Source organism: Erinaceus europaeus, chromosome 1, assembly GCF_950295315.1.
Source record: "Erinaceus europaeus chromosome 1, mEriEur2.1, whole genome shotgun sequence".
NCBI lineage: Eukaryota > Metazoa > Chordata > Mammalia > Eulipotyphla > Erinaceidae > Erinaceus > Erinaceus europaeus.
The window spans coordinates 48,406,809-48,519,820 of record NC_080162.1 but is presented as its reverse complement, the minus strand read 5'-3'; the positions used below and the strand labels follow the sequence as shown (position 1 = coordinate 48,519,820).

Here is a 113,012-nt window from a genome sequence, read left to right as displayed (position 1 = left end):
GTTCTGTTATTGGCACCAGAAAGAAATTTCCTGGATAGTCTAAAGGTAACTCCATGGGTGGTGGAGTAGTGCTTTGGTGTCTCTCTCTCTGTTTCTCTCTCTCTCTTTTTTTTTTAAAGACTGGGTTGAGGGGGACAATCAGAACATGCACAAGGACTCAGTTCATTGCACTGTGATGCATAAAAAACATTAAAGATAAAATATAAGGGCAGGTGAAATAATATAATGGTAATGCAAAAGAAACTTTCATGCCTGAAAGTCCAAAGTCCCAGGTTCAATCCCCAGTACCACCAATAAGCCAGTGCTCTGGCATAATAAATAAATAATAATTACACTAACCAGCAGCTTCACCATTTTTTTTCCCCAGTCAGGATTTTGTTGGGATTTGTGCCTGCAAAATTACAACACTCTCCTGGTGGACTCTCCTCACATTCCCCATAGAGGAAGAGAGTTGCTATAGCACTATTCACAATAGTCAACAAAAGATGACAAGTGTCTGACAACAGAAACTATGAAAATGAAATAAATATGGCATACATGTGTAATAGGATATATATTAAGTAATAATGAAGATATATTTCCAACACAGCAACACAGATGAACCTTGAAAACACTATTCTTTTTTTTTAATTTCTTTATTGGGAAATTAATGTTTTACATTCAACAGTAAATACAATAGTTTATACATGCATAACATTCCCCAGTTTCCCATATAACAATACAATCCCCACTAGGTCCTCTGTCATCCTTCTTGGACCTGTATTTTCACCACCCACCCACCCCAGAGTCTTTTTACTTTGGTGCGATACGCCAATTCCATTTCAGGTTCTACTTGTGTTTTCTTTTCTGATCTTGTTTTTCAACTTCTGCCTGAGAGTGAGATCATCTCATATTCATCCTTCTGTTTCTGATTTAATTCACTCAACATGATTTTTTCAAGGTCCATCCAAGATCAGCTGAAAACGGTGAAGTCACCATTTTTTACAGCTGAGTAGTATTCCATTGTGTACGTAGACTACAACTTGCTCAGCCACTCATCTGTTGTTGGACACCTGGGTTGCTTCCAGGTTTTGGCTATTACAAATTGTGCTGCTAAGAACACATGTGTACACAGATCCTTTTGGATGGGTGTGTTGGGTTCCTTAGGATATATCCCCAGGAGAGGAATTGCAGGATCAAAGGGTAGTCAATGTCTAGCCTTCTGAGAGTTCTCCAGACTGTTCTCCACAGAGGTTGGACCAACTGACATTCCCACCAGCAGAGTAGGAGGGTTCCTTTGACCCCACACCCTCTCTAGCGTTTGCTGCTGTTACCTTTTCTGATGTGTGACATTCTCACAGGAGTGAAGTGGTATCTTGTTGTTGTCTTTATTTACATTTCTCTGACAGTCAGAGACTTGGAGCATTTTTTCATGTGTTTCTCTGCCTTTTGGATCTCTTCTGTGGTGAATATTCTGTCCATGTCCTCCCCCCATTTTTGGATGGGGTTTGAAAACACTATTCTAGTCTCTCTTCTAGTCAAAAATCTAAATATAAAGGGGATCAATAAATCGAGTGCATATTTTATCCTATGTGAGACCCTGACTTTTTTTTTTTTTTTAAATATGTGCATGAACTCCTTGATTAAATCACTTTGTGGTCCAAGGGGGTGCAGTGGCTAAGGCACTAGACTCTCAAGCATGAGGTCCTGGGTTTGATCCCCGGCAGCACATGTACCATAGTGATGGCTGGTTCTTTCTCATGAATAAATAAATAAATTCTTTTAAAAATATCACCTTACTACTACAATTTCTGAATTCCAATATTTACATACTTCTCAACACAAATAATTGTTTTCCTCTTGTATAGATACCAGAGTTTTCAGTTTATTGATAAAAGTCTTGCTGACATTTCCTTTTTTTTTTAATTTAAGAAAGGATTAATTAACAAAACCATAGGGTAGGAGGGGTACAACTCGTGGTCTGGGAGACGGCACAGTGGATAAAACATGGGACTCTCAACCATGAGGTCCCAAGTTCAACCCCCAGCAGCACATGTACCAGAGTGATGTCTGGTTCTTTCTCTCGCTTCCTATCTTTCTCATTAATAAATAAATAAAATCTAAAAACAAAAGGTATAAAAAAAAAAAAAAGAGGGGTACAACTCCACACAATTCCCACCACCCAATCTCCATATCCCACCCCCTCCCATGGTAGCTTTCCCACTCTCTATCCCTCTGGGAGCATGGACCCAGGGTCATTGTGGGTTGCAGAAGGTGGAAGGTCTGGCTTCTGTAATTGCTTCCCCGCTGAACATGGGCATGGGCGTTGACTGGTCGGTCCATACTCCCAGTCTGCCTCTCTCTTTCCCTAGTAGGGTGGGTGAGACCCTGACTTCTGTTATTGGCCCCACAATGAAATTCTCTGGATGGTCTAGTGGGAACTCCATGGGTGGTGAAGCACCCTGAACACACACTATCTCTGGTGGAGTTAGGTAATACTAGGATTGGAGAAAACATCATTCATTCTAAATGAAATATGCCTGACAGAAAATCGCAATTATTATGCAACTTATTTATATGAAATGTCTAGAATAGGCTAATTCAGAGGCAGAAAGTAGATCAAAGGTTTCTAAATATGGGTGGAAAGAGTGGAAATTATTGCTTAATGGTTCCAGAGTTCTTGTTTAGATCATGAAGAAGTCTTAGAAATATACAGTAGTGATAGTTGCACAACATCGTGAACAGACTTTTTTTTTTTTTAAAGATTTTATTTATGAGAAAGGAAGGAGAGAGAAATAACGAACCAGACATCACTCTTGTACATTTGCTGCTGAGGATTGAACTCGGGACCTCATGCTTGAGAGTCCAGTGCTTTATTCACTGTGTCACCTCCCAGACCACACAGCCAGCATATTCTATCTCTTTCCAGAAGCCAGAGAGTAAATTTCAGAGAGCCTAGTACGATGTTGCGTGTTGGATGATGTATGTTTAGTGTCTTCACTTGTCTATATATCAGACTCAGCTCTCTAGTTTACATCTCTTCTCTTTTTTTTTTAAAGTATTTATTTATTTATTTATTTATTTATTTATTTATTTATTTATGAGAAACATAGAAGGAGAGAGAAAGAGCCAGACATCACTCTGGTACATGTGCTGCCAGGGACTGAAATGAGGACCTCATGCTTGAGAGTCTAATGCTTTGTTCACTGTACCACCTCTCCGACCACACTCTAGTTTACATCTCTTCTTCATTTGAAAACTCTCGGACTGGAGAAAGATCATGGCGTTGATTGGTGGTTTGCATGGGGAATGAGCCCAGTCCTTGTACATGTGTGCTGGCACTGCTGAGTGGTTCCCTGGGGTCAGACTTTTCACTTTTTTTTTTTTTTGGCTCCAGGGTTATTGCTGGAGCTAGGTGCCTGCACTACAAATCCACTGCTCTTGGAGGCTATTTTTTTTCCCTCTTGTCTCTGTTGTTTATTGTTGTTGTTGTTATTGCTGTCCTTATTGTTGGATAGGACATAGAGAAATCAAGAGGGGATGGAAGACAGGAGGAGAGACAGACCTGCAGACCTGCTTCACCATTTGTGAAGCGACCCCCCCCACCTGCAGGGGGGGAGTCAGGGGCTCGAACCAGGATCCTTACGCCAGTCTTTACGTTTTGCGCCATGTGTGCTTAACTCGCTGTGTTACTTACCACCTGGCCCCCTTCACTTTGTCTTATGGTGAGGTGCACACTCTCCTACCACGCAGCCCCTCAAGCAACAGGGTCCTGGGATAGCTTCCTCAAGATCTGGAACTAAGACAGGTAACAGCAACCCTGTGCCCTGGCTCCCACTCCACCCCTTTGCAACACAGGTATTAGGCACTCCTGGTTTCTAGATTAGTCCTGACTAGTTGGTTGGGAGATGTGATGAGGTTAGCATTACTCTCAGGAGCAGTGGTACTGATGTGAGTCTTCAGTGAGGTGACTGTTCCCTTAACTCTGTTTAAACAGCTGTTGGACGTGCGGCGACTGGAAGACCATTCCAACCTTGAAGCGTTCGTGAACAGACTTAATGCCTCATAAACATGTTTAAAACCGGAAAAAGACAAAAGGACAACTTTTTAAAATTTTATTTTTATTATTTATTTTAAAGAATTTATTTATTTATGAGAAAGATAGGAGAAAGAGCCAGACATCACTGTCACATGTGCTGCTGGGGATCAAACTCAGGACCTCATACTTGAGAGTCCAAAACCTTACGACTGTGCCACCTTATTTTTGCCTCCAGGGTTATTGCTGGGGCTCGGTGGCTGCACTACAAATCCATTGCTCCAGGAGGCTATTTTTTCTCTTTTGTTGCCCTTGTTTTTCTTTTTATTGTTATTAGATAGGACAGAGAGAAAGGGAGAGAGGAGAGGAAGACAGAGAGGGGGAGAGAAAGATAGACATCTGTAAACCTGCTTCTCCGTCTGTGAAGGGACCCCCCCCCTGCAGGTGGGGACCCGGGGGCTCGAACCGGGATCCTTAGTCAGGATCCTTACGCAGGTCCTTGCGCCATGTGCGCTTAACCCTCTCTCTCTCTCTTTTTTTTTTTTTTTACTTTGCCTTTTCTTGCTGAAAACCTAGATAATGAACTTTATACTCTGAGCACAACTCCGCCTCCTGAATATACGTCACAGATTAAAACCACGCCCCAAATCGGCGCATGCGCATCCTAAGGAGTTGGGAGGGGCTGAGCGGTTGGTGTGCTGTGTAAACGGAAGTAGAGGGTTGCACATGTGCAGTGGCGGAGTGGCGCTCGCGAAAAGGTCTGACGGCGCGGCGCTCTGGCTTCCGGAAGTGCCTGCTGCGACAACATGCTCGAGGAGCTGGGTTTTATCCCTACCATCAACGAAAACGATGAAGTACCCGCGGAGTCCGAGTCTGATTCGGGAGACGAGGAAGAGGAGGTGTGAACTGACCCTGGACAAGGCGGGCGGGGAACGCGGCTCGGGCAGTGAAGTGGGTTCCCTGTTTTCCTTCCCGGGGATTCCGCAGGCCCCGGCCCCCAGATCCTCAGCATCCGGCCTGTCAGGCCGGCAGGCGCCTCTGAAAGCGTCTCACCGGGGCCCCAGAGTTTCCAGTTCCTCTGCCTCCCTTTGCCTCACTCCCGCGCCTGTGATCGGGACGTCTTGCTTTGCTGATGTCAATGCCCATCTACAGTCCTGATTTTTAAAAAATATTTATTCATTTCCTTTTTGTTGCCCTTGTTGCTTTTGTTGTTGTAGTTATTGTTGTTGATGTCATCGTTGTTGGATAGGACAGAGAGAAATGGAGAGAGGAGGGGAAGACAGAGAGGGGGAGAGAAAGATAGACACCTGCAGACCTGCTTCACCGCCTGTGAAGCGACTCCCCTGCAGGTGGGGATTTTTTTTTTTTTAATCCAGGTCCTTTGTTAGAAATCCAGAGGTGAAGCCAGATATGATTCCTGCTCAGAGCCATACCCACTCATTCGCTTGTTACCTTATATTTACTTATTTACTCACATTAAAATAATTTCTTTATTGGGGGATTAGTGGTTTACAGTTGACAGTAAAATGCAGTAGTTTGTACATGTGTAACATTTCCCAGTTTTCCACATAACAATTCAAACCCTCTAGGTCCTCCTCTGTCATCATGTTCCAGGACCTGGACCTTTGCCCAACCCCAGGATCTTTGACTTTGGTGCAATACACCAAGTCCAGTCCAAGATCTGCTTAGTGTTGTCCCTTATTTTATTTTCCTTTATTTTATTTTATTATTTTTTTAATTTTTTTTTTTTTTGCCTCCAGGGTTATTGCTGGGGCTCAGTGCCTGCATCATGAATCCCCTGCTCCTGGAGGCCATCCCCCCCCTTTTGTTGCCCTTGTTGTAGCCTTGTTGTGGTTATTATTGTTGTTGTTGATGTTGTTCGTTGTTGGATAGGACAGAGAAATGGGGAGAGGAGGGGAAGACAAAGAGGGGGAGAGAAAGACAGACACCTACAGACTTGCTTCACCAGTAGTGAAGCGACTCTTGCTCCTGAAACAGGTGGGGAGCCGGGGGGCTTGAACTGGGATCCTTACACCAGTCCTTGCGCTTTGCCCCACCTGTGCCCAACCCGCTGCGCTACTGCAGGACCTTTTCTTATATATTTTTTTAAATATTTATTTTCTCTTTTGTTGCTCTTATTGTTGTAGTTACTACTGTTGTAGTTATTGATGTCGTCGTTGTTAGATAAGACAGAGAGAGATAGAGAGAGGAGGGGAAGACCAAGAGGGGGAGAGAAAGGCAGACACCTGCAGACCTGCTTCACCGCCTGTGAAGCGACTCCCCTGTTGGTGGGGAGCTGGGGCCTCGAACCCGGATCCTTACTCGGGTCCTTGCGCTTTGGCCACGTGTGCTTAACCCGCTGCGCTACAGCGGGACTCCCTCTTCTCCTTTATTTTATTTATCCTGAAAGTATCGAAACATTTTATTCTCCATGTGTTTTCATTGTGAGGTACACAGGCACACAAACATTATCTTTTTATTTACTTATTGGCTAGAGACTGCCAGAAATCCAGAGGGAAGAGGAGATAGGGAGAAAGACAGACAGACACCTGCAACACTGCTTCACTACTCTCATTACACCTGCAGTTGGGGACTGGGAGCTCGAACCCAGGTCCTTGCACATTGTAACATGTGCACTTGTAACCAAGTATTCCACCACCGACCCCCAGGGTCACAGTCCTTACATTGGTTAACATAAATAAGAAAAAAAAATATGTTAGCATTTATTATTATTTTTACTTTTTATATTATTGCCATGAGGGCTATCACTGGAACTTGGTGTCTACATGGCAAATCCACTAACAGCTCCCAGTGGCCATTTTTTTCCTCTTTTGCTTTGTTCCTTTTATTGGAAAGGACACATTAATTAAGAGGGGAGGAGAGGTTGAGAGGGAGACACCTGCAGCATTCCTTCACTCCTTTTCGTGTGGGGACCAGGGCTTTGAACTTGAATTTTTTTTTTTCAAAAGATTTTATTTATTTATTAATGAGGAAGATAGGAGGAGAAAGAACCAGACATCACTCTGGCACATGTGCTGCCAGGTATCGAACTCAGGACCTCATGCTTGAGAGTCCAAAGCTTTATCACTGCGCCACCTCCCGGACCACACTGAACTTGAATTTTTGTTCATGGTAATGTGTGTGCTCTGCAAGGTGCATCACTGCCTGGCTCCAGCTACGACTATCTATTTCCCATGGCTTAACACCCCCCCCTTCTGCCACCTTTTGAAGCTGTAGCTCAGTCACTCCTTCTATTATCAATTTTCAAGTATATAGTTAAAAAAAATTTCTCATTTATTGGATAGAGACCGAGAGATGTTCAAGGAGAAGTGGAAGATAGAGAAAAGAGAGCGAGAGATGCCTCCAGCACTGCTTTCACACTTGTGAAGTTTTCCACCTGCAGGTGGGGGTCAAAGGCTTGAACCTGGGTTCTTGCACATAGTAACATATGCACTCAATCTAGCGCACCATGGCCTAGCCCCAAGCATATAGGTTTTTGAAGTTATCTCTCTTTTTACTTTATTGGAAAGTTTTATTATTAATGAGAGAAGAGAAAGAGGGAAAAAATCAGAGCACTGCTGAGCACAGGCAGTGCCAGAATGAAACTCAGGACTTCATGAAAATCCAGAGCCTTACCTACTGTGCCACCTCTGGGCCACTGAAGCTATCTTTTTATTTTATTATTATTTTTTAAAGATTTTAAAAATATTTATTTCCTTTTTGTTGCCTTTGTTTTATTGTTGTAATTGATGTCATCATTGTTGGATAGGATACAGAGAAATGGAGAGAGGACGGGGAGACAGAGGAGGGAGAGAAAGATAGATACCTGAAGACCCTCTTCACCACCTGTGAAGCGACTCCCCTGCAGGTGGGGAGCCAGGGGACTTGAACTGGGATCCTCACACCAGTCCTTTCGCTTTGTGCCACTTGCACTTAACCTGTTGTGCCACCGTCCAACTCCCTTTCTAAATTAATTTTATACCAGAGCACTGCTCAGCTCTGGCTTATGGTGGTGCAGGGAGGGCATTGAACCTGGGACATTGGAGCCTCAGGCAGGAGAGTCTGCTTGCATAACCTCTGTGCTATCTACCCCAGCCCCTGAAGCTATCTTTTGTTACTGATGTCTTATTTAATTAAATGGCAGTCAGAAAATATTTACAGAATTTGTATATTATCGATTCTTTGAAACTTACTGAAGTTTTGCTTAACGGTCTATCATATGATTATCTTTTATAACTGTTTCATATATGCTCAGCAAGAAGGTATATTCCTTTATGGTGGGTGCACTGTTCTCTATGTTTATCGGGATGAAGTTTGTTATTTTCTTGAGGTCTTTTGCATATTTTATTTGTTTGATTAGTTATTGGGAAAAGTGTGTAATTATCTCCCACAATTGTAGTTTGGTCAGTTTTTTGGTCCTCAATCAGTCTTCACCTTGCATATTGCTGTTATTTGATTGGGTCCTTTATTTTTCTTTCTTTCTTTCTTTTTTTTTTTTTTTACCAGAGCACTGTTCATCTCTGGCTTATGGTGGTACAGGGGATTGAACCTGGGACTGTGGAGACTCAGCATGAGAGTTCGTTTGCATAACCATTATGCTATCTACCCTCTGCCCGGGTCCTTTATTTCTTTCTTCCTTTTCTGGTACTCTTGTCATCTCATTCCTTAGTCATTCTTCTTTCTCTTTCCAGGGGCCCATTATACTGGGCAGAAAGCAAAAAGCCTTGCAGAAGAACCGCAGTGCCGATTTCAACCCTGACTTCATTTTCACTGAGAAGGAGGGAATGTATGATGGCAGTTGGGCTATGGCTGATGTCATGAGCCAGCTCAAGAAGAAGGTGAGATTGGAAGGGCTGGGTGGTGGTGCACCTAAACATGTTCATGTTACAGTGTGCAAGGACCCAGGTTCAAGCCCCTGTTCTCCACCTGCAGGGGGAAAGCTTCATGAGTGGTGAAACAGGTCTGTAGGTATCTGTCTCTCTCCCTCTCTCTCCTTCTCCCCTCTCAATTAAAAAAAAAAAAAATATATATATATATATATATATATATGTATATTTAGGTGAGATTGGGGTTGGGGAGTTGGCTCAGCATTACAGCATTAGAGCACTTTCCTTTCTTTTTTTTTTTAAATATTTTATTTTATTTATTCCCTTTTGTTGCCCTTGTTGTTTTATTGTTGTAGTTATTATTGTCGTCGTTGTTGGATAGGACAGAGAGAAATGGAGAGAGGAGGGGAAGACAGAGAGGGGGAGAGAAAGATAGACACCTGCAGACCTGCTTCACCGCCTGTGAAGGGACTCCCCTGCAGGTGGGGAGCCGGATCTGGATCCTTATGCCGGTCCTTGTGCTTTGTGCCACCTGCGCTTAACCCGCTGTGCTACAGCCCAACTCCCGAGCACTTTCCTTTCATTTGTGAGACACTTAGTTCAATTTCCAGAACCTTGTGAGAGCAATAAGTAGGACATTATGGATGTTAACATAATGGTTTGTTTGTTTTCTGTCTCTCTCACTTTATACAAATAAAATAAAAAAATTGGTTTGGAGGTGCCAGACAGCTCACTGAATAGGACATGTGACTTGCCATGCTCACAGCATAGCTTTGTGTCCCGGCACCTTAAGGGAGTGCCATGGAAGCTCTGGTAGTATGGTGTCTCACTCTCTGTTTCTGAATGAAGAGATGTCTTGGGTATGCTGTGCACATGCATGTTTAAGGTACCAGCTCTGGAAAAAAAATTGGGCTGGGGAGGTAGCTTAGTGGTAAAGCATATATGTAATGCCTCTGGATTTGCACTTTGGCAGCACATTAAAAAAATGGAGTCTGGGGCTGTAATATATCAAATATCTTCTTTTAAAAAAAATATATTCTTTTTTATATTTATTTTCTCTTTTGTTGCCCTTGTTTTTGTTGTTGTTATAGTTATTATTGTTGTTGTTGTTGTTGTTGGGTAGGACAGAGAGCAGTGGAGAGAGGAGGGGAAGACAGAGAGTGGGAGAGAAAGATAGATACCTGCAGACCTGCTTCATTGCTTGTGAAGTGACTCCCCTGCAGGTGGGGAGCCAGAGGCTCAAACTGGGATCCTTACACTGGTCCTTGGGCTTCATGCCACGTGCGCTTAACCCGCTGCACTACCGCCCGACTCCCTCAAATATCTTCTTTTCTTTATTATAAAATGCCCACGGTCATTTTTCTTGGGGGAGAGGATTTTGAACTCAAGACTAACTTCAGTTACATATTAAGAGAGATCCTTTTTGATATTATAGACATTAAAATATGGGGAGAGAAAAAAATATGGGGGAGAAAGTCTTATAGGAAATATGATAATACTAGTCCCATAGTATATATATTGATACATTTCCTGACTTAAAAGAATGGACATATGGTCTGGGAGATGGCGCAGTGGATAAAGCACTGGATTCTCAAGCATGAGGTCCCAAGTCGATCCCCGGCAGCACATGTACCAGAGTGGTGTCTGGTTCTTTCTCTCTTCCTATCTCTCTCATGAATAAATAAATTAAAAAATTAAAAAAAAAAAAGAATGGACATAACTGGGCTAGAGATATGAGGTCCTGAGTTAAACCTCCACCCCCATATAAACAAAAAGCAAGTATATATAACTGTTAAAAGATTTCTTCTAGGTGTTCATGCCTTGTTTTGGGTATAGAAAAATGTTTGTTATATTTGTTTGAAACAAAGAACAATCTAGCCAATATTCTTTCTTTGTTTCTTTACTTTTACTTTATTATTACTTTTACCAGAGCCACTGTTCAGCTCTGGCCTATGTGGTGCAGCGGATTGAATCTGGGGCATTGGAGCCTCAGGTGTGAGAATCAATTTGCATAACCATTATGCTATCTACCTGTGTCCCCAGTATCCTTTACAATAGTGCTTATTTTATTTTATTTAAAAAATTTTTATAATCTTTTTTTATTATCTTTATTCATTTATTGGATAGAGACAACCAGAAATTGAGAGGGAAGGAGATAGAGAGGGAGAGAGACAGAGAGATACCTGCAGCCCTATGTTAAGCTTTCCCCCTGAAGGTGGGGGCGAGGGGCTTGAATGTGGGTTCTTGTGAGGGAGTCAGGCGGTAGCGCAGCGGGTTAAGTGCACGTGGCACAAAGCGCAAGGACCTGTGTAAGGATCCCGGTTCAAGCCCCTGGCTCCCCACCTGCAGGGGAGTTGCTTCACAAGCGGTGAAGTAGGTCTGTAGATGTCTTTCTCCCCCTCACTATCTCCCCCCCCCCCCCCGATTTCTCTCTGTCCTGTACAACAACGACATCAGTCAAAACAACAAGGGCCAAAGCGCAGGGACCGGCGTAAGGATCCCGGTTCGAGCCCCCGGCTCCCCACCTGCAGGGGAGTCGCTTCATGGGCGGTGAAGCAGGTCTGCAGGTGTCTATCTTTCTCTCCCCTCTCTCTCTGTCTTCCCCTCCTCTCTCCATTTCTCTCTGTCCTATCCAACAACAAGGCAAAGTCAACAATGGCAATAATAACCGCAACGAGGCTGCAACAACTAGGGCAACAAAAAGGGGGAAAAAGGTCTCCAGGAGCGGTGGATTCATGGTGCAGGCACCGAGCCCAGCAATAACCCTGGAGGGAAACAAAAAAAAAAAAAAAGAAAAAACAAGGGCAACAAATGGAAATAAATAAATATTAAAAAAAAAAAAACTCTTAAAAAAAAAAAGATGTGTGGTCCAGGAAGTGCCGCAGTGGATAAAGCATTGCACTCTTAAGCATGGGGGCCTGAGTTCAACCCCTAGCATCACATGTACCAGAGAGATGTCTTGCTCTTTCTCTTTCCTCCTATGTTTCTCATTAATAAATAAATAAAATCTTAAAAAAAAAAAAAAGATGTGGGGGCCAGGCAGCACACATAGTACAAAGCAAAAGGATCCTGGTTCAAGGCCTCCCCCCCTCCCCCCACTTGCAGAGAGGTCACTTTACAAGCGGTGAAGCTGGTCTGCAGGTGTCTTTCTTTCCCCCTCTGACTTCCCCTTCTATCTTGATTTCTCTCTGTCCTATCCAATAACAGCAGTAATAACAACAATAAAAGCAACAACACCACCACCACCAACAAAATGGGGGGAGAAGATGTACTTTTCTTTATAAGGGAGAGAAAGAGAACCAGAATATCACTCTGGCACAGGTGATACTGGGGATCAAGCTGGGGACCTCATGCTTGAGCATCTGGTACCTTACACACTGTATCACCTCTCAGCTGTGGGTAGATGGTTTTTCCAACTAGAGTTAAGTAAGATACAGCATCTCTCTTTTTTCATGCTAGAGAAGAAACTCAGGATCTTGTGCATGTGCAATACCACTGAACTGGCACCCTGTTCCAATTTCTTCCAGTCTTTTTATTTTAGGGAGAGTGACAAACTACCTTAGCACTGCTCGACCATCTCTGGAGCTTCCCTGGTGTCCATGGTGCTCCATGTGGGGTTGGAACTTGAAGCCAGGGCCTTGCACCTGGTAAGGAGTGTGCTTCACTGTGTGAACACTCTCCCGTTCCCTTTGACAGCTCCTGATAATCCTAGTATGATAAAAATCTTCCAAAATTTGGCTATTAATTATTGGTGCCAGGTAATTAAAGTTTTTTTTTTTTCACAAATATCCCATTAACTTTTATTTTGTTTGCTTTTGTTTTTTTAAATATTTCAGGAAAAATACATCTTGAATTTGGGTCCTTATACTTGTGAATCCAGAGCTCTACCACTGTATCACCTTTTGGTCCTCTACTGTTAGTGTTTTTTTATTATAGTTGTGATTGATCTGTAACTGATTAATGATATCCAAAGATAAAGATGCCTTTTCAGTATTAACATCTGAGAAATGATCCTCAGATGATCATTGCTTTATCTTCTCATATATTTACTTCATGTTCATTTCTTATCTGCAGAGGGCAGCTACTACATTAGATGAGAAGATTGAGAAAGTTCGAAAGAAAAGGAAAACGGAGGTGAGAAAGCAAAGCAGTTACTTGTGCTTACAGATCACCCTGAGCTTTATTCTCCGCTGAACTCCACTCTCTCTTCAATCCAGAATTAGAGCTTGTATCTATTGTGTGTATTGAGTAGGAATTCATAATGCATTCTGTGTAGACTGTAGAGTGTAATGTTGCTCTTGGTAGGTTCTGAAATTCCTGATATTTGTACTTGCCTTGCTTATTAGATCCTCTCCCCCCCCCCCCCCCCCCAGGACAAAGAAGCCAAGTCTGGGAAATCAGAGAAGGAGAAAGAGAAACAAGAGGAACAGGAAGACATTGAAAGGAAAGATGAAGATGGCTCAGACAGTGAAGACTCAGAAACTGATTACTCTTCAGCTGATGAGAACATCCTTACCAAAGCAGGTACACTGATGTAGTCAAAATTAGGAAAAGTAATATGGAAAGTGTCCATCTTTATCTTACCGAATTTCCTGGGAGTTGGGTGGTAGTACAGTGGGTTAAGCACACGTGACGCAAAGCACAGGGACCAGCGTAAGTATCCTGGTTTGAGCCCCTGGCTCCCCACCTACAGGGGTGTCGCTTCACAGGTGGTGAAGCAGGTCTGCAGGTGTCTATATCTTTCTCTCCCCCTCTCTGTCTTCCCCTCCTCTCTCCATTTCTCTCTGTTCTATCCAACAATGACAACAATAATAACTACAACAATAAAACAACAAGGGCAACAAAAGAGAATAAATAAATATTAAAAAAAAAAGAATTTCCTATGATTATTAATGCATTTAAAGTTATGACCTCTGTTAATTTCTCACTTTTGGGTTCTGGTGTTTTATTTATTTTATTACTATTTTTTTAAAAATCTTTTTTATTTTTTAACCAGAGCACTGTTCAGCTCTGGCTTATGGTGGTGCGGGGGATTGAACCTAGGACTTTGGAGTCTCAGGCATGAGAGTCTGTTTGCATATCCATTATGCTATCTACCATCAGCCCTTTTTTTTTTTTTAATTTATTTGAGCAAGATAAAAGAGTACTGCACAACTCTGGTATGTGGTGGTACCAGGAATTGAACCTGAAACCTTTGGGACCTCACACATGCAAGTCTGGTGTGGTACAGATCCTGCTGACTCAAGCTTTATTTTTTTCTTAGAGTTTTATTAGGGTTTTCCTTTTTTTTTTTTTTTTTTTTTTTTTTAGCAATTCAGTCTTTTTCCTTTTCTTTTCAGATATTTTATTTCTTTATGAATGAGAAAGATAGGAGGAGAGAAGAAAAAGAACCAGACATCATTCTGGTACATGTGCTGCCGGGGATTTAACTTGGGACCTCTTGCGTGAGATTCCAGTGCTTTAACCACCTGAGTTTAGTTTTCCTCCTCTCTGGTCCCACACAGTTGCAGTTATCTCTATGACCCAAATTTATTTAAGGTGGTCAGTTCTCAATATCCCACCTCAGATGGTGGAAATTCTAGTATTCCCCTCCCCCCCCCCAGAAATGACTGCTAAAGCATCATAATACAGTAATACAGCATAGTCATTAGTCATTGAGAGCCTCATCTCTGGAACTTGCAGTAAGATCTTACTTCCTGTCAGTTGCAAGGCAGTTTACTTAGTTGCATAGCTACACAGTGCCTTTTTCTGTGAAATGAGACTAATGACAGTAGTTCACTCAGGTGGTTGTGTGGATTCAGTGAAGTTCCCACTTGATATGCTTTAGGAGACTGTCTTGAAGATGATAGTAAATGCTCAATAGGAAGGCCAGGTATATAGCAAAGCTTTCATGCCTGAGGCTTCTATGTCCCAGGGTAAGTCCTCAACTGAGCAGTGCTTTGATTAAAAAAGGAAAAGGGGGGGGGGTCGGGTGGTAGTGCAGTGGGTTAAGCGGCCGTGGTGCAAAGCAGGTCTGCAGGTATCTTTCTCTTGCCCTCTCTGTCTTTCCCTCCTTTCTCCATTTCTCTGTCCTATCCAACAATGATGACATCAATAACAACAACTACAACAGTAAAACAAGGGCAACAAAAGGGAATAAGTATTTAAATAAAAATAAGTGAAACAAATAAAAAAAAATAAAAAGGAGAGCCCTCATTAGCTGTACTTGTCTCCATAGATACACTTAAAGTAAAGGAGCGGAAGACGAAGAAGAAAGGACAGGTGAGCATGGACTTGTAAACGATATGCAGCTTGCTTTTGCAACCTGAAAAGATTTTAAGGACATTTAATTTTCTTGGCCTTTTTTTTTTTTTTTAAGTGAATTCTCATTCTGTCTTTTGATTTTCTTGTGTAGGAAAAAAGTGGATTTTTTGAAGATGCATCTCAATATGATGAAAACCTCTCATTCCAGGACATGAATCTTTCCCGCCCTCTTCTGAAGGTAGTGAATTCCCAGTGCTGGGCTTTTTGATTCCTGCAACATTGTTATCAACACACCTTCCAGGAAATGATTTTAAATAAAAAATTCTGTCCTGTCCCTTCTCTTTAATGTTTCCAATTTCACTTGGAATCAAAACCCAAGTTGTTACATTGTCCTGTCCCTTTTGTTCTCATTTGATAATTATCTTTTTTCATTAATTTTTAAAATTTATTTATAAAACGGAAAGTATTGACAAAACCATAGGATATGAAGGGTAAAATTCCACACATTTCCCACCACCAGCGTTCCATATCCCATCCCCTCTACTGGAAGCTTTCCTATTCTTTATCTCTTTGGGAGCATGGACTCAGGGTATGGGCTGCAGAAGGTGGAAGGTCTGGCTTTTCTGTTTAACATGGGCGTTGGCAGATCCATCCATACTCCCAGCCTGTGTCTCTCTCTTTCCCTAGTGCGGCAGGGCTCCAGAGAGATAGGGTTCCAGGATACATTGGTGAAGTCGTCTGCCTGGGGCAGTCAGGTTGGCATCATGGTAGCATCTGCAACTTGGTGTTTTGCTAATATCCTTTGACACTCGTCCTGCTTTGCCCACACTGACTACTTTTCTGACCCTCACACAGATCAGGAATCTCTCTCAGGCCCTTCTTCTGCATGGCAGATTCCTTGAGAAATCTGCGTGGGGTGTTCCTGGCCTCTTTCAGGATTCTACTCAGTATCTACTGCTCAATGAGACCATTTCTGACAACCCTACTGCAGACTGTACTCATCAGCCCCCACCTGTGGGTTCCTGATAGAAGTCTTTAGTTTTCTACATAGCATTCAGTTCTCTATATGATCTCTCCCTCTCTTCCTTCTGTATTGTAAGTTTTTCTGAGTACATGTTTTGAGTTCTTTTGTTTACTCCTATAGCCTCAGTAACTTGAAATTGTACCTCATGCTTGTAATGTCAGTGTTTGTGGAATGAATGACTGGGAATGCTTGAGTTAGTTACTGTATGCTTGGAAAGTAGCCTGGTTTGTTTCAGGTGTTCCCTACCCCCTTCTGTCTAACCCTGGCTTTTCTTTTCAGGCCATTACAGCCATGGGCTTCAAGCAGCCCACCCCAATCCAGAAAGCCTGCATACCTGTGGGTCTGCTGGGGAAGGACATCTGTGCTTGTGCAGCCACTGGAACAGGTGAAAAAGATAAAATCTTGGGAAGGTAGAGGAGGAGCTTTTTAGGAGGCAGAAAGAGAATGCTTATCAGGGCTGTGGTTTGACTTACCAAAAGGTCACCTTGTTAAGTATGCAAGCATTAATTAATTAATTTTTATTAGTGAGCCAGCACATCATTCTGGCACATGTAATCTTGGGGATTGAATTCTGCATCTCGTTTTTGAGGGTCCCATGCTTTTCTGTACTGCTCTGCTCTGGCTTTTGTACCAGGGACTGAACCTTGTAAGCCCGAGGTGTGAAAGTAAAAGCATGTGCTGTTTCCTTGGCCCAGTTTTTAACATTGTACATGCCTGGAGAGAAGCCTAGGGAGGGAGAGGGAGAGGGAGAAAAGCTAACAGTTATGCAAAGAGACTTCCATGACTGAGGCTCTAAAGTTCCAGATTCAAACCCCCACACCATAATTAACCAGAGCTGAGTGGTGCTGTGGTCAAAGAGAGAGACAGAGATAGACAGACACATCAATACACTTCTCTGCCATCTATAGAACTGTTCTTCTCTCTCTCTTTTTAAAAGATTTTATTTATTTTTTTATTAGATTTAATTAATTAAATTTATTATTTATTAATGAGAAACATAGGAGGAGAGAGAAAGAGCCAGACATCACTCTGGTACATGTGTTGCCAGGGACTGAACTCAGGACCTCATGCTTGAGAGTCCAATGCTTTATCCATTGCGCCACTTCCTGGACCACTTTTTTTTTTTTAACTTTTATTTATAAAATGGAAACAATGACGAGACTATAGGATAAGAGGGGTACATTCCACATATTGCCTACCCCCTATCCATAGAATTCTTTTTGGTGCTGTTCTCGTTCCCATGTAGTGCCAGGGATAAAATCCAGGACTTTTCTTGTGATAAACCTTGCTCCTAAGTCATCTCCTATTTACTGAACTTTACATTTTATATTTCTGTTCATTAGGGGAAAAAAAAAGCAGTAGCCTGGCAGATGTTTCTGTGGATAAAGCACTGAACTTTCAAGCATGAGGCACCTAGGTCAATCACTGACATCACATGTATTAGAGTGATGCTCTGGATCTCTTTACTCCTTCCTACCCCCCTTAAAAGAGAGAGGGGGGAGTCGGGCTGTAGCGCAGCGGGTTAAGCGCAGGTGGCGCAAAGCACAAGGACCGGCATAAGGATCCCGGTTCGAACCCCGGCTCCCCACCTGCAGGGAAGTCGCTTCACAAGCGGTGAAGCAGGTCTGCAGTTGTCTATCTTTCTCTCCTCCTCTCTGTCTTCCCCTCCTCTCTCCATTTCTCTCTGCCCTAGCCAACAACGACAACAACATTAACTACAACAATAAAACAAGGGCAACAAAAGGGAATAAATAAATAAAATAAATATTTAAAAAAAAAAAGAGAGAGCGGGGTGGAGAAGATAGCACATGGTTATATAAAGTGATTCTCCTGCTGGAGGCTCTAAATTCTCAGGTTCAACCCTCTCCCCACCACCATAAATTACAGCTGAGCAATATTCTGGTTAAAAAAAAAAAAATCAGTAGTATAGATAGATACTGTTATGTTAATGTTTCTTTTCAGTAAACTTAGTTATGAGTGAATTTTTTTTTTTGTCTTTATTTATTTATTGGATAGAAACAGCCAAAAATTGAGAAAGAAGGGGAAGACAGAAAGAGACAGAGAGACACCCTGCTTCACCACTCACAAAGCTTTCCCACTGCAGGTGGGGACTAGGGTCTTGAACCTGGGTTGTCGCACATTGTAACATGCAGTCAACCAGGTGCACAACCAACTGACTCCCCTCCCCCCCCTTTGAACCAGAACAATACCATAAGTCAAAGCTGAACAGTTGTCTGTTTTCTCTCATAAAATTAAATACTTAAAAAAGCTTTATAAAAAATAATTTGGAGGGTGGTATGGGAGGTGGTGCAGTGGCTAAGGCACTAGACTCTCAAGCATGAGATCCTGAGTTCAATCCCCGGCTGCACATGTACCAGAGTGATGTATGGCTCTTTCTCCTCCTATCTTTCTCATTAATAAGTAAATAAAACAAACAAAAAAAGAATTTTGGGGTTGGTGGTAGCACAATGGGTTAAGCGCACATGGTGCAAAGTGCAAGGACCGGTGTAAGGAACCCAGTTCGAGCCCCTGGCTCCTCACCTTCAGGGTGGTCACTTCACAGGTGGTGAAGCAGGTCTACAGATGTTTTATCTTTCCCCCTCTCTGTCTTCCCCATCCCTCTCCATTTCTCTCTGTCCTGTCCAACAACAACAACAATAATGAGCACAACAATGTTAAACAACAAAGGCAACGAAAGGGAAAAAAAATAGCCTCCAGGAGCAGTGGATTTGTGGTACCGAGCCCCAGCAATAACCCTGGAACAAAAAAAAAAGTAAATTTACTTCAGTTAGGGAGATTGCACAGTAGTTTATGTTATAAACTTTCATGCCTGAGGTTTGGGGGCTCTAGGTTCAGTCCCCAAGCAGTGTTCTGCAGAAGGAACAACATCAACTACAGCAACAAATCTTGAATGGAGAAAGCTCTTCTCATTGTTGCTCTGTTGCCCTTTCCTCCAGGTAAAACTGCAGCTTTTGCTTTGCCTGTCTTGGAGCGTCTGATCTACAAACCCCGACAGGCTCCAGTAACCCGGGTGCTGGTGCTGGTTCCTACTCGAGAACTGGGCATCCAAGTGCACTCTGTCACCAAGCAGCTGGCCCAGTTCTGCAACATCACCACCTGCCTGGCTGTGGGTGAGTGGCCAAGGACTGTAAGTCCCCGAGAAACTGCTGTGGTGGAGGGTGGATGTGCCCCACCAGCTGGGTATGACATGTCCCAGAAAGCCTTTCTGATTGAATCCACATAGAACGCGACTCCTCTCCCCTCACCCATCATCCACTTCTCCTTCTCCTTCCTTCCCATCCCCTCCCTTCCCCCCCATCTGCTCCTCTCTCCTCCCTAACCCCTCTATTCCCTCCTTCCCTCCTTCATTCCTTATATTTTTATTGCATCTTTTCTCATTTTATTAAGGAAATGTTGATTTACAGGATTGCTTTTTGTTACAGGAAAATACTTGTTAATCCTTATTACTGTCCCCACTGTTGATTTTGTTTAGTAAATCCTATTGTTAAAAAATAAGAACGTGGGAGTCGGGCAGTAGCGCAGCGGGTTAAGCGCATGTGGCGCAGAGCACAAGGACCGGCGTAAGGATCCCGGTTCGAGCCCCCGGCTCCCCACCTGCAGGGGAGTCGTTTCACAGCGGTGAAGCAGGTCTGCAGGTGTCTGTCTTTCTCTCCCCTTCTCTGTCTTCCCCTCCTCTCTCCATTTCTCTCTGTCCTATCCAACAATGACGACATCAATAACAACAACAAGAAAACAACAAGGGCAACAAAAGGGAATAAATAAATAAATATTAAAAAAAATAAGAAGAAGAACGTAGTGCCTTAGGCTCCGAGTCTCAGATTCAGTCTCCTGCACCATCATGAGATAGAGCTGAGCAACGTTGTGGTTAAAACAACAAAATAGGGAGTTGGGTGGTAGCGCAGCGGGTTAAGCTGGATGTGTTGGGTTCCTTAGGATATATCCCCAGGAGAGGAATTGCAGGATAATAAGGTAGGTCCATTTCTAGCCTTCTGAGAGTTCTCCAGACTGTTCTCCACAGAGGTTGGACCAATTTACATTCCTACCAGCAATGTAGGAGGGTTCCTTTGACCCCACACCCTCTCCAGCAATTGCTGCTGTTACCTTTTCTGATGTATGACATTCTCACGGGAGTGAAGTGGTATCTCATTGTTGTCTTGATTTGCATTTCTCTGACAATCAGAGACTTGGAGCATTTTTTCATGTGTTTCTCTGCCTTTTGGATCTCTTCTGTGGTGAATATTCTGTCCAAGTCCTCCCCCCATTTTTGGATGGGGTTATTTGTTGTCTTGTTGTTGAGTTTGGCAAGCTCTTTATGTATGTTGGTTATTAAACTCTTATCTGATATATGGCATGTAAAGATCTCCCTTTCTGTGAGGGGTCTCTTGGTTTGGGTAGTGGTTTCTTTTGCTGTGAAGAAGCTTTTTAATTTGATGTAGTCCCATAGGTTTATACTTGCCATAGTCTTCTTTGTAGTTGGATTTGTTTGATTGAAGATGTCTTTAAAATGTATGCGGAAAAGAGTTCTGCCAATATTTTCTTCGAAGTATCTGATAGTTTGTGGTCTAACATCCAAGTCCTTGATCCACTTGGAATTTACTTTTGTATTTGGTGAAATAACAGTGGTTCAGTTTCATTCTTCTGCATGTTTCAACCCATTGTTTCCAAAACCATTTGTTGAAGAGACTCTGCTTTCCCCATTTAATAGTCTGGGCCCCTTTGTCAAAGATTAAGTGTCCATAGGTGTGGGGGCTCACTACTGGGCTCTCAGTTCTATTCCACTGGTCAGTGTGTCTATTCATGTTCCAGTACCAAGCAGTTTTGATGACAATGGCCCTATAATACAGTTTGAAATCTGGGAGTATGATGCCTCCAGTTCTGTTCTTTTTTCTCAAGATTGTTTTGGCAATTCTAGGTCTTTTCTGGTTCCAGATAAACATTTGTAGCATTTGTTCTATTCTCCTAAAAAATGGCTTGGGATCTTGATGGGGAATAGCATTAAATTTGTAGATGGCTCTGGGTAGTATATTCATTTTGATGATGTTAATTCTACCAACCCATGAACATGGAATATCTTTCCACTTCTTTGTGTCTTTTTCAATTTCCTTGAGTAGTGACTCATAATTTTCAGTATACAAGTCTTTCACTTCTTTGGTTAGGTTTACTCCTAGATATTTTATTGTTTTTGTTGCTAAATACATAAAATATTTAAAAATAAAATAGTAGACTGTCTTTTTTTTTTTTTTTAATTAACAAAACCATAGGGTAGGAGGGGTACAACTCCACACAATTCCCACCGCCCAATCTCCATATCCCACCCCCTCCCCCGATAGCTTTCCCATTCTCTATCCCTCTGGGAGCATGGACCCAGGGTCATTGAGGGTTGCAGAAGGTAGAAGGTCTGGCTTCTGTAATTGCTTCCTCGCTGAACCTGGGCGTTGACTGGTCGGTCCATACTCCCAGTCTGCCTCTCTCTTTCCCTAGTAGGATGGGTCTCTGGGGAAGCTGAGCTCCAGGACACATTGGTGGTGTCTTCAATCCAGGGAAGGTAGACTGTCTTTTTAAGTTAAAAAATATTTCAGGCACAATTTTTGTGCTGATGTTATGGAAGTGTTGTGAAACCATTACTTTTCCTTCCTTATACAATGGGAAGTCATAGGTGTTGTATAAAAACAGAGGTTTTTGCAATTACTACTCAAAACCCTTGGCTGTTTGAATCACTTTATTTGAAATTACCTTTGTGTCTTGGATGTTTACATTTAGCACAGTAGTTATTCTGCAATCTGTCTCTCCCATCGTGGAGTAAAATCCACTTGAGTGGGGCCTTTGCGAGTCTTTTTTTTTTTTTTTTTCCCCTTTGTGAGTCTTATTCTCCTGTTTCCTCTTTGCCTAACGTGAGATCTGACTGGTGGCAGGACCCAGTACTAGTGAGTGGTTGAGCTGATACCTAGTGGGACTTTTCTTTGCAGGTGGTCTGGATGTGAAGTCACAGGAAGCAGCTCTTCGGGCAGCACCTGACATCCTCATTGCTACTCCAGGCCGACTCATTGATCACCTGCACAACTGCCCTTCCTTCCACCTGAGCAGCATTGAGGTGCTCATCCTGGATGAAGCTGACAGGTACACCTGAAACGGAGGGGCGCTAGTGCTCTGGACGGCCAGAGATACATTCCCAGATGGGATCTAGTCATTTTGCATTTTTGTCCCCTTCCCACCTTCCCCTCCCCTTCTCCTCCTCCTCTTTTCTTAAAATTCTCTTTATTTATTAGATAGAGACAGCCAGAAATTGAGAGGGGAAGGAGAGGGAGAGAAACAGAGGGAGAGAGGGAGATACCTGCTGCACTGCTTCACCACTCACAAAGCTTTCCCCTTGCAGGTGGGGACTTGGGTTCTTAAGCCTGGGTCCTTTCGCAGTTGTAGTGTGTGCTCAACCAGGTGCATCAGAATCTACCCCCATCATTTTGCGTTATTCTCTGTGACTTTTGCCATCACCATTAATGTTCTGTACAAGTTCAGCTGCTCATATTTCATTTCTCTCTCTTTTAATATTTATTTGAGAGAGAAAGAGACAGACCATTGCTCAGCTCTGGCTTATGTTGAGGCTGGGGCTTGAACCTGGGACCTCAGAGCCTCAGGCATGGAAGTCTTTTGCATAACCATTATGCTGTGTTCCCAGCCCCCCTCATGCTTGGTTTTCTTTCTATCCTTAGCCCAAATTATCCAGCTTTCTTTATCTTTCTGATGTGAGATGGCCGAAATAGGCTAGGTTCTGACTTTACCACTTCCTACCTGAAATTTGGAAATATTACTTTTTAAAAGTTTTTCTATTATCTTTATTTAATTATATGATAGAGACAGTTAGAAACAGAGAGGGAAGTCGATGATAGAAAGGGAGACAGAGAGTCACCTATAACACTGCTTTACCATTCACAAAACTTTCCCCCTGTAGGTAGGGATTGGGGGCTCAACCAGGTGTGCCACCACTCTGCCCCAAAACATTACTTTTTCAAGATGACCACCAAATTGATGCTGGAGTTTTTTTCCTGGACTAACTTAAAAAGACGCCTATAAAAATGCCAATTTGGGGGAGTCGGGTGGTAGCTCAGTGTGTTAAGTGCATGTGTTGCAAAGCGCAAGGACCCGTGTAAGGATCTCAGTTCTAGCCCCCGGCTCCCCACCTGCAGGGGAGTCACTTCACAGGTGGTGAAGCAGGTCTGCAGGTGTCTCTCTGTCTCTCTTCCTCTCTATCTCCCCTTTCTCTCTAAATTTCTCTCTGTCTGTATCCAATAACAAGTTAAAAAAAATGCCAATTTGGGGAACAGGAAAATAAAAAAAAATATTATCTTTATTTACTTATTGGATAGAGACAACTAAAAATTGAAATGAGGGAAGGGTATAGACAGAGAGAGACAGGGACACCTGCAGCTTGGCTTCACCACTCACAAAGCTTTCCCCTTGCAGGTGGGGACCGGGGTCTTGAACCTGGGTCCTTGCACACTATAATGTGTGTGCTCAACCAGGTGTGCCACCACCTGGCCCTAAAGGAACAGGGAATTTTAAATATGATCTGGACAAATTTCTTGGTTTGAATTTTTTTTTTTCTTAGTGTCATAAAAGTTTGTAGATATGTAAGAGGAGGCCATTGCTATAGGATGTGTGCTGAGATACTTAGGGGCAAAGAGTGATGATATCTGCAGATTTATTTGCAGATAGTTCAGAAAGAAAAAAGGTAATGCAAATGTGGCAAAATGAAACTTTTGGTGAATATTGGTGAAAGGGTAAAATGACAGTAGTAATAAGTATAATAAACATGCCTGATGCATACCAGCCACAACAGAGCATTGCTTTGTCTGGTACTTTTTTTTTTTAAATGTTTATTTTATTTATTTATTCCCTTTTGCTGCCCTTGTTGTTTTATTGTTGTAGTTATTGTTGTTGTTGTTGTTGGATAGGACAGAGAGAAATGGAGAGAGGAGGGGAAGACAGAGAGGAGGAGAGAAAGATAGACCTGCAGACCTGCTTCACCGCCTGTGAAGTGACTCCCCTGCAGGTGGGGAGCCGGGGTTCGAACCGGGATCCTTATGCCGGTCCTTGTGCTTTGCGCCACCTGCGCTTAACCCGCTGAGCTACAGCCCGACTCCCTGTCTGGTACTTTTTGTTCTTCATTGTGATAGAAATGAGTCTGATTTAGTTTTTCTTTGCTTCTTCCTCTCCCTGCTCACCAGGATGCTGGACGAGTATTTTGAGGAACAGATGAAGGAGATCATTCGAATGTGTTCCCACCATCGCCAGACCATGCTCTTCTCAGCCACAATGACAGATGAGGTAGACTGAGGAATGCAGATGGCAACACAGAAGACCCAGGGTGGGTTGGGGTGAGCACAGACTTGTAGCTTCTCTTTCTTTGTGCTTGACAGGTGAAAGATCTAGCATCTGTCTCTTTGAAGAATCCTGTACGGATATTTGTGAACAGCAACACAGATGTAGCCCCCTTCCTGCGGCAAGAGTTCGTCCGAATTCGACCTAATCGGGAAGGGGACCGGGAAGCCATTGTAGCAGGTGACAGCCCAGGGAGGGATTGGGCAGAATGAGATGCCTGACTCCCTTGCTCTTGTGGATGACACACGGAAGCATTTGGTTTATGCCCCAACACCTTTTTTCTTCCCTCCTTCCCTCCCCCCCTCCTTTTTTGCCTCCAAGGTTATTGCTGGGGCTCGGTACCTGCACCACAAATCCACTGCTCCTGGAGGCTATATATATATTTTCCCCTTTTGTTGCCTTGATTGTTTTTATCTTTGTTGTTATTATTGATGCCGTTGTTGGACAGAGAGAAATGGAGAGAGGAGAGGAAGACAGGAGGAGAGAAAGACAGACATCTGCAGACCTGCTTTATTTTCGTGAAGAAACCCCCTTGCAGGTGGGGAGCCAGGGGTTCCAACAGGGCTCTTTACTCCAGTCCTTGTGATTTGCGCTACCTGTTGCACTACCGTCCGACCCCCCTCCCCTCTCTCTCTTATTTTAAGTTTTTATTTACAAAATGGAAACACTGACAAGACCATAGGATAAGAGGGGTACAATTGGGAGTCGGGAGGTTGCACAGCGTGTTAAGCACACGTGGCACGAGGCGCAGGGACTAGCATATGAGGATCCTGGTTCGAGCCCCCGGCTCCCCACCTGCAGGGGAGTCGCTTCACAGGTAGTAAAGCAGGTCTGCAGGTGTCTTTCTCTCCCCCTCTCTGTCTTCCTCTTTCCATTTCTGTTTGTCCTAAGAATGACAGCATCAATAACAACAGCAATAATTACAACAACAACAATAAAAACAATAAGGGATACAAAAGGGAAAATAAAAAAAAGAGAAAAGAGGGGTACAATTCCACACAATTCCCGCCACTGGAACTCCATATCCCATCCCATCCCCTCCCCTGATAGCTTCCCTATTCTTTTTTTTTTTTTTTTTTTGCCAGAGCACTGCTCAGCTCTGGCTTATGGTGGTGCGGGGGACTGAACCTGGGACTTCGGAGCCTCAGGTATGAGAGTCTCTTTGCATAACCATTATGCTATCTACCCCCACCCTATTTTTAGTTTTTTAATTTTATTTTTATTTATTTTATTTTTCACCTCCAGGGTTACTGCTTGGACTTGGTGCCTGTACTATGAATCCACTGCTCCTGGAGATCATTTCTTTTCCTTTTGTTGCCCCTGTTTTATTGTTGTAGTTGTTCTTGATGTTGTTGTTGTTAAATAGGACAGAGAAAAATGGAGAGAGGAGGGGAAGACAGAGGGGGAGAGAAAGACAAGACACCTGCAGACCTGCTTCACCGCTTGTGAAGTGACTCCCCTGCTGATGGGGAGCCCCGGGCTTGAACCAGGATCCTTACATGCTGGTCCTTGCGCTTTGTGCCACGTGCGCTTAATTCGCTGTGCTACTGTCCAACCCCCCCCCCCCCCCTTTTTAAGATTTTATTTATTAGTGAAAAAGAAAAGAGGAAATAGAATCAGATATTACTCTGGCACATGTGCTGCTGGGTATTGAACTCAGGATGTCATGCATGAGAATCCAATGCCACATCCACTGCACCACCTCTCAGATCATCATCTTTTTTTTTGCCTCCAGGGTTATTGCTGGGGCTCAGTGCCTGCACTATGAATCCACTGCTCCTGTAGGCCATTTTTTCCCCTTTGTTTATCAGTGTTTTTGTTACTATTATTGTGGTCATCGTTGTTGAATAGGACAGAGAGAAATGGAGAGAGGAGGGGATGACAGGGGAGAGAAAGACAGACAACTGCAGACCTGCTTCACTGCCTGTGAAGCGACTCCCTTGCAGGTGGGGAGCTTGGGGCTCGAACCGGGATCTTTAATCTGGTCCTTGCCTTTTGCTCCCCAGACCATCTTTTTGTAAGATTTTATTTATTTATTAATAAGAAAGATAGGAGGTGAGAGAAAGAACTCCAACACCTTCATTTGCTCCAACGTAGTGTGTGATACAACCATTCATTAGTTGTATCACTTTTTAAAAGGTATTTATTTATTTATTTATTTATTTATTTGAGAGGGAACCACAGCATCTGCTTTTCCCACTCTTTCTTCTGCTATCTTTCACTGATCTTAGACTAAGTACATGTCCTAGTGAGTCCTTAAGATCCTTTGTGTCCTGTCCCTAGCTCTGATATTTTTGCTCATGGCAATTTAAGGATACTTGCCTGTGTTGGCCCACCAAACTTGTGTCCTACCATGGGCACTTTCCTCTGCCTAGAATAGTTCTCTAGGACTTCTCAGAGATTAGCCTTCTTTGTCATTCAACTTAATGCCACTTTTAGAGATAAGGCTAGTGAAGGCATTGTCTCTGCACCCCTCCCTTCACTCATGGATTCATCACTCCTGGGATTAGGGAATTAGTTTCTTTCTTTGCCTTGGAATATGGACTCCACAGTGGCATGGACCTTGCCTGTTCCCCTGGGCCTGCACAGCAGTCTCATTGCAGGTAGGAGTATGTGTTGGAGACAACTGCTGGCTCACTCTTCTCTCCCTTCAGCTCTGCTAACAAGAACCTTTACGGACCATGTCATGCTGTTCACCCAGACCAAGAAGCAGGCCCACCGCATGCACATCCTCTTGGGGCTCATGGGACTCCAGGTGGGTGAGCTCCATGGCAACCTGTCACAGACACAGCGACTAGAAGCCCTCAGGTAAAATTGGGGGTCTGAGGGGGCCGAGGCTCCCATCTGTTCTTCTTGGGTGGGTCTGAAAGAACTTTGTTTATTCAGAAGAAGAAAAATGCTTCCTCTGGCTGTCAACAGCTTTAGCACACTGTTGCCCACATTAAAAACTTTAGGAGTTGGTATATAGCTCCTTCCCTAGAATTTGAGCCATACCAGTCATAAGACCTTGGGTTCAAACCCCAGCACTGTTTTGGGAACACTATGGACAGCATTAGATAGAGCTCCATGGACTGCAAAGTGGTGCTATAATATCTCCCCTCTTCTCTTTATAAAAACAAAATACGAAATAATCGAGGCTTGAAGATTGCTCAGTAGTGTTCTGCATGCATAAGGCAATGAATTCACTTTCCAGTACCAAAAAAATAGAATACAGTGGAGGTGGCTCTGAGGTAGAGTGGACGCTTTTCAGATGTGAGGCTCTGGGCTTGAGTTTTTGGAACAACAAAATGGTGGCATTTGCTCTGGTCTTTTGAGCTCTATTATAATAAAGATAAAGGTGCTGGGAGATAGCTTATATGGTAGAACACACACCTGCCCTTGCAAAGGAACCTGTGTTTGAGCCCTTTGGCCGCCACATGGGAGCACTGTGCACAGGGGAAGCCTCATAAGTGGTGGGAGAGGGTGGTGGTACCTCTCACCTCTATCGCTTACCTTTTATCTGGGGTGGGGTGGGAAATAAAAGAGTCCGTCAGGAGCAGTGAAATTATGCAGGTGCAAAGCATCCAGTGAAGCCCTGGTGGCAGAAAAAAAAAAAAGAAAGAATTATTGGTCTGTCAGAAAAGTTGTGATGCCTAGAAAAACATTAAAAAAATACATCATGACTTTTCCAGTGACCCATTAAATAAAACGTAAAATTTTTAGTCTAGGATAGTGGAGATAGCATAATGATGATGCAGAGACTTAGGCCTGAGGCTCCAAAATCCCAGATTCAGTCCCCCTCAGCCATAAACCAGAGTTAAACAAAACAGTGCTGAGAAGAAAAAAAAAAAGATATTTTTTTATTCTAGGGTTCTCATCTGAAACAAGCTTCAGCAGCAGTGCTGTAGGTGCCTCTCTTCTCTTTCTTTCTCTCCTCTGTCTCTGAAATTCTGTCAAAGAAAAAGGAAAAACAATAATAATAAATAGATCACTGGGAGTAGTGGAGGCACTGAACCACAGTAATAAGCCTGTGACCAAAATTAATCTAACTTAATATCACTATGAAACCATTTCATAGATACAGTTACAGTTTCTCTTTGTTTTACCAGAGCACTGCTCAGGTCTGATTTATAGTGATCATGACCTGTGACATTTGGTGCCTCAGGCATGGAAGTCTGCTTGCATAACCACTTGGCTGTCTCCCCAGGCCAGTTACAATACCATTATGTGATGATTATGCTATCTCCCTTGCCCTTACAGTTTTGACTTTGTGGTTTTAGAGTTAGTTCTTATGCCCCAAGATGAGTGTGAGCTGCAGAGTAGGATGTACTATAGGAAATTCTAACTTGGGAAAACACATCAAATAACCTGTTTTCTGTAACTTTCCTAGAGTAGTGAATGTGCTTGACTGACAGATTTGGAATCAAAGCCAATAGCTGTTTCTTCAATATGTTAGACCCTGTGCTTTTCTACTTGATTAAAAAAAATTTTTTTTTTAGTTCAGTTCTCACAGAATAGATTCAACTGATAGGCAGATGCTCTTTAGAGCTTTTATTATTCTTTTTAAAAAATATTTTATTTATTTTATTATTATTATTTTTTAAATATTTTATTTATTTATTCCCTTTTGTTGCCCTTGTTGTTTTATTGTTGTAGTTATTATTGTTGTCATCGTTGTTGGATAGGACAGAGAGAAATGGAGAGAGGAGGGGAAGACAGAGGGAGGGAGAGAGAAAGATAGACACCTGCAGACCTGCTTCACCACTTGTGAGGCGATTCCCCTGCAGGTGGGGAGCCAGGGCTCAAACCGGGATCCTTGCTCCGGTCCTTGTTCTAAGCGCCACCTGCGCTTAACCCTCTGCACTGCACTATTTATTTATTTTCCCTTTTGTTGCCCTTGTTTTTTATTGTTATTGTTATTGATGTTGTCGTTGTTAAATAGGACAGAAAAATGGAGAGAGGAGGGGAAGACAGAGTTGAGGAGAGAAAGATAGACACCTGCAAACCTGCTTCACTGCTTGTGATGAGACTCCCCTGCAGGTGGGGAGCTGGAACCTGGATCCTTACGCCGGACCTTGCCTTTAGCACCATGTATGCTTAGCCCATTGCGCTACCACCTGACTCCCTTACTTATTAATGAGAAAGAGAGCTAGAGAAAGAAAGAACCAGATATCACTCTGGTACATGTGCTGCTGGGGATTCATGCTTGCGAGTCTAGTGCCTTAGCCACTGCGCCACCTCCCTGACCACTCTTTAGAGCTTTTCAACTATTCTTATTCACATAGGAACCTGAGATTTTCTGTTCTCCCCACTCCCAAGAAAAGCTATTTTGAATGTTAAGTCGTTTGCATATACTGCTTCCCAAAGTCTAGCTAGCTCTGTGGTTCACAGGTTTAGGGTGGTTAGAGAATACTCTTGAGGAGTACATATATAGCACACTACATCCTGGGATGCTGAAGAGAGAATGAAAATGCAACATCAGTTGACATTTCAGCACTATTCCTACTGTGATAAGTCTGTACCCTGGTGTTTGACTCTTGCTTGTGTTCCCTGCTGATTCAGCTTCCTGTAGAGCATTATTTACTCAGGTATTTGAGCATCTGTTTGTGACTTCTTGCAGACGTTTTAAGGATGAACAGATTGATGTCCTGGTGGCCACAGATGTGGCAGCTCGAGGACTTGACATCGAAGGGGTTAAAACGGTGAGCAGGGCCTTTTCCTAGACTTTTCAGTGGGAGTTGTTCTGACTTCATGCCTCTTTCTTGGTGTCTCAGGTCTACTTCATGACTTAACTCTGACCCTCCAGGTTATCAACTTCACAATGCCTAACACCGTTAAGCATTATGTTCATCGGGTGGGGAGAACCGCTCGTGCTGGCAGGGCTGGGCGCTCAGTGTCTCTGGTGGGAGAGGAGGAACGGAAGATGCTGAAGGAGATTGTGAAGGCTGCTAAAGCGCCTGTGAAGGCCCGGATACTTCCTCAAGGTATCAGAGTTTGACTACTGTTCAGGGCAGCTTTGGTGGACAGGATAGGGCCACTTATTATTATATGTTTGTTATGGGTGCTAGAGAAGGAGAGGGAGTTAGCTGCAGAACTGCCTCATCACCCATGAAGAGTCTTCTCTGTTAGGTGGGGTCTAGGGTCTTGAACCTGAATCCTTGTGCTCTGTAACAAGTGCACTCTATAGGTACACCACAACCTAGCTCCAGGGCCACTATGTATATGTATATCTAGATATGCAGATATCTGGATATAGATAGATATTAGATAAGAGACAGACAGGGACAGGAGGGAGAGAGGGAGATCCTAGCACTCTTAGGTCATGTACATGGCAAAACAGCACAGTATCCAGGTGAGTTATTTTATCAGCCCTGTTTTGGAATTAAGAAATAAAAATACCGTGGCCAGTGAGACAGCTCTATTAGAAGTGTGCCGGATTATTTTACCTGAGGCTCCTTGTTGGACTCCTAACACTGCAGCTACTAGAGGGGCACTTTGACTTCTGTCATGTGAAATTGCCTCTTTCTCTACCTCATGTGAAATAGATAAGATAATTCTTTATTTAACTTTTAAAATTATATCTATTTATTTATTGACCGTTTCCATTTATTTATTTATTTATTTATTTATTTATTTATTTATTTATTTTCACCTCCAGGGTTGTTGCTGGGGCTTGATGCCTGCACTATGAATCCACTGCTCCTGGAGGCTAGTTTTTCTCCTTTGTTGCCCTTCTTGTTTATTGTCATCATTGTTGTTGTTATTATTATTGTTGTTGCTGGATAGGACAGAGAGAAATCAAGAGAGGTATGGAAGACAGAGGGGGAGAGAAAGATAGACACCTGCAGACCTGCTTCACCGTCTGTGAAGTGACCCCTCTGCAGGTGGGGAGCCGGGGAATCCAGTCGGGATCCCTGAGCTGTTCCTTGTGCTTCGTGCCATGTGCGCTTAACGCACTGCACTACGCCTGACCCTCGTCTTTATTTATTTTATGAAAGTACTGCTTAGCTCTGCCTTATAGTAGTACTGGGGATTGATCCTGAGACCTCAGAGTCTCAGGCATGAAAGACTTCTTCATACTCATGCTATTTCCCCAGCACTTTTTTTAAAAAATAAATTTCTATTTATTGGTATTTGTGAGAGAGAATCAAAGCCTCATTCTGGTAGATGTGATGCCAGGGATCGAACACAGAATCTGAAAATCCAGTGCTTTTTATTCACTGAGCCACCTCTAATTTATTTTCTTCCTTTTCCTTTTTTTTTTTTTCCCGTTACCAGAGCACTGCTTAGCTGCTCAGCTCTGGCCCATGTTGTGCAGGGGATTGTCCCTGGGGCTTCAGAAACTCAGGATAACTATTATGCTATTATAACTATTATGCTATCTCCCCCCTCCTAGTAAAACAATATCTTTAAAAATTAGCTGGTTCTGGGACATTGGTTATGTAAAAGACCTATCCCTCAGGCACCAGAGGTCCCAGATTTAATTTCCTTTTTATTATTATTATTTTTAGAGAGATTTTTTTCATTAAGCGTTTTTATTTATTTAATAAGAGATACAGAGATCGAGAGGGAGAGGGAGTAGATAAAGCATTGGATTCTCAAGCATGAGGTCCTGAGTTCCATCTCTGGCAGCACATGTACCAGAGTGATGGCTTGTTCTTTCTTTTTCCTATTATCTTTCTCATGAATAAAAAAAAAAAAAGGGGGAGTTGGGCGGTAGCACAGCGGGTTTAGCACACGTGGCAAGAAGCACAAGGACCGGCTTAAGGATCCCGATTTGAGCCCCCGGGCCCCACCTGCAGGGGAGTCGCTTCACAGGTGGTGAAGCAGGTCTGCAGGTGTCTATCTTTCTTTCCCCATCTCTGTCTTCCCCTCCTCTTTCCATTTCTCTCTGTCTTATCTAACAATGGTGACATCAATAACAACAATAACTACAAGAACAATAAAAAACAAGGGCAACAAAAGGGAAAATAAATATAAAAAAAGAAATTAAAAAAAGAGAGACCAGAACACTATTCAGCTCTGGCTTATGGTGGTTTTGGGGAATCTTTGATGCTTTAGGCATTAAAGTCTTTTTTGTGGGGGCCAGGTGTTAGCGCAACGGGTTAAGCACACATGGCGCAAAGCATAAGCACCAACATGAGGATCCCTGTTTGAGCCCCTTCACAAGTGGTGAAGCAGGTCTGCAGGTGTCTGTCTTTCTCTTTCTCTGTCTTCCTGACCTCTCTCAATTTCTCTCTGTCCTATCCAACAACAATGACAACAACAACAAGAATGATAAACAACAAGGACAACAAAAGGGGAAAAAAGCAGTGGATTCATAGTGCAGGCACCGAGCCCCAGTGATAACCCTGGAGGCAACAACAAAAAGTCTTTGCATAACCATTATGCTGTCTTTCCAGCTTTCCTGTACCACTTATACTAGAGTTGAGCAGAGCTCTGGTAAAACAAAACAAACACAAAAAACTGGAGAAATAGTATAATTCTTCTTCTTTTTTTTAATATTTATTTTATTTATTTATTCCCTTTTGTTGCCCTTGTTGTTTTATTGTTGTAGTTATTATTGTTGTTGTCGTTGTTGGATAGGACAGAGAGAAATGGAGAGAGGAGGGGAAGACAGAGGAGGAGAGAAAGATAGACACCTGCAGACCTGCTTCACCGCCTGTGAAGCGACTCCCCTGCAGTTGGGGAGCCGGGGTTCGAACTGGGATCCTTATGCCGGTCCTTGTGCTTTGCGCCACCTGTGCTTAACCCGCTGCGCTACCGCCCGACTCCCCAATTATTATTCAAAAAGACTTTCATGCCTGAGGCATCAAAGATCCCAGGTTTAGTCTCTAGCACCACCATAAACCAGAGCTGAGCAGGGTTAAAAAAATAAAAGTCCTCCAGGAGTGTTGGAATTGTGCATGAAACCCTGATGACATACTATTCAGTAAATTCAAAAAATAAAAGCACTTAGTGTTGCAGATTAGTAAATAATAACAGTAAAAAACAGCTGTAGAAGAGTTTACCAGTATTGTCATGTCATGCCATATATATTCTTGGAGACATTTTTTTCTTTTCATTTTTGTTTTTTTTTTTCTTTCATTTGTTTCAAAATTTTTTCATTTAATTGAATTAGTAATCTTAGTGGGTATCACTGTATTCCTTTGTATTTTATTTTATGGATTATGGATTGAAGATGCATCAACAAACCAAAAAAAAAAGGGGGGGGTGGCTCACCCAGTAGAGTGCATTTTACCACGCATGTGAACATAGGAGTGCTTGCAGGGGAAAGCCTGAACAGTGAAGTGACGCTGTGGGGTTTCTCCTGTCTGTCACAATTAAAAACAAGAACAAAATGTGGCTGGCCACAACAGAGTCTTGTAAATACAAAGCCCCAGAAGTGATTAACCTGGGGGTGGGAATGGGGTTGCAGGGAGGTAGGCAGGGTTTGAGATTTATTCCAAGAAAATAGGAAACCAGGGAGTCGGGCTGTAGCGCAGCGGGTTAAGCGCAGGTGGCGCAAAGCACAAGGACCGGCATAAGGATCCCGGTTCGAACCCCGGCTCCCCACCTGCAGGGGAGTCGCTTCACAGGCAGTGAAGCAGGTCTGCAGGTGTCTATCTTTCTCTCCTCCTCTCTGTCTTCCCCTCCTCTCTCTCCGTTTCTCTCTGTCCTATCCAACAACGACGACAATAATAACAACAATAAAACAACAAGGGTAACCAAAGGGAATAAATAAATAAAATAAAATATTTTTAAAAAAATAAAAAAAGAAGAAAATAGGAAACCTGTCTGGACCTGAATGAGGGTGGAAAGTAGAGAAGTCAGATATTAAAAATACCCATCTTTCTTCTTTGTTAAATTTAACATTTATTTTTTAAGTATTTATTTTCTCTTTTGTTGCCCTTGTTTTATTGTTATAGTTATTATTGTTGTTATTGATGTCGTCATTAGATAGGACAGAGAGAAATGGAGAGAAGAGGGGCAGACAGAGGGGGAGAGAAAGATGGACACCTGCAGACCTACTTCACCGCTTGTGAGGTGAACTCCCTCTAGTTGGAGAGCCAGGGCCTCGAACCAGGATCCTTAAGCTGGTCCTTGTGCTTCTTGCCATGTGTGCTTAGCCTGCTGTGCTACCGCCCGACTCTCAAATTTGACATGTTTTATTTATGTTAGATAATGACAGAGAAATTGAGGGGGTTTGGGGGGACAGAGGGAGAGAGACATCTGCAACATTGTTTCACTGCTTATGAAACTTCCTTCCTGCAGGTGTTGGGTGGGGGGCTTGAAGCAGGGTCCTTACACACTGTAATGTGTGTGCTTAGCCATGTTTGCCACCTCTTAGTCCCTAAAAACACCCAATTTTCTCTGTCATTAAATGCGCATTTACATTATATTCTCCAATTATACACTTCTCACTCTTTTATTTTAAACTTTTGCTGTTTCTCCTTGAGATGTCATCCTCAAATTCCGAGACAAGATTGAGAAAATGGAGAAAGATGTGTATGCAGTTCTGCAGCTGGAGGCTGAGGAAAAAGAGATGCAACATTCAGAAGCCCAGGTAAGACCGTGCGGAGGGGAGTTGGGCAGTAGCGCATTGGGTTAAGCGCAGGTGGTGCAAAGCTCAAGGACCGGTGTGTAAGGATCCAGGTTTAGGATCCCGGTTCGAGCCCCCGGCTCCCCACCTGCAGGGGGTCGCTTCACAGGCGGTGAAGCAGGTCTGCAGGTGTCTGTCTTTCTCTCCGCCTCTCTGTCATCCTCTCCTTTCTCCATTTCACTGTGTCCTATCCAACAACGACAACAACAACAACAATAACTACAACAATAAAACAACAAGGGCAACAAAAAGGAATAAATAAATATTAAAAAAAAAAAAAGACTGTGCGGAGGGCTCTCAACCGGAGTGCCCTGCAGTAAGCGGGCCACGTTGGCCGTGGCCACACTGCCCTTCTAAAATGTTTGTCCAGTATTTTGTCAGAGCCCCTAGATATTTGCAGGAAGGAATTTTTTTTGTCTGTTTGCTTCCCGCTAGTGTTCTGTATGTACCCTCCTCCCGTCCCCAATCCTGGGGCTTCACACCTACACGATCCCACTGCTCCAGGCATGTTCTTTTACTTTTTTTTCCAAAAGAGGGTGAGAAAGAGAAGGAGCACCGCCATAGCACTGTTCCATCTCTGTGAAGCTCCCCTTTGCATAGTGCTCCCTTGTGGTAACCCGGGGCTTGAACCTGGTTCCCTGCTCATGGTAAAGTGAGCTGTTTCCTGTCCCGAAAGCTGCCATGTAACATTTTATCAGATGAAGGTTTCCTGTCCAACATTCTTTTGTTGCCTTCGCAGATCAACACAGCCAAGAAACTCCTAGAAAAGGGGACGGAGACAACGAACCATGAGCCAGAGAGGAGTTGGTTCCAGACCAAAGAAGAGAGGAAGAAGGAAAAAAGTAGGTTGGAGGGAGTCGGGCGGTAGCACAGCGGGATAAGCGCAGGTGGCGCAAAGCGCAAGGACCGGCCTAAGGATACCTGTTTGCGCCCCCGGCTCCCCACCTGCAGGGGAGTCGCTTCACAGGCAGTGAAGCAGGTCTGCAGGTGTCTTTCCCTCCCTTCTCTGTCTTCCCCTCCTCTCCATTTCTCTCTGTCCTATCCAACAACAGCGACATCAATCATAACTACAACAATAAAACAACAAGGGCAACAATAGGGAATAAATAATAAATAAATATTAAAAAAAAAAGTAGGTTGGGAAGCTCCCTAAAAAGCTAAACATAGCGAGCGGCCCAGGTGGTGGTGCACTGGATCAACTGCTGGACTCAAGTGTTCCTCGTTTGTTCTTTGGCATTGTGTGTGCCACAGTGATACTCTGGTTCTCTTTCCTTCTCCTCCTCCTGCCTCTTTGTCCTTTTCCTCTGCTTTTCTCTCACAAGTAAATAAATATGTAAATAAGTAAATAAATAAATCATTAAGAATAAAAAAAACTAAGGGGCCAGTTAAATAGTTCACTTGGATAATGTGCTGCTTTGCCTTATGCATAACCAGGTTGGAGGTGGGTCCCCACCACATTGAGAGATGCTTCAGTGCTTTGGTCTCTTTCCATCTCTCTGTCTGTCTTTCTATCTCTTTAAGGCCAGAAAGAACACTGCTCCACTTTGACTTATGGTGGTACTAGGGACTGAACCCGAGACCTAAAAGCCTCAGGGATGAATGAAAGTCTTTTTGCATAACCATTAGCTGTCTCCCCAGCCTCTTCCCTACCCTTTAAAAAATTTAAAAAAAAAATGTTTTTATTGGATAGAGACAGAAATCCACAGGGTAGGGGGGAATAGAGGGGGAGGGAGAGACACACACACCATCACCACTTGCAAAGCTCTTCCCTGCAGGTGGGGGCTGGGGACTTGACCCGGACCCTTGAACACTGTAACATGTGCGTCCAACCAGGTGTGCCACCATCTAGCCCCCACTCTCTCTTTCTATATTTAAAAAAATATATATCTATATTCTGAGAAATAGATAAAGAGAGAGGATAGAGAGCATCAATGCACTATTCTACCGTCCATGAGTTTACTTGATGGGTGCTGTACGTGTTGACCTGGAGTGTTCAGGATTGAATCTAGAGCTTCCTTTTGCAGGTAGGTATGCTCTGCTTACTAAGTTATCTCCTGGAAAATTCCATACATTTTTGTAAATGGGCAAATGGTCTTCTGTCTTATGGGTGGGTAGCTTTACTTAATTGGTCCCCCACATTGTTGCTGTTTTTAGCAGTTTTCTATTCTGCATAAATGATGGAGTAATAGCTTTGTAAAGTGCCTTCCACCTTTAAGCAATATGTTTGATTTAGAAGATAGATTACTAGAAGTGAAATAGTAGATTTTATCAGGATATGTGTATTTATTATTTTTTATGGGGGAGGAATGAGAAACTATTCTCCAAAGATTTATCACCAATTATGACGTGTATGCTTTAAAATTTTTTTATTATCTTTATTTCATTTATTTATTTATTTATTTTTGTATTGTCTTTATTTACTTCTTGGATACAGATAGTCAGAAATTGAGAGGGAAGGGGGAGAGAGAGAGGGAGAGAGACAGACACCTGCAGCCCTGCTTCACCACTCGCAAGGCTTTCCTCTTACAGGTGGGGACCATGGGCTCGATCCTGGGTCCTTGCGCACTGTAACATGTGCGCTCAGTCAGGTGCACCACCAGCGGGCCCTTATTATCTTTATTTTGTTTATTGGATAGAGACAGCCAGAAATCACGAGGGAAGGGGGTGATAGAGACAGAGAGACAACTGCCAACACTGCTTTACCACTTGCAAAGCATTCCCCCTGTAGGTGGGGACTGGGGCCTGGAACCTGGGTCCTTGTGCATTGTAACATGTGTGCTCTCAACCAGGAGCGCCATCACCTGGCCCCTGACATGTATGCTTTAAAGTAAAAATAAGTGTACTTAAATTTTTAAAAAATCGGGAGTCGAGCTGTAGTGCAGCGGGTTAAGCGCAGGTGGCGCAAAGCACAAGGACCGGGCATAAGGATCCCGGTTCGAACCCCGGCTCCCCACCTGCAGGAGAGTCGCTTCACAGGTGGTGAAGCAGGTCTGCAGGTGTCTTATCTTTCTCTCCTCCTCTCTGTTTTCCCCTCCTCTCTCCATTTCTCTCTGTCCTATCCAACAACGACAACGACAATAATAACTACAACAATAAAACAACAAGGGCAACAAAAGGGAATAAATAAAATAAATATAAAAAAATTTTTTTTAAATCTTTATTTATTGGATAGAGACAGCCAAGAATTGAGAGGGAAGGGATGATGGAGAGGGACAGAGAGCCACGTTGCAGCACTGCTTCACCACTCACAAAGCTTTCCCCCTACAGGTGCTTGAACTTCTGTCCTTTCACACTGTAATATGTGTGCTAACCTAGGTGCGCTACCACCTTATCCTCACCCAGGTGTGCGCCCCCCCTTTTTTTGTTTAATCCAGAGCACTGCTCAACTCTGGTTTATGGTGGTTTTGGGGATTGAACCTGGGGCATTTAGTGCGTCAGGCAGGAAACCTTTTATTATTTTTTTTAAGAACCATTATGCATGGGGAGTCGGGCTGTAGCGCAGCGGGTTAAGTGCAGGTGGCGCAAAGCACAAGGACCGGCATAAGGATCCCGGTTCGAACCCCAGCTCCCCACCTGCAGGGGAGTCGCTTCACAGGTGGTGAAGCAGGTCTGCAGGTGTCTGTCTTTCTCTCCTCCTCTCTGTCTTCCCCTCCTCTCTCCATTTCTCTCTGTCCTATCCAACAACGACAACAACAATAATAACTACAAAAAAAAAAAAGAACCATTATGCCATCTTCCCCGACCTAGTGTGCACTTTTTATTACAAATTTAAAAAATATATTTAGTTCCCACTTGCTGGGGGAAAGCTTCATGAGTAGTTGAGCAGTGCTATAGGTGTCTGTCTATAAGAAGAAGAAAAAGGAAGATAAAAAAGGCTGTCAGTATAGGTGGAGCTTTGCAGACACCAAACCCCAGTAATACCCCTGCTGACAAAGAAAGAAAAGAAGAAGGAAAGGGTTGTATTCATTGAAGCATTTGAATGTTTTCTTCTCATCACAGTTGCCAAGGCTTTGCAGGAGTTTGACTTGGCTTTAAGAGGAAAGAAGAAACGGAAGAAGTTTATGAAGGATGCCAAGAAGAAGGGGGAGATGACAGTGAGTACCTTCCTCTTTGCTTTATAAAAATGTATGTGTGTGTGTATGTGTGTATTATTGTTTTACCATAGTTTTACCAGAGCACTGTTCAGCTCTGGCTTATTTATTTATTTTATTTTTTTTTTTATTTAAGAAAGGAGACATTAACAAAATCATAGGATGGGGGGGTACAACTCCACACAATTCCCGCCACCCAATCTCTATATCCCATCCGTTCCCCACTAGCTTTCCCATTCTCTATCCCTCTGGGAGCATGGACCCAGGGTCGTTGTGGGTTGGAGAAGGTGGAAGATCTGGCTTTTGTAATTGCTTCCCGGCTGAGACTTCAGGCATATTTATTATGTTGGTGCTAGGGTGAGAACCTGGGACCTTTGGTGCCTCAGGCATGAATGTCTTTTTTGCATAGTCATTATGCTATCTTTCCAGCCCCCCTTCCTTTTTTGTTTCTTTAAAGATTTGTTTATGAGAGAGAATCACACACGACTCTGGCACTTATAGTGCCAGGGATCCAATTCAGGATGTAATGCTTGAGAGTCCAACACTATCCACTGAAGCACCTCCTGGGCTGCAGTAGTCTCCTTTGGCATGGGACAGGTCTCCCTGGTCTGTCCTACACTTATCTGTCATCCTTTTCCCAGGCAGAGGAAAGGTCCCAGTTTGAAATTCTCAAGGCACAGATGTTTGCTGAGCGTCTGGCCAAGAGGAATCGCAGAGCCAAGCGGGCCCGTGCAATGCCTGAGGAGGATCCAGCAAAAGGCCCTGGTAAGCACATGGGGAGCCCATAGGACTTGGTAGGAAGATTCTCTTGAGCTTTATGCTTGTGGTCAGGGAGACTATTGAAGGAACTATTGAAGGACTGTTGAAGAGCCCACTCTTTTTTGAATAATCAATATGTATGAGTTTATACAACCATTGTTACATTGACTTTAAGTAGTGAGTTGACCCTTTAAGGGCTACTGGGGAGAACTAGTATTTGAATATAGGCCCTTTTGATTCTGGAGTCTATGCAGTTGCTGTTTGGTTGCAAGACTCAGGGCAGAATGAAGTAAAGACTGGCCTTTTCTGCATTTCCCAGGCACATAATCCACTTCACTTTGGGACTCTTGGAACGTCATTTAGAATGGTTGTTCATAGCTGGTGCTTCTGATTCCTTTCCCCTTTCTGCCAGCACTCCCATGTCAATGTATATCAGGCCAGAGCACCCACTTTTTGGACTCATTACCCTGAGATTAAGAGGATTTGGGATTTTTTTTTCCTGTTTTTTTTTTTTTAATTGGGGAATTAATGTTTTACATTCAACAGTAAGTACAATAGTTTGTACATGCATAACATTCCCCAGTTTCCCATAGAACAATACAACCAGATTTGGGAATTTGTGCTATCAAGAGAAAGCTATTTAAACCCTGCTTTCTGTGTGCAGCCAAGAAGCAGAAGACACTGAAGAAGTCTGTATTTGATGAAGAACTCACCAACACAAGCAAGAAGGCTTTGAAACAGTATCGAGCAGGGTAGGGTTTTTCTGGGTTTTGGTATTTTTATTTATTAATTTCAAATTTTTTTCCCCTTTTGTTGCCCTTGTTGTTATTGCTGTCATTGTTATTGGATAGGACAGAGATACATTGAGAGAAAAGGGGAAGACAGAGGGGGAGAGAAAGATAGAAACCTGCAGACCTGCTTCACTGCAGCAGCAAACCCCCTGCAGGTAGGGAGCCAGGGGCTTGAACCGGGGTCCTGATGCCGGTCTGTGCGCTTTCTGCCATGTTCGCTTAACCCGCTGTGCCACTGCCCAGCTCCCAAGAGGTTTGGTTTTATTTATTTATGTATTTATTTATTTATTTATTTGATAAACATAACCAGATTGAGAGGAGGAGGGGAGCTAGGGAGAGAGGCAGAGAGACACCTGCAGACCTGCTTCACCACTTGCAAAGCTTTCCACCTGCAGGTAGGGATCGGGGGCTCGAACCTGGGTCCTTGGGCACTGTAATATATGCGCTCTACCAGGTATGCCACTATCCAGCCCCAGGGTTTGGGTTTTATTTATTTATTTATTTACTCTCCTTTTTTCCTCTTGCCTCCAGGGTTATTGCTTGAGCTCGGTGTCTGCACCACGAATCCACTGCTCCTGGAGGCTATTTTTCCCCCCTTTTGTTGCCCTGGTTGTTTTATTGTTGTTGTGGTTATTATTGTTGTTATTGATGTTGTCATTGTTAGATAGGACAGAGAAATGGAGAGAGGAGGGCAAGACAGGGGCAGAGAAGCGACTCTCCTGCAGGTGGGGAGCTGGGGACTCGAACTGGGATTCTTAAGCTGGTCCTTGTGCTTTGTACCACGTGCGCTTAACCTGCTGCACTACCACCCGACTCCCGGCTTTTGGTATTTTTATGACAACTGGGAATCGTCTCCCTATTCCCCTGCTCCTGATTCTCAGCAATTTCAAGGGTCTACCCCATGCCCTAGCCCCAACCACTTTTGGATCCTGTGTGAAGAGAGTGGTGTTAAGGCCTTACTGCCTTGGAGGTGATACAACACATTTTACATTCAGAAATAGAATTTATCCTCAGTAGTAGAACTCTAAACAAATTCCTAGTTTTCTTTTGGGAATATGTTGTTCTCTCTTACATTGCCTAGGCTGGGTAAGGTAGACTTTCCAACTACTTTAAAAAAAAAAAATTTATTTATTTATGAGAAAGATAGGAGGAGAAAGAACCAGACATCACTTTGGCACATGTGCTGCTGGGGACTGAACTTGGGACTTTATTGTTTAGAGTCCAATGCTATATCCACTGAGCCTCCTCCCGGGACCACTCCAACTACTTTTAATATATATACATAGGAAGAAACTGGGCCAGAGAGCACCAGATCGAGCACTGGCTTGCCCTGCTCTTTCAACCCTCATCCAAGCACTGATACCACAGGAGAGGTGCTATGGAATCTTTTTTTTTTTTTTTTGTTAGTGAACGTGAAAATCCAAATCTAACCACTGGGCAACCTCCCGGGCTATGCTGTGTTGACATCTTTCTCTGTCTCTCTGTGAATAAAAAAGCAGAAAGAGCCAGGGAGTGGTGAGGTTGCACATGCTTAAGACCTGCATCCTGAGCCTTGATTTCCTTAAAGCACACGCACATGCACACACGATTAGAACCAAGTCCCTGAAAAATGATGCATCCATAATGTGAGCTGGGTGGGGTAAGACACTGCCCATTTCCGCTTGGCATTTCAGCATTTCAACTTTTACTTACAGCCCATCTTTTGAAGAAAGGAAGAAGATGGGCTTGCCTCACCAGAGAAGAGGTGGAAACTTTAAATCTAAAGCCAGGTAGACTGTGCAATCTTCGAGGACCATTGGTTATGGTTGGGGTTTGGAGAAGAAACCTTTCATGAGAAAGGAGCTCCTCCTTCTTCTTCCTTGTCTTAATTCTAATTTTCCTTCTTTCTTTGTTTTTTATTTTCTAATTTTCTTAATAGGTATAAGAGAAGGAAGTAGTTTTGGTGGCATGAAGAAGTTCATGGGACAGTCCTGAGATCCATTCCCTGTGGGAAGTCATCTTTGCTTGGTCTGTTTTGTAAAAAATACTCTTTCAAACCTTAAGAATTGTGTCATTTGTACTTATTAAGAAAAATGTTGGGTGAAATGGTATGTTGCCATTTCTCAAGAGTTCTTATTTGTCAGCTCCTTCTTATGGGTTGCTTTCACATACAGTACAGAACATACCAAAGGAGGAAGTAATTTTGGGCCCCACCTGTAGGCAGGAAGCTTCATGAGTCATTAGGTGCAGCAGTGCTGCAGGTGTGTTTCACTCTCCTCATATCTCCCCCTCTCAATTTTTCTATGTCCTATCAAATAAGTATTTAAAGAGGAGACTATATATTTTTTTAAAAGAAGTAATTTTGGAAAAGGGAAATAAATCAGTCTAATACTACCTTGATACTGCCACAGAGTTGGAATGCATGTTTATGCTTATTGAATAGTTGGGTGTGCAGTGAGGAAATCAGTTTGTTGTTTTAGAACCAAAAGCACCAACTGTGCACCATTGTGTAGTGGGCACTGATTATCTTTTTAAGCTTACCACAGACCCAGGAGACTGCTAGTTAGTTTCATTTTTTTAAAGGTTTTATTAATTTATTAATGAGAAAGATAGGACAACAGAGAGAAAGAACCAGACATCACTGTGGTACATGTGGTGCCAGGGATTGAACTCAAGACCTCCCACTTGAGAGTCCAATGCTTTTATCCACAGTACCACCTCCCGGACCACGTTAACCTCATTTTATAAAGAAACGGTCTTGAGAACTATGGTGATCAATGAGGGGTGGAGGCATAGAACTTTTGTTGTGGGTGTGGTGGGGAACTAGAACCCTGCTATTTTATAATCACTTTATAAATCACTAAATTAAACAGTACTTTAATGTACTTATTATTAGATAGAGACAGAAGTTGAGAGGGGGAGGGGACAGGGGAAAGGGAGTGGAAAGAGACAGAAAGATAACTGCAGCCCTGCTTTACCACTTTTGAAACTTTTCCTCTACTGGTAGAGATTATGGGCTTGAACCTGGGTCCTTGCTCAGTGAATTTGTGTGTGCTAAATCAGATGCACTACTGCCTGGCCCCCTTAGAAAGCTTTTTATTTATTTATTCCCTTTTATTGCCCTTGTTGCTTTATTATTGTAGTTATTGATGTCATTGTTGTTTTGATGTCATTGTTGTTGGATAGGACAGAGAGAAATGGAGAGAGGAGGGGAAGATAGAGAGGGGGAGAGAAAGACACCTGCAGACCTGCTTCACCGCCTGTGAAGCGACTCCCCTGCAGCTGGGGAGCCGGGGGCTCGAACCAGGATCCTTACGCCGGTCCTTGCACTTTGCGCCATGTGCGCTTAATGCGCTGTGCTACTGCCTGACTCCCATCTTAGAAAACTTTTTTTAAAGGAATAGGAAGGAACACACTCTTGGAGAAAAAAATGTTTTCATTTATTTATTCCCTTTAGTTGCCCTTGTTTTATTGTTGTAGTTGTTATTGATGCCATCGTTGTTGGATAGGACAGAGAGAAATGGAAAGGGGGGAAAGACAGAGGGGGAGAGAAAGATAGACACCTGCAGACCTGCTTCACCGCCTGTGAAGTGACTCCCCCGCAGGTGGGGAGCCGGGGGCTCGAATCAGGATCTTAACGCAGGTCCTTGAGCTTTAGCGCCACTGCGCTACTGCCTGACTCCCAGAAAACTTTTTTAAAGGGAAAGGAAGGAACACAGTCTTGGAAAGACTGCAACTTTCTAAGATTGCAGTTAGGAATTCATGTTACTGAAACTATGCTCTGTTATTCCATACCTTGACTCTAACTCTGCTGTCCAAATATTAGAGATGGGGGAAGGGGGATGAACATATCTTACCATTCCTTGTGAAAAACAGCTTTTACCCTACAGATGGTGTTTCTCATTTTCTGAGTGTGCTTCTGTATATAAATATATAAATTTGAAATCCTAGGTTCAGTTTCCTGCACCACCATAAGCCAGAGCTGGGTATACTGCATGTGAAAAAAAGAAAAATATATGAAAACTGTAGGGGGGCACTCATTGAGAAAATTGTTAAGTTTATAGTTTCTTACATATGTAATTTCAGGGTATACATATTAACTCCGTCTACCTCCTACTTAAATTACAGTTGTTACGCAGAAGCACATACCTCGGTGCTAAAGAGTATGTTCAAGACTATTCATTTAAATACCCATAGCAGTCATCAAGAGGGTTCCAGTTCAGTAAATGATGGCACAACTGCAAGATGGAGTGTGGTTGACTCACTCTCAGATATGTTTAGAGGAAATCCCAAGTGCAAAATTATGTATTGGGTTATTGGGAAACTCCTATTTTTCTTTAATATTTTTATTTATTTACTTATTCCCTTTTGTTTCCCTTGTTTTATTGTTGTGAAATGGAGAGAGGGTAAGACAGAGAGGGGGAGAGAAAGATAGACACCCGCCTCACCACTTGTGAAGCGACTCCCCTGCAGCTCGAACCAGGATCCTTACAGCGATCCTTGAGCTTTGCGCCACCTGCGCTTCACATGCTATGCTACCGCCCGACTCCCAACATATTTTTCTATGCAAAATGTGTCACGACTTTTCTTTTTTTTTTATTATCTTTATTTCTTTATTGGATAGAGACAGTCAGAAATCAAGAGGGGAGGGAGGGATACAGCAGGTGAGAGACAGGGAGACACCTGCAGCACTACTTCACCACTTGTGAAGCTTTCCCCCTGCAGGTGGGGACTGGGGGCTTGAACCTGGGTCGCTGCGCATTGTAACATGTGCGCTCAACCAGGTGCGCCACCACCCAGCCCCGTGTCACGACTTTTCTGACAACCTAATACTTTTTTAAAAGGCAATGTATTTCATATGCAGACAACTCTTGTGGACTCATGAAGCTGGTGACAGTGTTTCATTCCAACTCTAGGGAAGGAAATTTCAAGTACATCAGGTACAGTGCCTTTGCCTTTGTAGCCACAAAGCTGCCTGCACTGTTTCTAACAATCAAGGACACACGCAGACTAGTCTTCTCAATCATTTTATTAATTGGCTGTAAAGGCTAAAGTGCATAGTAAAGACAAAAAAGGAAATGCATACATAGGAAAGGGATGTTTTTCTCTCCAACATTAGAAAAACCTGAGATGCCTAAGTGTCTGTTCTAGGGAACACTGGATTGAGGGGATATGTATGCAAGCCTGGGGAAGGGGTGGGGGTGGGGGCCTGCAGAAGCTGCTGGCATGCTAACCCTGCCCAGGCAAAAGCTGCAATAGAGGATCTGAGACAAAGGGACACACTTTGGATAGGTGCTGCTGGTACCAAATGTGAGTTTAGTTCTATCTGGGGCTGCTGGGGATCAGCACTGCTACTGAACCTTTCCTACTATATGCAAAGAAACCCATCATCCCAAAGTTCAAGTCAGGAAAGGGTACAGGGATCACTCCTTAGTTAGCCTGGGCCTGCGGCAAGAGCCCCGGCTGTGGGTACTTTGCTCACAGAATATGTAACTGGGTCAGTGTTAGTGAAGTCTTCCTCTTATGAGGTGGCCCTATTTTCTGAAGGGAGCCTGAAGTGGAGGGCAGGAGGGATTCTTGTGCTCCTTGAAAGGATATAAACAACTCCTCTGGGCCTCTTATTAGGATGAAAGTTAGTCTGCAAGTTATGACCTGGCAATTAGAATGACTGTTTCACTGAGCTCATAACATATTCTGTGGCCACAGAACAGTACGGGAAAAAAAAACCAGAACATGAGCCAGGACTCAGCTATCACTAGATAGCCCTAGGTGGCTGCCCCACTAGTGCTCCAGAGAGTCTGTTCAGTAACTTGCAGGGCAGAAAAAGAAATGTTAACTTTGTTCAGTCCTGGAGGTAAAGTGCTTACTCTAGCGCAGGGGTAAAAACAAAAGATCGATTATGGGCAAGCCCTAATAGTGGATCCTTAAATAGGTGCTAAGATCAAAGGGCAATAGTAAAAAAACAAACTGCAGTTCCTTCTTATGGGAGCTGACTCCAGCCATAAGGTAGCTGGCAAAAGGCAGCATCACGCCGTGTTTCTACATCATCCTCTGGATCTCCTCAAAGTTCATCAGGTTGTTGGCTGTATCAGACCAGGCAGCGTGCTGGGCTCCATCCATCTCAGAAGCAAGGTGGTTGCTCCTTTCCAGAGTATGATTTATACCACCAATGATCTCCTTACAGTCAGGACATCTGCCCCTCTGCATGGCTCCTCCACAATCGCTAATCACGTAGATGTGGCCATTGGGACACTTGAACCAGTGGCCACGCGGAAAACCCATGGCAGTGACGATCTGCACTCGTTCCTCCTCTGTGATCCCTAAACCAGAGCAGGGAAGGGTGGCTTTCAGAGCTTCCATCTTTTTCTGGACAAACTCTTCATCCTCCTGGGTGAACTTAGATGTTTTCTCAAGGATCTTCCGGACACTAAGGACCTCTTCAAACACACTGCCTTTCAGCTTTTCCTCTGCCATCTTGCATCGAGTCAGAAGGTTCACCAGGTATGTGAGCCTTTGGATTTCACTTTGCAGGTCATCCAATTCTTGGCTGGTGAAGCTTAAACGCTTCTTGGTTAGCCATTCATGGACCTGGTCTAGTCGAGTCCTCACATTCTTTTGTTCTCGGAAATGTACCTTTTTCAGGGATTCCCACAGGCCAGCCAAGTGGTCATAGAAGCTGATATAATTCTCAACAAGACCCAGATCCTTCACTGACAGATTTTTCTGGGCCAGCTTCTCCTCCAACATCAGGAAGTCTTCAGGGAGCATATGGTAGAGGAGCTTCTTCGTCTCCAGAAGGGCCTTAAGTTGTTCCTGACTAGTTGCAATTTCTCCTGCTGAGCCTTGGATCTTTTCCTTGACAACTTCAATCTCTTCTAGTCGCTGTTTAATGCTGGTTCCGTATCTCAGATTTTTGCGGATGGGTACCTGGCAGATAGGGCAGACCTTCAGCTTGATGGCAACTTCATCCTCCTTTTGCTCATTCATGTAGAGGTCCAAAGCTTGCACCTCAAAGATGTGGTTGCAGTCTTCTAGCTGCACAAAGCGGGCATCAGGCTCATCCTCAAAGCCAAAGAATATCTGGGTGACTTCATCCTGGTGGCAGACGCGGCACTTGCTAGGGCACGGCTCTCCGCACAAGCCAATGCAAGGGTGACCACAAGCCAACAGCTTAGTACATGGCACGTAGCATGGGGGTCGGTTGCAGGGTTCAGAGCAGAGTTTGGTGCACTGATAGTGTTGGCAGCGCCAGACGCAGGGTTCCACACAGGGGCTGCACAGTTCCCCACACTTCTTCTTGCATTGGCTGTGGACACAGCGGTTCTGACAGGTTCGCTGGCAGGGTGGACACTCACCAATGCATGGCTCCTGGCACTTGTGTGAGCAGATGAGCAGGCGCTTGCAGGGCTGCTGACACCGCTCATGGAAGCGCCCTTCAAAACAGCTATGGCAGGAACCAGTACAAGGATGCCCACAGTCCAAGATGGTGCTACACTTGGTTGTGCACTTGACTGGCATGTCATACATGAGATCTTCCACATTGCCACACTTCACCTGTTGACTGTGCCCACACTTAAGTTTCACAGTAACCTTTTCTGGACACAGTCTCACACAGTCCTCACCACATGGATGACTGCATTTGTGCCCACATTTCAGGACCTTGGAGCAAGGCTCTTGGCAGCAGAAATCGGACTCAGGCTTAGAACAAGGGACCATCTGCTCATGGCCACACTGAACAATGATTTTGGGGACCTTCACCTGACAAGGCTGACACTCCTGGAAGCAAACAAGGGGACACCTGTGTCCATCTTGGCAGATGACCTTCTGGCATGGCTTCATGCATTGGAACTCCTTGTGCAAGGAGTCATAGGGGTGGCAGGCTCGGGTGCAGACATGCCCACAGCCTAGCCGGAACTCACAGGGTAGGCTGCAGCCTCCTTCGGGGACTTTCTGGAAGTCAGAAGCTTTGGATACTAAGGTAAATGTATCTGGGTGGTTCTGGCAGCACAACTGGAGTGTGTGGCCTATCTGATTATTCTCTCGAAGGGTATGGATGATCTTGCTCCATAAAGGGACCTTGGCCAGCATCTGCATGTTTCCAATGCAATACATCCCCTTCTTGGCACGGGACAAGGCCACACAGATACGGTTGGATATCTGGAGAAAGCCCACCTTGCCTTCCTGGTTGCTTCGTACTAGTGAGAGGAGAATGATGTCATTCTCTTCACCTTGGTATTTGTCAACTACATGAACCTTGACACCAGCAAATGTCTTAGCAGGCATTAGTTTGCGAAGGCAGAAAAGCTGCCCGGTGTAGGTGGTGAGGATGGTAATCTGGGAAGGCAGGTATTCCTGGCACAGGAAATACTTGCACAGCTCCACCACAAATCGAGCCTCATGCTGATTCTGGTGACTTTTGCCTTCTTGAATTTCCTGTTCAGGAAAATTATGTTCTATGAAGAAAAGGTTGGAAGAGACACCCTAGAAAGGAAAAAAGGTAACGTATTAGGAAGTTCATCACTATTTTTTTTATTATTTATTAAAAAATTTTAATTTATTTATGAGAAAGAAAAGAGAGAAAGAACCAGTTATCACTCTGATACATGTGCTGCTGGGGACTAAACTCAGGACCTCATGCTGAAGAATCTAATGCTTTATCCACTGTGCCACCTCTTGGACCACTCCTTTTTATTTTTATTTTTTAAATTTGTTTTACTTATTTTTATTTAAATATTTATTCCCTTTTGTTGCCCTTGTTTTATTGTTGTGGTTATTGTTGTTGTTATTGATGTCATCATTGTTGGATAGAACAGAGAGAAATGGAGAAAGGAGGGGAAGACAGAAAGGGGAAGTGAAGCAACTCCCCTGTAGGTGGGGAGCCTGGGGCTCAAACCAGGATCCTTACACTGGTCCTCGCGCTTTGCGCCACGTGCGCTTAACCCACTGTGCTACCGCTGGCTCCCAGTTTGTTTTAATGAGAGGGAGAGACAGATACAGAGACAGAAAAACCAGAGCACTACTTAGCTCTGGCTTATATAGGTGTTGGGGATTGAACCTGGGAGCAGAATCTCTTGCATAGCCATTATGCTGTCTCCCTAGCCCAGTATTTTTCCTTCTATCTTTGCATAAATGGGTATTGCTTCAAGACAGAACTTCCTGGAAGTCTTTTGTACTCCATACAATCCCCATACCATCTATATGACTTCTGGTGTTTTTTTGTTTTTGACTCCAGGGTTATTGCTGGGGTTCATTGCCTGCAATATGAATCCGCTGCTCCTGGACGCTATTTTTCCTAGTTTGTTGCCACTGTTGTTGTTGGATAAGATAAGACACAGAAATCAAGAGAGGAGGGGAAGACAGAGAGTGGGAAAGAAAGACAGCTGCAGCCCTGCTTCACTACATGTGAAGCAACCTCCCTACAGATGGGGAGCCAGTGGCTTGAACTGGGGGTTTGAACCAGGATCCTTATGCTGGTGCTTGTGCTTTGCACTATGTGCGCTTCACCCACCGTTACCACCCGGCCCCCACTATATGATTTCTATGCAGTCATGGCAAGTAGTAAAATGAATAAAGAATTTGTTTTTGTTTCCAAGATACTTGTTTGATATTAATGTTATTAATCACCACCTGTTATATATTACATATATAATAAATATATACAAAATATAAAAACAAAAAATATTATTGGGTAGACAGAAATTGAGAGGTAAGGGGGAGGTAGAGTAGAAGAGAGAGACACCCTGCTTCATGAAGCTTTCTCCCTGCAGGTAGGGACCAGGGGATTGAAAACCTGAGTCCTTGTGTATTGTAATATGCTTAATATATTGTGAGCTTAACCAGGTGTGCCACTGCCTGGCTCCCCAAAACCATCTATAACAAATGGCAGTGGGGGTTAGGTGGTATCACAGCAAATTAAGTGCTCATGTCACGAAGCACAAGGACCGGTGTAAGGATCCTGGTTCAAGCCCCTGCCTCCCCACCTACAGGGAGGTGGCTTCACACATAGTGAAGCAGGTCTGCAGGTGTCTCCCTTTCTTTCTCCTCTCAATTTCTTTCTGTACTATCCAACAACAGTAGCAATAACAACAACAATAAGGACAACAAAAATGGGGAAAAATGGCCTCAAGGAGCACCAAGCCCCAGTGATAACCCTGGAGACAAAAAAAAAAAAAAAAAAAAAAAAGAAATGGCAGCTATGATGGTGATAACAATAGAGCAACTAACTTATGAGCACTTACTGTGCCCATACAGCACTCACTGGCAGCAGACATTTTCTCACTCCACAAAAGACCTTGATGCTTGCGACTGGTGTATATGTTTATTAAGGTTACAAAGGTACTGGCAAAGGATCAAAATACCTAGGTCGGATTTACACAGTTCTCCTGTCAAAGACCAACTTTTAAAAAAGTTGATTCTGGGGCAGAGAGGTAGTATAATGGTTATGCAAAGAGATCTTCATGCCTAAGGCTCCACGATCCCAGACTGAATCAAATCCCCCTGCACAACTGTAAATCAGAGCTGATCACTGCTCTGGTAAAAACGCGCGCGCGCGCGCGCGCGCGCGCACACACACACACACACACACACACACACACACACACACGCGGCTAGGAGATAACAATAGTTAAGAAAAAACTTCCATGCCTGAAATCGGAGCTGAGTAGTACTCTCATTAAAATTGGGGTGGGGTTTGGTCAACTAGTTTGTTGACAACATCCAAAAAAAATCAGGTATTGCAAACTTACTTTAATTTTCTCATATTTGAGAACAGAGGGATGATTCTCCAAGTCCTGGTAAATATGAGGGGTCAAAAGCCGGGCAATTTCAGGGCGCATGCGGTGCTGAAAAAAAACATGTATGTCATTAGAAACATTGACACAGTCAGTGAATAGTTTTATAGAGACTAGACTTGTGGAGGAAAATATGCGGAGATAACAATTGGAAAGATGAACAGCAAGAAAAAAGTTTAATATAAACAGCTCCAATATTCAACACAGGCTGATTTTTTTTGTTTTAAATAGACAATGTTACCACAACAGAAGTTAGTAAGGGCTGGGAGAGCCACCTTATTTCACAGGGTGTGTACCACGGGAGCCCTGGCACTACATGGGAGGTTATATGATACTGGAGAAAGACAGGTTGCTGTGGTCTCTCTTCTCTGTTTCATGAAAAAGTGGTAGAGTAGTGAAAACATGGAGAGGCCTCAGTTTCACCAAACAAACAGGAAAGGAGGACAGTTTAGTCTGTTAGGAAGTAATGGTTGGGCTGCAAGACAGCATAATAACGATTATAAAGATGACTTTCATGCCTGAGGTCCCAGGTTTAATCTCCAGCACCACAAGCCAGAGCTGTGCAGTGCCCTGGTTTAAAAAAAAAAAAAAAAAGATATATATATATATATATCTTGCACATCTGAGGCCTCAGAGGTGGCAGGTTCAATCCCTGGCACTACTTTATGGCAGTGCTAAGCAGTTCTTAGCCTTAAAAATACATATGTTTTTAAAAACATACTTTCCGTGTATGAAGAAAAAGAAAGCAGAAGTCAACGCCCATGTTCAGCGGGGAAGCAATTACAGAAGCCAGAAAAAGAAAGCAAAGGATGTAGCTAAGTGGTAGAATGGATGTCTCTGCAGGTATGAGGCTCTGTTAATAGCTGACAGCAAAATAAAAAATGTCTGATAGATACATTTTATTACTAAATCAATTCTATTAACTTTTATCCATTTATTTGCTTTGTCAAGTCCTTTCAATTTGACCAATTTCAGGCTGAAGTTTTCACTTTATTTTTTTATGAGAGAGAGAACAAGACACTATACTTCAGAGCTTTCCCTGGAGCTGTGGCACTCTAATGTGCAGGCTGTGGCTCAAACCCCTCCCCACACATGGCAAGGAATAGCACCTCTCAACATGAGCTAGTCCTGGCTCCTTATTATTTTCCATTAAAAAGCTACTTAATTTACTTTATGAGAGGGAGAGACATGAGAGCATCACTTGCTATACATGTGGTACTGGGGATCAAACCTGGGCCCTCTATATGTATAGTGTGAAGTCTACTGCTGAGTCACCTGCCAGCTCAGATAAACTAGTTTTATTGTGATTATTTTTTTATTATTGCCTTCAGGGTTATTGCTGGGGCTTGTTGATTACACAATGAATCCATCACTCCCAGAGATCTTTTTTTTGTTAACAAAGAAATGAAAACCTGAGAGAGAAGGGGCAGATAAAGGAGAGATACCTGCAGTACTGCTTGTGGAGTTTCCCACCTGCAGGGGTGTGAACATGTGTGCTCAACTGGGTGTGCTACCTCCTGGTCTCACTAGTTTTATTTATTTTATTTTATTTTATTTTTTTTGCCTCCAGGATTATCGCTGGGCCTCACTGCCTGTACTATGAATCCACTGCTATTGGTGGCCATCTCCCCCCCCCCCATTGTTGTTGCTGTTGTTGGATAGGAAAGAGAGAAATTGAGAGAGGAGGGGTAAAAAGAGAGAGGGAGAGAAAAACACCTGTAGACCTGCTTCACCACTTGTGAAGCAACCCCCTACCCCAGGTGGGAACCCGGTGATTCAAATCGGGATCTTGCACAGGTCCTTGAGTTTCCCACTATGTGCGCTTAACTAGGTGTGCCTGGCCCTCATGGATTTTATTTTTTATATTTATTTATTTACTTATTTATTCCCTTTTGTTGCCCTTGTTGTTTTATTGTTGTAGCTATTATTGTCATTGTTGTTGGATAGGACAGAGAAAAACAGAGAGGAGCAGAAGACAGAGAGGGGGAGAGAAAGATAAGACACATGCAGACCTGCTTCACCGCTTGTGAAGCAACTCCCCTGCAGGTAGGGAGCCCAGGGCTCGAACCGGGTTTCTTACTCCGGTCCTTGCGCTTTGCACCACCTGCGCTTAACCCACTGCGCTACCACCTGACTCCCTCAAGTTTTATTTTTATGAAGTTTTCTGCTGGTCATTGGCTCCCAGAAGCTCTCAGAAGACTTCTGAGCATTTGAAGCCCCACTTACCTGATAATTCAGACGGACAAATGGAATGTTCGCTTTCACCAGCCTTTCAAAGAGGGATACCTCAAGGTTGAAGTTTTTGGCTAGATCATACACATTGGCACTGGGGCGCAGCTGAAAAGAGAAATATGATTGATGATTCTCTACTGAAACATATATGTATCCTTTTTTTTTTTTTTTTTTTTTAATACCAGAGCACTGCTCAGCTCTGACTTATGATGGTGTGGGGAATTGAACTTGGGACTTTGGAGCCTCAGGTGTGAGAGTCTCTTTGCATGACCATTATGCTATCTACCCGTGCCCCATTTTTATCTTTTTATGCTGAAACAATGCTCATTCCTAGTTTGTGGTGGTGCTGAGAATTACATTTGTTACATGTAGTTAAAGTTGTCTCTACAAGTCTTCCCAGTTGAGATACAGATATTTGCACCCTTGCCTGTTTTGCTCTACCTAATTAACTGCAGTGTAATAAACTTGTCTTAAAACCTGAGCAAAGCCATGCCCAGAGTTTTTATTTTTTTAATTATTTTAACTATTAGTAGCAAAAAAAAAAATTACAGACCTTTGTAGGCTACTTTCTATAGCTACAGTGTTGGACCCTCAAGCATGAGGTCCTAAGTTAGATCTCTAAACATACACTAGAGTTGTACTCTAATTTTCTCTCCCTGCTTTTTGCCATTGATAAATAACAACAACAACAAAAATTAAAGGATTTATTTATTCATTACTGACAGAGAAGAGAGATCCAGAGCATTTACTCTGAAAAATGGGATGCTGAGGATCAAAGTGAGACCTCAGGCTTGAGAATTCAGTGTTTTATGTAGTGTGCCAACTCCAAAGTCAGAATGGACATATCTTAAAAACAAATATAAAACTTGAGGGGCTGGAGAGATAGCTCAATGGGTAGGGTGCATGCCTTGCAGATGCACGGCTGAAGTTTGAATCCTGGTACCACATGGGAGGTGCTATGGTACCAGAGAAATCTCAAGTGCTGTGGTTTCTCTCGCTGTCTCTTAAGTGAATTAGCAGCCCAGAATAGCAAAATCATGCATGTTTGAGGCCCAGGCTCAACTGGACATAAAAGAAAAAAAAGGGGGGGGGGAGTGGGGTGGTAGCGCAGCGGGTTAAGCGCACATGGGGCAAAGCGCAAGATCGGTGTAAGGATCCTGGTTTGAGCACCCGGCTCCCCACCTGTAGAGGAGGTCCCTTTACAGGTCTGCAGGTGTCTATCTTTCTCCCTCTGTCTTCCCCTCCTCTCTCCATTTCTCTCTGTCCTATCTAACAACAATGACATCAACAACAACAATAATAACTACAACAATGAAAAACAACAAGGGCAACAAAAAGGAAAACTAAAAAATAAATGAGGAGGAGGAGGAGGAAGAAGGAGACAAAAAAAATTTAAAAAAGAGGATGGGATAGATAGCACAATAGTTTGCAAAGAGACTCTCATGCCTGAGGCACTAAAGTCCCAGGTTTAATCCCCTACACCACCATAAGCCAGAGTTGAGCAGTGTTCTCGTTAAAAAAAAAAAAAAGAGAGAGAGAGAGAGAGAAAGAGAATTTACAGAAAACCACCAATAGGCCTGAGGACCAGTGAAGCAAAGAAGTTAGGGTCTTCCTGTCTGATTCTACCTCCCCAGAGAGCCAGTCCAACTTGTAGGAAATCCTGTCATACCTGCTGGTGGTCTCCAATCAGAATGAGATGCTGGCAAGCTTTACTCAGTGTGGCAATGGTGTGGGCCTCAAGGACTTCAGCAGCCTCTTCCACAATGACAATTCGAGGCTCTACCTTTTGCAGTATCTGGCGGTATTTAGCAGCACCTTGAGTCAGGGGAGAAGAAAGACATGCCTCTTAACTGAATTTATTGGGCCCCTCAGCTTCTGGATCTGTGACAAATAGGTCCTCATGTCCAGGACAGGGGTGACCACTGAATGAGTCTGAATGCTACTGGGTTGGTTTCTAGGTCTCCAAAAGGTCTCATATCCCTGTTCGTCAGTCAGGGGGGTAAACGCAGTAGGAACAACGGGGTGAATTTCACTAGCAGTTCCATAATACAACTTGCTTCCAATAGCTTTTCATGACATTTTCCTCTATGCTACTAGAGAAGCTTCTTTACCCTGGATAATCTAATAAGACTTTGGCATCAGGAAGCAAATGGCCAAAACTGGAGTATTTCCCCACACTTGGTCCTGGGAAATAGTGCTGAACTTGGAAGCATAAGGTCCTGAGCTTAAGGTCCTGAGCATAAGGTCCTGAGCTTGATCCCTGCCATTCCATCTGGTCTTTCAACTCTCTCCCAATCTTGTGTTAATATATAAGTCAGATCTTTTAAAAAAATAAAATAAAAGGGGCTGGGTGGTGGTGCACCTGGTTAATTGCACAAGTTACAATGTGCAAGAACGCGGTTCAAGCCCCTGGTCCCTACCTGCAGGGGGAAAGCTTTGTGAGTGGTGAAGCAGCTCTGTAGGAGTCTCTCCCTCTTTCTTTCTCTCTCTCTCTCTCTCTCCCCCTCCCTCTACTCTCTTGATCTTGGCAGTCTCTACCCAGTAAATAAATAAAGATGACAAATAAATAAATAAACAATCCTCTGCAGTTTCTTACCTGTGGTTGTCATCCCTACGACCTGGGCATCTTTCAGTATGTGCAGGTCTTCCTGGAGTCTCAGCTCAGCCATTCTCTCTGCTGATGTGCGGTACTGATGTTCATAATTGAGGATCTTCCTGCGGGTATCGGCCTGGTACATCTGTAGCCACAGCCTAAAGAATATGAAAAACCACAAAGAGGAAGTAATGTACTCTTTGAGGAGGCAGAGGAACTTCCTTCAGGTTGCCCTGTGTATGAAAACCCTTGAGAACTTATTGACCAGAAAGAGGGAGTGTGTGTGTTGGGGGAGGAGTAGAGAGTCAGATGTACAGGGACTCAAAGTTCAAAATGACCAATAGAAAGCTGCCCAGAAATTGTATAGTTGTCATGGATGTGGGATAAAGCACAAAGATTAATTACTAGACTAAGGGAGTGCAAAAGCACTAAGAATTTCTCAAAAATTCTCCCTGCCTCGGTTGGTAAAATAGCTCACTTAGGTAGTGTTTTTTAATTTAATATTTATTTATTCCCTTTTGTTGCCCTGGCTGTTTTATTGTTGTAGTCATTGTTGATGTCAATGTTGTTGGATAGGACAGAGAGAAATGGAGAGAGAAGGGGAAGACAGAGAGGGGGGAGAGAAAGATAGACACCTGCAGACCTGCTCCACTGCTTGTTAAGCGACTCTCCTGCAGGTGGGGAGCCGAGGGCTCGAATTGGGATCCTTATACCGGTCCTTGCGCTTTGTACCACCTGCGCTTAACCCGCTGCGCTACAGCTTACAGCAAAGGGGGGAAAAAAACAAAAACAAAACTGTGGTCCGAGAGGTGGCACAGTGGTGAAGCTTTGTACTTTCAGGCATGAGGTTGTGAGTTCGATCCCTGGCAGCACATATGCCAAAGTGATGTCTGGTTCTTTCTTTCTCTCTCCTCCTAGCTTTCTCATAAATAAATAAAATCTTAAAAAAAAAAAAACTAGTATAGCCACAGGCCCTTTGGAATTTAACTAAAAATTTTGCCTACTAGCTATCTACAAAATGGAGGACCCCCCAACTCTTCATCTGCACTATTCTAGCCCTTAGGTCCATGATTGGTCAACAATTTGTTTGGCTTTGTATGTTAACTCTTGTCAACCACCAGGTTCCAGATGCTACCATGATGCCGACCAGACTTCCCTAGACAGACCACCCCACCAATGTGTCCTGGAGCTCTGCTTCCCCAGACCCCTTCCCTACTAGGGAAAAAAAGAGAAAGGTTGGGAGTATGGGTCGACCTGTCAACGCCCATGTTCAGTGGGGAAGCAATTACAGAAGCCAGACCATCAACCTTCTGCATCTCACAATGATCTTGGGTCTATACTCCCAGAGGGTTAAAGAATAGGAAAGCTATCAGGGGAGGGAATGGGATACAGAGTTCTGGTGGTGGGAATTGTAGGAAATTGTACCCCTTTTATCCTATGGTTTAGTCAATGTTTCTTTTTATTAAAAAAAAAAAAAGGTGGATTCCCAGGCATGAGTTCCTGAGTTCAGACCCCAGTTTTCCATGTGCAAGAGTGATGCTCTAGCTCTGTCTTCCTCTTTTCTTCCCCTAATAGGGAAGAAAGGAGAAAAAAAAAAAAAGAAACAAACCCTTTAAAAAACATTCAAGTTCCCCACCTTAGTCATACGAGTTTCTGGACATTCTAGTCCTTGACACCACTCTGACTTTTTTTTTTTTTTCTTTAAGAAATCTATATTTATTTGAGCAGAATGGATGTGGAGAAGAGAGCATATCAGAACATCACTCTGGTATATGATGTAATGCTGGGATCAAACTCCAGATTTCATACCTCTTGGGCTGCTGATTTTTGTATTCTTTTTTGGGCTACAGTTAAACTGTCTCCTTTCAATTTCCCAAACAGTTGTAACTGTTCTCATCATAGGCCCTTAACATCAAAGACATAAAGATTCAAGAAGCCCAGAGGGTCCCAAACAGAATTAACCCAGACTTAAAGATACCAAGACAAATTCTATTTAGAATGGAAAGGAATAAGGATAAAGAAAGGATCCTGAAGGCTGCAAGAGAAAAACAAAGAGTCACCTCAGGGGAAAACCCATAAGATTAGCAGCAGACTTCTCAACACAAACACTACAGGCCAGAAGAGAATGGCAAGATATCTATCGAGTGCTCAATGAGAAAGGCTTTCAACCAAGAATACTGTATCCTGCTAGACTGTCATTCAGACTAGATGGAGGCATCAAAACCTTCTCAGACAAGCAACAGTTGAAGGAATCAACTATCACCAAGCCTGCCCTGAAAGAAGTTCTGAAAGGTCTTCTATAAACAGTCAGACCATCATAAATAGGACATGTATCAGAACACTCTAAAACTCTACAAGAATGGCATTAAAATATCTTCAATCTTTGATATCAATAAATGTCAATGGCCTGAATTCACCTATTAAAAGACACAGAGTAGGACAGGACTTCCGGAGGCAGAGCTACGAGCAGCAGATCGCTTTCTCTCCTCTCCTCTCCTCTCCTCTCCTCTCCTCTCCTCTCCTCTCCTCTCCTCTCCTCTCCTCTCCTCTCCTCCCCTCCCCTCCCCTCCCCTCTCCTCTCCTCTTCTCCCTTCTCCTCTCCTGGATCAACTAGGAATACCAAAGGAGACCACCCAGACCAAAACAAGACAGGACTAGAATGACCACAGGAACCCAGTAAATCACCCATGAGTACAAACACGCGTGGCTGGTGACAGAGAGGAGAGAGGGGCCTAAGGAGAGATTAAGTGACTGCTAACAGTTCAGCAGTTTATCAGTTGAGACACCACCTCCAGTCTGCTCCACAACAAGGGGACAGCTGAAGGGAGGACAGGACTCCCCAGAGACTCACCAAGTGCAACTCTGAGTCTCCATTGCTACTACCCTCAGAATCTGGAGCAGCAACAGGGAGGGACACCAGGGGACAGAGATCTAACCGGGAAACTCAGGAGAAGATCTATACCTCGGTGGCATAGCTGAGGGACTGTGAAAGTCTCTTTGCATAACCACTGGATTATCTCTGCCACACCCTGCTTTATCTCTTGGTCAGGAGTCAGTGATTAAGCTAAGAAGCCTATTGATAGTTTAAAAGCCCTCAGGCTCCCATAGCCTACAGGGAAGGAAAAAAAAAAAAAGAGGCTTTTACACCACTGAGCTCCAACTCAGGGATTGAAAAAACTGTTAACTTCCACCATGGTAAACCCTTTAATTAAATTACTTAGACACAAGTCAATCCAGGCAATAGTGATCAATAATTTGAAATGTATTGATAAAGGGAACTCATAACATAATATATAAAATGGTTAAAACAACAAGAAAAAATATTGGAGACTCGAACCAGGACAAGAGTCCAGCTAAAAGTCCTCCAGAGGGTGAAGCACAAAACAACGAGTTCAACATCCAAACATTAGCTAAGGAAATAATAACAGGAGTGAGTAAAGAATTTGAAAAAATTGTAATCAGAAATGCAGGAACAACAAATGAGAATATGGAAGAAAATTCTAATAATCTCATGGTTATTAGAGAGCTGAAAGCTGAAATCTCTGAGCTAAGAAGGCAACTAGCTGAACAAGCTAAAACAGTATCAGAGCAGAGCAACAAAATAGATGAACTCCAGAAAGTAGTAGAGGGCAGAGAGAATAGAATATATGAGGCTGAAGACAGAATTAGCAAGACTGAGGATGAATTAGAGACAACTAAAAAAAAAGTAAGAGATCTCAAAAATAGATTAAGAGATGCTGAAAACAACAACAGAGTCCTATGGGATGACTTCAAAAGAAACAATATACGCATCATTGGATTACCAGAGGAATAAAGAGGAGAGGAAGAAAGCATTCTCCAGGCCATAATAGCTAAAAATTTCTCTAGACAACACCAAAGACATAAAGATTCAAGAAGCCCAGAGGGTCCCAAACAGAATTAACCCAGACCTAAAGACACCAAGACATGTCATACTTAGAATGGAAAGGAATAAGGATAAAGAAAGGATCCTTAAGGCTGCAAGAGAAAAACAAAGAGTCACCTACAAAGGGAAACCCATAAGATTAGCAGCAGACTTCTCCATACAAACACTACAGGCCAGAATAGAATGGCAAGATATCTATCGAGTGCTCAATGATAAAGGCTTTCAGCCAAGAATACTATATCCTGCTAGACTGTCATTCAGACTACAGGGAAGCATCAAAACCTTCTCAGACAAGCAACAGTTGAAGGAAGCAACCATCACCAAGCCTGCCCTGAAAGAAGTTCTGAAAGGTCTCCTATAAACAACCAGACCACCACAAATAAGACATATATCAAAACACTCTAAAACTCTACGAGAATGGCGTTAAAATATCTTCAATCTTTGATATCAATAAATGTCAATGGCCTGAATTCACCTATTAAAAGACACAGAGTAGGAGGATGGATCAGAAAACACAACCCAACAATATGTTGTCTACAGGAAACTCACCTAACTCAACAAGACAAACACAGACTTAAAGTGAAAGGATGGAAAATTATCATACAAGCCAATGGCCCACAAAAAAGAGCAGGAACAGCTATTCTCATATCTGACATGATAGACTTTAAAATAGATAAGATTAAAAAAGATAGGAATGGACACTACTTAATGCTCAGAGGATCAGTCAATCAAGAGGACTTAACAATTATTAATATCTATGCACCCAATGAGAAGCCATCTAAATACATCAAACTTCTACTGAAAGAGCTACAGCAATATATTAACAGCAACACAGTCATAGTAGGGGACTTCAACACCCCACTCTCTCAACTTGACAGATCATCCAGGCAGAAAATCAGTAAAGACATAAGGGAGCTAAATGAAGAGATAGATAAACTAGAACTATTGGACATTTTCAGAGTCATTCATCCTAAGAAACTGGAATACACATTTTACTCAAATCCACATGGATCATTCTCAAGGATAGACCATATGTTAGGCCAAAAAGACAGCATCAGCCAATTCAAGAGCACTGAAATCATCCCAAGCATCTTCTCAGACCACAGTGTAATTAAACTAACACTTAACAATCAACAAAAGATTAGTAACAGTGCCAAAATGTGGAAGCTCAACAGTACACTTCTTACCAACTTCTGGGTCAAAGAGGAAATCAAGGAAGAAATCAAAATGTTTCGAGAGTTCAATGAAAATAAAGACACAAGCTATCAAAATATTTGGGACACAGCTAAAGCAGTCCTAAGAGGGAAGTTCATAGCGATACAAGCACATATTAGGAAACAAGAAAAGGCACAAATAAACAGCCTGATTGCAGATCTTAAAGACCTAGAAGAAGAACAACAAAGGAATCCTAAAGCAACCAGAAGGACAGAAATCACTAAAGTTAGGGCAGAAATAAATAACATTGAGAATAGGAAAACCATACAAAAGATCAATGAAAGTAAATGTTGGTTCTTCGAAAGAGTAAACAAAATCGACAAACCTTTAGCCAGACTAACAAAACAAAAAAGGGAGAAGACCCAAATAAATCGGATAGTAAATGAAAGAGGAGATATCACAACAGACACTGCAGAAATTCAACATATCATGCGAGGTTTCTATGAACAACTAAACTATATGCCACCAAGCTAGAGAACCTGGAAGAAATGGACCATTTCCTAGATACCTACCAACTTCCAAAACTAAGTAAAGAGGAACTGGATAACATGAACAGGCCCATCACAGCTAATGAAATTGAAACAGTTATTAAAAATCTTCCCAAAAATAAAAGTCCTGGAGCAGATGGTTTTACAAGTGAATTCTACAAAACTTTCAAAGAAGAACGAATACCTCTACTTTTAAAAGTCTTCCAGAAGATTGAAGACACTGGAATACTCCCTGCCAGCTTCTATGAAGCCAACATCACCCTGATACCAAAAGCAGACAGGGACACAACCAAAAAAGAAAACTACAGACCAATATCTCTGAAGAACATAGATGCAAAAATATTGAATATACAGCCGTATATCAAAAAGATTGTTCATCATGACCAAGTGGGGTTTATCCCAGGCATGCAAGGTTGGTTTAATATACGTAAATCAATCAATGTGATCCACCACATCAACAAAAGCAAGACCAAAAACCACATGGTCATATCAATAGATGCAGAGAAAGCCTTTGACAAAATACAACATCCCTTTATGATCAAAACACTACAAAAAATGGGAATAGATGGAAAATTCCTGAAGATAGTGGAGTCTATATATAGCAAACCTACAGCCAACATCATACTCAATGGTGAAAAACTGGAAGCATTTCCACTCAGATCAGATACTAGACAGGGCTGCCCACTATCACCATTACTATTCAACATAGTGTTGGAAGTTCTTGCCATAGCAATCAGGCAGGAGCAAGGAATTAAAGGAAGAGAAGAAATTGGAAGAGAAGAAGTCAAACTCTCCCTATTTGCAGATGACATGATAGTATACATGGAAAAACCTAAGGAATCCAGCAAGAAGCTTTTGGAAATCATCAGGCAATACAGTAAGGTGTCAGGCTATAAAATTAACATTCAAAAGTCAGTGGCATTCCTCTATGCAAACACTAAGTTAGAAGAAATTGAAATCCAGAAATCAGTTCCTTTTTCTATAGCAACAAAAACTATAAAATATCTAGGAGTAAACGTAACCAAAGAAGTGAAAGACTTGTATACTGAAAATTATGAGTTACTACTCAAAGAAAGTGAAAAAGACACAAAGAAGTGGAAAGATATTCTATGTTCATGGGTTGGAAGAATTAACATCATCAAAATGAATATATTACCCAGAGCCATCTACAAATTTAATGCTATCCCCATCAAGATCCCAAGCACATTTTTTAGGAGGATAGAAAAAATGCTACAAATGTTTATCTGGAACCAGAAAAGACCTAGAATTGCCAAAACAATCTTGAGAAAAAAGAACAGAACCGGAGGCATCACACTCCAGATCTCAAACTGTATTATAGGGCCATTGTCATCAAAACTGCTTGGTACTGGAACATGAATAGACACACTGACCAGTGGAATAGAATTGAGAGCCCAGAAATGAGGCCCCACACCTATGGACATCTAATCTTTGACAAAGGGGACCAGACTATTACATGGGGAAAGCAGAGTCTCTTCAACAAATGGTGTTGGAAACAATGGGTTGAAACATGCAGAAGAATGAAACTGAATCACTGTATTTCACCAAATACAAAAGTAAATTCCAAGTGGATCAAGGACTTGGATGTTAGACCACAAACTATCAGATACTTAGAGGAAAATATTGGCAGAACTTTTTTCTGCATAAATTTTAAAGACATTTTCAATGAAACGAATCCAATTACAAAGAAGACTAAGGTAAATATAAACCTATGGGACTACATCAAACTAAAAAGCTTCTTCACAGCATAAGAAACCACTACCCAAACCAAGAGACCCCTCACAAAATGGGAGAAGATCTTTACATGCCATACATCAGATAAGAGTTTAATAACCAACATATATAAAGAGCTTACCAGACTCAACAACAAGACAACAAATAACCCCATCCAAAAATGGGGGGAGGATTTGGACAAAATATTTACCACAGAAGAGATCCAAAAGGCAAAGAAACACATGAAAAAATGCTCCAAGTCTCTGATTATCAGAGAAATGCAAATCAAGACAACAATGAGATATCACTTCACTCCTGTGAGAATGTCATACATCAGAAAAGGTAACAGCAGCAAATGCTGGAGAGGGTGTGGGGTCAAAGGAACCCTCCTGCACTGCTGGTGGGAATGTCAATTGGTCCAGCCTCTGTGGAGAACAGTCTGGAGAACTCTCAAAAGGCTAGAAATGGACCTACCCTATGACCCTGCAATTCCTCTTCTGGGGATATATCCTAAGGAACCCAACACATCCATCCAAAAAGATCTGTGTACACATATGTTCTTGGCAGCACAATTTGTAATAGCCAAAACCTGGAAGCAACCCAGGTGTCCAACAACAGATGAGTGGCTGAGCAAGTTGTGGTATATATACACAATGGAATACTACTCAGCTGTAAAAAATGGTGACTTCACCATTTTCAGCCGATCTTGGATGGACCTTGAAAAAATCATGTTGAGTGAAATAAGTCAGAAACAGAAGGATGAATATGGGATGATGTCACTCTCAGGCAGAAGTTGAAAAACAAGATTAGAAAAGAAAACACAAGTCGAACCTGAAATGGAATTGGAGTATTACACACTAAAGTAAAAGACTCTGGGGTGGGTGGGTGGGGAAAATACAGGTCCATGAAAGATGATGAATGACATAGTGGGGGTTGTATTGTTAAATGGGAATCTGGGGAATGTTATGCATGTACAAACTATTGTATTTACTGTTGAATGTAAAACATTAATTCCCCAATAAAGAAATAAATTATTTAAAAAAATAATAAAAAATATAAAAGACACAGAGTGGGAAATTGGATAAGAAAATACAACCCAACAATATGTTGTCTACAGGAAACCCACCTAACTCAACAAGACAAACACAGACTTAAAGTGAAAGGATGGAAAACTATCATACAAGCCAATGGCCCACAGAAAAGGGCAGGAACAGCTATTCTCATATCTGACACAACAGACATTAAAATAGATAAGATTAAAAAAGATAGGAATGGACACTACTTAATGCTCAGAGGATCATTCAGTCAATCAAGAGGACTTAATAATTATTAACATCTAGGCACCCAATGAGAAGCCATCTAAATACATCAAACTTCTACTGAAAGAGCTATAGCAATATATTAACAGCAACACAGTCATAGTAGGGGACTTCAACACCCCACTCTCTCAACTTGACAGATCATCCAGGCAGAAAACCAATAAAGACATAAGGGAGCTAAATGAAAAGATAAATAAACTAGAACTATTGGACATTTTCAGAGTCATTCATCCCAAGAAACTGGAATACACATTTTACTCAAATACACATGGGTCATTCTCAAGGATAGACAATATGTTAGGCCACAAAGACAGCATCAACAAATTCAAGAGCACTGAAATCATCCCAAGCATCTTCTCAGACCACAGTGGAATTAAACTAATACTTAACAATCAACAAAAGATTGGTAATAGTCCCAAAATGTGGAAGCTCAACAGTACACTTCTTAACAACCTCCGGGTCAAAGAGGAAATCAAGGAAGAAATCAAAGTGTTTCGAGAGTTCAATGAAAATGAAGACACAAGCTATCAAAATATTTGGGACACAACTAAGGCAGTACTGAGAGGAAAGTTCATAGCAATACAAGCACACATTAGGAAACAAGAAAAAGCACAAATAAACAGCCTGATTGCAGATCTTAAAGACCTAGAAGAAGAGCAACAAAGGAATCCTAAAGCAACCAGAAGGACAGAAATCACTAAAGTTAGGGCAGAAATAAATAACATTGAGAATAAGAAAACCATACAAAAGATCAATGAAAGTAAATGTTGGTTCTTCAAAAGAGTGAACAAATTCAACAAACCTTTAGCCAGACTAACAAAACAAAAAAGGGAGAAGACCCAAGTAAATCGGATAGTAAATGAAAGAGGAGATATCACAACAGACACTGCAGAAATTCAACATATCATGCGAGGTTTCTATGAACAACTAAACTATATGCCACCAAGCTAGAGAACCTGGAAGAAATGGACCATTTCCTAGATACCTACCAACTTCCAAAACTAAGTAAAGAGGAAGTGGATAACATGAACAGGCCCATCAAAGCCAATGAAATTGAAACAGTTATCAAAAATCTCCCCAAAAATAAAAGTCCTGGAGCAGATGGTTTTACAAATGAATTCTACAAAACCTTCAAAGAAGAACTAATACCTCTACTTTTAAAAGTCTTCCAGAAGATTGAAGACACTGGAATACTCCATGCAAGCTTCTATGAAGCCAACATCACCCTGATACCAAAAGCAGACAGGGACACAACCGAAAAAAGAAAACTACAGACCAATATCTCTGATGAACATAGATGCAAAAATACTGAACAAAATTCTAGCCAACTGGATACAGCAGTATATTAAAAAGATGGTTCGTCATGACCAAGTGGGGTTTATCCCAGGCATGCAAGGTTGGTTTAATATATGTAAATCAATCAATGTGATCCACCATATCAACAAAAGCAAGACCCAAAACGACATGGTGATATCAACAGATGCAGAGAAAGCCTTTGATAAAATACAACATCCCTTTATGATCAAAACACTACAAAAAATGGGAATAGATGGAAAATTCCTGAAGATAGTGGAGTCTATATATAGCAAACCTACAGCCAACATCATACTCAATGGTGAAAAACTGGAAGCATTTCCACTCAGATCAGATACTAGACAGGGCTGCCCACTATCACCATTACTATTCAACATAGTGTTGGAAGTTCTTGCCATAGCAATCAGGTAGGAGCAAGGAATTAAAGGCATACAGATTGGAAGAGAAGAAGTCAAACTCTCCCTATTTGCAGATGACATGATAGTATACACAGAAAAACCCAAGGAATCCAGCAAGAAGCTTTTGGAAATCATCAGGAAATACAGCAAGGTATCAGGCTACAAAATTAACATTCAAAAGTCAGTGGCATTCCTCTATGAAAACACTAAGCTAGAAGAAATTGAAATTGAAAAAGACACAAAGAAGTGGAAAGATATTCCATGTTCATGGGTTGGTAGAATTAACATCATCAAAATGAATATACTACCCAGAGCCATCTACAAATTTAATGCTATTCCCCATCAAGATCCCAAGCACATTTTTTTAGGAGAATAGAAAAAATGCTACAAATGTTTATCTGGAACCAGAAAAGACCTAGAATTGCCAAAACAATCTTGAGAAAAAAATAATAGAACCGGAGGCATCACACTCCCAGATCTCAAATTGTATTATAGGGCTATTGTGGAACATGAATAGACACACTGACCAGTGGAATAGGACTGAGAGCCCAGTAGTGAGCCCCCACACCTATGGACATCTAATCTTTGACAAAGGGGCTCTGACAAAGGGGCTCAGACTATTAAATGGGGAAACCAGAGTCTCTTCAACAAATGGTGTTGGAAACAATGGGTTGAAACATGCAGAAGAATGAAATTGAACCACTGTATTTCACCAAATACAAAAGTAAATTCCAATTGGATCAAGGACTTGGATGTTAGACCACAAACTATCAGATACTTAGAAGAAAATATTGGCAGAACTCTTTTCCGCATACATTTTAAAGACATCTTCAATCAAACAAATCCAACTACAAAGAAGACTAAGGCAAGTATAAACCTATGGGACTACATCAAATTAAAAAGCTTCTTCACAGCAAAAGAAACCACTACCCAAACCAAGAGACCCCTCACAGAATGGGAGAAGATCTTTACATGCCATACATCAGATAAGAGTTTAATAACCAACATATATAAAGAGCTTGCCAGACTCAACAACAAGACAACAAATAACCCCATCCAAAAATGGGGGGAGGACTTGGACAGAATATTCACCACAGAAGAGATCCAAAAGGCAAAGAAACACATGAAAAAATGCTCCAAGTCTCTGATTGTCAGAGAAATGCAAATCAAGACAACAATGAGATATCACTTCACTCCTGTGAGAATGTCATACATCAGAAAAGGTAACAGCAGCAAATGCTGGAGAGGGTGTGGGGTCAAAGGAACCCTCCTGCACTGCTGGTGGGAATGTCAATTGGTCCAACCTCTGTGGAGAACTGTCTGGAGAACTCTCAGAAGGCTAGAAATGGACCTACCCTATGATCCTGCAATTCCTCCCCTGGTTATTTATCCTAAGGAAACCAACATATCCATCGAAAAAGATCTGTGTACAGATATGTTCTTGGCAGCACAATCTGTAATAGCCAAAACCTGGAAGCAACCCAGGTGTCCAACAACAGATGAGTGGCTGAGCAAGTTGTGGTATATATACACAATGGAATACTACTCAGCTGTAAAAAATGGTGACTTCACCATTTTCAGCCGATCTTGGATGGACCTTGAAAAAATCATGTTGAGTGAAATAAGTCAGAAACAGAAAGCTGAATATGGGATGATCTCACTCTCAGGTCAAAGTTGAAAAACAAGATCAGAAAAGAAAACACAAGTAGAACCTGAAATGGAATTGGCATATCACACCAAAGTAAAAGACTCTGGGTTGGGTGGGTGGGGAGAACAGAGGTCTATGAAGGATTCAGAGGACCTAGTGGGGGTTGTATTGTTATATGGGAAACTGGGGAATGTTATGCATGTACAAACTATTGTAATTACTGTTGAATTTAAAACATTAATTCCCCAATATATAAAAAAAAAAAAGCAATCTATATTTATTTGAGCAGAATGGAGGCAGAGAAGAGAGCATATCAGAACATCACTCTGGTATATGATGTAACGCTGGGATCAAACTCCCGACTTCATACCTCTTGGGCTGCTGTATTCTCTTCTGGGCCACAGCTAAACTCTCTCCTTTCAATTTCCCAAACAGCTGTAACTGTTCTCATCTTAGGCCCTTAACGTATGTGATCCTCACTATCTCTTTTGCTTTCCTTTTTTCTTTAACCTCCTAACCTTTAAGGTTAGTATCCACTCATATTTCAGATCATGTTTCCAAGGTCACTTTCTTTTTTTTTTTAATTTTATTTATTTTCCCTTTTGTTGCCCTTGTTGTTTAACATTGTTGTGGTTATTGATGTCATAGTTGTTGGACAGGACAGAGAGAAATGGAGAGAGGAGGGGAAGACAGAGAGGAAGAGAGAAAGATAGCCACCTGCAGAACTGCTTCACCGCCTATGGGGCAACTTCTCTGCAAGGTGGGGAGCTAGAGCTCGAACAGGGATCTTTTTTTTTCTTTAATTTCTTTATTGGGGAATTAATGTTTTACATTTGACAGTAAATACAATAGTTTTTACATGCATAACATTTCCCAGTTTCCATATAACAATACAACCCCTACTAGGTCCTCTGTCATCCTTCTTGGATCCGTATTTGAAGTAGGATCCTTACGCCATTCCTTGCGCTTTGTGCCAATTGAGCTTAACCCGCTGCGCCACTGCCCGACTCCTCCAAGGTCATTTTCTTGAATACACCAGATCTGTTCAGATATCTGTGTTGGCTTTTGTTCTGTTTTTTTTTTTTAATTTTTTTTTTAATCTTTGTTTATTGGATAGAGATAGCCAGAGATTGAGAAGGGTGGGAGAGATAAGGAGAGAAACAGAGAGACACCTGCAGACCTGCTTCACCGCTCGTGAAGCTCTCCCACTGCAAGTGGGGACCAGGGCTCGAACCTGGGACCTTGTGCACTGAAATGTGTGCGCTTAACCAGGTGTGCCACCACCTGGCCCCTGTTCAGTTTTTTAAAATAGAGCCAGAAGCAGAGTTAAGTGTGAAACAGACTACACAACACCAAAGCCTCCCTCTATGTGGTGGTGGAGGTGGCAGGGTTTAGGCTTAATCCTGAGTAGTGAACATGGCACAGCAGAACACTATCTGAGTGAGTTATTCCACCTGCCCTAAGAGAGCTCTTTAATATTATTAATATTCTCAGAAGGGAAAACACTAAGCAAAACTTGGACTGGAATTGGTGTGCTGCACCAAAGTAAAAATTTCTGGATTGGGAGAAGGGTTCAGGTCCTGGAACAATACGGCAGAGGAGGACCTAGTGCGGATTGTATTGTTATGTGGAAAACTGGGAAATGTTATGCATGTATAAACTATTGTTTTTTACTGTCAACTGTAAACTATTAATCCCCCCAATAAAGAAATTTAAAAATTATTAATATTACTTTCTCGGTATTTACTCCCAGTGCTAACTTTTTTATTTGTGGAATTAACTACTTTGTCTTCCAAAAGTCTAAACTCCATGAGGGCAGAGCAAATATCTATTTCTCCCATGGCTGTATTGTCCTAGCACTTAACCCAGTGGGAGTGCTCAATGAGATGTTTAATACTATAGGAGATCTGGGTGGCGGGGGGGTGGGGTGAGTGGGTGGGGGGTGAATTCTAGGAGAATTTCCAGGGCTGGTCAGGGTAGGGTGAGAAATAAGCACGGTACCTATAAAGCTGCCATCGAGAATTTAGGTCCAGCTGCCAAACATCCTGGATTTCACTGGCTTCAGCCTCAGTCATAGTGTTCAGCTTGCGAAGCTCAACCTTCACTCTCTTCTTCATTTTCTTTTTCTGGTTGCGCTGGGTCTGTAGACAGAAGTGCTAGCCAGGCTCACTTTCTGAACAGAGGTGGGCCCAGTTCTAGGTTCGAGGTGGAACAAATGAAAGGAGCTGCCACCTCTACTAAACGAGAACAGCTCATGTCCTTCCAACAGACATCCATTACAGAGTGGCTAAACGAGGACTCTGGAGCTAGACTGCCTGGGTTCAAGGCTGCATCCACCTTTCTTTCTTTACTCTTTTTTTTTTTTTTTTTTGCCAGAGCACTGCTCAGCTCTGGCTTAGCGTGGTGATTGAATTTGGGACTTTGGAGTCCCAGGCAGTAGACTCTCTGCATAACCATTATGCTATCTACCTCTGCCCCCTTTCTTTTCCTTTTTCTTTTCTTTTCTTTTTTTAAAAATTATTTAAGAGAGGCAAGGTGGTGGTGGTGGGAGAGAATCAGAGCATTACTCTGGCTCATATGAGACTGGGGATTCCATGCTTGAGAAGCCAATGCCTTATCCCACTCTGCCACCTTCTGGCTTGCCCAATCTATATCTTCTTGGTTGTGGGACCTAGAGTAAATTATTTACCTCTATGTGCCTCAGCCTTCCCATCCGTAAGACAGAAATTTAAAGTACTTCTTTATTTTTTTATTGCCACCAGAATTACTGGTAGCGCTTAGTGCTGGCACTAGAACTCCTCCACTCCCAACAGCTACTTTCCCCCTCCCCGAATTTTATGAGGTTTAAGACAGAGAGAAACTGAGAAAGGACAGGGAAATAGAGAAGAGAGAAAGGTAGATACCTGCAGACCTGCGTCACTGATTGTGAAGTGGACACCCTGCCGGTAGGGAGCTGGGGCTTGAAACCCGGTCCTTGCACTTGGTAATATGTGTGCTTAACTGGGTATGCCACTACCAAGCTTCCTTAAAGCACCTCGTTATAGGATTGTTAGATTGAGTCAAGCAGGAAATACACACACAAACACACAAACAACAACAACAAAAACCTTAAAGTAATGCTAGCACTAGTTATCACTAGTGAAAGTCCTCTGAGGAGTCTGTTTCTCACTGTTGACATATGTGTCATGAAGTAGTAGAGATGAATCTCTTTAACTGGACAGGATCTGCTAAGAAGGCTTTAATGCCACCTTCTCAACACAGTCTATTCAACAGGTAGGTAAAAGGCATATTTAGGAGAAAGAGTTCTTGTTCTGTCAACTGAATCTGTAGCTATGATAACCTTTATTTAATCATTATTTATTTATTTGCAAACAGGGCTACTGTTGGGTGTAGTGCCTACAAGGCTCCACCACTGTTCCTCGTTTTTTTTTTTTTTTTTAATAGGATGAGACAGAGACAGAGGAGAGACACCTGAAACATAGTTCTATCATGCATGAAGCTTACCCTCTATAGGTGGGGCCAGAAGCTTGAACACCGGACCTCATGTATGGTAACATGTGTGCCCTACTCAGCCCCTGGGCTATGAGCCTTTAGAATGATTGTCATGCAAGACTGTTGCTGCAATGCTGTGAATCCCCTCCTGCTTAAAAATTAAACAAAGCAATTCCTCCTGATGACATGTGTATAGAGAGGCTCAATTTATGTTTTCAGGTACTGGGGTAATGACTGCCTATCACATTATTATAATGATGTTGAACTGATACAAGATCAGTTTCAAAGTCAATAGGCAGATGAAAGTTCCATACAGTATAGTCACGGTTGCCCAGGACAGCTCCTAAATTTACCGGCGACATTCAGAATATTATTCTGAGTGTCCAATCTTCTATTGCCATAGTAATACACTGGGTCACGTCACTGGGTTTTTTTTGTTTTTTTTCCCAAGGTTATTGCTGGGGCTTGGTGCCCACACTATGAATCCACTGCTCCTGGAGACCATTTTTCCCATTTTGTTGCCCTTCTTGTTGTTGTTATTTTTGTTGTCATTGTTGTTGTTGGATAGGCTAGAGAAATCAAAAGAGGAGGGGAGACAGAGAGGGCGAAAGAGAGAGACAGACACCTGCAGACCTGCTTCACTGCCTGTGAAGCAATCCCCCTGCAGGTGGGGAGATAGGGTTTCAAACCAGAATCCTTGTGCTTCGTGCCATGTACGCTTAGCCTGCTGCGCTACTGCCTGACCCCCGCCCCCCGTTTTTTGCTTTTTTTTTTTTTTTAACCAGAGCACTGTTCAGCTCTGGCTCAGGTTGGTGCGGGGTGGGAGGGGAAGGTGGGTATTGAACCTGGGACTTTGGAGCCTCAGGCATGAGTCTCTATATAACCATTATGCTATCTACCTCTGCCCGGTTCACTGGGTTCTTTTACCCAAGGAGATACCTGCTTCCTGCCTTCCTTTATACTACCACCAGGGTTACTGTGGGGCTCAGTGCCAGCATTATGAATCTACTGCTCCATGAATCATTTTTTCCTCTTTTTTACTGTTCTATTTGACAGGGCAGAGAGTTACTGATAGGGGAAGGAGAGATAGAATGAGAAAGAGATACTTGCAGACCTGTTTCACTGGTGTGAAGCTTCCTCCCTTCGGGTGGGAAGTGGGGGTTTGCCTTTCTTAAGGAACAAAAAAAGGAGAAACCTGACTTTCTTTAAATAATTATTCCACTTATTTCCTATGAGATAGAGAGACTCTACAGTATCATTCAGTACATTTAGTGCTGGGGTTACCAGCTAAACTACTTCCTTGGCTGATGCTTCTGGTCTTTCTTTCTTTCTTTCTTTTTTTTATTTAAAAGGATTTTATTTATTTATGAGAAAGATAGGAGGACAGACAAAGAACCAGACATCACTCTGGCACATGTGCTGCTGGGGATCAAACTCGCGACCTCATGCCTGAGAGTCCAAAGCTTCACCACCACGCCACCTCCTGGACCACTGCTTCCGGTCTTTCTAAGGTGGTATTATGGCTGGCAAGATAGCTCACTTGGTTTGTCTATTTACTTTGCCATAACCACAATCCATGTTTGAACCTAGCTTTCACTGCACTAAAGGTGGTGTCTTTCTCTTTGTCTATCTTTCTGAAAAAGTTGTCCTAGAGCAGTGAAGTCCCAATGGTTACCAGAAAAAGTAAAAAAGAAAAAAAAAAAATATATATATATATGGTGACTGAGCAGTGGTACAACTGGCTTAGCACACATAATACCATATATAAAGACCTGGTGGGTTCAAGTTCTGGTGTCTTACTTAATTTTTTGAGAGTACTATTGCTCAGCTCTGGCTTATGGTGGCTGGGGATTGAATCTAGGACTTCAGAGTCTCAGGCATGAGAGTCTGTTTGCATTAACTATTATCCTATCTCCCTAACACAAAGGCTGTATTTTCAACTTGTAATTCTATTGCATGTGATTCTCCACCTCTGGAGAAATAAGACATGATATATGAATATATATAAATTAGACTCAAGCTTCTAACAGGGTTAGATTATAAAATGGGTAAGTTAATTGTGAAATTGATGTGAATACACTGCAACAGAAGTGTGTGAAGGCCAGCAAAACAGCTCACTTGGGTTAAGTGCTGCTTTGTTTTGCTGTGAGTATAACTCAGGTTCATGCCTGAAGGAAGCTTCCTTCTCTCTTTCTGTCTCTCGGTCTTTATCTGCTTAAGTCAGCCTGGAGTGATGAAACTCCATAGATAACAAACAAACAAAAACAAAAACAAAAAACCATGCATGTCAGTTCTTGTGAGGACAATGCTCTCAGGCCTGCTTTAGGACAGTCTAACGCCCCTCCCCTTATCAGCAGGACTAACTGAACTCCCACCTCCTATTCTCTTAGGGCTTTTAGACAACAGAAACAAATGAGTTTACCTCCCATTCTGGTGCTTGCTCCTGCCCAGTTGCTGCTCCAGGGCCATAATTGTCCAGCCGCATGGCCAGAAGTAGTTTAGCCAACACCTGGTCTGCTCCATTTTCTTCCTTCTTCCGCCGCCGGGGCCTCACCACCTCTTCCTCTTCAATCACCCTGTCTGCCTGAATCAGGTCAGCCTCCTCTGCAATCTCAATCAGTGAACCCTCCTCTTCTCCTTCTTCTTCTTCTTCTTCCTCCCCTTTTGCTTGAGCTAACAGAGGAAAGCAAAAAGGACAGGGATGGAGACATGCACAATCAGAGAGTTGGAAGAAGCCACCTGATAAGAGCTTAGATGAAGAAAGACCTTCTCAAGTGGCTTTACTAATTACCTCTGAGCCTGAAAAAGACTAACTGGAGGGAGACTTAGGTTTCCTGAATGCTTTTTTGTTTCATATTAAAAAAAAAAAAATCATGACTGTATGCCTTGTTTGTAACGTAGCACTGGGGGATAAACTCAGGACCACGTATATGTGTGTACGATGCCTATGAGACGCCTATGGGTTCATTTTTTCTTCAATTTAAACTTAGAGACCCAGAGAGGAAAGAGAGACTCCACCATCCATGAAATTCCTCTGGTGCCATTCATGGTATTCCCATGAGATACCAGGGTTTACACATAAAGCTTTGCATATGGCAAGGCATGCACCCTACTTGGTGAGCTATCTTCTAGCTGGCAAGATAAGTTGTATTGTAGCTGGAGAGGAGGTCCAGTGGGAAAGTGCTACACTGCATGCCAGGTTTATTCTTAGCACTACATATGACTTAGTGACACTCTGATCTTTCTCATAAAAATTTAAAAAAAAAATTTAAAAATGTTTTGTTATGTTGAATAGACATACACAGAATTGTATATGTTATACATGTAAATTAAAGTATAATAAAAGAGAAAATATCTCAGTACCTCACATCTGACTTAAAAAGCAGAAAATTATCTATTTCTTTGAAGATCCTTATGGGTCTTTCTATCATAGATATCTTACTACTAATTCATACCTAAGCTGGAATTAGTTTACCAAGTACAATGCATACCTTCTTTGCATGAGGCTGCTCAGCAGTGGAATTGTGTATGTGTGAGGCTCTTTACCATCTTTATCATCCTAAGATGTGATTCTTGGTAAAAAATATACTTCGTTTTCCCTTAAAAGTTACAGCACTGTGCAGCTCTAAATACTGATAATGCCAAGGACTAGTTCTAGAACCTTCTGCATTCAAATTCTCTGCACAATGACTATTCAATCTCCCCATCCCTAAATATAAACGTCTTACCTGGATTTTCAGATGCTGTTGGAGCAACATTTTGGGTGAAAGAACTAACACCCAAACCTAGCCACTCCAGCATTATGGAATGCTTCCAGTCCTGGAAGAAAGCCCAGTCATTATCCTGAGAAAAAAAAAAGAATTATCATGAGAATTCTATGGCAACAGTATGAAGAAAAGGTATCTGCAAAGCTCAGAAGTAATTCCTTTAAAGTTCAAGGGTTGCAAACTGGCGCACTTTCTGGGTAACCATCATTGAATATAATTTGCAAAAAAAAAAAATTGTTGTCATTGGTATTGAAGAACGCTTATTAGCAGAATAGTAGGTGAAAGTTAGACAGACAGAGGGACAAGGGACTGGGTAGTGTCACACCTGGTTAAGTGCACTTGTTACAATGCACAAGGACCTAGGTTCAAGCCCCTAGTTCCCAGCTGTAAGGGGAAGCTTCATGAGTGGTAAAGCAGTGCTGAAGATAACTCTTTGTTCTCTCTTCTGTTGTATCTTCCTCATCCATCTCAATTATAGTCTCCATCCCACAACAACAACAGCAACAAATACTACAAAGCAGGGGGGTAGTGAAAAATAAGAAATACACTTCGTAACTTGAAAATCATGTTAAGTGACCTAAACTAGAAGAAGGACAAATATTGGATGATCTCACTCATAGGTGGGACTAGGAAACAAGGAAAGACATGGGAAACTTAGACTGAGCATGCTATATTGCAACAAAGCACAAGACTGGGTGAGGGGGCATTGGGAAGGAGTAGTAAGGACATTGAGGATCCAGTGACTGCTAGTGAAAAGACAGACATTGGTAGTGGGAGTGGTGCGTAGACACCCATCACAGTGAGACACATTATTCTGAGTCAGGGGTATGAATATTTACTGCACTGTGTCCCGGGGACTTGATGCCCTCTCCTCCCATATCCCTCTAGTCCAGGGCCTTTTGCTTTGCTACAGTACACCTCACCCAGTCCAGGTTTTGCCTTGTACTTTCTGCCTCCTATCTTACTTCCTAAATACCACTTATAAATGATATCATCTGGTATTTACCTCTCTCCTTCTGGCTTATCTTACCTAACATGACTCCTTTAAATTCCATCCAAGATGAGGAAAAAGAGATTTTATCATTTCTTTTTTTTTTTAAATATTTATTTTATTTATTTATTCCCTTTTGTTGCCCTTGTTGTTTTATTGTTGTAGTTATTATTGTTGTTGTCGTTGTTGGATAGGACAGAGAGAAATGGAGAGAGGAGGGGAAGACAGAAAGGAGGAGAGAAAGATAGACACTTGCAAACCTGCTTCACCACCTGTGAAGCGACTCCCCTGCAGGTGGGGAGCCGGGGTTCGAACCGGGATCCTTATGCCGGTCCTTGTGCTTTGCGCCACCTGTGCTTAACCCGCTGCGCTACAGCCCGACTCCCAGATTTTATCATTTCTTATAGCTGGGTAGTACTCATTATGTATATATACCATATTGTTCTTAACCACTCATCTATCACTGGCTATCTGGGTTGTTTCCAGGTTTGGGCTTTTACAAACTGTGCTGCTATGAAGACAGTGTTAAGATTTCTTTGGATAGGTGTTTGTGTGTTCTTTGAATAGATCCTAGGAAAGGACCCTGCAAAAAATTTAAAAAATAAATATTCCCTGATTCTTGTAATAAAAATCAGAAGCTGGGAGTCAGGTGGTAGCGCAGCGGGTTAAGCGCACGTAGCACAAAGCAAAAGGACCAGTGTAAGGATCCTGATTTGAGCCCCTGGCTCCCCATCTACAGGGGAGTCGCTTCACAAACGGTGAAGCAGGTCTGCAGGTGTCTGTCTTTCTCTTCCCCCTCTCCATTTCTCTCTGTCCTATCCACAACGACAACAATAACTACAATAAAATAACTACAACAAAGGCAACAAAAGGGAATTTAAAAAAAAATCAGGAGCTACGGCAACTAGGCTACATTCTTGAATAACGGTAAGTGGCTGGAAATGGGTTCCTGTCACCCTTTTTCTAGTGTGTCACGTTCTTCCCAAAGTCTCACATATATTGATATCTTGCATAAGGCATTTGTAGGAATGGACTAGTCCCTTTAGGTTTTTGGGTTAGACGTTATCAACATATTGATAATAAAGTTATCATTTCACTGGGTCCCTATTTAGCTACTTTATAGAGACTGTGCCAGTTCCATCTTACAACACCTTTTGAGGGCAAGGGTTATTGTAATCTCTACTTAGACAGTCTATTTTGAGCCTTAGCTCCCAGGCTTTCTATATCTGCTAGGCTGCCTTGTTGTAATGGTAACAAGTATTTATAGAACAACTATGAAGTTCAAAAGTTCACAGATATTAATTTGTTTTTCCAAATGACAATTCTTTTAATTAATTAATTTATTTATTAGACACACAGAGAAACTGAGTAGGGAGAAAGAGAGGGGGCCAGGTGGTAGCACAGTGGGTTAAGCGTACATGGCACAAAGCACAAGGACCAGTGTTAAGGATCCCTGTTTGAGCCCCCAGCTCCCTACCTGCAGGCGGGTCGCTTCAAGGGTGGTGAAGCAGGTCTGCAGGTATTTATCTTTCTCTCCCTCTCTGTCTTTCCCTCCTCTCTTGATTTCTCTCTGTCCTATCCAACAACAATAACAATAGCAATAGCAATAACAACAGTAACAAAATAGGGGGAAAAATGGCATCCAGGAGCAGTGGATTTGTAGTGCAGGCCCCGAACCCCAGCAATAACCCTGGAGGCCAAAAAAAAAAAAAGTGGGAAAGAGACAGAGAGACCCCTGTAGCCCTACTTCACCACCTGTGATGCTTTCCCCTACAGGTGGAGTCCAGGGGCTTGAACCTAGGTCCTCGTGCACTGTAATCTGTGCACTTATCCAGATGTGCTACTGTTTGGCCCCTTCAAATAACTTTTCTATAGTGATTAAGTTGATTTATAATAACTGAAAGCTCTTTTTCAACCACCAGGTTCCAGATGCTACCATGATGCCATCCGGACTTCCCTGGACAGACAAACCCACCAATGTGTCCTGGAGCCCTGCTTCCCCAGAGTCTCGCCCCATTAGGGAAAGAGAGAGCCAGGCTGGGAGTATGGATCAACCTACCAACGCCCTGTTCAATGGGGAAGCAATTACAGAAGCCAGACCTTCCACCTTCCGTACCCCATAATGACCCTGGGTCCATACTCCCAGAGGGATAAACAATAGGAAAGCTATCAGGGAAGGGGATGGGATACGGAGTTCTGGTGGTGGGAATTGTATCCCTCTTATCCTATGGTTTTTGTCAATGTCTCCTTTTTATTAAAAAAAAAAAGTTGGATGGTAGCACGTGGCTTAAGCTAAGCACGTGGAGCAAAGCGCAAGGACTGGTGTAAGGATTCCGGTTGGAGCCCCCAGCTCCCCACCTGCAGGGGAGTCACTTCACAGGTGGTGAAGCAGGTCTGCAGGTGTCTGTCTTTCTCTCCCCCTCTCTGTCTTCCCCTCCTCTCTCCATTTCTTTCTGTCCTATCATCCAACAACAATGACATCAACAACAACAACAATAATAACCACAACAATAAAACAACAAGGGCAATAAAAGGGAATAAATAAATAATTATTAAAAAATATCTTAAAAAAAAACAAAACTGAAAGCTCATGATGAAATGAGACTTTCATATTATGGTAGTATAGTGTTCTGCACTGCTGCATTTCCTGGAGTCTGCCGATGAGTACCAAATCAAAAGAAGCCCTTGTTCCATACCTCTATTGGTCCATTCATTAGGCTTTTCCAGTGCTGAGGAGAGATGTACTTCTCAAGATACTGTTTCCGTAGTACACCACGTGTGGTACATTCCAGTGTTTGGGCCCCTTCATGAACCTTTTGCTCTGATTCTTTCATCTCTGTCATGATCTGGCAGAAGAAAAGGAAAGAAATGACAAGTACATATCACCATTCTTCAAACTCAGCTCCTGCTTTGAGAGAAAACAAAGCTAAGACAGAGATAGCAAAAAGGGAATATAACTAGACCAGTCAACAAAGCAACTTTCTATAGGACATTACTATTACCTTAAAACTTAAGATCACCCAGGTTCAATCCCCTATACCACCATAAGCCAGAGCTGATTAGTTCTCTGTTAAAATAAACCAACAAACAGAGACCTAAGATCCTACTCTTAAGTGAGGGCATCTGGGAAATACCATAATGGTTATGCAAAAAGACTTTCATAACTGAGACTCCGAGGTGCCAAGTTCAGTTGCTCTGGTATCACCATAAGCCAGAGTGTCCAGAGCTTAAAAAAAAAAAAAAAAATCTAAAGGATTAGTGTAGCCCTAGAGGTAGTGTGGTGGGTAAAGTATTGAAATGAAAGCATGAGGTTCCAAATTTGATCTTTGGTACTAAATGTACCACATTCCCCCCGTTAATAGTTAAGTCTTTTAAAATCTAAGGGTTTACAGTCAAGGTGGTAGCATAGTGGATAAAACATTGGACTCTTAAGCATGAGGTCCTAAGCTTGAACCCCTGCACTGCACACACCAGAGTGATGCTTTCTTTCCCTTTCTCCTTCATAAATGAATAAGCAAATTAAATAAGAAATAAAATAAAAAGCTAAAGGATTAGTATGTAAAATATCTAAAACATTTTTACTAGTCAGTAAGAAAAACAAACAAAAAACAAATGGACGAAGGCTAGTATGGTGACTTTTTTTTCATAATAATAAGAACTCAAGGGGCTAGGTGGTAGTGCACCCAGGAAGTACACACATTATCACGTGTGAGGACCTGGGTTTAAATACCCTGGTTCTCCCTGCAGGGGGGGTGTTTCAGGAGTGGTGGGGCAATGTTAATGGTAGTTTCTCCTCTTTCTTCTTCATTATTTATATCAGGGAAAAAAGAAGAGAAAACAAAAGAGAAGAAAATTAAAAAAATGTTCACAGAGAGCATCAGAGTTATTCAGGCAGAACTCAAGAGTTTTGGTCCGGCACATTGTTGCCCCACTATAAGACATTTCTCTAGACAATGGGTTATGTGTAGAAGTGTGGGTGGTTTGGGGAAAAAATAGCTTTAAGGTCCTGGCACGACTTGGGAGGGCCAGAGAGACCTTTTTTCATTTTGGATTATGAAGACCAAAGGGGGTTAGCAGAATAGTATGCTGTATGCAATTTAGCTCCTTTTCAGGTATGTAACACTTACCTCCCTATTTGTCCTGGACAAATCCTGGAAAATCCCTCATATTAAAACTCCCTTGAGCTAGCTACCTACGTACTGTAGCTGGTACTTACAGTCATGTAGGCCCTTCGGAGGTGCATGGGGAGGTTGCGGCGGAATTCCCGCTTATTCCTCAGTTCCCTCAGGGTGAACTGCTTTAGGACTTCACTGTTGCTCCTTCCACCTACCCTAACGATGCTGGTCTTTTGACACTTGTAGATGCCTATGGAGCAAAGCAGAACTTTCAGGTCAGAGTTAAGTGTTTGGGATCTTATCTCAGCTGGTCGCTTAGGGTAAAAACTGGTGCCCACAGGAAATCAATCCTAATAAAGAACAAGGAGGAGGTCCTTGAGAGTCTCTAACCTGCAGAGCAGTAAAATGTAATGCTTAAGAGCTCAGGCATGACAGACAACCAGAGACCCAAACATTGATTCCACTGTGAAAGCTGTGGGGGTGGTTCACTTAACTTGAACTTTGGTAACTTGATTTAGAGATAGTATCACTTTCCTTATAGAGCAACAGTCTAGATAAATAGGAGAGTTATCTTTACAGTTCCTAAGCAGGGTCTTAGCACAATGTAAGTAAGCATTTAGTAAGTATTCTTTGTTATTCACCTTATATTTACTGATTTCCTATTCTACATTAGGTATGTGTAAATTTCTGAAAATAGAGTATTCAAAACACAACACACAATTCATCAAAATAGCCATAAATATCATAGTATTACAAATACATGATACTATAAGTGTATTAATAGGGGACCCTGCTGAGTTTGGAAGAGTATAGATATAATTCTTAAAAATTTAATGTTGGGGAGTTAGGCAGCGCAAAGCACAAGGACCAGCATAAGGATCCTGGTTTGAGCCACCGGCTCCCCACCTGCAGGGGGTTGCTCTGCAAGCGGTGAAGCAGGCCTATAGGTGTCTATCTTTCTCTCTCCCTCCTCTCTCCATTTCTCTCTGTCTTATCCAACAACGATAAAATCAAATAACTACAATAATAAAAAACAAGGACAACAAAAGGGAATAACTAACTAAATAAATATTTTAAAAAATTAATGTTTGGGCGGTAGCTCAGCGGATTAAGTGCATGTGGTGCCAAGTGCAAGGACCAACATAAGGATCCCGGTTCAAACCCCCGGCTCCCCACCTGTAGGGGAGTCACTTCACAAGCGGTGAAGCAGGTCTGCAGGCGTCTATCTTTCTCTCTCCCTCTCTGTCTTCCCCTCCTCTCTCCATTTCTCTCTGTCCTATCCAACAATGACGACATCAACAACAACAAAAATAATAACTACAGCAATAAAACAACAAGGGCAACAAAAGGGAATAAATAAATAAATATTTTTAAAAAATTAATGTTTGAGCTGACAGTCTAAGAATAAGGAAGATTATCTAGGTGGAAGCAGGATACAGAAAATAATATTCCAAGCATAAGTTTGTTATTCTTTCCATAACAAACTCAGTATTTTTTGAGTGTTTAATATAGGCCAAGGTCTATGAATACACCAATTCTTCTTCTTCTAATGTTTGCCCTTCTTCCGTAGCCAGTCAACAGCGTTAGGTTGAGCCTGATGTAAAGTTTCGAGACCTCCAATAAACAGGACTGATGCTCGTAGAAACATAGAAATAGCTTCATATGTGTCAACCCTCTGAAGAAAAATTTAAAAGGAGACTTAACCTTTTTTTCTACAGGTAACTGGTAAAGTTCACCTGGAGAGACATTTAATGTAAGGTTGGAAGAATGAGTCAGATAGGGGTTGGGCGGTGGTGTACCCAGTTAAGTGCACAAAGTATTATATGCAAGGATCCGGGTTTGAGTCCCTGGTTCCCCACCAGCATAGGGGATCCTTCACAAGTGGAGAAGCAGGTCTGTAGGTGTCTATCTTTCTCTCTCCCTCCATTCTCAATTTCTTTCTGCCATATTAAAAAAAAAAAAAAAAAAAAGGCTGCCAGGAGTGATGGATTTGTAGTGAGCTCCAATAATAACCATGGAGGCAAAAAGAAAAAAAAAAAAAAAACCACAAAAACCAAACAAACAAAAGAAAACCAAACAACAAGGGGCCAGACAGGATGATGAATGGGGTCAACATATAAAGAGGCAAGAAATACACTCCAGGTAGGGGGATAGGGTGGGCTGAGGAAGAAGATGAAGGAATTGAAGATGATTGGTGTTGCTGAAGTTAGAGAGAACAAGGTAAGAGACAGGAAGTATGGTTCAGAGTTAAACTGTTTTACAGGCTATGATAAGGACTACAGAGCAGAGAAAAAGCAATTCAAAGTGAATGAAGCTGCTGCTCAAGGTTCAAATATAAACATCGTGGTAATCAACAAGTTAGCCAATAAACATTACCTTCCAAGAACTGGTCCAAAGCATGATTAGTATAGCACACAACCAAAATGGGGAACTTCTGGTGGCTAATTTGCCAAACAGATTCATTGGTTAGAAGGGCTTGAACAATTTTTAGACCCACATAAGTTTTGCCTAGGAAACAAAGAAAAAGGAGAGTTAAAACACTTAGAGACTTACTTATAATAATTAGCATTATTTAAAAAAAATTTAAAGTAAGATGGTTTAAAATCCCAGAAACACAAAGAGCTTCATTATGAAGATGGCCTTTTTGTTCTTCTGTCTCCCTGCCACCCAGACCAAATCTTCTTTTAAAATAATCAATATAAACCAGTTTCTTATGTAACTTTCTAAAAATTGTCACGCTATGCATACACGTATTCTTTTCCCACTCCTCCCTGGCATGCCCTCCTAAATTTAGATGAGGTGAGGTTTCACATGTGTGTGAGTTGACTGGTTCCAGGCTACAAGATAGGGGGGTTCTGGGTAGGTGGGGGAAGTGTGGAGAGACACCACACCAGAGCTGTCTCCAATGCTCTGGCACTGCCATGCGGAAATTCTTTTTTTTTTTTTTTCACTTTTTTTTTTATTGGGGAATTAATGTTTTACATTCAACACGGAAATTCTTTAAAAAAAAAAATCTGATGCTGGGGATCAAACTTGGAACCTTGCACTTGAGTCCAACACTTTACCCACTGCACAATCTCCTGGACCACTGAGCATTTCCCTAAATTTAAAGTATGTTTTCACTTAAATTAAAACACTTCAGTTTCAAGCACAGTAATAATTTTAGGCAACACATACACTCTATTGTTACCTGTGAGGATCCTCAAGGCATCAATTTAATTATGCATATTTTCCCATCATATAAATGTTTCTTATTAGAAAGAACTTTTAATTCTATTGTATTAGGTTTTTTTTTTGTTTTGTTTTGTTTTGTTTTGTTATCAGTTGTCATATTCTGCTAGTGTTTGGTTAAGACCCCTTCCTGGGTGGTAGCTCTTTTGTTTATAATCCTTTTGGGAGAGTGCTGACTCAGTCTTCTAAATTGAATTGCCACTAAATTAAATTTCTATTTTAGAGGGGAAAAAAACCCTACAGAAATAACAAGCAGAGCACCCATATTAAAAGGCACACACAACACAGCACCTAGATATGGATCAGGGCCCAAGAGATAGAACACATGTGCACATGTATCCATAAATTAGGGGAAAATATACACCTTAAAGCAAAAGTGCACAATAGTCTGCAGGGGCCCATTAAGTGCAACAAGCAAGTAGAAAGACCTAAAAAGGACACCATAAAGTACTTAAATAGTTTCTACTTAGACCCAGACACCCTTCTCACCTACTTCCTATTTCACTTCCCTCAATCACTCCAAGGCTAATAACCTTGTCAGACAAAGTAAGGACTACAAAAGCTGGATAAGGGCAAGAGACCGGCATACTTTAATGATGGCTCTTCACCAGGTCACTTCATCTCCCAGAGTCCTAGCAGGGAATCCTGGGATTCCCACACAGACATGATGGGCCTAGACCTCTAACAGATCCCTCTCTCTACTGTCACTGGTCATCTCCATCAGCACCAACATAATGTACCCCTTTGTTCTTTTGTTGGCCCCTACAGGACCTTGCCCTCAATGTAGATCAACAATGGTAGGGACTGTTCCATTCTTTGAAGGGAGATTGGGCCAAAATACTCTACCACTTGAGAAAGATGGGTCTGGCAATGAGTGCAGCCTAGACTGTACCTAGCTATGGCCACAGAATTCAAACTCAGACCTACAGGGATGCAGAGGTTACACAGGCTCCTGTGCTGTTTATGGGCCTGAGGTCAAATTGATGGGGTTTATTATTAACAATATTTACATATTTTCCCCAAATCTGGGGGCTACTCTTTTTCTCTGATCCAGCTTTCTAGTCCTTTTTCCAAATCTGACACCATCTCCCCAGGCAATACCTTTGGTCAACCTGCATATTAGCTGTCAAGCTCAGGCAAAAATTATTAAAGTCATGGGCCCCTTGCAATATATCTAAAATAGACCTACTAGCTTTTTCCCAAACGGAGACCCCAAATCTCATGAGCTATATTCTTGCCTTTAGGTTCCTGATTATTAAACAATTTGTTCTGCCCTTTTTTTTTTTTAAGATTTTATTTATTTATTCATGAAGAAGATAGGAGAAGAGAGAGAAAGAACTAGACATCATTCTGGTAAATGTGCTGCTGGGGATCAAACTCATGACCTCATGCTCAGAGTTGAAGGCTTTATCCACTGTACTACCTCCCAGACCATAACAATTTGTTCTGCTTTATAGCTTAACGCTTTTTCAGCCACCAAGTTGCAGATGCTACCATGGCACCAACCTGACTTTCTTGGGCAGATGACCTCACCAATGTGTCCTGGAACCCCACCTCTCCACAGCCCTGCCCCACTAGGGAAAGAGAGAGACAGGCTGGGAATATGGATTGACCTGTCAATGCCCATGTTCAGTGGGGAAGCAATTACAGAAGCCAGACCTTCCACCTTCTGCACCTCATAATGATCCTGGGTCCATACTCCCAGAAGGATAAACAATAGGAAAGCTTTCAAGGGATGGGATGGGATATGGAACTCTTGTAGTAGGAATTGTACCCCTCTTATCCTATGGTCTTGCCAATATTTTTAATTTAATTTACTTTTTAATAAGTTCTATTATTATTGTTATTATTACTATTATTATTTTGCCTCCAGGATTATCACTAAGGCTCAGTGCCTGCACTGCAAATCCACTGCACCAGGAGGCCATTTTCTCCATTTTGATGTTTTCATTGTTGTTGTTATTGCTGTTGGATACAATAGATAAAAACTGAGAGGGGAGGGGAAGACAGAGGGGGACTGAAAGCAGGTCTGCAGACCTGCTTCACTGCCTGTGAAGTGACCCCCCCCCCCCCCCCGCAGGTGGGGAACTGGGGGCTCGAATTGAGATCCTTATGTCGGTCCTTGTGCTTCCTACCATGTGCGCTTAACCTGGTGTGGTACTGCCAGGACCCCTATTTTTTATTTTATTAAAAAAAAAAAAAAGAGGGAGTTGGGCGGTAGGTAGTGAGTGCAGTGGATTAAGCATAGGTGGTACAAGTGCAAGGACCAGCATAAGGATCCTGATTCAAGTCCCCAGCTCCCCACCTGCAGGGGAGTCGCTTCACAGGTGGTGAAGCAGGTCTGCAGGTATCTGTCTTTCTCTCCCTGTTTTCCCCTCCTTTCTCCATTTCTCTCTGTCCTATCCAACAATGACTGACGACAACATCAATAACAACAACTACAACAATGATAAAAATAAAGATGCACACACAGGTAGATATATATACACTTAGGTTAGCACTGGGGCTTGGTGTCTCCACAGTGAATCTACTGCTCCTGGCAGTATTTTTCGTGAAGCTTCTTATTTGCAGGTGGGAGTTGGGGGTTGAAGCCAGGTCCTTGAGCATGGTAATGGGTGCATACTACAAGGTGTGGTACAGCTTCTCTAAAATTTTAAGTTAGAGGCAGAGAGAGAGTGTGAGCATAGAACTAAAATTTTCTTTAATATGTGTGTGTGTGCGGAAGCCAGGCTTGAACCTGGATCTGAGTACATGGCAAAGCAGTATATGATCTAAGTTAGCTATTTCACCAATCCTCTAAAATAAGATAATATGCTACATTCATACACTAGAATGAACACAGGCATTGGACTTACATGCCTGACGCTCCTAGCACTGCATGTGCCAGAGTAAAGTTTTGGCTATTCTCTTTCTTTCTTGCCTGAAGCACCAAAGATCCCAGGCTCAATTCCCAGCACTACCATTTGCCAGAGCTGAACTCTGGTTAAAAAAAAAAGAGAGAGAGAAAGAAAATAAGAAAGAAATGTTCAAGGCTCCAGTCCTCACCTGCAAGGGGCAAGCTTCATTAGTGGTAAAACAGTCTATACATATCTCTCTCAATTTCTCTGTCTCCATCCAAAATAAATAAAATACGTAAATAAAATATATTAGTTATTTATTTGTTTATCATTGGACAGAGGCAGACAGAAATTGAGAGGGCAGAGGGAGAGAGAGAGACAAAGAGACACCTCTAGACCTGCTTTGCCACTTGTGAAGCTTTCCCCCTGCAGGCAAAGACCTGGGTCCTTGTGCACTGTAGTGTGTGCACTTACTCAGGAGTCACCACCTGGCCCCTTACATAAAATATATATTTTTTTAAATAAAAAGATACAGTAGGAGGCCGGGCAGTAGCGCAGCGGGTTAAGTGCACATGACGCGAAGCTCAAGGACTAGTATAAGGATCCCTGTTTGAGCCCGACTCACCACCTGCAGGGGTTCGCTTCACAAGTGGTGAAGCAGGTCTCCAGGTGTCTACCCTTCCCTCCCTCCTCTAGATTTCTTTCTGTCCTACCCAACAACAGCAGCAGCAACAACAATAACAATAGTAACAACAAGGGCAACCAAAAAATGGGAAAAATAGCCTCCAGGAGCAGTGGATTTGTAGTGCGGGCACTGAGCCCCAGCGATAACCCTGGAGGGAGGGGAAAAAAAAAATAGTGGTCCTGGAGGTGGCACAGTGGATAAAACTTTGGATTCTCAAGTATGAGGTCCTGAGCTCAACCGCCAGCAGCACATGTACTAGAGTGATGTTTGATTCATTCTCCTATCTTTCTTATCAATAAATAGATAAAATCTTTAAAAAAATAAATAAAAGTAAGTACATCTGTTTATTTAATTTACTGGGCATAGGTGATAAGATAGTAGATAAAGTAGACTTTCAAGCATGGTATCTACATACCAGAGTGATTCTCTGATTCTTCCTCTCTCATTAATAAATAAAATAGATCCTTAAAACAAGATTCATTTTACTTATTACATTATGAAGAGAAAGAGAGAGAGACTAGATCACCACTCTGGCACATGTAGTACCTGGGACTGAAATGGGAATATCAGGCATGCAAGGCTGATTCCCTAACAGTTGAGCTCATTTAAAAGCAAAACAAAAACAGATGTTCTGTAATAACAACCTTGTAAACCATTTCCACAATAATGTGACAAAGAAACGAAATACAGCAAAATGTTTATGCAGAAGACTGTCATGCTTGAGGATCTGAGGTCCCAGGTTCAATCCCCAGCACTCTCATATGCCAGAGATGAGCAGTACTCTGATGCCCACTGGCCCCCAAACAAAAGTCAAGAATATTACTCAGTGTCAGACCACATACTTCACCTGGATTGAGACCTGGGTTCAGTCTCCCACACATACACACCAAAATGTGTGTGTGTGTGTGTGTGTGTGTGTGTGTGTGTGAAGACATACTAACCTTAGAGAGCATCTGGAAAGACATACATCAAGGTGCTAATAGTTACCAGCAGAGGAGGGTTAGAGAATGGCATGTGGGGAGAAGGCTGTATAGTACTCTGGTAGGTAGGGGAGGCAGGACATTAGTCAGATTGCCCCACTTCAATCATAGGTCTCTGACTTTTTGTCTGTATGAGCTTTAATGTATTATTCAACCTCTTTGCCTTAAGTTTTTTCTTTTATAAAACTGGCTTGATAATGGCTTCTATCTCACAGTTGAGATATCTCACAGTTGAGAGGGTGCAATGAGTATGTGAACTGGTACTTGGTTCTGTGCTATAATTACATATCACTTAATTAAAAGAAATCAAGCAAATTACTACACTACAGTTTTCAATAAAGCAGAAATAATAAATCTTCTTAAATTTGACTACTAGTCTGCTTTTTTTTTCCTTTTTTTCCTCCAGCATTATTGCTGGGGCTCAGTGCCTGCACCATGAATTCACTGCTCCTGGAGGCAATTTTTTCCCCCCATTTTTGTTGTTGTTGGACAGGACAGGGAAAAATTCAGAGAGGAAGAAGAGACAGAGAAGGGGGGGAGAAAGACAGACACCTGTAGACCTGCTTCACCACCTGTGAAGTGACCTCCCTGTAGGTGGGGAGCCAGGGGCTCGAATCTGGTTCCTTGCACTGGTCTTTGCACTTCATACTATGTGTACCACTGCCAGCCCTCTAGTAGCCTGCTTTTCAAACCTTTTTTATTTATATGAGAGAGAAGCTAAAACATGAGTGCTGGGGATTGAACACAGAAATGTAGTCATGTAAATCCAATGGCCCACTAATTGAGCCATCTCATCAGTAACTAACAGTCTGTTCTAATCTAATTTAGATTTTAATCTATTACTACATATATCAATGGATCTCCACTGGAAAATCACTATGAGCAGTTACTTTACAAATGTGATAGTGTGGCCCAGGAGGTGGAGCAGTGGATAAAGCATTGAACTCTCACGTATGAGGTCCCCAGTTCAATGCCTGGCAGCACATGTACCAGAGTGAGGTCTGATTCTTTCCCTCTCTCCTCCTATCTTTCTCATTAATAAAATATTTTAAAAAATAGTTAGATGTCTGTGGCCTGAGAGGTGATACAGTGAACGATTATAAGCACTGGACTCTCAAGCATGAGGTCCCATGTTCAAGCCCCAATATCACCTATGCCAGAGTGATGCTCCAGTTCTCTCTCTTCTCCTGTTAGTAAATAAATTAAACTTTTATAATATAGCTTCATTTCAGAAAAATGTTTCTAGATAGTAGTCTGCAAACACAGAACCAAACTATGCCTGCCTATTTTATCGGGTACATATCTTGTGCTTACCTGTTCCAGGAGGTCCCTGAATAATAGCCAGTTCTCTTGTGAGAGCAAACTGCAAGGCTTCCATCTGGGAGTCATCCAGTTTTAAGGCTTCCTTTGAGGGCCACTGGCTGGGGTCTAAGACATTAACTCTGGAACGTCTTAAGCTATCTGCATTCCTCAGAAATTCTCCAGTGGCTGTGGGATTCTTTATTAAGGGAGTGAAATCATATCCGCCTCCCATTAGCAAGTACTGTGGCTCCTTCACATAAGAGTCACACTCTACAATATTCCTCTGAAACGGGACATCTTCCTCCTGGACCTCTTGGAGTCCTTCTAGGACATGTCGGTAGGCCTCAAAGTATGCGGTTGTTTCCACCATGAGGAAAGAGTCAGAGGGTTGGACATCTGCTAGCAGCTGTTGACTCTGCTCATTGAAACAGAGTTGGACAATTCCTCGGCATAGGTCTTCCTGCTCCCGGTTAGACACAGTGGCAAAAAGGAATGTCTCAAAATTGTCCCTTGACATGCATACCAAGGAGCCATAGAGCAGTCGCTTGGAATTCTGCCAGCGAACGTACTTCAGTGGTTTTGTGTCAAACTGTACCTTGTAGACAATGCCTGAAGATGAACACATGGGTGTGATAATCCTGGTGTCAAAATAAATTCGGATATCATCAAACTTTCTCTTCCTCAGACCTTGGTCTTCAAAACTTTGGAGAAGTTCCAGAATGCCTTCTCGCAGGGGTCTGACAAAATCTTCTCGCAGGAGTCGGAAGTGGGTATCTAAATAGATAGCAGTGCTGTCATATTTTCCAGAAATGATGTTGGGTCGAAGGAATGGTCGCTCATCCAAATGCACTTCATTGTAAGTAGGATAAATGGGCATGGTCCTGTAGCTTTCAACGTGGTCCTCTGTCTCAGGCTGTACTAGAGTATAGGTATCAATTCTCAAAGTGCCCTCTCGCCTCTTTTGCTGCAGATGTTCAATGATAGTCTGCACTTTTTCCAGGTTCTTCTCTGTTTCCTCTTTTATGTTAACACCAGAGGCTCTCAAAGCATTAAGAGAAGTTGGCAGGAGGGAAATGAGCATGGAAGTCTCCTGAACAGAGCTAGCGGGAAAGACGCTCACAAGATCCTGGAGAAGGGAGATGATGTTGCTAATGTGCTCTGGATACTGGTTTCGAATTTCGGGGTTGGGTTCAGTAATCATTCCTACTACATATGCTGGCAGACAGACTTTGAGAAACTTAGAGTTTTTCAGTAAGTCCAGGACATGGAGAACACTCTGGCGGTCCATTTTGGAACTGCAAGCCTTCCGAAGAACCTGGCAAATAAGCTCCAGGAAGTTAGAGTTCATGAAAGTATGAGACAGGAGCTCCTTCAGCCCTGCACTTGTGGCAAGTGTGATGACCACCTCAGAAGGATCTTTCTGTAAAAGACTTTCTAGGAACTTGTAGCCCAGTTTTTTCACCTGCTGTTGCTGTTCTATCGGTTTCTGGTGGGGTGTGCGCCACTGCTGAAAGTTTTCCTTGGACCATGGTGGTCTACGGTTCCTTCCCTCCTGGTTGCCATTTCTTCGCCTGGTGTCATTGTCCTGACCATGTCTTTGGCCTCTCGGTTCATCATTGGTGTGACCTTCATGGTTCCTCCTTTCTTGATGTGGGTTTCTGCCCATGGCTGCAAATCTGTCCTCCCTTTGCCTACAAGGAATAGGATGGTAGTTGGCCCTAGGATGCCTTCCAGGCTGGTTGGCTCCTCCTCTGAGGGCATTAGCTGGTGGATTATTGACTTGATTTTGAGCTCTAGGTGGTAATTCTCCTTCCTCAGGCCCTAAAAGCAGTAGGTTACAGGGTAAGCACAAAAATCATGGTATAAGGAAATCCAAAAGGACAGTAATAATAGTGTTTTCATTTTCCAAAACAACTAGAAGCTTAGGCTTTATTTGGAGAGAAAAACAATTTCCTATCAAGTTACATAGTAAATGTAAGAGGGATTTTCATGACTGATTATTATATATATAATGAAAATTATCATTTTTTTTAAAAAAAGAAGGTGCAAAGGGAAAGGGAATTAAACTTTTGTTGAATATCTAATACATGTTAGGGTCAGGTGGTGGTGCACCTGGTTGAACGCACATAGTACAATGTGCAAGGACCTGGGTTCGAGTCCCCAGTCCCTACCTGCAGGGGGGAAGATTTTTGAGTGGTGAAGTAGTGCTACAGGTGTCTCTGTCTATCACCCCCTTCTCTCTTGATTTCTGGCTATTTTATCCAGTAAATACAGATAATAATAAAAAGATGTCTAATACATGCTAGAGAACACATATAAGCAGTACCTCTTTCAATCCTTGATAAATTGTGATTATCTCAGAGGGTCATAAAGATCAGTCAGCTATTTCTATAAGTATCTTGCAAGTACCAAGCAAATCAGAACATGCACTTTAGAGTGAAACAGACCTGATTCAAATCTTGGTCTAGGTACTTTGTTACCGTACAATTGGTACCGTCTTGGTATCTGGGTTTTTATAAAGGTCAAATGTTTCTATTTAGTACAGTACAAGACATATACAAAACCTACAGTAAAAGTTAATTATTACTTGCAGCACTAGTAATAATTTTCTTCCTTTCTTTTTTCTCCCAGATTATAGCTCAGCTCTGCCTTACGATGGTGGTGGGGGTGGTTTCTGAACTTGGGACTTTGGAATTTCAGGCATGAAAGTGTCTCTGTGTAACTATTATGCTATCATGCCCTGTCCACTAGTAATGATATTCTACTAGGAATAACCTATTGATTCTTTTTAAAAAAATATTTATTTATTTATTCCCTTTTGTTGCCCTTGTTTTATTGTTGTAGTTATTATTGTTGTTGTTGATGTTGTCATTGTTGGACAGGACAGAGAGAAATGTAGAGAGGAGGGGTAGACAGAGAGGGGGAGAGAAAGATAGACACCTGCAGACTTACTTTACCACCTGTGAAGCAACTCCCCTGCATGTGGGGAGCCAGGCTTGAACCAGGATCCTTAGGCCAGTCCTTGCGCTTTGTACCACATGCGCTTAACCCGCTGTGCTACTGCCCGACTCCCTACCTATTGATTTTTACAGTCCTTGGTTCTGCTATAAAACAGTAATGTTATTATGACAGAGGCATCAATTAGGATAAAACCTTTTAGGGCTTTATCTTCTTGAACTTTCCCCTGCACTAGCAAATGTAAAATGGAGTATAAAAGGCAAAGGGGAAGGTCAGATTCCCTTTGTCAAGAGAGTTGGCTGGAAACTGAAAAATGAAACTCAAACTTTTGTTTCAGGAAATTGGAAAATGAAACTCAAGTTTTGTTTTAGGAAATTAGAAAATGGAACTTTAATTCTGTAGCACAAGTTAACTGACATAGTATTATTTTTATTATCTGGTACCAAGTTAAGATATTGGGGGGGGGGAAGAAAATGATGTTAGTATGCATAGAAAAACTAAAATCACACTATGGATAAAATAAATTTGTATTCCTGGAACCAGAAAAGACCTAGAATTGCCAAAAAAAACTCTTGAAAAGAAAGAATATAACTGGAGGCATCACACTCCCAGATCTCAAATTGTATTATAGGGCCATTGTAATAAAAACTGCTTGGTAATGGAACATGAATAGACACACTGACCAGTGGAATAAAACTGAGAGCCCAGAAGTAAGCCCCTCTATTACTTAAGGAAATCTAATCTTTGACAAATGTGTCCAGAATATTATATGGAGAAAGGGGAGTCTCTTCAACAAATGGTGTTGGCAAAAATGGGTTGAAACATGCAGAAGAATGAAACTGAACCACTATATTTCACCAAACACAAAAGTAAATTCCAAGTGGATCAAGGACTTGGATTTTAGACCAGAAACTATCAGATACTTAGAGGAAAATACTGGCACAACTCTTTTCCGCATAAATTTTAAAGACATCTTCATTGAAATGAATCCAATTACAAAGAAGACTAAGGCAAGAATAAACCTATGGCCCCACCTGCAGGGGAGTCGCTTCACAGGTGATGAAGCAGGTCTGCAGGTGTCTTTCTCTCCCTCTCTCTGTCTTGCCCTCCCCTCCTCTACTTCTTTCTGTCCTATCCAACAATGACAACATCAATAACAACAACAATAACTACAACAGTACAACAAGGGCAACAAAAGGGAATAAACAAAGAATAAACCTATGGGACTACGTCAAATTAAAAAGCTTCTGCACAGCAAAAGAAACCACTACCCAAACCAAGAGACCCCTCACAGAATGGGAGAAGATCTTTACATGCTATACATCAGACAAGAGGCTAATAACCAAAATATATAAAGAGCTTGCCAAACTCAACAGGAAAACAAATAACACCATCTAACAATGGGGAGAGGACATGGACAGAATATTTGCCAAAGAAGAGATCCAAAAGGCCAAGAAACACATGAAAAAATGTTCCAAGTCATTGATTATTGATAAAAATGCAAATAAAGACAATATATATGATATATAAACTTCATCCTTGTGAGTTCAATGTTTTATCCACCTCCTGGGGCCTTCAAATTTTATTATCTTTTTTTCCAAATAGAAAGACAAATGTAATGGTCTGGGAGATGGTGCAGTGGATAAAACATTGGACTGTCAAGCATGAGTTCAATCCCGAGCAGCACATGTACCAGAGTAATGTCTGGTTCTTTGTCTCTCCTATCTTTCTTTTTTCTTTTCTTTTCTTTTCTAAAGATTTGATTTATTTATTCATGAGAAATGACAAGAGAGAAAGAACCAGACATCACTCTGGTACATGTGCTGCCAGGGATTGAACCTGGGATCTCATAACTGAGAGTCCAATACTCTATCCAGTGCACCTCCTCCTGGACCACTCCTATCTTTCTCATTAATTAAAAAAAAAATAAAAAAGAAAGAAAGAAAGAGAAAAGAAAGGAAAGGAAAGAGAAAAGACATCACAGCACCGAACTTTTCCACAGGGCCATGGGAGCTGAGTACTCGTATCTATGCCATATACCTGGCAAAGCAGGTACTTTCCCAAGTGAGCTATTTCATTGCTTTTGGAACTAGAATTTACTGATTTAGAATCTAGACACACAGTTTAACTAGTCATGTGCATCGTAAATTGTGACTAGTATTTATTAAGATGTGTAAACAAATTAATGGAATTTTAAAATACAAGTGCTATTAGGTACGCCACCACTTGGCCCCAAAACACATTTTATTACATATAAAATCTGTTTTCAAATGTGAGAAAAGGAAAGAATCACTCTAGTTCATGTGGCATTAAGGATGGTGCTGGGAACATCAAGCATGCAAGTCTGATCTGCCAGTTGAGCATTTCCTCAGTGACAGTATACTTGATTTATTTATTTATTTTTGTTGCCCTTGTGTTTTACTGTTGTTGTAGTTATTGTTGTTGTTATTGATGTCATTGTTAGATAAGACAGAGAGAAATGGAGAAAGAGGGAAAGATACCTACAGACCACGTGCGCTTAACCCGCTGCGCTACCACCCGACAGTATAAATTTTTAAAATTATTTATTCCCTTTTGTTGTCCTTGTTGCTATTACTGTTGGTCTTGATGTTGTCGTTGTTAGATAGGACAGAGAGAAATGAAGAGAGATGGGGAAGACAGAAAGGGGGAGAGAAAGACACCTGCAGACCTGCTTCACCGCTTGTGAAGCGACTCCCCTGCAAGTGGGGAGCCAGGGGCTCAAACTGGGAACCTTAACACCGGTCCTTGCACTTTGCGCCACCTGTGCTTAACCCACTGTGCTACCACCTGACTCCCGACAGTATTTTTTTTGCTTCCTACCAGAACACTGCTTAGCTCTAGTTTATGGTGGTGTGGGAGACTGAACCTGGGACTTTGGACCCGCAGCCATGATAGTCTCTGCATAACCATTATGCTATTTACCCCCTTATAGTATAAATTCTTAAAATGTGTTTTCACCTGTTCCTCTTTTACTTTTTAAAGAATGTTACAAGAAAATTAAATTATTTGGTTTACATTAAGAGTCCATTAACAGTGCTGCTCTAAACCTGAGAGTTATTTCCATTTCAAACACCTCCTCAATATCTGTGCTAGAGCGAAATATATCTTTTCACCAGCATTATTAGGGTAAAATGAGGGCTTTCTTTCTTTCTTTCTTTCTTTCTTGCCTCCAGGGTTATTGCTGGGGCAACTTCACTGCTCCTGGAGGCTATTTTTCCTCCTTTTATTGCCCTTGTTTTATTGTTGTTGTAGTTATTACTGTTGTTGTTATTCCTGTCGTTGTTGTTGGATAGGACAGAGAGAAATCGAGAGAGGAAGGGAAGACAGAAAGAGAGAGAGAAAGATAAGACACCTACACACCTGCTTTACCGCTTGTGAAGCGACTTCCCTGCTAGTGGGGAGCCGGGGGTTCCAACCTGGATCCTTACGCAGGTCCTTGCCTTTTGTGCCATGTGCACTTAACCTGTGGTGCTACCGCCAAACCCCCAGGGCTGTTTTTCAAAGGCATACAGGCTGCAGAAATGGTCTCACCTCCGTGGTTTGGATGGGGATTCCTGGGTCTGGCCTCTGGATATGGTCTTCTGTCCTCCATTTCTTGAGTCACTTGAATTCCTCTACATTCACGTTGTTTTCAGTTATCTGTAAATCTGCACAATTTAAGTTATTAGTGCCATTTGAAATAGCATCCGGCAGAACAAAATTTAGAATGGCAAAAAACTGATCCTTCTGCTCTATAAATTAATGACCTGTTAACTTAAACAGACTTTAAAAATGATTTCAAGTGTTCAATTCTGTGTCTGCCTAATTATGATATAAAACATTGATGATTTCGGGTGGGGGTAGATAGCATAATGGTTATGCAAACTTTGTCATGCCTGAAGCTCCGAAGTCCCAGGTTTAATCCCCTGCACCACCATAAGCCAGAGCTAAGCAATACTCTGGTTAATTTAAAAAAAAAAAAATTAGATGATTTCAAGAGATTGAATAACTCCTCCCCTTTATCCTTGTACTCGATTGGGATATAGACAGTGTCTCCAATTCCCACACAAAACTATTATTTAGTTTATGCCTTAAGTCAAGTTACTTAATCAATTGCTAAGCTTCATTTCCCTCCCTACATGGCAGACAAATGTTTCTAGGACAAACTTTTTTTTTTTTAATAGAGGCAGAGAGAGAGAGACAGACAGATACCAACCATAGCACCAAAGCTTCCTCTAAAGCGGTGGGTTAGGCTTGAACCAGGGTTACATATATTGCAAAGCAGTGTACTATAGAACTATATAAGTGAATTATTTTGCCAGTCCTCTTCTTTTTTTTTTTTTTGGGTAATACTAGAGATAAAACCAAAGGTCTCATATGTATTATCACTGAGTTACTTCTCTGGTCCAACATTTTTCTATTTTATTATTACTATTAACAATATATGTCCTTCTTGATAGAGAGTGAGAGATAGAGACACCTGCAGTACTGCTCCACTACTTGTAAAGCTTCTCCCAAGCAGCCTGAACCCTGATCCTTACTGCATGATAGTGTATGCAATATACCTAGTGAATACAGCTTGCCCTCCCCTCCCCTTTCTCATATTTTTAGAGTAAGAAAGATAGGTAGAAATAGTGATAGTACAAAGAATCACTATATCATCAATGGGATTTTCCTTGTTATTTCATTTTGTGACCTTGGAGACTCATGCATGAATCTCTTTACATAACCATTATGCTACTTCCCCTTGCCCTCCTTGTTATTTCCATACAATGCTGGGAATGGAGACTGAAACTCATGCACAACAGGTGTGTACTCTAACCACTGAGCCACTTTCCCAGCCCCTGTTAATTTGTTAATCCAAAAAAATCAATTACTTACCATCCCATTCAGCATTTGTCTTTTACATTACTCTTAGTTTATAAGGCTTATAGGACTCTAGAGTTTGGAAACAGTCAAACTGATTAAACCTCCTGATTTACTGAATCAAGAAATTACATGTTCCAACAAGCAGAGCGCTTAGCATTTACAGGGCTCTGTTTCCTAAAGATGAGCTAGAAACTGGACGTTCTTTCTTTTCCTCATTCTTCTCCCTTGATAATTTTCTTGACAATGGTCCTGCAAGAGGAAGTAGAAGAGAAAGCCCCTTTAATGGAACTTCGTAATTCAATTCATGTATGCCATGTGAATTGGGGCTAGGGAAAGAAAGTGACTCAGAGTTCTCAGCAAAGGGGTTTTCTGAGAGTGTCTCTCTGAGTTTTAAAATATTCATAGTTGGAAATTGTGAATAGATTTGGCATTATATGAAGTGTAGCTTTTATCCTCATCAGAAAAAGGAGCTCATTTCCTTCCTGTTGCTAATATTTTGGGTGAATCTCTTCCCTCATCTTATCAAATCCTGGCCTAATGGTGGAGGTTTAATAAGAGTTTTCTTTTCTCCTTAATTAAAAAAATATTTTTTTCAGAGGGGAAAATTCTTGCCCCCTCCTGTTAAATACTAAAATAGAAACTAAGAAATTTCAAGGGATTAAAAAAAAAAATGGCAGAAAAGCCACACGGGAAAGGGTGAACAGAGAGAACCAGGAAATGGTATGAGAAAAGCAGACTGATGTGGATTGCTTTGGGAATCAAGGCCTAAGGGGCAGGAAGAAGGAGAAGAAGAAAATTAGTGATGGTCAAACTGGTATACGGGTCAAATTAGAGGAGAATGGTAATTACCCAGAGAGGAGGGAAAGAGCCTGGAGCCAGAGGCCAGAGCTTCACAGGTGGGAGGTCTCCAGGGTGCTGAGAGGGACGGAAGTACTCTGGGGTCGGTCTCGCACAGCCAGGCCTGAGTGGGGGCACGAGGCAGGTGCCATTGCAAAGCTCAAGTGGGGAGACGGGAGAGTGGAGATGCGGGGGGCTCAACGAGAGAGGGTGAGGCTGACCTTATGGGAGGTGTGTGCGGGGGTTGTTTGCAGATGATGAAAGTGGAAGTAAGAGTCAGCCAGAGCACGGGGGTAGCAGATGGGGGCAGGAGGAGGTGATGAGAGCTGAGGACAGGTAGAAGGAGGGGGTGGAGAGAGCAGAGGCAAGGGGAGGAGGAGGCAAAGGAGAATCAGAAGCTGACCGGGGCCGGGGATGGAGGTGATGATGGGGGTGGGGAGAACTGGGCTAAGTGAAGGAGGCGCTGGGGCCCGGGGAGTTGAGGGGGGCGCTGAGGATGACTGAGGGGCAGGGTGCCGAGCTGGGAGGACAGGGAGCCGTGGAAGTGGCAGGGGGGCGACCGAGGCAAAGCAGCGAAGGTGAAAGACGACGCACTGAAGGGGTAGCTGCAGTTTTATTGTGGGCCAGCGGCGGCCGGCAGACGGGCCGCGCACCGCGGAGGTGACGATCGCGGGCTGCCGGGGAGGCTGATGGAGGGTCTGAGGGCGGCGAGAAGGGGCGAGGAGGCGGCCGCGGCGCCGCGCAGAGCGGATGGGGGTGCAGCGCCCAGGCCGAGGCGGGGGCGGGGGGACCGAGGCGGGGGAGGCGCCGGCGCGGGGGTCGTCGCGGAGAGACAGGTGCGGGGTCGGGGTCACTCACCCGCTCCGGCGCGTCCTCTCCCAGCCGCCGCCGGCTGGAGCTCAGGGTCTGGTCCCGGCAGGTCCTCTGCCCCGCCCGCCGCCGCCGCCGCCGCCGCCGCCGCCGCGCCCTTTCAGTTTCCCTTCCCCGCAGATACTGGGCGGCGCAAAGGGCCGGGCGGGCGGCCCAAAGCCGGAGGAGGAGGAAGGGAAGAAGGAGGGGGCTCGGGGATGGCGAGCGTGTGGGGGGTAGGGCCCCCGGCGGGGTCCCCCCGCCCTCAGGATAGGCAGGGGCGGGAGAACGGGCGGGTGTCGCTCAGCTTCCCTGGGCAGTGGTTTCGGGCCGGCGCAGCTGAGGAGAGGGGGCTGCCGAGGGCGGGTTAACTGCACCCAGGGCTGTCGCGGGGCTTAGTGGGTCCCAGAGGAAGGGGGAGCTTGTGGGAAGACTAGTGCGTGTGAAGCACGACATGGCGGCGAGACCTAGGAGCCCAGCGGCCCCTTAAGCACAGGGAAAGGGGAGGGGCTAGATTAGGCCTTGACAGCAAAAAAAAAAAAAAAAAATCGCCGCAGGCTGGGTGGCTCGAAGACTACATTTCCCAGAGGGTCCCGCGCGGCGTGGGCGGTAAGTGGAAACGTCTCCGTTTCAGTGCGCAGGCGCAAGCAGCGACTCTGCTTATATAAGGGAGGTCCTTAGCGCCTTTCTTTCTTTCACTTCTGCGGTTTTTGCTGTGCTTGTACTTCTACTCCGGAGGGTTTTGGTCTGCTCCCCCCAGCCTAGCTTGGTTCGGTGAGTGGCAAGCTTTTCTTTTTTCTTTTTTAAACTTTGTTCCATCTCATCTGCTCATGACTTTTCCACTTACGACTCCATGTGGATTTAGACCCATGTGAGAAAATAGGAAAAAAAAGTCCGAGCATGTTAATGGAACGTTTGGCCGGAGTAAATGATGACGTTACTTTTTTCCCCATCAGATCGATAATGATGATTTTCTTTGCGCATTTGCCAGTTTAGTTCTGATAACGCCGGCCTCAGGCTCCGGCCATTTTATTTGTCGACCGCGGGAAGATGGTGGTTAATGCTCTTTCCTCATCACCAGGTCAGCGAGATGGAAAGGAACAGGCCGGAGTCTGAGGAACAGGATTGCCGCTGGCTCTCCGAGCGAGCCTCGTGTAAATGTTTGCAGTTTTGGAACACCTGAGCTCTGGGGTAAGCATTGTCTTAGTCCTATTTAACAAAAAAAAGAGGTATAGCCCAGTAGTCTACAAAGTGAGGGAACCCCACATCGTTATGTTGGCACGTGCAACAATGAGAATTCAGAAGTCTTAAAAGATAGCTGCGGGTATAAGGCAGTACAGTACCGACTTTCCTTTCAGTGTGCTCATCTGTCGTGCACACGGCAATGCAGCACAGTGTCCGTGTGAACTACTTAGTTTGACCACGTAGCTTTTATACTGCCAGAGTGGTCCGAAGTTGGCCTTTAGTAAGAGATACAGAACTGTACGGGTGGATGCTATTTCTCTGAAAATGGCTGCACAGATCTTGCCTTGTAGGCAGGCTATGAAAGGCTCGATGCGGGCAGGGGTAGACCGCATAATGGTTATGTAAACAGATTCATGCCTGAGGTTCCAAAGTCCCAGGTTCAATCCCCTGCACCACCATATGGCAGAGCTGAGCAGTGGTCTGGTTAAAAAAAAATAATGCAGAATTGTAGCTAAAAGTAGGCCTTTTCATGGAGAGCTCCCTGTTGGCATATATGATGACTGAATCTTTTTTCCCCAACAGATCGACCATGTTGATCTACTTGCTCTTAAGCCAGTTTTTGTCTGATATGCCATCTTGACCAGCTCCTCTCTGCGTGTGCTGCCCATGTGCGTCTAGTGTTAAAAAGTTTATTCTTTGTTTTTTTTTCCCAGTTTAGGCTTATGGTCAGAAAACGTGGAGTGACTACAGAGTCACGTGGAGTGACTAGAGTTCGAAGAATTAGGTAAGTGATCAAAGTACCCATGTGCTGAGTAGGTAGTAGAATTGGACTAAAGAGCTGGACATTGCAACTGATGACTTAATTTTTTCCCCATCAGATCGACCCTGTTGATCTTACTAACATTAACCGTAAGCCAGTTTAGTCTGATGCAGTGGCTCCAGCAGTTCTAAAATGTTATGTTCACTGGGAGATTTTCGTTATTTACAGTTTTTTTTTAATACCTACAGATCAGAAGCCTGTGAACATCCGAAGGCACCTCACTCCTGTCATTGGTGAGAAGTTGCTTTTTGGGTGGGAATAGCAACAAGAGTAGAAGGCCTTTATCCTGATAATGTTTGAGGAACCACATGACCAACCCTGTGCTGGTTTTGAAAGATCAAAGAACCTTTGTAACTCATAAATAAATTTTGTAGAACCTTTTCTGTCTGGAGTGTGGTGAAATCTTTAAATTATAATCATTTGACATAATTAACAGGGGAACTAATTAGCAGTGTACCTCAGGGTCAAGGTCTCAGATACGGTACTTAGCTAGGCCCTTTAAATTGGTAGTGGATTAAAACAACTTCCAGGGAGTTGGTGCACATGGGTTAGGGTTCTGGCTCCCCACTAGCTGCGTGGATTTGAAAAATTCCAAGTTGTATGCATCATTGGCAACCTAGATAAGGCATGTAAACTAATGTAGAAGGTTCTGTATATTAGAGGCCAGAACAGCACCACTTGGAGGGAGGCTCTGGACTGGGGGTGGGGAGAGCTCCCTAGAAAATGCAGCTCCTGCACTGGTGAGGATTATCTTCACTGGGCCACCTCCCAATACACTGGAATAGAATTTACTTACTGGGATGGGGAGGGAGCCTTAATAGTTACACACAAAAAATGTGTGGGGCCAAATAATGCTAGTTATTCAAAGATTTGTCTGAGGTTCCAAAGTCCCAAGTTTATTTTTAAACCAGAGCACCGCTCAGCTCTGGCTTATGGTGTGGGGGGATTGAACCTGGGACTTTGGAGCCTCAGGCATGAGTCTTTACATAACCGCTATGCTATCTATGCTATCTACGCTCCGCCCAATAAAATGTTTTTAAAAAGCTAGAGGAGGGGGTAGGGCGGTGGTGCAGTGTGTTAAGCGCATGTGGCGCAAAGCCCCAGGGATGGGGTAAGGATCCCGGTTCGAGCCCCTGGCTCCCCACCTGCAGGGGAGTCTTCACAGGTGAAGCAGGTCTCTAGGTGTTTGTCTTTATCTCCCCTCTTTTTCTGTCCTAGCCAACAGTGACGAGATCAACAGCAATAATAACTACAACAATAAAATGGACGACAAAGTGGAATAGATATTTTTTAAGTTTTTTAAAAATCTTTTCTAATTTTTGCCACCAGGGTTATTGATGATGCTGGTACCAGTACTGTGAACCCACTGCTCCCTGCAACCATTTGTTTTTTTGACATCACTGCTCAATTGATCCTGGGATTGGAACCTCAGACATAAGGGCCACTTTTACATAACCATTAAATTATCAGTAGTATTTCTTTTAATATTCTCTTTGGTTGCCCTTGTAGTTATTCTTAGTGATGTAATTGTTGGATAAGACAGAGAAATGGAGAGGTGGGGAAGACAGAAGGGGAGAGAAAGACACCTGCAGATCTACTTCACAGCTTGTGAAACGATTCCCCTGCAGGTGGGGAGCCGGGGCTTGAACTGGGATCCTTATGCTGGTCCTTGCATTTTGCATGCGTGCGCTTAACCTGCTGCGCTACACCCGACTTCCCTAATTTTCTTTTTTAAAGATTTTATTCATGAGAAAGGAAAGAGAAAGCCAGACATCACTCTGGTACATGTGCTGCCAGGGATTGAACTCAGGACCTCATGCTTGACAGTCCGATGCTTTATTTACTGCACCACCTCCCGGACCACATATTGGTTTTTTTTTTTTTTTTAACTGCACTGATGAGCTCTGTTTTGTGGTGCTGGGGACTAAACCTGGGAATTCAGAGCCTTAGGCAAGAGAGTCTCTGCATAACCATTATGCTACCTACCCCTGCCCACCTTATTCTTAATCATGGCCACACAAGGTTGGGCCAGAGAAAAATTCCCTCCAGGTCTTGAAGCTCCTATGCCATGTCTGGAGGAGGCACTGTGTAAATATTCAGTCTGAGGCAGGAAGCCTCTGCCCTAGAACTAGAAAGTGGGAAGACTAAGAGCTCGGCAAAGCGCAATTTTCTAAGATTTTGCAGGCAGTGCTGGAGTAGACCAAAGCAGAGGAGCTCCCCCCAAACAGTTATTCTGGTCTGAAGCATGTGCTATCAACTAGACTCAAACCAGCAAATTTCCCTGTGATCCCTTCCTACTCTATCAAGCAGCCAGCCTTCACTTTGCTATGCTCCTTTGTTATGCTGGAGTGGATACTAGCAATATAGTCTGGGCTTCCCATTTTAGGAGGCCAAAGATCCTTAAAATGTTGACAACGGGGGGGGGGGGGAGTTTAAGCTGTTATGTGGAAAACTGACAAATGTTCCACATGTACAAAGTACTGTCTTTTACTGTCCACTGTAAGCTGTTGATCCCCCAATAAAGTCTCAAAATGTTGACACCCGATTTCAGTTTTATCAATGGTATGGGCTGAGCAGCATGTTTGGGCCTTCTGCTCTTTGAAACATGTCCCTTTCAGCACTGTCCTTGTTCTACACCAGATAAAACATGAGATGCAAGGTTGTCGCAAGGCAGAGAGACACCTGTAGCACTACACTGCTTGTGAACCTTTCTCCCTGCAGGTGGAAAGTTGGAGGTTGGACGTTCCACATGACAATGTGTGTGCTCCACTGGGTTTCCCACCACCTGGCCCCCCTAGTTAAGTTTGAATTTTAGCTAAATAAATAATATGCAGTATTTGGACACTGTTGATATTTTAATCTAAAATTATAATTTAACTGGGTGTTTTGCAGTCTCCTCCCCCTTCTTAGACCTCATGTCTGAGAATGCATTGCTTGAGAGTCCAATGCTTTTTTAAATTTTTTTTTGTTATCTTTATTTATTTATTGGATAGATACAAACACCTCATCACAGACCCCTGCAAGCGTCAACCTGGCTTTGACCTAGCACGTTATGATTGGGCCCTCCTCAATCGCTATCGAACAGGCCATGGCCAGCGCCGCTATGTTCCATCGCTGGGGAGCCAGAGACGACCCGAACTGCCCCTGCGGCTCCAGACAGACTATGACCCACATAGTCGACTGCCACCTCTCCAGATTCAAAGGAGGTCTTGAAACTTTACATCAGGCTCAACCTGACGCTGTTGACTGGCTACGGAGGAAGGGCAAACGCTAGAAGAAGAAGATTGGATAGAGACAGACAGAAATCAAGAGGGAAGGGGAAGATAGGGAGAGGGACAGAGAGACACTTGCAGCCCCGCTTCACCACATGCAAAGCTTTCCCCCTGCAGGTGGGGGCTGGGGGTTTGAACCCAGGTCCTTGTGCACTTTAATGTGCTCTCAATCACGACCCGGCCCCAATGCTTTATCCACTTAGCCACTTCCTGGACCACAGAGAATGCATTGCTTAATCCACTGTGTCACCTCCAGGCTGCCTCCTAGGTCACTTTAACTTTTTGTTTTATTTAATTTATTTTTCCATTTTATTTGATAGCACAGAGAAAAATTGAGAGGGGAGTGGCAGATGGGGAGAGAGACCCTGCAGACCTGCTTCACCACTTGTGAAGTGTCCCTTCAGGTGTAGAGTGGGGGCTTGGATCCAGTACCTTTTGCAGATCCTTACACTTTGCACTATGTGTGCCACTGCCCAGCCCCTATTTATTTTGCCAGAGCACTGCTCAGCTTTGTGTTATGGTGGTGCTGCGGGTTGAACCTGATATCTCTCTCAAGAGTCTCAGGCATGAGAGTTTTTGCAAAACAATTATGCTATCTCTATGACCTCTTGACTTCACTTTCCAAGATTCCTTCCTATCCAACAATGACGACGACATCAATAACAACAACAATAATTACAACAATAATAAAAACAAGGGCAACAAAAGGGAATAAATATATAAATAAAAAGAATCCCGGTTTAAGCCCACCTGCAGGGGGGTCGCTTTGCAATCAGTGAAGCAGTTCTGCAGGTGTCTATCTTTTTCTTCCTCAGTCTTCCCCTCCTCTCTCCATTTCTCTCTGTCCTATCCAACAACAATGGCATCAATAACAACAACAATAATAATCGCAACAACGATAAAAAACCAACAAGGACAACAAAAGGAAAAAAGTAACCTCTAGGAGCAGTGGATTCATGGTGCAGGCACCAAGCCCCAGCAATAACCCTGGAGGCAAAAACAACAAAATAAAAATAAAAATAACGTTTGAAGAAATTACTGTGTTTAAGAGTGTGTTAGAGAGAGAGAGAGAGAACATATACACATCAGCGGTACTGTTTCACCACTAGTGAAGCTTTCCCTCCAGGTAAGGACTGGACTGGGGTTGTTGAGCCCATACCTTCACAGGTGGTTATTGTGTGGTCTAATCTGGGTGGCTGGTCCCTGTTTGGTACTATTTCCCTTAACACACCTCACATAAGAGATACACAATATATGTTTGATGAATTCTTTTTAAAATTTATTTTCCCTTTTGTAGCTCTTGTTGATTTTATTTTGTTATAGTTATTATTGTTGTCATCATTGTTAGACAGGACAGAGAAATGGAGAGAGGAGGGGAAGACAGAGAGGGGGAGAGAAAGATAGACACCTGCAGACTTGCTTCACCACTTGTGAAGTGACTCCCCTGCAGGGGGGGTAGCTGGGGGCTCAAACCCGGATCCTTATGTGAGTCCTTGTGCTTTGCGCCATCTGGCCATCTGCGCTTAACCTGCTGCGCTACCGCCCAACTCCCTTGATGAATTCTATGTGAACTTTTGACTTTGTCACTTGAAGAATTAGCAATCAGCCTTCTTTGAAAGAAAGAAGGAAGTATGATAGTATCCATTCTACTTATGTGAGAACACTTTCTTAAGAAAAATGCTTGGCAGGGGTAGATAGCATAATGGTCATGCAAAGAGATTCTCATGCCTGAGGCTCCAAAGTCCCAGGTTCAATCCCCAGCACCACCACAAGCCAGAACTGAGCAGTGCTCTGGTTTTCTCTCTGTCTTTCTCTCTCTACATCTCTCTCAAAAATAAAATAAAGAAAAATGCTACAAAATTATACTCCACTGACTTTGTGGAAATTCATAGGGAAAAAAATCTTTGATTATAGAATCCTACAGGGTTGGGTGGTGGCGCACCTGGCTGAGCGCACATGTTACAGAATCCTACTGTTGTTTTTGTGGAGAATGCAAGCTGGTCCTGAGGGAAATTTATGCAGAAAAGAATAGTTTAACTCCTGGTCTTTAGGTTCTTTTAGTATTGTAGCTATAAAAATGATTTATATGTGGTCTGGGAGGTGGCGCAGTGATAAAGCTTTGGGCTCTCAAGCATGAGGTCCTGAGTTCGATCCCCAGCAGCACATGCGCCAGAGTGATGTCTGGTTCTTTCTCTCTCCTTCTATCTTTCTCATAAATAAATAAAATCTTTAAAAAAATGATTTAAATCATTATTTTATTTTATTGTTTATTTATATAGCTTGGATATTTTTTCAGTTTTTTTAAATCAGTTCTTTTTTTTTTTTTAACTTTTATTATTAATTAGAAAGATGCAGCCAGAAATTAAGAGGGCAGGGGAAAGACAGAGAGACACCTGCAGCACTGCTTCACCACTTGTAAAGGTTTCCTCTTGCAGGTGGAGACTAGGGGCTTGAACCTGGGTCCTTGCACATTGTATACAGTATGTGCACTCAACCAGGTGTGCCACCACCTGGCTCCTGTAGCTGGAATCTTACCCACACAAAATTTTACCATTCATGGGATGACTTTCACTCAGAGAAAGAGAGAGGAAGGGAGAAGAGAGAGTGGGAGGGAGAGAGACATAATTACAGGGAGCTTGCTCTGGTACCATGGCTAGCTTATGTGACATTGGAATTCAGACCTGAACCAACAACATGACTAGGTCCATTCCCTACCTAGCAAGCTATCTCTATGACAGGGTAAACTAGAGATAGAAATACATTCTGGGTCTGGAATTAAGGTGGGAAAGTTATCAGTTTTAGACAGTAGAACTGACTACTGGGAATCCTGTAAAGAGACAAAAAGAATAGCTGAATTTCACACACACCACATACCTTCCTGTCTGTGATTCTAATTGCATTCTATTTCATCACTCAGAAAAAATGAAAAGTTTCATAGCTGCTTATTGCAGCAATACCAGATAATACTTGCTATAAAATCTAGCATCTGCAAAAAAACTGTGTTACATAAAATATATGAAATATAACTACTAGATTGTGCTAATTTACAGTGTGTTTGAAATAAAAAATATCATTTATAAGATTATTAAGTTGAAGTCTTCTGTATAACCATTACGCTGCTTCTCAGGCCCAGGAAGCTTCAATCTTATGACCAATTACCAACCAGTAGGCATGCAGTCAGTGAGGTGAATTTTTTTAAAGATTTTATTTATTAATTAATAATGGTAGGCAGACACATTACAGTGCACAAGGACCCAGGTTCAAGCCCCTGGTCCCCACCTGAGTGGTGAAACAGGGTTGCAGCTGTCTCTGTCTCTCTCCCTCTCTATCACCCCCTCCTCCTCTGAATTTCTGTCTGTATCCAAAAATAAATAAATAAATAAATATTTAAATTAAAACAAAATTAATGGCAGGCAGAGTGAGAAAGAACTAGATATCACTCTGGTACACGTGTGACCGGGGATTGAACTCAGGGACTGAACTTGAGAGTCCAGTGCTTTATTCGCTGCGCCATCTCCTGGACCACTCAATACTGTTCCATATTGGCTGTAACAGTTTGCATTCCCACTGACGTGCAACAGCTCCTTCTCCACAACCTCGCCAACACTTATCATTTCCTGTTTTGTCAATGTAGGCCTTTATTACAGGTATGAGGTCCATGTTCAATCTCTGATAATCATTCTGGATGCTTCCTGAGTGTTGTGAGGCCTAAGGAAGATGACTCGAGACCCAGGTCTAAATTAGTCTTTATTTCCCGGCTGAGGACTGTCTCTCTCACAGCAAGTTGCTGTCTAGAGCGCAGCCTCCACCTTGAGCATACAGCGGAATTTAAAGGCAGAAACCACTTATTATCCTCAGTGGTTGAGCAAGCAGGCTTTGTTAATCACAAACAGTTTGGTGGAGAGATAGGAACTTTTGTGACTCCCTGTTTCTGGGACAGGGTGATTCTGTACTTGGGTGGGGGTTTCTGAAAAATTAGGAGGTTTCTTTTTAGGACCCCACCCTTGTGTCGCATGAGTGCATGGCATCTGGAGAAGCAGTCTTTAGGATATGATGCCTCAAATCTACCACTCCAACAAAGGTGTGTGAATGCATGAAACAAGCAGGGAGGCATACCCCAATTTAAGTTAGATCTTATTTATTTATTAATGAGAAAGATGGGGGGGGCAAATGGTGGCGCACCTGGTTAAGCTCACATACTACAGTGTGCAAGGACCTGGGTTTAAGCCCCTGGTCCCCACCCACAGGGGAAAAGCTTCACAACTGGTGAAGTAGAGCTGCAGGTGTCTCTTTATCTTCCTCCCTCCCCTCTCAATTTCTGTCTCTATCCAATAATAATTAATAATAATGATAATAATAATAATTTAATTTAATTTAAAAAATCAGCATGGAGATTCTGATAATGATAAAGAGAGAAAGATAGGAGGAGAGAAAAAAAAACACCAGACATCACTCTAGTACTTGTGCGGCTGGGGATTGAACTCAGGACCTCATGCCTGAGAGTCCAATGCTTTATCCACTGCACCACCTCCTGGGCCACATTTACACTATATTTTATTTATTTATTTACTTTACCAAAGCACTGCTCGACTCTGGCTTGTGGAGGTTATCATAGTTATCACGGGAAGATGAAGGGTTGTACCTATGTATTAGCAATTGTATTATTTTGGGGTGTCTCTCTCCTTCTCCGGCAGGGTGGCCTCCAGGAGAAAGGTAACGGGCTGGTTCTTTTTCGCTCACGACAGGGGTGACACGAAGTAAAAGACACCAGGGGACTCTTAGCATGTCTAGAATCTGAGTGCTAGAATCCCAGAATCCTAGAGTCTGTTTATTAGCAAAGTGGACATGAGTTAAATAGAAAAGCAATGAAGTTAATTATTGTTGAAATATGACAGAAATTACAGGTTTCTTAACAGTCAGCATGCCCCTAAGGTAGGGGGCTGGTATGACAGGAATTGATGAGATACAAGACAGTTATTCTCCATAACACAAGCAACTTAATTATCCAAAGGTATTTGAGAGAAGCATAGGGGTTAAACCCGTAGGGTGAGACAGAAAGAAGATGGATATCAAAAGGCCATATAGTTTGGAATTTCTCTTGTCTGGGGTCTGAGGTGTGTGATGAAGTGTGTGATAAGGTGTGTTCTTCTGTGATCAGAAGGTGACTTTGAATAAGTGAATCTGCGGCCATGTGGCCTGCAGTTAATGGAGGGAAGTACTGGGGTATCTGTGGGCCTGGGAGTCAAGAAGGAAAGAACCAAGTCTGAGTTTCCCCCCTTATGCTCACCTCAGTTGAGAGAGACTTACCAAGAGGTTATCTTCTCAGACCTCCATCCAAAGATGGGAGTGGTTCTCCCTAAGTTCTATCAGGCTTACACATGTTCCCAACAGTGTTATAAACCATTGGTCCTCCAATTAAAACACACACACACACAAACACACACACACACTTGCGCACAATTTCAAGACTAGAAGAAAAAAAAAAGGTAGACCAATACAGGCTAAAGAGGAAAGTTCTATTATGAAGTAGTTATAGGTTCTCTTAAAAGCCCCAGAACTCTTTGCTCAGTTGATTCTCTTTCTGACTCTGCCCTCTGGTCTTGTTTGTCCATATATTTCCAATAAATCAACATTTGCTTCGTTGCAAAAAAAAAAAAAAAGATTAAGTTGAAGTTGTGTGCTAAAGATATAAAAAAATATATATATTTAAATATTTATTTATTCTCTTTTGTTGCCCTTGTTTACTTGTTGTAGTTACTGCTGTTGTTATTGATGTCATCATTGTTGGGTAGGTCACAGAGAAATGGAGAGAGGGAAAGACTGACACCTGTAGACCTGCTTCACTGCCTGTGAAGTGACTCTCCTGCAGGTGGGGAGCCGGGAGCTTGAACCGGGATCCTTCCGCCAGTCCTTGCGCTTTGTGCTAGGTGCGCTTAACTGCTGTGCTACCGCCCGATTCCCTTAAAAACATATATTTTAAATTGTATTAAAGTGCTTTTAAAGTGTGTGACAAAATATTAGAGTGTTTATACCTGGGACATGTCCAGACTTGTTTAAGTTGCTATAAAGTATGGCTCCTATTAGATAAGAAGCTAGCTCCATTACCTTGTTACCGGAAAGGTGCCAAGCCTGCTCCTCCCTTACTGGGAAAATGCCAGGCCAGCTATATGGATCAACATGCCCACGTGGTGGTCCACTCATGACGACCATCCATCTGGAAACTCCAGAGGACTCCTTGGAATCCCCTCATCTAAAATTAACTAATCGCTCCTGACATTCGCTTCTGTAATCAATGCTTATCTCGACCCCCACCCAGATTTAGGGTATAAATAAACAACGGTGTTTACAGTTGGGGCCTTGGGTTCCTAGTGCTAACTGGACTCTTGGCCCGGCTGAAATAAACTTCTTTCATTTCTATCCACCTGCGGCTCCGGTCTCTTTCATATTTCGCAGAGTACTACCAGGATGGAGAAGACGCCTTAGCAAGTTGTGAAATCACACATGCGCAGTGTGCCACCCACCCAACGGAAGAAAGGAAAAATTGCTATCTGATTCAGCAATTTCAGTTCTGACAATATGCTCCCCCAAACTGAAACTAGTATCTCAAAGATATAACTATATATGCATGTTCACAGAAACATTAATTTTAGTAGCCCAAAAGTGGAAGCGATCTAATTTTTAAAGATTTATTTATGGAGAGAGAGAGAGAGAGAGAGAGAAAAGCAAAGCATCACTCTAGCATATGCAGTAGTAAGAATCAAACTCAGGACCTCATATCTGAGAGCTTAATACTTTATCCACTATATCACCTCCCAGGCTAGGCAGTCTAATTGTCAACAGATTAAACAGAGTATGTGTTAAAGAATCTGAATGGCCAGGCAGAGGTAGATAGCATAGTGGTTATGCAAAGAGACTCTCATTCCTGAGGCTTCAAAGTTTTCCAGGGTCAATTCCCCGGCACCACCATAAACCAGAGCTGAGCAGTGCTCTGATAAAAAATTAAAAAAAAAAGAATCTTAACGGCCTGAAACCACCATTGTTCTTGGACATATGTGTGATCCAAAAGTCATAACTCAGTTGGTCTAGTTTTGTGAGGAGGTCACACCCCAAACCTCCCAACTCTGCGCTAGAGCACGAGTGCAATGACATGCAGCAGTCAACTTAGATTCACAGAGCATCCCATTGAGACAGAGAGTGAAAGGCAGAAAAGGGAGAGTCACAAAGAGGGGGAGAGACACCACAGCACTGCTCCATCACTCAGAAAGATTCCCTTTGCGGGTGTTCCCAGGTGGTGGCTGGGGGCTCTAACCTGGTCTTCACACATGATAAAGCTTGTATACTACCAAGTGAACCATGTCCCCCAGACCCCCCCCAAAAAAGAACAAAACAAAAAATAAACAGATAAAAACAGAACAAACAAACAGAACTAGCTGTGAGACCTCATAACTAAGAGCCCAGTGTTTTACTCACAAGAAATAAATTTGGATAGGAAGATAGTTCACTCAGTAGGGAGCATTGCCCTATGTATCACCCAGATTTAGGCCCAGTGCTTTATTACTGTGGGGTGAGTCATTCTTACAGCATTCAATGATCCAAGATTTGGGGTGATAACAGGAAGACTAGAAACCACAAGTTCACATTTGGTCAACTACACAAATGCAGAACCTCTAGGGTCTACATGCCTCTCTCCAAGTCACATATATCAATAATTTGCTCTTTTTAGTTGACAAGTAATATTTCACTGACTGGATGTTTCATTATTTGTTTATTCATTCATCTATTGATAGGTATTTTGTGATTACAAATAAAGCTGCTCTGAGTAATCATGTACAAGTCTTTCTATGGGCAAATGCTTTGATTGCTCTTGGAATGGCATGACTGTTTTGTATCATATAGTAGGTATATGTTTAACTTATCAGAAAAAAACTACCAAACTAATGGTATGGGAAGTAGCACAGTGAGTAAAGTGCTCAACTTGAAGGTGTGAGGTTTTGAGTTTGAATTCTGGCACCAGATATACCAGAATGATGCTCTGGTACTCTCTCTCTTATGAAAAAATATTTAAAAATCTTTAAAACCCCACCAAACTATTTCTTTTATAGTGCTTTACCACATTTTGCACCCCCTGAGGAGTATATAAAAGTTCCAAGTGTTACACATCCTTGACAGCACAATCTTTCTGATTTTAGCCTTTTTTTTTTTTTTGCCTCCAGGGTTATTGCTGGGGCTCAGTGCCTGCATCATGAATTCACTGTTCCTGGAAGCCATTTTTTTTCCCCTCTTTTGTTGCCCTTGTTGTTATAGCCTTGTTGTGGTTATTATTGTTATTGTTAATGTCGTTTGTTGTTGGATAGGACACAGAGAAATGGAGTGAGGAGGGGAAGACAGAGAGGGGAAGAGAAAGACAGACACCTGCAGACCTACTTCACGGCCTGTGAAGCGACTACCCTGCAGGTGGGAAGCCCGGAAATCGAACTGTGGTAGTTACGCCATCCCTGCGCTTT

General features: G+C 42.7%; 2 protein-coding genes, 1 long non-coding RNA gene and 3 other non-coding genes across 9 annotated transcripts; 5 read left to right on the top strand and 1 right to left on the bottom strand.

Moving 5' to 3' along the window:
- The first annotated feature begins 4,738 nt into the window (after nucleotides 1–4,738).
- DDX27 (DEAD-box helicase 27) lies at nucleotides 4,739–42,797 on the top strand. Its single transcript, XM_060185653.1, has 21 exons — nucleotides 4,739–4,914; nucleotides 8,707–8,853; nucleotides 12,916–12,975; nucleotides 13,215–13,365; nucleotides 15,059–15,102; nucleotides 15,236–15,322; nucleotides 16,388–16,493; nucleotides 19,066–19,239; nucleotides 22,096–22,246; nucleotides 24,352–24,451; nucleotides 24,544–24,685; nucleotides 27,160–27,313; nucleotides 30,105–30,186; nucleotides 30,291–30,468; nucleotides 34,924–35,030; nucleotides 35,806–35,908; nucleotides 39,066–39,160; nucleotides 39,799–39,922; nucleotides 40,581–40,668; nucleotides 42,402–42,476; nucleotides 42,626–42,797. The coding sequence occupies exons 1-21, from the start codon at nucleotides 4,822–4,824 to the stop codon at nucleotides 42,642–42,644; spliced, it is 2,280 nt and encodes a 759-aa protein (XP_060041636.1). The 5' UTR covers nucleotides 4,739–4,821; the 3' UTR covers nucleotides 42,645–42,797.
- Nucleotides 42,798–45,697: 2,900 nt separating this feature from the next.
- Nucleotides 45,698–99,752, bottom strand: ZNFX1 (zinc finger NFX1-type containing 1). 4 transcript variants are annotated; one of them, XM_060185623.1, is made up of 15 exons: nucleotides 99,241–99,752; nucleotides 97,558–97,794; nucleotides 96,229–96,344; nucleotides 89,731–91,539; nucleotides 83,060–83,191; nucleotides 80,785–80,933; nucleotides 79,265–79,414; nucleotides 75,539–75,653; nucleotides 74,233–74,483; nucleotides 70,320–70,459; nucleotides 56,305–56,459; nucleotides 55,378–55,523; nucleotides 53,703–53,813; nucleotides 51,432–51,527; nucleotides 45,698–49,167 (listed from the first exon to the last, which is right to left on the bottom strand). In XM_060185623.1, exons 3-15 carry the CDS (start codon nucleotides 96,287–96,289, stop codon nucleotides 46,726–46,728), a joined length of 5,757 nt encoding a protein of 1,918 aa, XP_060041606.1. In that variant the 5' UTR covers nucleotides 96,290–96,344; nucleotides 97,558–97,794; nucleotides 99,241–99,752; the 3' UTR covers nucleotides 45,698–46,725. The 4 variants fall into 4 exon arrangements, with proteins under 4 accessions (XP_060041606.1, XP_060041615.1, XP_060041604.1 ...); XM_060185632.1 differs by lacking the exon at nucleotides 99,241–99,752 and adding an exon at nucleotides 98,395–98,471; XM_060185621.1 differs by lacking the exon at nucleotides 97,558–97,794.
- Nucleotides 99,753–99,861: 109 nt separating this feature from the next.
- Nucleotides 99,862–101,616, top strand: LOC132536783 (uncharacterized). Its single transcript, XR_009548315.1, has 4 exons — nucleotides 99,862–100,005; nucleotides 100,313–100,422; nucleotides 101,130–101,200; nucleotides 101,425–101,616. It is a non-coding gene; the product is annotated as an uncharacterized LOC132536783 (long non-coding RNA).
- On the top strand, nucleotides 100,150–100,243 carry LOC132542966 (small nucleolar SNORD12/SNORD106). The gene has a single exon (XR_009553936.1). It is a non-coding gene; the product is annotated as a small nucleolar SNORD12/SNORD106 (small nucleolar RNA).
- On the top strand, nucleotides 100,960–101,052 carry LOC132542963 (small nucleolar SNORD12/SNORD106). The gene has a single exon (XR_009553932.1). It is a non-coding gene; the product is annotated as a small nucleolar SNORD12/SNORD106 (small nucleolar RNA).
- Nucleotides 101,258–101,353, top strand: LOC132542967 (small nucleolar SNORD12/SNORD106). Its single transcript, XR_009553937.1, has one exon. It is a non-coding gene; the product is annotated as a small nucleolar SNORD12/SNORD106 (small nucleolar RNA).
- Nucleotides 101,617–113,012: the final 11,396 nt, after the last annotated feature.

Coding starts and splice junctions, on each gene's coding strand:
- DDX27 (XM_060185653.1), top strand. CDS start 4,822: ATGCTCGAGGAGCTGGGTTTTATCCCTACCATCAACGAAAACGATGAA. Junction 4,915..8,706: donor CGGGAGACGAGGAAGAGGAG/GTGTGAACTGAC, acceptor TTCTCTTTCCAG/GGGCCCATTATACTGGGCAG. Junction 16,494..19,065: donor TTGTGCAGCCACTGGAACAG/GTGAAAAAGATA, acceptor CCTTTCCTCCAG/GTAAAACTGCAGCTTTTGCT.
- ZNFX1 (XM_060185623.1), bottom strand. CDS start 96,289: ATGGAGGACAGAAGACCATATCCAGAGGCCAGACCCAGGAATCCCCAT. Junction 79,415..80,784: donor TCCGAAGGGCCTACATGACT/GTAAGTACCAGC, acceptor TTCTTCTGCCAG/ATCATGACAGAGATGAAAGA. Junction 56,460..70,319: donor TCTCGATGGCAGCTTTATAG/GTACCGTGCTTA, acceptor CATATTCTTTAG/GCTGTGGCTACAGATGTACC.